At 37.0% G+C, this 144,179-nt stretch overlaps 1 protein-coding gene and 1 pseudogene across 4 annotated transcripts; both read right to left on the bottom strand.

Moving 5' to 3' along the window:
• Positions 1–13,516: 13,516 nt before the first annotated feature.
• Positions 13,517–14,364, bottom strand: LOC122104248 (annotated as a pseudogene).
• Positions 14,365–31,028: 16,664 nt separating this feature from the next.
• On the bottom strand, positions 31,029–98,042 carry Rbbp8 (RB binding protein 8, endonuclease). Of its 4 annotated transcripts, none has more exons than XM_042675135.1 (19): positions 97,674–98,042; positions 94,416–94,609; positions 82,985–83,027; positions 75,346–75,441; positions 72,336–72,448; positions 68,107–68,173; positions 64,415–64,587; positions 58,948–59,052; positions 53,972–54,048; positions 52,097–52,209; positions 49,918–50,800; positions 49,713–49,836; positions 44,927–45,015; positions 43,690–43,804; positions 39,038–39,187; positions 38,111–38,180; positions 35,671–35,767; positions 33,283–33,424; positions 31,029–31,374 (listed from the first exon to the last, which is right to left on the bottom strand). In XM_042675135.1, exons 2-19 carry the CDS (start codon positions 94,522–94,524, stop codon positions 31,277–31,279), a joined length of 2,664 nt encoding a protein of 887 aa, XP_042531069.1. In that variant the 5' UTR covers positions 94,525–94,609; positions 97,674–98,042; the 3' UTR covers positions 31,029–31,276. The 4 variants fall into 4 exon arrangements, with proteins under 4 accessions (XP_042531069.1, XP_042531068.1, XP_042531070.1 ...); XM_042675134.1 differs by having other exon boundaries at positions 97,837–98,042; XM_042675136.1 differs by having other exon boundaries at positions 97,841–98,042.
• Positions 98,043–144,179: the final 46,137 nt, after the last annotated feature.

The raw sequence follows: 144,179 nt of genomic DNA, 5'->3' as shown, positions 1-144,179 counted from the left end.
AATTCTAAAGAAACAAGAAATCTGTTCATTGTAAAGAAATCTGAAAGACACTAGAAAATTGTATTTAGTAAGCACAGAATGACTCTCAAAGATAATTCAAATGTTTAAGCAATTTGCTGTTGAGTAACCCCATAGCTATGTCTCAGTTGAATAGGAAGGTGAACTATGAAAAGACAGGATGCTTATGGAAAGATGAGAAATTTTCATGTGAGAATTTGGGAATCATGGGAAACAGAGGCTATTTTCAGAGAAGAAAGTACAAAGGAAATGATGTCAGTGATTTGACATGTGCTTCTCAGGCAAGCTTTCCCAGGTGACAGGGTTGCTATATAACATAAAAGCACTAGACAGTAAGCACTCTTACATATCTTTTATTCAAAGAATACCCATGTTACAATCTATTTAAGCTCAATAAGACACTAACAAGAAGCACTGGCTGACCTTAGAAGAGTTTGCTCCTGGGCCAGGACTTCTATAAGCAGTTGCTTCCTTACAAAGATGCCCTGAGTTCTGAGGTGTCTTCTCTTCGCATAAAAGCCAATTTTCCTGGGAAACAGCATCAAAATCCAAAGTGTTTTAAATCTGAAATGTTTTTAAATCCAGAACTTTCTTTTTCTTTTTTGTGCCAGTACCTGGGCTTGAACTCAGGGGCCTTGTATTCTTGCTTGGCTTTCTTGTTCATGGCTCCCACTTGAGCCATGCATCCATCCTAGCATTTTTTTTTTTTTGGTCCAGTCGTGGGGCCTGAACTCTGGGCCTGGGCGCTATTCCTCAGCTCTTCAGCTCAAGGCTAGCGCTCTACCACTTGAGCCATAGCGCCACTTCTGGCTTTTTTCTTTTTGCTTATGTGGTGCTGGGGAATTGAACCCAGGGCCTCAGGCATGCAAGGCAAGCGCTCTACCACTGAGCCACCTTCCCAGCCCAATCCTAGCATTTTTTGACATGTCCAACAGATTTATTTTTTAAAGGAATGAATTAAGGAAAAAACACAAAGGGCACAGAAATACGGAATAGAAAATAAATACAAATGTAAGCTGTTTTACTAATTGTTTTATAATCACAACAAACTAGTCCAGAGAATGCCTTGTACAAAACACAACATCCTAGCATTTTGCTGGTTAAATGGAGGCTCATGGAGTTTTCTTTTGGGGCTGGCTTTGAACTGTGATCCTCTGATCACAGCCTCTAGAGTACCTAGACAAGTATGAACCACAAGACATGAAATGCAAATAGAAATTTCTGTACCTCATCTGATATAACAGGTTGCAGTAAAATAAAGGCACAAAGCTTATTCAGCAACCACAAGTTAAAAGTACCTTCCATCGCTCCAACTTTAATAAACAAACTTAGTTTCATGTACAGACTTGCTATATTGCACACAATTACCTTCAGCCAGGCATATATTATATGCATAAATTATATGATTAGACCTGGGTCCCATCCATGAGATAATTCATTCATAGATGGATAATGTGTGTGTGTATTTGTGTGTATATTTGTGTGTATATATATATATATATATACATGTACGTACACACATTATATATATATATATATATATATATATATATATATATATATATATGAGCAGATTGTAAAAGAGCATTTCTGGATTGAAGCCTCCTATGGGAATTTTGAACATTCGCTTTATAGAGGCTACTAATTCTGCCCAGGATCGAGCCCAAATGTTGGCTTTGGAGTTGTAGATGGGGAACTGTGAATGAAGGATGGACAGCAGGACACTGAGGATATTTGTTGATTGGGGAGATACACTTTACCTCATAGATTGGTAATTTGTTTATGGGAAAATCTGATCCTAGTATATGATATGTATGTTATGGTAATATCACAATGAAACCCCTTTTTATAATTAATATATGCCAATAGGAAAAAAGAAAAGAAAAAAAGTTGCTCACATCCAGAATGAGAAGAGGGCTACTAGAGATTTATTTTTTTATACCTTACTACATTTTTTATAATAAGCGGTATTATTTTAACAATCAGCCAAAAAATCTAGAGTATATAAAATTTATTTGAAAAATTCTGCCTATATATTATTTTCACTGGTGCATCCAAATTTCCAGTTTGTTCTCGCCACTCTTCTGAAACTGCTTCTTAAAATATTACCATAGGAAAATTCTGATAATTACTCTGGCTGTAGCATCTGATTAGACTGATCAATGTTGTTTGTCCACACAGCATGGACAGCTCAAAGGATTAGATGTTCCAATCACACTGGTGTGTTGGACAGTTTGCCATGCTTGGTTTGATTGAAAGAGACAGTTGGTATGGTTCTCAGAACTGTTCTGACCTTGTGTTGGGACAAAGGTAAATTGTTGTTCCTTGTACTTAAACTAATCAACATAATCCTGTGAATATTTTTATAACCTATCTCCCCTATTTGATTGTGGGAGGAGGAACAGGAAAATAGATATGGATTTTTCCTTTTTTTACAGTGCTAAAGGTAAATGAGTAGATGAATAGGAATCCCAGGACATGACTTCAATATGGAATCCCATGAGACCTGCACTGGAAAGGGAAGGGAGTGTTTACAGTGTTTTGAATCCATTTATTTATCAAATATATGATATTTGAAGGCTAAATACTAAGTATTTGAAGGCTGTCTCATTGGCTTTGGGTCATAAGGATTAACTTTTTTTGTAAGTTTTCTCTGATTTTCAATACCTACATTTTATACTTTTGTTACTATAAACATATACTTATATCAGTCTAGCTGTGTGGGAGAAGGTAGGGCTAATTTGCTATAACATTAAGTTGCTGGGCGGGGTTTTGGATTTTAGAGCTTTAACAGGAGTTTAATTACCAAACCATATCTGCCTAAATTTCCTTTCACCATAGTGCTGTGAAAGCTTGCTAGTCCCTCTTGCCCTGCCAGTTTAGATTATTGGAGGCATCAGAGGGATGCTCTATAAAGCATAGGGAAATTAGTTGTTGGGAGTCATCATCTAGGACTGAAATGAGGCCAAAAACTGCACAATATTAAAATGATTATACTTTTCTTCTTTGGGATATTTATACTTTGGTAAGGTTGTGTCAATGGCTCAAGATGCTTATTTTGAGAGTAGGGTCTCCTGCCCTTTGCAGGGCAGCAAGAATCCTTGCCAATGATCTCTATCCTACTTGCTTGTCCCCTGACAAGCTATCTGAGACATTCACCTGTCTGGAGTAGAAGGCACTGTTGTTTCTATTCATGTCTTCAAAGGAAAACTTATATGGGTGGAAGCTGCTGGAGTTTCCACACAGATCGGCCCCTTTAAATGGCATCTCAGATCTCTACTCAGGTCTGGATTTTGTGTATTTAGAGTTTTATATCCTGCAAGGAAACCACAACTTTACCAAGTGGCCCAGGTCACCCAAGGGCTGGAACAGATGAGCTCTGTTGTAATCAAGATGGCTTTGGAGAGTTCAACCATCTGTTTTAGCCAGGCACCCTTGGGATAGCTTCTAATGTTGGTAGAGTCACTATGTTCCAAGCCCTTAGCTTTGCAAGGTCATATGCTCAGCAGTAAATCCCCTAGAGAGAATCAGGTGTGGGGTGGCTGATTCCCAGTAATCAAACTCACAAAAGGCTGATAGCTAAACCTACCTCATAATGTGCTTGTAAAGAGAGAGAGTAGGAATAAAGCTTATTTACCTATGGCTTGGCAACTGTACTAAGTGCCCTGTGAATGCTGGATTTTAGTTATCAATTGACTTGTCAGCAGCACAGGATAAACACCAACAAATGATCTCTTTGGTTTCTTCCTCTGGATTCAAGGATCTACACAGAGCACCATCTACCAGGCAGTCAGCCACTATGTGATAAAAATAAGTTGCTTTAACGAAGTGCCCCAGGCCCGAATGTATGACTGGGATGTACTCTGGGCACAATTTAGTAGTTTCATCAGCTTGAGAGACTGCTTGTCTGCTGATTATGTGTGAGTTACATTTATGGAGATGTCTGAAGCACATAGCTGCTGCAGGTGGCTGATGTTAGCTGTTTAGCGTTGATTCCTGTGAGCTGTCCTTGTGATAGTGTGCTTCCTCTGTGTACTGCATTCGTCTGCATGGCAGACACACAGTGCCTATGGTGAACCCTCACTGCCTGTACCGCAGGGATGGTCATGGGCTGTCCAGAAAGTTTAATGGATTCTCTCTTGCACTAATATACAATCCAAAGAAATGCTCCACCCACAATACCCTCTCCCACTTCTGTATATTGAGATGACTGATAAAACCTTTGGGAGACAGAGAGTTAAACCCTAATAAACTGAGATTGAAGACTGGTTATATAAATATATATTTTATCAGGAATGTAGAGTAAGGGAATTTGAGAGCACAAAGCTTGCCTTTCCAGAGAAGACCTGCTGCTTTGTGGGCCTAGGGTAGGGGTCAAGGTACTAGGGTATCCAGGAGCCAGGAGGAAAGCACATCACACCCCCAGGTAGATCAAGGAAATAAATGGACTTGTTAAAAAATGGAGAGGGAGCTGACATAAGACACTATCCTTCATTACAAAGGTCCTGTATGGAGAGGCTTAGTCATGTTATCTTTCCTGGAATGAGATGCAACTCATTTAGAAGGGAATACTAAGGTTAAGAGAGCATGATTGCAATTCTGTCTTTGCTTTCCTATTGGGGAAGTCAGACTTGGATGTCTGCAAATAGTGAGCCTTTGTGGGTGGTGGAAATTTGGCCTTATCTCATAGGCCACATGGCAATCTGTCATCTAGTTATCTGTAATACTTGGATTGAATGGGTCATAACTCTTTCACACTGTCTCAAAAGACATGCAAGAAATAACAGTTTCCTTTACACTGAGTCTTAAAAAGGAACACACACTCACAGTCTCAGGTTTGATCCAGGAAATCAATAAGCCTAACTTCCAGAGAAGTCCTCTTATGGCCTTTGGACAGGGGTGGAGATGGGGTAAGATGTCACCAAAGGTGCTCCATTTCCCCTTGGCATTAAACCCGCTGAGGATGTTTGGGTGTTTGTTCTACAAAGTTAAATCAAATCACCAGCTGGAATGAGCCAGAAGCAGTGAAGCTTGGCCAGGACCAGCCAACCCAGCTTTCTGTAGTTATAAGATTGACTAGGGGATTCTACAGATATTCTCATGCTTTCTTGTCCAAAGAGACCCTCTTCAGTGTCGCAGGTGTGTTGCATCAAAGCCAGACTGCTCTCCTGATTACGTCTACATTGTAGATGTGGAATGGTCTATGGAGGGAGCATGAGTCTCTGGATGTGCGGAATGTCCCCACAGGCAAGGATAGTATGGAAGGATAAGGCTGCACCCAGGCGTCTGGTAGTGTCAGCCTGGGCCAAGCTCTGAATACCCTTAGACCCTTGGGACTCTCATGTGACACACTCCCATTTCCTCTGACTACTCTAGAGTGACATCAAGAGGAAATAAGTCAAAGCTATCAACGATGCCCTATCTTCATGCACACACAAGTCTCCTTCTGCATTTGCTAAATGGGGATGTGATGCTTTCCTACTTATCTCTCAGCTCAAAGCCCTCTTACTCACCACCCTGGTACTGAGGTATTTTCCCTGTTCAACGATCCCCTCTTAGCTATGCTTTTGCTTTCCATGGTTTCAGTCCGCCACAGTCAAACACCCTGAGTCTTGTACATATGCTTATCTGATTTGGAGAAGGGAAGGGGAAGAACAGCATGGTGAAACAAGAGGGAAGGGTGGCACAATGCAACAATACTCACAAGGCACTATATTGGAAATGAACGTTACAACTTGGGGGTGGGGTGGGGAGGAGTGGGGGGGATAGCAGGAGAAAAACCGAAGGAGTGGGCAACAATGTTGGACAAGAAATGTACTCATTACATTACTACGTAATGGAAACCCTCTGTACAGCACCTTTACAACAAAATAAAATATTTTAAAAAGTCTGAAACCAGAACACAATATTAGATACTGTGAGAGACGAGAGATCACATAACTTTTAATTCAGTGTATTATAATCGCTCTATTTTTAGTTATTATTGTCAGCCTCTTTCTGTGACTAACTACCAGTTAAGCTTTATGATAAGTACAAACATGTAGGAAAAAAAAAACCCATAGTATATAATGTTCAGGCTTGGTATTATTCACTGTTTCTGCCAGCTTTGCCTGCAGAGGGCAGCAGAGGGATACCTGGCTGGGAAGAGGGTGCTTTTTCATGTGATGAACTCTTGGCCACCACAGTAATGATTCTTTACCTTGGAAGCAACAGCTGCTTCGAGTAGCTCAAAGTTCCTGTTTCCAGATTCTTCCACCAGACACACCAGCTTTAGCCAGGCTCTTCTTCATCTTTACATCCTAATAACTTCAGCCCCTGTATTCTCCCAGCCCCAGGCAAGGTAGCTGCTTCCTCAGTTAGTATGCTTTTGGGGGGTTGTATCATGCTTTCTCCTTGCTGTGTCCCAAAAATTATTGTTAGATTATCTTTGTTAAAATAGCTAGTCCTAGTGGCTCTCTCAAGAATTCACTCTACTAATATTTGTAGAGGGCAGATGTAGGCTACACTCTGTGCTGGATGCTGTGGCTTCTAAATAAAATGTGGCCTCTCTTTAGTTTTTTTAATTAAGTTTTTTATTGTGGAAATACCATACAGAGGGGTTACAGGTACATGAGCAAGGCAATGAGTACATTTCCTATCCAGCATTGTTGCCTCCTCCTTTGTTTTTCCCCTCCCACCCCTTCCCTCCCACCTCCTCAACTACACCCTACCCCAACCCCCCCTTCTCCCCCCCACCCCCGGCCCCGCTGTATCCCTATTTAAACAATTTGTTTTTTCCCTTTCCCTCCACAAATTATACCATTAAATACAGTGAAAACAGGCGTTATACCGTGGGGGAGGGACATACAAAGCAACAAAATAAATCACATGGTACCTTATAAATATGTTAGAAACAATAGCAAGAAAGAAAAAAACCACTTGTGCCCTATTTTTTTTTTGAGGAAATTCACATGGAAAAACAATAGTAAAAAAGGGTATAGTACTTTAGGGTTGTGTGTGTGTGTGTGTGTGTGTGTGTGTGGTACTGGGGATTGAATTCTGTCCCCAAAGTGCTTGCTGGGTAAACACACTATCACTTGAGCCATATTCTAGTACTTTTTACTTTTCGTTCGTTTTTCAGATAGGGTCTTGTGCTTTTTCCCTGGCTGGCCTTGGACTGAGATCCTCATTTTCTACCTTCTGTGTAATTCGAATTACAGGTGTGATCCACCATGCTGTCTTGTTTTTTAGGTAAGATCTGGCTTTTTGCTTAAGGTTTCCTTTAACTGCAAATCACCCATCTCTACCTCCTGAGCAGCTGGAAATTTCAGGCATGTTCCTCCATGCCTGGCTGGGAAACATTCTTTTACATAAATTTTCACTTAATCCCTACATTGGTCTTTTAATGTATTATTTCCACTTAGAGAGGAGGGAATGCTGCGAAGAGATGCAAAGAAACTTTTGTGAAATCACACAAGTAGTAAATAGAGAAGCCCCTAAGCTTGTTTCTGAACTTTCTCAGATGCTGAAAATGATCAGCAGTCAGGTTAATTGGAAACTGATGTCTCTGTTATTTCTCACTTTGAGGTGTTCCCCACTATTTAAACTGAGAGACACTCTGAAGTATCCCAAACAAAGAACTGTCCAATATGAGAGTGGGGGGAAAGAAGACAATTTTGCAAGCAATCAACAGTGCTAATATTTAATATTGTCTTTGTATTTTTCAATTGGGGGTTTTAGGCACTTCAGGTCCAAGTGTCATAAGACCAGCATATCTCCACCCCTCCATCTCATTGCTAGGATGCTGAAGGTGGCCAGTAAGTACAGAATTCTGCCTCTACAGTTTCAGTGGACAGGAAGAAGAGGAGGAGTTGGGGAAAAGGAGAGAGCAGACACCTTTCCTTCCTCCAATCCCTACAGTGACTGGTAGCTGCTTGGGTAAAAGGGCCAGAAGGATCTCCATTACTTCAAGATAAGATTTAGTCTTATGATATCATGTCTTAAGACAAATGTCAAATGAGGTTTGACATACCATTGTATCCAGCAAGTTGCTTTTACTGTAACTATTGATTTGTTAAATATGGACAAAATACATACTTTTGGTAGCTCTACTTCAGGGTTCTCCTCCTTGGACTCAATCTCTGTTACTGCTTTTCTATCCTTCCTCTTTCCCTCCTTATTGTTGATCCTAGTATCTGAACTTGACCTTTTCTCTAAAACCTCTATTTGACAGAGATTTCTAAAGAAGCCTCTATTGGCAGTATAATTATTTAGAGATACTGAGATTTTTTTTTTCCTTCAAACTTTCTTATTACAGTGAAACCTCTCCCACTATTGGGAACATAGGAATAGGGTTTTAAATGTACCACCTCCAGGAGAAAGCTAACAAAGAGCCAAATATAGGGGCAATGTCAGTTGTGAGAAACATCTGGAAAGTGAAAGCTGTCCATGAGCTGGGGTTTTTGAGGGAGAAAAACAGAATTTTAAATTCTAAAAATTTGGCCTTGGCTATCAATAACTAATGACCTCAATATCCAGTCATGTGACAGAGCTGGCCTTATTATGGATTCTGTCCAAACTCCAAGTTCAGTGACATCATTATGTAGCTTGAAATGAACTCCAGTGGAAGTCTTTATACCATAAATTTTGCAAATACTACCTACCAGTTTTTTTTTCCAATCGGTTGTTAAACACTTATCACTGATTTAGTCTGTAAACAGGTAAGTCAAAACCATGAGTGATGATGTAAGGTATTATTAGGAGGACAGAGTGCAGGTGACCTCCTGCGGTAGATGCTTCTTGGGCTGAACACAGAGAAACTAGAGGGAAAGGTATAGTAAAAATGCCAGATTAGGCTGAAGACCTGAGGCCAGAGGTGCCTGTGTGCCACTTTTTCTGGCGACCTTGTGAGAAGATGTATTACTACCAGATACTATAAGTTATGTAGGCAGAAGTGACAGCGGAGCAGCAGAAATAAGCACATCCGGGAGAGCTGGACTCTCTTAAAGACCTCCTGATGTCACTAGCATTGGCCGGATTGGTTCTGGGGAATACACTGGCCAGTGGGGGGGTCACTGATCTCCCATCAGTAAGGCCGGGCCAGTAATGCCTGTCAACATCCCTAGGACCAGTTTATCACAGAAGAATCTAATACAGAGGAAGTCACTGGGCATGTACCAGGATTCCTCTCCTAAAAGGTACTAGCCCCCTGCAACTTAATCATCTCCAGTAGAAAAATAAGTAAGAGTTCTTTAGGAGTGACTTACCTTGAATTGGTAAGATAACATTTCCCACTGTTGGGTAGAAATAGTGGCTCAAGAGATAAAATCAGTTAAGGGAAAATAAAGTTAACATTTTTCCCCAGGCCTTTTTTTTTTTGCCAGTCTTGGAGCTTGAACTCAGGGCCGGGGTACTCCCTAAGCCTCTTTGTGCTCAAGATTAGCACTCTACCACTTGAGCCACAGCACCACTTCTGGCTTTTTCTCAGTAGCTTATCTCATGGGCTTTTCTGCCCAGGCTGGCTTCAAACTGTGATCCTCAGATCTCAGCCTCCTGAGTAGCTAGGATTAGAGGTGTGAGCTGACTCCCAGGCAACTTTTAAGATAATAAATTACCAAAGATACTTATAAACTATCTGGTGAAAAAGCTTTTGTTGTTGTTTTTCTGTTTTATTAGTAGTGGCAAATATGAGAGAATACTTGCTTCACTCCCTCATATTGTGCAGCAGCAAAGAAATGGTAAGGGCCGGGGAAAACAGTGATCATAATTTGCCGTTTATTGTCACCAGTAGAACAAAGATGAATGCAAATGAACAAACCAGCTATTTAACCCAACAGTGGCAACTTGCTTTTAAGAACAATATTCATCACATTAAGTTATGTTGCTCATTAAAATGTTAATTATTTTGGTGGTTTTTATATTTTAGTGCATGCTTTTATGATTACATGAGGATTATATTTATGTCTAGTATGTGTTTGTACCCTGTAAGTAACATAATAAAAATAACTTAAAGCTGCACGAAAGTTAATAAGAATGATTTTTTTTCTTTTAAAAGATCTATATTTTTCTTTCTAAAGGTCCACAAACTTCATATTTGAGAATCAGATATTGTTGAGGCTTTTGAAAAAGAAATTTTAAAATATATACTCTAGAAGTTTGTACCATTTTATTGCCTTAATTAAAGGGCTTAATTATGCCACAGTCTTCTTTGGTATGCTTTTCTTATAATGAAAACCCATATAGTAAGCAACTATTCCAACTTGAGATTATCTCATGTAGCTCAGTAGTATAGTATTTACCTAACAGGCATGAAGTCCCAAGCTCCATCCAAAGCACTGCAGAAAAAAGAAAAGGAAGATAGAGCCTGTAGAGTTGTTTCCCTCTCTTCTGATTGCTGAATTCATTAAAATGTGGAACACTGTGAGAAAACAAAAGAAAATGTCCCAGAAAGGCTGAGCTTGCTATAGGTTTCCTGTTAATCCTCTGGCATGGATTCCTGTGGTCTGATATTTAAACTTATATCTTCTGTAACAAAAAAAGAAGAGAAAGAAAGGGAGAAAATCAAGGAGAAAGAAAAGAGAAAAGGAAAGTAAACCAGTGGAGATAAAGTCAACACTGCACCAAGAATAAAAGAAACAAAGAGAAACAGAAATGCACAAATGACAATACCAAAGAGCATCAGAGAGGAAACAGAGGAGAAAGCAGAACATGCAAGAAATCCTATTCAGAGAATGCTGCATCTGAAAACTAACAAAACCCATGGAATCAGGAAAACTATGGAATCATGCTTTTCCAAACTTGGTGTGTATTGGTTTGACAGAACCAAACACTAAATTTCAGAAAATTTGTGACCTAAGTTGTTTGACATGGCTATGAAAAAATAAAATTATATAAGATCTATAATGAAATAAATATTAAAACACATAAAGAACACCAAAAATACATTACTTCCTACATAGTATAGTTTCTGTTTTTCGGTGTTCTGAAGATTGCTCATATCCCTAGGATGAATATACCATACAGTGGTGTGTTACCTTCCTAACTCTGTTGTTAGGTGAGTTCACACTAATGGGTTGTAATCAGCCATTGAGGGAATATTTACTCATCCGTACAAATAAGAAAACACTATAAATCAAGTCTTAAAATATCTTTTGAGCCTGGTGCTTATGGCTTGCACCTGTAATCCTATCTACTCAGGAAGCTGAGATCTGAGGGTTGCAATTTGAAGACAGCATAGGTGGGAAAATGAATGAGACTCTTATCTCCAATTAACCACCAAAAAGCTGGAAGAGGAGCAGGGGCTCAAGTGGTAGAGTTCTAACCTTGAGCAAAAAAGATCAGGGACAACATTCAGGCATTGAGTTCAAGCGCCAGGACTGGCACCCAAAAATCATTTGAATAATTATTGGATTAGAACAATATAGTGGAAGAAATATTAATAATGCAGATTAAACTTTGAAATTGTTGAGCCTACAGTTGTTGTACTATGGGTGGATAGCACAAGAAATTGAGGAAATATCAACTTCTTTTTTTTTGTTGGTGAGCCAAGTGTTGAACATTTATCAGCACATCACTGGGTCATTTGATCACTAACCATTGCTTTATCAGTGGTGACATCCAGAAGTCTTTCTTTAGAAAAAGAGTTGTAGCCAAGCAAAAGTACAGCATAATTTCCTTCCTTTTGAAGATGGTAAAACATGCTTAATATAAAACTTGCTATTTGAATCATTGTAAATGTACACCTCAGTGACATTAGGTATATGAACATTGTTTATGCAACCAGCATCACTATCCATCTCCAGAATCTTTTCAACATGCCAAACTGAAGCTCTGCTTTGGTTGAAAACTAATTCCTAATTCTCCCTTCTCCTGAGCCCCTGGTAACTTCTATTCTATTTTCTGTCTCTATAAATTTGCCTATTCTGGTACATCATAGAAGGGGACTCAGACCTCATTTGCCACATTGTCTTTTTGTGTTTATTACACTTACCATGATGTCTTCAAGGTATGTCCATCCTGTTGTATGTCAGAAATTCCTTTCACTTTTAGGTTGAATAATACTCCATTGAATGTATTTTATTTCTTTTTATTCACCTGTTGATGGACATTTTGGGTCACTTGCACCTTCTGGCTATTGTAAGTAATGTCATGAATAAGAGTACAAATGTCTGTTCTTTCCATCCTTTTCATTCTTCTATTCTGGATCTCCTATATTAAGCAAATTAGAATGGAGAGGATCAAAATGAGGACCTAAGACTATCCCAAACTTTATTGTTTTGTTTACTTCCAGTCTTCCTTCTCACATAAGTGTCTGTGTGCTACAAGAGCAGCACTCAGAAAGTTTAATTGTTGAGACATGACACTGGCTGAAAAGTACAGTGTGAACTATTACCATAGTGAAATCACAACAGTCTTCAGAAACTACTTGAAAGCTACTCTAGGATGTGTCTGGTGAACAAAAATATCTTTGATATTGAGGGAATTAAGTTTCTAAGAGCTTAGCCCTACTGCAGGGTCAGGAAATGACACTGATGGGGAATGGCTGGAGTGATGTGGCTCTAAATAAACCTTTTATTTAATGCTGGAAGTAATGTATTCTGAGTTGTGTCTAGTTGATAAAAATGTGATCAATCTTTCCCAGATGGAACAAATTATTTGCTATTAAATTCATTTTAAAAATAATACGCCAATCATTATATTTCTTTGTTGGCTTATCTTTCCCTAAAAGAGCTGAAAATAAAATTGAACGTGGGAAAATTTGTTCTTTATATTTGAAGGAGAAAAGTAGGTATTTTTGTCTCTTCTTAGAAAATGGTAGGGCATAAAAAGAAAGAAAAAGTGGTAGGGCTGTGTTCAATAGGGCAAGGTCAGTGTGACAAATGTGTTTAGGTAACACCAAACCTTAAAATGGAAACAAAGACTCTGAGATGAAGAACACTTTCATATTCATATTTTTTCCAGACAAGGATATTTTTATTCAAGTAACTGCAAATAGGAAACCAGAAGGAGAGCCCCAGGCTGGGACAAGTAACGGCCACCCCTCCCCAACAGGACAAGGGGAGACAGTGGCCCCTACACTCTTCACACAGTCAACATGGAACCCCCCCCCCAACTCAGCTGCAGCATCCTCGGGGCAGGACCCCACCTTCCCTGGGACTGGGGTGGTCTGCAACCCAGCCTGCTGTGCCCTAGACCGCCTTCCCCCATGAAGTATCCTGGGGGAGGGGAATGTGGGCTGAATGGGAGGCTATGATGAACTGAATGTTTGGCGCTGGTAGCAGCAGCCAATGAATGAAACATTGAACAAAAAAAATCAGCACAACTGTCCAGAGGTAGTTTGTGAGCAGAGGAAAAGATGGAACCAGAACCTTGGGGGAGGGGTGAGGGCAGGCGAGGGAGGGGGTAGGCAGGGCGAGCTCCTTATTAGTGCCCCACAGATGAGGGGAACCGCCTAGAGCAGAAGTGGGGATGCTAGATCGCATAGGAAATCTGGGGGGGGGGTGCCCCACCTCTTGCCCTCTTACCTGTTCCCCACAAGGGGTTGTCCAACCCAGTGCAGGGGAGCAGGGGAGGTGAGGGAGAGCAGTGTGGGCCGCTGGGGACAGTTTGGCTGGGAGTTGAGCATCCCCTGTTGATGCCAGTATAGCCAGAGTGGACATGTCGAAATGGATGGGACATGGGGCCCCCGTAAGGCCAGGGGAGCCCCCCCAGACCCCTTTAAAAAGCCAGAGGCATCAGTGGAGGAGCAGAGCAAGTTCCCAAGCAAGAGCTCAGAGAGCAATTTCTCCACAAGGGAGTGGGGGTGCAGCAGGTGCATGCTGTGGCTAAGTGGGAAGTTAGCCTTGTCTGGGAGAGGCAGGTGTGCGTGGCTGGAAGGGCGCTGGGAGGTGGAAGAAAGCACTCCCCACTCGCCACAGGAGTCCTGCAGCGCTGGTGTGCTGTAGTGTGCGTGGGGAGGGCGCAAGGGGACAGGAGGCAGTTTGGGGGGATTAGGGGAGGGGGCTGTGGGAGCTGAACGAAGCTGCACAGTCCCAGAGGGAAGCTGCTCCTGGCCAGGGTGCAGTCGGCACTGCCCCTCCTCCGAGGACTCCTGCGAGATGCCCTCTTCCTCCTTCTCCAGTTTTTGGGGTCTGCCCCTTGGTCTCCTCCCTGGAGCTGTGATGGTTTTCCGGCAGCACCCTTGTTTTTGCTCCCCTCTGGTGGGCCGGAAGTCTCTTAGACGTTGGCACTTCACTGGGTTCCTTCGGAGGCTGCTTGCATGGCCTGCCCCCCCCCCCCCCCCCCCCCCCGGCGGCCTAGCTTCTCAGTACCGTCCTTTTCTGGCTTGGAGGCCAAGGGCTGGCTGGACTTGGAGCTGGACTCACTCATCCTTCACTGTGGAGGTCAACAGTGATGCAGGGATGCGGGAGCTCGGCCGCCAGCGGTGGGCGCTCCGGGGCTGCGGCAGTGGCTGGGACAGACCTGGTTCCGCTGTAACCACTGGTCGCAAATGCGGACGCCTTCTTGGAGTCAAGCCAGCTCCAGAAATAGCCCCAGCTCAGAGTCCCAGTTAGACATATACGTATTTTTAAATCTTTCGTTAAGCGGAGAAAATCTTCCTAAGTTGTGGAGTTCTGGCCTATGCTGATATGTTAAGAGAGGCGAAATATTTGGATTGCTAAGTTCGAATAATTCTTATACAGCAGCCACCTCCACACTTTTGCATCTCAACTTACTAAGGCTTCTGTTTATACATACTTGCAGTTCTGCTCTTTGACTTTTGCCCACATCTCCTTACTAGAAGATGCCATATCTGAGTCCAACCCTCTCAAATTTGATCAGGTGATTCCCAAGATTCTCTGTATAACAGGAACAGATGTTCTGGAAGGAAGCTACCCATGTCAGTCTATATCTTCACCTGTAGTAGGTCCTATTCCTGGCTGACACTCTTTCTCAGTGAAATGCACAAAAATATGCAGAGCGCCAGAGCACCAGCCTGAGAGGAAATGTAAAGGAAAATTAATTCTCTGCCTACAACACTTTTTACACCAAATGTAAATTACCTACAATAGAAAGTTTTCAATTCTCTGTAGACATCAATTGGGTTTCTATAGATAAAGCCACTAAGTGGACTCTCCTACAGCAATTTCAAGAATAAAATTTGCAAAAATATTGGTAGGCTTCTTAGTGACAAAAGGAAACAGATTTCTATTTAAATATAAACAATTAGTGAGCAACTAGAAGTTTCCTAAATATTAGTTGCAAGGCAGAATATGAAACATAATAGTAAAACTATTGGTAGTTTCATAAAATCCATAGATCTATCTTATAATTTAGATTGTAAATGCATAGTTATTTAACATCTTGCATTGGTCATTTGTAAAATATTGTTTCATTATTTAGAGATTTTTTTTTTTTTTTGTTGGTCGTGGGGCTTGAACTCTGGGCCTGGGCGTTGTCCCTCAGCTCTTCAGCTCAAGGTGAGCGCTCTACCACTTGAGCTACAGCGCCACTTCATTAAGTATTTAGATATCCTACATATTGGCATGTTTCACTATTTAACAAAAAATTAGATACATTATTACTATCATCAACCTCATCATGAAACTTTTTTTTTAAATAAAACTCTTGAAGTATTGAGAAGTGGTCAAATCTACAGTAGCAGATTCAAGTTTTCAAAAATTCCAATTTTTCACTTGAAAGCTCAATTTAAAACTTTTTTTTTGTCAGTTGTAGGGCTTGAATTCAGAGTCTGGGCAGTCCCTGAGCTCTTTTGCTCAAGGCTAGTGCTCTATCACTTTTAGCTGCAGTTCCACTTCTGGTTTTCTAGTGATTAATTGGAGATAAAAGTCTCACAGACTTTCCTTCCTGGGGCTGGTTTTGAACCACAACCCTCAGATCTCAGCCTTCTGTATAGTTAGGATTACAGGCATGAGGCATCAATACCTGGTGAATGCTCAATTTTTATCACTGATAAAAATATTACAGGTTGACCCATTGCAACAATGAGATGTACAAGACACTATGTTGAAAAACAAACTTTACAATTTAGGCAGGGGGTGGGAGATGGGGGGAGGGGGGAGTGTAGTTGAGGAGGTGGGAGGGAAGGGATGGTAGGGGAAAAACAAAGGAGGAGGCAACAATACTTGATAAGAAATGTACTCATTACCTTGCTCATGTAATTGTAACCCCTCTGTATAGTATTTTCACAATAAAAACTTAAAGATATTGAGTCATTTTCTTTGAAGTAGTAAGCTTATTTCATTAATTTTTGAGAAAAACATCAATCAAATCTGAATACTAATATGGCTATTAGTCCTTTAACAAAATAGTATTCCATGAAGAGTGGCTAGGTTAGCTTGCAGTCAATTATAAAAGAAGTCTGACTCAAGACAAGCATCTCTACACAAAATATAAGATGCTGAAAGTTAAATCAACAACTTTTTAGTGCTTCATTAAGTTCATAATTTTCTTCTAAATCTGTAATTTTTCTTTTCTTTTTTTTTTTTTTTTTGTCTGTGACCAGGACTCAAACTCAGCATATGATATTTTCACTCATGGGCTGGTGCTCAATCACCTGAGCCATGCCTCCAATCCCTTATAATTTTATTTCACAGAAAACTCACAGAAATATTACAGAGAATCCTTATATTACTGACACCCAGCTCCTTCTAATGTTAACATCTTAGACATTGAAATAGTGCCTTTATCAAATAGTACTGACAATCTTGGCATTGCAAATACTATTAGCAAGATTACAGGCATTCAAGTTTTCACCCATTTTCTATTAATTTCTTTTTCACGGCATTGGTTCCACAATCCATCCACAATCCCATGAGGCACATTACTGCCTCATTCTTCTTAGCATCCTCCAGTCTATAACAATTTCAGGATATTATTTAGTAAAAAAAAAAAAGGGGGGGCCTTTTCTCCTCTTTCATTGTAAGGTAATGAAGAATAGTGATTATTGTTTTGATTAAAATACAAATTTTCCTACCATTACTTTTGTGCTGTCGACGAAAATGCCAAGACAATAGAAAGGCAATAATGTATTAGTGTTATTAACAGATGTTCTTGCAAATTTCTGAATGATCTCAGTCTCTCTCAGAGCTAGAAGAATATCGAACCAACTCCCAGCAAAGGGAGAGCTAATCAGATTGTATTTTTAGCATCAGATCTTCTGGGCTTGGTGCAGCACCATCAGCATCTGAGTAGTATTCAAAGCTCCTGGTGGATGAACATGATTTCTACTCAGATGAAATACCAGAACCAGAAGCTGATAGGAGCAGCCATGGCACTTTGCCAAGAAACTTCTCTTCAATGCCTTCTTCCCAGCAATGCCAGTTGCTCATGGCTTCCTCCATCCAAGGCCCCACAACAGATACTCTTGTGCAGAGCTTTATGACATGCAGAATAAGCCTGTTGCCATCCTGGCTTTATTTACTCACAACTCTAGGAAACTATAGTTACCCTACAGGCTCCACTTTGCACCTATCCTTGCTCCACCAGGTAATGCCTGGTCTCTCTGGGGGGTACTTGGTGCTTCAGACATTTCTCTCTTTTCCAAAATTGTACTCTCAAGAAAACCCTTCCCTGAGGCCCTATTCTCCTTTTTCAACAGGACAGCAAGTTAAAATGTTCAGGAGGCTGTTGCACTAGCGTGGCTCATGCTTGTAATCCTAACTACATAGGAGGCTGAGATGTGAGGACTGCAGTTGGAAGACAGCCTGGGCAGCAAAGTCTGTGAGACTCTTATCTCCAATTAACCACCAGAAAACCAAAAGGGCTCAAAAAACCACTGTGGCTCAAAATGGTAGATTGCAAGCCTTGAGTCAAAGAGCTCAGGGACAGTGCCCAGGCCCAGAGTACAAGCCTCATGATGCACACACACACACACACACACACACACACACACACACACACACACACACACACACACACACACACACACACACACACACACACACACACACAATTCAGGAGGTAGGTAGGGATGCTCACAGTTTTAACAAGAGATGCCTGAAGTAGAATGATTTGATAGAAAAGAATTGTGAACCATACAGCATTTCAAGTGAGGCTCAAAGGTAAGTGGAGGTGATTTTAGAGCACTTGAAATTATATCAAAGGCTGACTCAGCTGAGGTACAGTCAGAGGAATTAAATTATTGGAGGAGGGAATCAAAATCTACAAATCTCCTTGTGAGATAAAGCCTATTTTTTAATTTCAACTTCTAATGAGTGAAAAGTGTATAATATTCACATTGTCAAAGAACAGACAGAAGCATAGCATGTTTCAGCTTACACTGCTGATACCATGGATGATCATATTTCTAACATTTCCATGTGTTCTCCCTTGTGGATATTTGGACATTACTTTAGTAGGCTATGTTTTAATATTTGAGGACCTTGTCTCCTAGTACCTCCCCACTGTACTGTTTTCCTGATTAAGGAAGCTTTTCCTTGTTTTTTGTGGTGAGGAGGGGAGGGGTGGGAGGGGAGGGAGGAAGGGGTGGATGACAGAGAGCATCTTTGGATAATTCAGAAGCTGTGTCAGTTAAACTGCTCCCTCTCTACCTTATCTGGAACAAATGAGGCATCTAGGGAAGTATATGTAGGGGACAGTTAGCACTGCCTAGTATACATCTTGTACCTGAAATGCACACTTACCTACTAGCAGAGCTATCAGCACTCTGTGGGCTACATCTGCAGATGCTCAAGATGGCTTTTCTTTCAAGTCCTGAAGTATGAAACAAGCCTTGCACATTTTGGAAAATCCCTTTGTGGGTTAAAAGTATGCATTTGGTCTTTCAGTTTTCACCTGGTTCCAGAAAGACTTTTCAATATCTGCCTCTGGTCTCTGCTGACTGAATTATGAGCAAATTAAGAAGTGGTCAGTAAAAATTCATAGAATGAAATTCTATTAAAAATGATAGTATTTGGGCTGGGAATGTGGCTTAGTGGTACAATGCATGAAGCCTTGGATTCCATTCCTCAGTACCACATAAACAGAAAAGGCTGGAAATGAAGCTGTTGCTCAAGTGGTAGTGTTAGCCTTGAGCAAAAGCAGCTCAGGCACAGTGCCCAGGCCCTGAATTCAAGCCCCAGGACTGGCAAAAAAGACAATATTTTAAACAATTTTGGCTTAGCAGTTGACACCTGCTCCTGTTCTGTATTACCCTTTCCCAGAGTTTGAACATTCAGAAGCAGGGAGGGAGGGTCCAGACACCGAGAAAGGGTATTTGGATGATGAAGCTCCTTTGTACAATGTACCTAGAGACAATTGGCTTACCCATGCATGCTTGCTCTAATGGGTGGACTCTGCTGCCCAGGCCAACTGTCTTCTCCTTATATCCCCCACCACAACCCACAACTCTCACTTCCAGGCCTTTGCTCATGGAATCACATTCTCTGTGTGACATTTTCTCTTTCACCTTTCTCCTCCAGCCTCCATAAATCCTATCTGGTCTTTAAGGACCAATACCAACTCTGGCTTCTCTGGCATTCATTCTTATTCAGTGCCATCATAATTTGATGACAACTATCAATTATTGGAATTACTATGTGCCAGGTGCTTAATCCTCATAGAAGATTTGTTACTTCTAGGCATGAAAAGATCAGATGATTTGAGTGTGCTGATCATATTATACTCTGAAGTGATGGAGCTGAACACTAGATTAGTGTGCCAGCTCTGAAGACAATGTTGCTGACTGCTCTCAAGACATGCTCCTGAAAGGTACTAAGCACTCAAGTGTGGGAAGCTGATGCAGCTATATGGGACCTCAAAGGTCAGTGTCCTATTCTCTAATTTTACAGATAAAAAACTTAAAAGCCTCACAAAGCAAAGAGACTTGACAAAAGTGACATGGTGAAATGTTGGCAGAGGCTAAACTAGTACTTGTTTTCCTGGTTCCCAGACTCATTCATTATTAGTTCAACAAATACGTTCCCATTACAAGTTTAAAGTACACCATGCAAACATCCATAAAAAAATTGATAAATTGGACAGCATAGAATTGCTCTGTGCTGCCAGATTAATGCAAATGTTATGGTAATTCACATTAAAAATTCTCCAACTACCTCTGGGTCTATAAGGTCTTTTTTTGTGGCGGGGAGAGGTCCGGTCGTGGGGCCTGAACTCTGGGCCTGGGCGTTGTCCCTCAACTCTTCAAGCTCAAGGCTAGCGCTCTACCACTTGAGCCACAGTGCCACTTACAGCTTTTTTCTTTTTGCTTATGTGGTGCTGAGGAATCGAACCCAGGGCCTCATGCATGCAAGGCAAGTGCTCTACCACTAAACCACCTTCCCAGACCCTATATAAGGTCTTATAAATGTGAAATTAATCAAAAAGATTATACTTCTGCACAATTATTTTACAAATTTTGACCTAGTTATGAATACTCATAGAAAACTGCACAATGAAAACTACAGGTATAGTCAATATCACAAGAATCTCAAATGTACTGAAATAGAAAGCAAGCTTGATTGTATTTGCCACTATCAGGATGATATAAGTGAATATTAATGCATAAATTTTTATTTAGCTACTTACATGATGTTAGACATTGCAAATGATTCAACTTGGTTCTGAAATTTCTCTTACTACTTTTCAAGTGTGTCTGGAGCAGTTTAATGATGAGTATTCTGTAATGCAAGTTAGATGTTTTTTAAAAATGTTTTCCATCAGCAAGAACTTTTATCTGGGTATATCAAGATAATCTTGAAGCTAAGTAACCAAAATACTCAAAGCACTTTACTACTTAAGTCAAAACAACTACAAGGTCCAAATCCACATGGGTTTTGTGGTGTGTGTGTGTGTATGTGTGTAAAGGGAAAAACTACTCCTGCACCTCCAAACAACATACTTACAATGGGAAATTGGACTAGATTATTTCTAGCAGATTCTGTCAATCAGAGGTATGTTAGAATATTTTTGCACAACTTACCTGATTTTCTTGAGCTTAGTGCTGACTTTATACAAAATTAACTCAGTAAAATTCTGACAATAGGTATGTATTAGGTACATACTTACTATTTCCAGTGCTCTTTTCCTGTAGTTACATGCTTTCACTTGGAATAATTTTCCTTTAATCTTAAGCACTCAGGATGTTATAGTACCAGTATAGTGGTAGTGAATTTTCTCAGGTTTTCTTTGAAAATGTCATTATTGCAATATGTAAGATGCCCTTGGTATAGAATTCTATGTTGCTATTTTCTTTCAGTAATTAAAAATTTTTATTACATTGTTACCTAGACTGCAGTTTAAGAAATAGGTCATCAGACTGGGAAGGTGGCTCAGTGGTAGAGTGCTTGCCTTGCATGCTCAAGGCCCTGGGTTCGATTCCTCAGCACCACATAAGAAAAAAGAAAGTGGCACTGTGGCTCAAGTGGTAGAGCGCTAGCCTTGATCTGAAGAACTGAGGGACAGCGCCCAGGCCCAGAGTTCAGGCCCCACAACCGGACCCCCCCCCCAAAAAAAAGAAATCAGTCATCTTATTGTTATTTGAAAGAAATGTTTTTTTTTTCTTTTTCTGGCTATTTTCAGATTTTCTTTTTATAATTTTCAAAATCTTACTATTGTGTCTAAGTGTTTTGTTTTGAATTTATGTTGCTTGGGGCATGAAAGGGTTCTCCTTTTTCAGACTTCAAAAAAGTTAGCGTTGGAAGTGGTGCTGTAGCTCAAGTGGTAGAGCGCTCACCTTGAGCTGAAGAGCTGAGGAACAGAGCCCAGGCCCAGAGCCCAGGCCCAGAGTTCAAGCCCCACGACCGACAAAAAAAAAAAAAAAAAAAAAAAAAAGTTAGCGTATGTGGAGTCTTTTGAGGAACATCCATGCTGCTTTCCAAAGTGGTTGAACAAGTTTATACTCCCACCAACAATGCAGTAGGGTTCCCTTCTGTCCATATCCCCTCCAGCATCTGTTGTTATTAGAGTTCTTGATTATAGCCATTCTATCTGGGGTGAGGTGGTATCTCAGTGTTGTTTTGATTTGCATTTCTTTTATGGCTAGAGAGGTTGAGCATTTCTTCATGTGTCTATTGGCCATCCTTCTTTCCTCTTCAGAGAAGTTTCTCTGTAAGTCTTTAGCCCACTTATTTATTGAGCTCCCCTATGACCCAGCAATCCCACTTTTGGGCATTTACCCGAATGATCACAAACAAGACCATATCTAAAGCTACCAGCACAACTATGTTTATTGCAGCATTATTTACCATAGCTAAGATATGGAACCAACCCAGATCCCCCTCAGTAGATGAATGGATCAAGAAAATGTGATATATATATATATATATATATATATACATATATATATATATATAGAGAGAGAGAGAGAGAGAGAGAGAGAGAGAGAGACAATAGAATTCTATGCCTCCATCAGAAAGAATGACATTGCCCCATTTGTTAGGAAATGGAAAGACTTGGAAAAACTTACATTAAGTGAAGTAAGCCAGGCCCAAAGAAACATGGGTCCCATGGTTTCCCTTATTTGCAATAACTAGTATATGTCTGAGACAAGCAGAAAAGATAAGATGATGTTAGAAGAAATGAACTCCAAGATAAGGACACAAGTGGTTTTTTCTTTCTTGCTATTGTTTCTAACATATTTATAAGGTGATTTGTTTTGTTGCTTTGTAGGTCCCTCCCCCATGGTATAACCCCTGTTTTCACTGTATTTGATGTTGGTATAATTTGTGGAGAGGAAGGGAAAAAATTGTTTAAATAGGGATACAGGTGGACCCATTGCAACAATGAGATGTACAAGATGCTATGTCGAAAAATGAACTTTACAACTTTGGTGGTGGGGGTGGAGAGTAGTCGTGGAGATGGGAGGGCAGGGATGGTAGGGGAAAAACAAAGGAGGCAACAATGCTTGATAAGAAATGTACTCATTACCTTGCTCACGTAGTTGTAACCCCTCTGTATGGTATTTTCACAATAAAAAACATAAGTTAGCATATATAAACAGATGTATACATAATACACAATACATAATAAATGTATGCAATGTCCTTTGAACAAGTTGACCTATTATATTCACTTAGGCCTTCTCTTTCCTTCCCCTCTTTTAAAACTATTTTGGTAGGTTTCATTATTCTGCTTGAATAGCTTCTTAAATTTGCAGTTGGCAATCATGAAATGGGCAAGGGAGCTAAAGAGAGACTTCTCAGAAGAGATAAAAATGGCAGAGACACATGAGGAAATGTTCATCATCCCTGGCTGTAAAAGAAATGCAAATAAAAACAACACTGAGATACCACCTTACCCCAGTCAGAATGGCCCACATCTTAAATTCAGTCAATGACAAATGCTGGAGGGGATGTGGAGAAAGACCAACCCTACTGCATTGATGGTGGGAATGTATACTAATACAACCACTTTGGAAAGCAGTCTGGAGGTACCTCAGAAAGCTAAATATAGACTTTCCCTATGGCCCAACCATACCACTCTTAGGCATCTACCCTGAACAACAGGAACCACTATACAAGGACACATGCACCTCCATATTCATTGCAGCACTGTTCACAATAGCCAAGATTTGGAAACAACCCAGATGCCTTACTACTGATGAGTGGATCCAAAAATTGTGGTACCTATATACAATGGAATATTATGCAGCCATTAGAAAGGACAAAATAATGGCATTTGCAGGGAAATGGATGGATCTAGAGCAAATTATTTTGAGTGAGGTAAGCCAAGATCAAAGAGACAAACGGTACTGGTATGTGGATGCTAAAGCCAAAATGCAAGGAGAGATGACAAAGCAAACAGGACTCGAGAAACAAAGGACAGCCACTCATTTTGTCATATCACTAAATGACTCAATATTCTTGAGTATATATACGTGTGTGTGTGTGTGTGTGTGTGTGTGTGTGTGTGTGTGCGCGCACACTATGGAGGGAAGCCAGAAGGAGGTCGCAGAATCGCAGAATAAGTGGGAAACAGAACAACACAAAATAAAGGGGCCCATCAGCTGCACTGGACATAGAAGAAAAAGAACTAAGCAACCCAAAGACAGCACTGGAAAGGGAGGAATGAGAGGGAAAGAGGGAACAGCTTACACTAAGCAAAAGGAAAGAAATGTAAACATCACCTGATGTGGAAGAAATAATTGTATTGTCAAAGCTCATAGAATTAATAAACTTTATAGACCATGATAAAGACAATTTACCTTGTGAAGGTTAAAATGTGTTTGTGACTTTAACTAAGTATCACTATTCCACAATACTGTGAAATATGTGAAATTTAAGTAATCACTTAATCTCAATTTTACAAAAAGAACAGTGAGAGAAGGGATGGGTTAGGAGCAATGGGTGACAATGTTGTCAGACACCTTGTATTCATATACTGTTTTGTAGAGTGGGAACTTCTTTATATAATAATAATAATATATAATAATAATGTTAAAAAGATCCAAATTAATGCATTATTACCCTCAAAATATTTTCTGCCACATGTATGAAGTTTTGACATATTTCTTATGTACATGTTGTCATAGCAGTATTTCTCAATTTGCCTCACACTAATAACTTGGGAAAGATGCTCAGGCTACCTAGTGTGTAAAATGACTTGAGACAGTGTTCGCAAATCTGGCTGCACCCTATCATTACATACAAACGTAAAAACAAGTACTGACACCTGGATCTTACACTCAGATATTAATTAGTCTAAGAACAGCAAATGTTTGATTACTCTATCAAGGATGACAAAGCTGATATAAAACATAATTTGCCATCCATAATTCATTTCACAATTTTGTGGTCTCACTGGTTGAACTTATAAGGTGACAGATTTGAGTAAGGGAAAAAATTTATGAAATTAAAGATTCACTGTCTATTGAAGTGCTATGTAAGATTTAATTTGAATAAAGGGATCTGCTATTAGTGGTTTAGAAATCACAGGTCTAAAAACACTCAAGTCTAATACTTATGTTTTACATTTAAGATGCAAATTTAGGACATCCAACTAATGCCTCACAGGGACTATGCTCTGGTAAAAAGCCACATGCACCTAGAAAGGGGAAAGTATGCCAAACAAACAAGCAAACATAAAACCTCTAAGGTCCAAAATACACCATATTCTAGTTTCTGTCTTTTGGCAAGCACTAGTTCTTTGGGTTTCTGTTCATTCATTAAAAAGTAACAGACAAGCCAGGTGCCGGTGGCTCATGCCTGTAATCCTAGTTATTCAGGAGGCTGAGATCTGAGGATTGCAGTTGGAAGCCAGTTAGGACAGCAAGTCTATGAGACTTTTATCTCCCAATTACCACCAGAAAACCAGAAGGGGCACTATGGCTCAAAGGTAGATTACAAGCCTTGAATGAAAGAGCTAAAGTGACAGACAAGAATTTAATTATCACTAAAGTTCTTTTGGGCTCTTTAGTATATTAGCATTTTCACATTAGCATTCACATTCACTGCCCTAAAGATTGCACCAATCCTATTTCTCTGTTCTCTAGATTAATGAATCTAAAGCACAATTGGACTCTATCATCCTTAAAATTTCTTCAACACTCATCCTAAACTTCTTTGGTATCTTTTTATGCTGTTTCCATCCGCCACTGGGTAATGGGCTCTCCTATAACTTTGTATCCCTAGATGCCCAGTATATGACACATGTTCACATTTTCCCCCCTCTCAAGATTGAATTGCCTTTGTCATTTGCATTATTCTATCAAGTTATTCAAAGAGCTGTCATTGTTGTACCAAAAGCACATTCTATTTTAGAAATTTTCTTATGATTACTTCCCCTTGTGTCCAAGTAATTCTCCAAAAATAGCTCTCTTCTGGCCTCTGCTGGTTTGACAGCAGATAACTGCTGCATGATTTAAGTGCACACTAGAGAATGTGCTAAAGGACACTTTCATTTCACTAAGAACCCTTCCTAAAAGCATTAGTCTAACAGAGAAAAAAACTTTGAGATGTATTTTAAACTGTTATATATGCTAATAACATGAGAAGGCTGAATGGTAGAATTTGAGAGAGAACTTAAAATGTTTAATTTTGGAAGTAGCAACTTTCAAATTTAAGTTCATGTTAAGGTATCAGGGACAATGAACTAACAATCTCAGATTGGAGATGGTGCTTCAAATTCTGCCTGATTTTGTGTCTAGTAGAAATAAAGCACTTGATAAATGTTTGTTAAATGAATTATTATGCTTTGATTTACAAAACATATTTCATAACTGACTTCAAATAAAGACAATCTTGGAAAAATTATAACTAAAAACAGAATAAAAAGGAATCTTGGGAGGAATCTCTAGTTTTTCTGAGTTTTTAAATGCTGGCTGCAACTGAGTTCCTAACATAATGCTTCCATCATTAGCAACTTTTCCAACTCAGCTTTAGAAAAATTTTCACTGCCTGAGAGGTGTTAGGGAACATTGTTTCATCTAACTTTCTCCCAAGGTAACAGGTCTTCTACAACATTTAGTTACTCATGATTAACCCAAATAGTTACATTGAAAATCTTAAATTTCAAAAGGTTTAACTGAAACAGCTTATCAAAGGTGGGAAAGGACTACTCTACTGTTGAGAGCTGATATACAAGTTCTGCATGTTTTTAACATTTAAATCAGAACTCAACTTCAAAAATCTTACAGGCTATCTGAAATTACATATTATTATGTGTAACCAGTGGATGGTATTCATTTTCATGAGAATACAATGTATAAAGTTACATTATATATACTTAGAGAAAAGTTTGTCAGGTGCCAATGGCTCATACTTGTAATCATAGTTACTCAGGAGGAGTGATCTGGAGGATTACAGTCAGAAGCCAGCCTGGGCAGAAAAGTCCTTGAGACTCCATTTCAAAATAATCAGGAAAAATTGCCAAGCTAGAAGCATGATTGAAGTGGTAGAGTATAGGTTAATCAGGCCAGCCAAGCAAGTTTAGTGGTAGAGCATCTCTAGCTAGCGTGCATGGAGCCCTGGGTTCAAACTCCAGTACTAGGAAAAAGGAAAACAAGAGGGCTAACAAAAAGTTTGAAATTGTATTATCCTAACTTCTGTTTACATTTAAATGCATCCAATTAAGTCAAGCAACTTTAAAAAAATGTCCATTTCATGTCTTAGGCATGGTGGCATTTGTCTGTAATCTAAGCTATGCAGTAAGCAGACAGCCAGAATGTGAGATTCAAGGATAGATGAGTCAAGTTATCCAGACCCTGTCTCAAAAAAGATGAGTATGGTGGTTCATGCTTGTAATCTCAGCTAGTTAGATACAGTTGGTTCCTTGTCTTAGGCAAAATAAATAGAGCCTACATGAAAAACAAGCTAGAAAAAAAGGGGGGGGGGCGGTCTAGGCATGGCTCAAGTAATAGAGCAATTATATAGAAGAACAAAGCCGTAAATTCAAACTCCATTATCTCAAAAAAAAAAAAAAAAAAAAAGAGTGAGGGAGGTGGGCTGGTCTATTTCACTTCCTATTTAATGACAGAGCTGGTTAATAGTGAATAAAAAATAAATTAGGTCTCAATTCATCTGAAAAATACTAGCTATAGACAGGCTGGGTAGCTGTCAAGTTACTGTCAGGTAGACAATCTAATCCTTTCTGGTTCAGCTAGTTTTCCCCCATTTTTTTCCTTAGCAGTACTGGGGGTTTGCCCTTTGTCATTGTATTGTCAAGGCAGATACTCTACTGCTTGAACCACGACTTTAGCCTCCCGGCTCTGATTATTTTTGAGATAGAATCTTGGTTTTTGCTTGAGCTATCCTGACCACAATCTATTTAAGCTTCCTGACATAGCTGAGAGGACAGGCATGTTCACTATGCTCAGCTTGTTTTCTGTTGAGATGGAGATCTCTTCCATTTTTTTCCTTAGGCTGGTCTGGAACTTTCTGGCTGTCTTTGTCTACTGCATAGCCTGGATTGCAGACAAATGCTATCATGCCTAGACGTGAAATGGACATATTTTTTAGTTACTTGAATTAATTGGATACATTTAAATGTAAACAGAAGTTAGGATAATACAATTTCAAACTTTGGATAATACAATTTCAAACTTTTTTGTTAACCTCCTGATTTCTGCCTCCCAAGAAGCTGGGAGTGATACACTGTGCTCAGCTATTTGAAGAGGTGGGTTCTTAGGAGCTTTTGACTAGGCCCTCCTTGAACCTAAATCCTCTTAATCTCTACCTATTAAAGGATTAAAGGTGTAAGCCACTGACAAGTGGCTAGGTTGCTGTTTAAAAAGCAACCTTACGCCTGTAATTCTAGCTACTCAGGAGGCTGAGATCCGAAAATTGTTGTTTGAAGCCAGCCTGGGCAGGAAAATCAGTGAGACTCTTATCGTCAATAAACTACTCAGAAAAAGCCAGACATGGCAGTGTGGCTCAAATGGTAGAGTGCTAGCCTTGAGCACAGAGAGGCCCAAGGACAGCACCCAGGCCCAGAGTTCAAGCCCCGGGCATGGCAATAAATAAATAAATAAATAGCAAATCTACTGGAAGTATATTAGAACTAGACTTCTGGTACCCTGTACAAACCTAGTATCTCTCTACCTCCTGGCACTGTACTATGCAGGGGTTTGAAATCTTTTCTGTGCCAGGTGACATTTGGATATTTATAAAATTTCTGATAATTTATAAAATTATCAAAGCAGATAGGTGGTTATGGGTAGCCAATGACAAGCATTTAAGAATCACATGTGTCTGGCTTATCATGTATCAAATGATTTCAAGGGCCTTCATGGCCTGCAAGCTGGATATCCCCCATTCTCTGCATATAGAAGCTATGAGCTCTGATTCTGATAGAAGGCAATCATGAGTTCTACTAACTATTAGAGGTGGCAAAATGACGATTCTGGCAATTATTAAGTAGGGGAGATGTAATTCTAGCTACTCAGGAGGATGAGATCTGAGGATGGCTGATTCGAAGCCAGATCAGACAGGAAAGTCTGTAAGACTTTTATTTCCAATCAACTATTAAAAAGCTGGAAGTGGAGCACTAGCCTTGACCAAAAGAGCTCAGGGATAGTGCTCAGGCACTTAGTTCAAGCTCTAGAATTGGCGCATGCACATGTGTACACATGGGGGGGGGGAGGGAGGGAGGGAGGGAGGAGAGAAGTAAGGGAAATTATTAGAGAGAGCTTTAGAAATACTTTTCCAGGGGAGGAAAACGAATGGTACATGCATTCATTATTTTTCTTTTCTTCTTGCAGAGAACACAGGTATGATTCTAGAGGTGTACTACTATTCACAAGCCATGATGAAGGTAATATATGAAGTATGGAAGAACAGAACCAGGAGCAATCTAGCTCCTTCTAGTTGCCTTTGATTTCTAGACTTTTTAAGGTGAGAAAAATAAAGCCAGTCACATTGTTTAATCTGCTGTTTGGGGGATTCATTTCTTGCATCTTAACATTATTAGGTTTTATATATATATATATATATATATATATATATATATTAGGTTATATACACATATAATACATATATAAGTGATATGCAGATAATTTACATAGTAATATTCCAATATTTAGGATTGGAAGAGAAAAATACAATATATGTAAGTACATAGCATAATTCTTGGCATATAGCAAGAAACCAATAAATGATTACTGTTATTACTTTTGTGTGTGTATTCTGTGTGCTTGAACTTGGTTGGTTTGGATACTGCCCAAGTTCTTTTGTTCAAGGCCAACACTCTACCACTTAAGCCACAGCTCTACTTCTAGGTTCTTAGTGGTGAATTGGTGATTACAATCTCACAGATTTTCTTGTGTGGCTTGGTTTCAAACTGTGATCCTTAGAGCTCAGCCTCCTGAGTAGCTAGGAATATAGGTGTGAGCCACCAGAATCCGGGGTCAACTGCTGTTATTGTTGTTTTTCAGAGATCAGTTAATTACCAATAGAAAAAAATAGAACAAAGGACAATTTGAAAAGGAAAGAAAAGTATTGAATGGAAGTATGATAGGGTTGTAAAAATTTCATAATATTCAGAGCCAAACAATGTAGTAAAAAGTGGTCTGACAGGTTAATATTTAATATATGTCATCTCCTGTTCTAGTCTAATCTGTAAAAGTACAAACAGATCCAATTTATTTATAGAAGGAAGACGAGATTAATAGAGGTGATTTAAACAACTCTGAGAAGTAGAGATTTTAAATGCCTCCACAGCGAAGCATCCATCCACACTGTCTTTTGTATTCCTGCTTACATAACTAATGTGAAGATGTGGACTGAAGAAACCCACAAAAAAAGTAAACAAAATGCCACTAAAAAAGGTGATACAGATGTGGTCAGGTAACTAGGACTTAAGAGGAATAGAAGATTGATAGAGAATTCTACTTGGAAGCCAAATTGGAAGTTCATAACACTAGTCAATCTGGAAAAATAATACAACTGAAGCTGATCAAACAGGCACAGAAGTACTCAACAAATTCAGCTAAAACACTGACCAGAACAAAAAAATATGAAGTAAAGAAAATATGTGAAAAGCTGGAGTACTGATCAGAAAATGTTAATTTAAAGTATTCTAATACTTGTGGTCACCTTGAAAGGACTTTACAACAAAGTAGCTCCTTTCAACAAGAACGGGCTCTGGAGAGTTAAAAGGATTATTGAATTGAGCACCCTCTTTTGAAAACAAAAACAAAAAATGTAATGTCGGACACTTTGGTATGAAGTAAAAAACAGCAACTGGTTGAGAAATGAAATCTATAATGATTAATATGAAATCACTATTGAATGTGAATAGCAAAAGAAAGATGAAATAAAAAGAAAAAAATCTAAATAGACTCTGCTGGGAGTGAGCATGTGGGAGGAGGATGGGTTAACAAGGAGGATGAAAGAGGCTGGATACTGAAATTGATTGGTTGCAAGTATGACAACAGAACAATGAAACCTGTTGAAATTATTTGAGGAAGGGGTTAAGGGAAAGTGATAGAAGGGGTGAAATTGATTAGAATACAGTGTATTCCAACTTGTAGAAATGTAACAATGAAACTCCCCCTTCCCTGTGAGCTAATTGTTTTTTAAGTTTTCAAGAAAGAAATCACAGAATTCCACTGCCATATTTCCAAAATTATAATTATCAAATAAAGTAAATAAAAACCCTTAAGGTGTAAAATGGAACTGCTTCATTGGTCTAAACCAAGGTGCAAACAAAAGAAAACACAATATAAGGATATCTACATTTTAAATAGTTGCTTGTGTGGTAGAAAATGCCACTTAAAAACATTTTTAATAAAAACTGATTTATAAATCAATTTACAGATCAAAAAAATCAATGTTTGATACCACCTTAAACTATAAATAACTAAAATGGAAAAACTGTCTTCAATCATCTGTTTTTGCTTTAACATCTAGGTCTTCTGTTCCTTGCCTTTTGGAGAAAACATTGCATTGTAAGGCTGTCGTCTTTTTGGACGAGGGCAAAGATCAAGATCTTCCTTAATGTAACCTTAAAAAAAACAAATTATAAATTTAGAAGACTATATTGGCAATATATACTTTTAGTATATATCTAATAAATATTTATCTTATTTGATGCTTTCTAAGTTTACATGGTTCTGGATTTTAGCTGTGTGATACTGACGAATGATTTTACTCCTCAGTCTCAGTTTCTTCATGTACACTAAAAATATAAACAATAAGCATGTATTGCATGTTTATGCATTGTCTCAGATAACTCTTACATGCCTTTAAAATAGCTTCTACTGTGTTTATTTCACAGGTTACAGGGTAGCCAAGCCAGAGAAACTGAATAACTAGTTCAAGTACACAGAACTAGAAAGAAGTGTACAAATGCTAATTCTATTACTATAACTCTCAGGCATTTTCCTATTCTGCCTCCCATAGGGTTCAAATAGGAACAAACTGCTCAACACAAAATATTATTATAGGTAAATCCTGAGTGCTAGTTTAAAAACATTTTATATAAGTAGCTACTTCATTGGATGGCATGCCTCTACACTCTTCACATATTCAGATTATCCCCCACGGTTGTCTCCAATCACTTAACTTTCAGGGGAGGACTGTTGTCTGCCATACCCCTGGACTGTTAGAGAAGTAAAAATAGACTTTAGTCAGATTGTCTGGTTCTATGTGGTAACCAAGCAGAGACATCAAGCCAAAGCAGACTTAAACTGACTTGCTATAAGGAGGAAAGTGAAAAACGTTTTTTATCAGAGACTTTGTATCTTTTGGACAAAGGTAAATATCTTAAGTTAAATATCATAGAGTTAATTATCTTAAGGTTTCTCTAAAAGTGAAGAAGACACCCACAACTGCTGGTCATAAAGCAGGCCTTTAGAATTCTTAATTGAAAATGGCAAGAGTTGAGCTAAAAGTCTAAGTGGACATTTAAATTTAAATTCATTGATATATTATTTTCTTATGGGTAAAAGTGTTTTAGAGATTTGTAACTTACAAATATAGGCCTAATACCCAAAGGTTATTAATGAAATACTGTAACTTTAAAGTCAAATTATAAATATTCTGCACACTGTATTTTCACATCACAGTTCACAAAACATCTCATATTTTCATAAAACTCAGTGTACCAATATTTTTAGGACTATGATACTGTGAATGGTAATGGTGGTGAGACAAAAGAAAAATCTGGACTCCTGAATTTTATAAATTCCTTGAAAGTTACATGTATTCAAATTACATTACATAAAATGCCAAATGTGAAGGCACTATCAGCATGCCAGCTACTTAGCCAACATCCATTTTTAATTCAGATATAGTTTATAAATGCTCAGCATTCTGGATAAGTGAGGTTTTAAACAAAATTCAAACTCTCTCTTTTTAAACAACTTTAGCAACAGAACTTCTGTAATGTTTTTTATTCTATTAAAAGTTCTTTTGATGACAGGATGAAATTTCTTCCTGAATCTGAATGCAATAGCAGACTAATACATATATAATTACATTAAAGTGATTATAAACAATGTCTGATACAATTAACAGAAGACTCAAGATAAGCCTTTTATGTATAGAAATTTATATGTATAGCATATGTAGTACCCAATCTGAAAAAGAAAATAAAGAATATCATAGAGCGGGGCACTGGTTGCTCATGCTGTAATCCTAGCTACTCAGGAGGCTAAGATCTGAGGATTGCAGTTCAAAGCCAGCCTGTGCAGGAAAATACCTGAGACTCTTATCTCTAATTAACCACTAGAAAACTGGAAGTAACACTGTGGCTCAAGTGGTAGAGTGCTTGCCTTGACCTGAAGAGCTCAGGGACAGTGCCCAGCCCAGAGTTTAGGCCCTACAATCAACAACAACAACAAAAAGAATATCATAGAAAAAGGGTTCATGTTCCAACTTGAACAGATAATGTTACAATTTATATTTTTACCTCTTTCTATGCAAGTCTGAGTGGAAGGAAAACCAACTTCCCAGAAATTCTCTGGTGTGTTGGGTGGAATGTAACGAAATCGATGTCTTGAGCAGGAAGCCAACTTTTTTTCTCTTTCTTCTGCAGGCATATCTGCATAATACTAACAATAAGAACTGGTAAGTTTTTTTCATTTAGGAATAGTAAGTTGAGTGCCAGGTTTACTAATTATAAATTAGAAGACATGTATCATTTAGTAAAAAAAATTCAGCATGCTAAGGAAATAATATTTACTGATAATATTAATTGATAACTATAGCATTACTCACAAACAGTAATCAGTACTGATCCTCATTTGTGATATGTGTTTCACAAATAAGAAAAGGAATTTGAACTTGGCCTGAGCTTTTGTGCTTAAGACTAGTACTCTACCATTGAGCTACATCTACAGCCTTGGATTCTGTTTTTCTTTTTTAATTAATTAACTTTAATATTACTATTATAAAGGTGATGTATAGAGGGATTACAACTACAGATGTCATGTAATGAATGCATTTCCAGTAACTTCTCAGTCCCTCCCTCCTGTCTCTACTTTTTTCTGTGTCCAGTGAGCTCCACTGCTATGATTCTGTTTCTTAGTAAGCTAAGAAGATGCTGCAAGGTTTTGGTAGGAACTGACATTAATTAAATTTTATTCTTAGGAAAAAGAAAGACCATTCACCATTTTGTTGAAAGTATACTGGTTGGGGAATGATGGGCTCATGACCTAGCTACTAAAGAGGCTCAGATCTGATGCTCTTATTTCAAAGCCAACCTGGGCAGAAAAGTCTGTGAGACCCTGTTTTCCAATTAACTAGGTTCTGGACGTGAAGTTGTGGATCAAGTGTTACAGCACTAGCCTTGAGCTAAAAAAGCTCAAGGACAATACTCAGGCCCTGAGTTCAAGCCCCAGGACCAGCACAAAACAAAACAAAATCATGTTCTTTCATTAATAAATCAAAATACATTCAATCTGTGTTAAAAAAATTCACGACAAAGGTGGTTTGTTTGTACTACCAAACAGTTTTTCAAAATAGTGATCTCAATTTATACTTCCACTGTAAGTGTCTAAGAATATAATTTTGTGAAATGCTTACTTGTATATACTATTTATACTTTGCTCAGAATCTTAATTTTCTTGGTTATCAATTTTTCTAGACCACAGTTGTTAAAAAGGAATTTTAAATGGGGAAGTTAGTTTCTGGAGGCAGGGACCTAACAGCTAATGGTTAACAAGGCAAAAAATAAACACAGCATATTTTAATAAAGAACCTGTCTGGGATGATTTAGTAACAGGACAATTAGTACTACAACTTGAGCACCTAAGACAACAAAAAGCAAAAATTTAGTGTCTTAAGGATGAAGCAAAGCGTATTTGTCATATTTTGTTCTGGAATAAGAATGTTTTCAAGGTGGTGGGGGGTGATGGTGATGGTGAAATATAGCTTACAGCAGTATCAGTTATTTAAAAAAAATATATAAATAGCGCCAGGCACTGGTGGCTCACACCTGTAATCCTAGCTACTCAGAAGGCTGAGATCTGAGGATCACGGTCCAAAGACAGCCTGGGCAGTAAAGTCTGTGAGACTCTTATCTCCAAAATAACTACCAGAAAACCAGAAGTGGTGCTGTGGCTCAATTGGTAGAATGCTAACCTTGAGCTGAAGAGCTCAGGAAGAGTGCCCAGGCCAAGGCCCAGGCCCAGGCCTAGGCCCAGTTCAAGCCCCATGACCAGAAAAAAAAAAAATATGTGTGTGTGTGTGTACCTAATTTCCTAAGTGTGTTAGCAGAAAAAATAAACTGACGGTAAAGTTTCCTAGTAAAATATCAGCGTTTCCCCAAATAGTACACATACAGGCACTTTTGCAAATAAATATAGAAATGTGTATCTTAAGCTGGTCACAACTAAGATTTAGGCCTCAGATTCTCTTAAATCTATGAGAACTTGAGGGCTTTCATTTTTTATCAGCGCAGATCTTTTCTATCATAATCAGTACCCTTTATTCTTTCTGTTACTATTGGCTCAAACAAAGTTTCTGGATATAAATATGGTTTGTATTTGTAATTTTATTTTTTTGGGGGGAAGAAGTATGGGGGGTTTGAACTCAGGACCTTAGCACTGTACCTCTCAACTATAACCTTTTTGCTTTTAATTTTTTTTTTTCACACAGGCCTCTAAATTTCTACTTCTACTACCCTTGGACCCTAACTTTTGTCTGTGCTGGGGTTGAACTATGATCCTTCTATCTGTAAATCGCAAGTAGCTGGGATTACATATTTGAGTGATGGTGCCTGTGTATGATTTTTAAATCATGCATTTGTGTTCTATGAAGCTGTATTTAAAAGAATTTTTTTTGCATTAGTACTCACAATTTCACATTCCTTACACGTATGCCCAAGCAATTTTCTTCTCTCTTCTTTTTTCCGAACCACCTCAATATGAGGAAAATTTTGCAAGCTAGTTTCCCTGAGGGAAAAATGAATTGAAAATTAAACCAATTTGCCACCATAAAGGTCTTTTGTTTAAAATTTGAATTTAAAAAACCCGAGGGCTCAGAAGAGAATATCAAAAACTTAGTCATTTTATTTGAAATATTACTTGTAATATAGATAATATATTATTTATGTATGAATTTATATAATGTATTTATATATAATAATTATATATAAATATTGATATGAGAAGTAATATTTCAAATAAAATGAATATACCCTCAGATCTTAGCCTCCTGAATAGCTAGCATGATAGGCATGAACAAATGATGTCAGCACAATTTTTTTTTGTTGTTGACCATGGGGCTTGAACTCAGGGCCTGGGCGCTGTCCCTCAGCTCTTCAGCTCAAGGTTAGCACTCTACCACTTGAGCTACCATGCCACTTCCCAGCCTACTATATGTCCAATTTTTTTGGTGGGAGTGTGATAGTAATAACAAGGATTGAATTCAGGGCTTCATCCCTGCTAGGGTAAGCGCCCTTATCATTTGAGCCACATTTCCAGTCTTTCTACTTCTAGTTTGTTTTTCAGATACACACTTTCACTTTTGCCAGGGCTGGCCTCAGACCCTAATTGTCTGTCTTCATCTCTCCAATAAATGGGATTATAGATGTGCCTAACCATACCCAATCCTCTGTTTTTTTTTTCCTAATCAACAATTTGTCTTTGTCTGAAAATAACAGAAGTTAAATATAATGACATTTAAAAATAAATACTATATTATTAAACTCAGGAGATGATATATAACACAGCTAAGAAAAAGAACAATGCCTCAGTTTTTTACTACTAAGAACCCATGTAACCTATTCCTATTCTTCTCCTAGAATGGATTAATCTTTTTGGCATTTTGTCTAGAAGAAATATTATTTTTTTTCTGCCTTACCCATCCTAAACACTTCAAAATATTATCAGGCAGAATTATCATTTCTCTGTAAATGGACCAGTATGAACCACTGAGATTCAGATTAATCTGGTATAGCTTAATTTACTATGGAGTACTTTGAGAAGGAGAAATTTTTTTTAAAATTAAAAAAGTTAAAAAATAGTATATTTACCAAGTTCTAAAATGCTCAATAAGCAATACTTATAAGCCTTGTAAATGAAGAGTTTTATATATATATATAAAATGTTTCTAATAGAAACAACCCAGTGAGCTTTAACAGTCTGACTCACAAAAAGTGACTTTTTTTTTTTAATTGTGAAAATACCCTACAGAGGGGTTACAATTACATGGGCAAGGTAATGAGTACATTTCTTATCAAGCATTGTTGCCTCCTCCTTTGTTTCCCCTTCCCATCTTTACCACCCCCCCAGCCCTCAGTGTCCTCCCCCCCTCACCCTCCCCTGCCCCCCCCCCCCCGCCAAAGTTGTAAAATTTGTTTTTCAACATAATGTCTTGTACATCTCATTGTTGCAATGGGTCCACCTGTATCCCTATTTAAACATTTTGTTTTTTCCCTTCCCCTCCACAAAGTATACCAACATCAAATACAGTGAAAACAGGCTTTTGATGCCAATCCTGGGGCTTGAACTCAGGGCTTGGGTGCTGTCCCTGAATTTTTTTGCCCTAGGCTAGCACCTTATCACTTGAGCCACAGCTCTACTTCAAAAACTGATTTTTTAAATGACTTTGTGGTAACATGAATTTCATGCCCCTTTAGTTAAGTAAGCACTTTTCTTCAAGAAATTTTAATTGCTGCTTCCAGGTATAGGTTATATAAAGGTTATTTGTGTTTTAACTCAAGAACCCTCAACTCTAAAGCAGTATATGTACTTTAGAAAGGGAAACCAAGAACAGATAAAATACATTGTCGCAGTCATATATATTTTTTTCAGAGTTGTGAAATTCTAAGTTTTTCTAGAACATATATTGGCTAAACCCTTTTTTCTGAATATTAATCTACTCTATTTCTGAAGTATACTACAATAAAGCAGGAAACTTATTAGTAGATTGTCATTCATAGTAGATGTCAAATGAAGCATCACCCAAAAAGGTTACTGAGCGTCTTGTAGCTGGTAAAAATGTTCTTATATGTAAAATTGGTTATTTTTATTTCTGTGTTCATTTTTTGGTTATAATCCTAAGTAAATAATTCCATTTTTTGAGATGGGAGTCATACTCTACAGCCCAGATTGACTTCAAAATTACTGTGTTGCCTAGGCTGGCCTTGAACTTGTGCTAATTCTGCCTTGTCCTCCCAAATGCAGGGATTATAACTCCACTAGTTTAAACAAAGTAGCAATTTAATAGATACTCTGACAAAAGACAACTCTGTTGTAGTTCCCTAGACTTTGTTGCTATCAAGACCTACTTACCTTTCAGTGTCTTTAAAATATGGCTCCACAAAAGCTTTCTGTTTGACCTTATCTTGTTTATCTCCATGTGCTAAAACCATAAACAAAACAAACTTATCACAAAGTTACCAAAGAATTTAGTAAGTAACAATTAGTTTGCTGGGGGAGGTGGGTAAAAACCTGACATACACCAAAACTTACCTATTTATTGAATTTTATCTTCTAGGCCCACAAGCAACTCATTTAAATTTTCTATTACTACTTTGTTTTTCATTTCAGTAAAAAAAAGGATCCTGACTGTCTTATTTCAGTTACTATATTACTACAAGTTATATCTTAGAATATTTTATATTTTAAAAGAACTATCCATCTGTTAAGAATTGGCAAGAAAAAAAAGAGCTTTTAGTATGTTCTACTTATCTATTCATTGAATCTGAAAATATGTCTTTAAGGTAGATTATAACTAGAAAATTAAAAGATTAAAGAATATTGTTGGGCAGGATATTGTAGATCATATCTGCAATCCTGGCTACTTGGGAAGTACAGATTGCCAGCATCACAATTCAGGCTGGCTTGGGAAAACATTGAGACCTTAATTAAAAAATAACCAAAGTGAAAAGGACTAGGGTGGTCACAGCTGCAGAGATGGAGAAGTGATATAAAAATACATTTTGGATATAGTCTTATTGCCAGGTATTAGACTGGATATGAAAGGGAGGTGACTAAAATGTTTCATAAAGGGGAGGTAAGTAAATAATACAGGAGAACCCTTTGAACTGCTTTTTGAAACTCTTCCATCAATCTGAAATTGTTTCAAAAATTGAAAAAGTAATTGAAAAAGAAATTTATACAAGAAATCTTGTTATCTTATCAATTCTGTTCATTAGCTTGATAGCTTAGTGAATTCAGTGTAAGAAAGAAGCCATAATTAAAGAGAAACAGCTTTACTGTTTGGTTTCTTGGAGGCAGCTACCAATTCCTTCTCTTCATGTCCTGCAGCTGTTTGGGGACAGCTATCTGTCAAACAGGATTCATACTCTTCATGTGTGGTCCTATCGAACATATCATCCAAGCTATCATTCATTTTCCTTTCTCCATCTGTGTGAAAAAAACATTGGCTTAGAACAAGCAAACGTTTTGCCTTTTTTTTTTTTTTTAAATACTGGGGCTTGAATTCAGGGCCTGGGCACTGTCCTTGAGCCTCAATGCTAGTGCTCTATCACTTTGTGCCACAGTATCACTTCTGGCTTTTTCTGAGTAGTTTATTGCATAAAAGTCTTGTAGGGGCTGGGAATAATGGCTTAGTGGGAAAGTGCTTGCCTAGCAAGTGCTTGCCCCAGATGGCTTCACATTGCTATCCTCAGATCTCAGCCTTCTGAGTAGCTAGGATTACAGGAGTGAGCCACTGGTACCCAGCACTTTTTTGCTTTTTATGAAACAAAATGAAATCTGTAGTAGTTATTACAAAATAATGTAATGGGGGAAGATACAGTTTTGGGGTTTGAACTCAGGGCCTTCTGCTTACTAATTAGGTAAAGTGCTCCACTACTAAGCCTTACCACTTTTAGCTCTCTTTCTCATGGGTTATTTTTGAGAAAGTTTCTCACTTCCTGCCTAGGTGTATACTAGGACTGTAATACTATCTTTTCACTTCCCCTGGGATAACTGGGGATAATACAGTTGCACATTACTATATCCAGCGCTTTATTGGTTGAGATGGAGCCTCTCAGATTTTTGTGCCCTGGCTGGCTTTAAATATTGATCTTCAAATCTCAACCTTTGAGTAGCTAGAGTGATAGGTGTGAGCAACTATACCTGGTTCACTTTGGTCAATTTTTCAGATACAGTATTTCATTTTACCTGGGCTGACATTAGACCAATATTCTCCTACTTCTCTGCCTCCTGCTTAGCTAGAATTTCAGGTGTGAGCTACACACACCTGGACATGTGATAAGGCAAGGACTTTAAAGGCCGTTTAATGGCTTTATTTAAAACATGACTCTAACATGTGGAGTATATAGGCTTTCTTTTGAACAGTGTGTTCTTTCAATGACTAGATGTATAACGCACTTATAGATAAATGTGTTACAGATAAATTTAAGAATGTTAGTTATGGGGTTGGGAAGGTGGCTCAGTGGTATGTATGCTTGAGGCCCTGGGTTTGATTCCTCAGCACCACATAAGCAGAAAAAGCCAGAACTGGTGCTATGGCTCAAGTGATAAGAGTGCTAGCATTGAGCTGAAGAGGTGAGGGACAGATCCCAGGCCTAGAGTTCAGGCCCCACAACTGACAAAAAAAAAAAAAGAATGTTAGTTGTATGCTGTCTATAGTCAGTGAGTGTAAGCGGGTACAAACTATAATATACAAAGTGGATAAAAATAATTTTTAAAAACACAACTCTTACCATACAGGTTTCTGTTGTGAAAACTGTTCTTTCAGTAAATAGATTTAAGTAGGGATTTGGATACACTTAAAATATGATTCTAAGAATATTAGTTCTACGTTATAATGTTAAGAGTGTTAACTCAATAACATATTAAGCAAATGTATGTATATAATTAAGGCACTGCTTTAAACATGATTTTTACAAAGTGGTTTAACTATTACAATTGGTATATCATGCAGGAATAAACTCCTATGTCCTGATAGTTACTGTACACTTAAAAAGACTTTATGTTGTGGTCTCCTTGATAAGTAGATGTTAAATCCAAAATGTAAGGTGATATGACAAAATTAACAAGACTTAAGAAACAAAGGACTTCCACTCATCTGGTCAAATCACTACTAAATAACCCCATGCTGCTGATCACATATGTGGTATATATGTGCACACCAGAGGGAAATCAGGACGACACAGAACTAGAGGGAATCGGGGAAAAACATACAACAGCGGAACACATCAGCTGTACTGGACTGGACATTGATCAAAATGAACTAAACAACTCAATGGCAGCAATGGGAGGGAGGGAACAAGTGGGAAAGAGGGAACAGCTGATGCTATGCAAAATAAAAGAAATGTACATATCACCCAATGTGGTGTATTGCAAAACTCATAGACCTCATAAATGTTACAGACCATGATAGACAATTTGCCCCATGAAAGTTAGAATGTGTTTGTGACTTTAACTAAGCATCACTATCCCACAATACTGTGAAATTTGGGAAAGTATGTAACCACTTAATCACAATGAAGAATTTGAAAAAAAAAAAGACTTTATGTTGTGACTTTCAATGTCCTAATTAACAAAATTCTCACTTGTTATTATCATATAGCTAAATTCTTTATAAATAATTTCTATTCTAATTTCTTCCCTCTATCAGATCATGTATAACTCATAAAACCAAAAGTAATCGTACCAAAGAAACTGTGAGCAATGTAAACTACATTATAAAAAATGATGAAAAATGCCAAGTTTAAATGGCAAATATTAAAATCTCTAACGAATTTTACTTTGTTCCTATTTTTCTAATTGAGATAGCAAAAATATACTGAGTCATGATTAGTACTTGACAGCTTAAAATTGATAGAATTAATACATTCAATACTGTTTCCTTTGTAAAAGTGCTAAATTGATCTTCATATTTAACTACATTTCCCATTATATAATCAACACCTTTAAAACACCAAAGTTTAAGAAAAACAGAAACAGATTCACTTGTGTATTATATTTGACAGGCCAGACTATCCAGTATAAAATAATTAGCACAGCTACTAATCCACAATGCTCTATTACTTTTACTCTGCTTATCTTCCTCTTGGATTTACGATCATCTATCATACTATAAATTTGATTCTTCCTCCTCCACTAAAATGTAAGTTCCATGAGACAGATACTTTTGATCCGTTTACATATCATCCCCAGTTTCTAAAATACTTGCAAGTACAGATTTTTTCTTGACTTTCACTGAATAATTATGCCTTTATTATTTTTGCATAGGGATAAATTTGTAAATAAAATCTAACTTTTGTAGATCAGACAGTATGCAAACATTTCCAAATACTCTATAGGTGTTAAAATTTCTAGATGCTAAGTTGCTGACTTACTATTACTAATTTTTTGTTGGTCTGACTTCTGCCTGTGAAATGCTTGAAGAGACTGTATCTCTTTTAACCTTTCTCTCACAGCACCTATTAAGTCTAATATTAAGGTAATAGTAGTAATTGGTATTTTTAAATCTCATTTTTAGGCAATTCTATGTGCTAATATAAGGCAGAGGTCTATTCAAAAGGAACTGTGTAAGACTACATGTTTCATTTATGTCCTTGAGTCTGTAAGGCTATAGAAAATCAGGAGTGATATTGATCAAAATATATTGTACTTATAAACTGACAAGTTGAATGGTTACCTAGCTATATTTTAAAGAATAAAAACTGAGGCTGGGAAGGTGGCTCAGTGGTAGAGCACTTGCCTTGCATGCTTGAGGCCCTGGGTTTGATTCCTTAGCACCACATAAGCAAAAAGAAAAAAGCCCGAAGTGGAGCTGTGGCTCAAGTGGCAGAGCGCTAGCCTTGAGCTGAAGAGCTGAGGGACAGCACCCAGGCCCAGAATTCAGGCCCCATGACTGAAAAAACAAAAAACAAAACGAATAAAAACATTTCCAAACACACACACACACATAAATGAAAAAGAAAGCAGAGCAGCAGAAGATGGGAGAAAAAAAAAAAACAAACCACATCCAGCCAGAGTCTTCTGAGTTTCTTAGAGATAATTACTGAGAAATCCTTTTGCATCTAGCAAATCCTTTTGCATCCCTATGTAGCAGGCCTTGAGTTCCATACATAGGGTGATAAATGCCCATTTGCAGCCTAATTACTCTCACTTCACATGCCCACATAACTAGGAATGTTCCTAGTTCCCTCCATTGTTCACACATCTTTTGGAAAATCAAGTTTTTAGGCAAAGTTAAATTAAGTTTCTTATTCAAAGGTGTCTAGAACCTGATTTGACTGAATCGTCTCCTTTGTAGAGGCAGATTATGGTAGATTAATTCATCATATACACATCATTCTTAATAGTAATTTGCAAATCTATATTTCTCAGTAGAATTCTTTCTTTCTTCATCAAATTCTTTAGAAAAATCCTAATTTTAACATCAGAATCTTAAGATATCCTTTTACACTATGAAATAACTGTCTAAATTCAAACCAATACTAGAAAGAGAAAGAGAGAGACAGAAAGACTGACAGACTCTCTAAACTTGGGGTAAGCAAACTTTTTTCTTAAAAGATCAGACAGTAAGTATTTTAGGCTTATTAGGACAAATGGTCTCTGTACCAACTACTTTGTATAAAGCAAGCAGCCACAGGCAACACTTGAAACAAATGAGGCTATATACTGCTAAACCTTTACGTACAAAACTGGGTGCTGGCTAGTGTACTGACATGTGGAAACCAGGTGAATTTCTGCAATAAAATTATTTTGACTAGATTTCTTTTCTAAAATTCTGAAACTAAGCTTTTCTAAAAAGGAGCATTAACTTAAGAGGACAGGAAGAAACTTGGTTGTGAAGAAGTCATTATGCCCATCAGTATAATGGTATCATTACATATGTGATTCCACATAACTAAAGTTAAAACAAAACAAAAAAAGAATCTTACTTGGACTTTTCTCTCCTTTTTGCTCTTGCTTCTTCGATTTCAAAAGCATGGTGTCACTCACCAATGTACAGTCCATGTCTACTGTCTCTCCTCCTAATCTTGACTGACTGCCATCCTGAGTAAATAGTTTAAAAATCCAGAGTATTTGTATTATTCTTTTATGGCCTTGTAATTTAGTTTTTACTAAAAGTTTTGGGAAAATGTACACAATGTCAATTTTTACTATTTTAAAGTATTAAATATTTTTATATCTTTAGAACAGAGACATGTTTTATTGCTTGTGAAACACTTTAGCTTCAATATACAAGTCTAGGAAAAGAAGACTCATTTACTGCTGAACCATTTTCCTACCTTGTATTTTAATCTATCTCATAGTAATGAACATCAATGTACACTAAGAACAACTTCAATAATAAAATTTGATTTTCTTGATGGATATATATACTATTGTAGCAACTATTAAATATGTTATTATTAATGTGCCACCAAGTGAAGAGAATTTTCCAGACTATATAGAATCTAAACACAGGAAAAGAAGTACTTCTACTATATGTACTAATTTAAAATAAAGTACTTAAACCAATGGGAGAAAAAGTGATAATTTTTCTTGATAGTACATTCAAGTAAATCAAGATGTATAATGGAGCCAGAGATACATTTATTATCTGAGCACTCGGACGGCTGAGGAAGTATTCTAAGTTTGGGGAAAGCCTTGGGTAACACAGCAACATCTGGTCTCAAAAAAAAAAAGGTGGGGGGGATAGGAAGATGGCTCAGTGGTAGAGTGCTTGCCTTGCATGCATGAGGCCCTGGGTTCGATTCCTCAGCACCACATAAGCAGAAAAAGCCGGAAGTGGCTCTGTGGCTTAAGTGGCAGAGCACTAGCCTTGAGCTGAAGAGCTGAGGGACAGTGCACAGGCCCAGAATTCAGGCCCCACAACTGGATCAAACAAAAAACAAAAAGACATATATGATGGATCATTTTGATTAAAACAAATTTAAATTATGCAAATAGGATTTTACTATTAAAAAAACTGTATTAATTTTTTTTGGAAAGGCCCTTACTACTGCTCTTTCAAGAATAACATAAAGTTAGGAAGAACAGGCATTTTTTTATTCTGTGTTTTCTGAATAAACAATTTAGGTTTAGGATGTATCTGACTATCACAAGGTCACAGAGAAGCTAAAAACTCACCAGAACATGGACCAAAATGCCTTAGTTCTATATTTTCCTTACCTTTGTATCTATTACAGAAATATCCATTTCATACTGAGAGAGGTCCACTCCAGGGTCTACACTCCATTGGATATTTTCAAAGGATACATCTTAGATAAGAAAAAAATGCAGATTGAAAGCTAATTTTTGAAAATTTTCATCACTTTTAAGACATTAGGAGACCCACAGAATCAGAATGGTATAAAATGTTTTACAAATCACATTTTTAGTGAAGGACTTGTACCCTGGATTAAAAAAAAAAAATTGAAGTTTGGCATCTGTGGCTCATGCCTGTAATCCTAGCTATTCAGGAGGCTGAGATCTAAGAATCTTGGTTCAAAGCCAGCCCAGGCAGCAAAGTCCGTGAGACTCTTATTAACCACCGAAAAACGGGAAGTGGTGCTGTGGCACAAGTGGTAGAGAGTTTGCCTTGAGCTGAAGAGCTGAGGGACAGTGTCCAGGCCCAGAGTTCAAGCCCCACCACTGACAAAAACAAACAAGGGAAGGTGGCTGGGAAGGTGGCTCAGTGGTAGAGGGCTTGCCTTGCATGCCTGAAGCCCTGGGTTTGATTCCTCAGCACCACATAAGCAAAAAGAAAAAAGCCAGAAATGGGATTGTGGCTCAAGTGGTAGAGCACTAGCCTTGAGCTGAAGAGCTGAGGGACAGCACCCAGGCCCAGAGTTCAGGCCCCATGACGGGACCCTAAATAAATAAATAAATAATATTCCAACTTAAAGGAACTGAATATAGTTCAAATAACAATATCATATAAAAATATGCTCCACATGATTAGTTAGCCATGAGGAATATGGAAAACAGTGAGATAACTATTCCACTCCCATTAAAGATAGCTAGAATCAAAAAAGATAGGTAAAAAATGTTAGTGTGCAACAACTGTTTCACACTGTACTGTATGCCAGAAACTTGTCAGTGATTCTATAATGTATAATCACCCCCCCACAAATCCACACATCTATACAAAAACTTGTATACAAATGTCCATAGCCAAAAAGAAGTTCATAGCAGCATTTTGTAAAAGGCATAAGAAACTTCAATTTTTATTCACTGATGAAAAGATAAATAAAACATGATATACGATAAAATGCCATTCAGCAACAAAATAGAATGAGATCATTTTGTTCTACAAAATTGATAAAAATTGATAAAATTATTCCAGGTGGAAGCAGTAAGTTCCAGGAACACACACTGACTAATTCCATTTAAAGCTAGAATAGTTAAATCTATAGACACAAAAAGGAGATCAGTGGAACCTAGAACTGGGGAGGGTGGAAAAGAGGGTGATGGGAGTGTTCTAAACTTAAGAATGTAGAGACAGTTATACAACTATGCATATCCCTCTGACCACAAAAGCAGACACTTTAATGAGTGCTTTTTATGGTATGTGATTTGTATTTCAATAAATAAAATTTTAAGGCTGGAGGCATGGCTTAGTGATAGTGTAGGAGTCCCCAACTTTAAACCCCAGAACCACCAAAAAAGAGGCTTTTAACAAGTTAAAATTGTATGGAACAATAAAAGACCCCAAATAGCAAAAATAATTATTAGCAGAAAGAACAGTGCTGGAGGAATATCAATACCAAATTTCAAAGTCTACTACAAGCCATACTAATCAAAACAGCTTTGTACTGGCACAAGAACAGACCTGAGGATCAATGGAACAGAACTGAAGACCCAGAAATGAACCCACAGACATAGCTATAGGCACCTAATCTTCGATAAGAATGCAAAAAAAAAAAAAAAAAGAATGGAAGACAGCCTCTTCAGTAAATGGTGCTAGAAAAATTGGTTAAACACCTGTAGAAAACTAAAGCTAGATCCTTATATATCACCCTACACCAGAATCAATTCCAAATGGATCAAAGACCTCAAAGTCAAAGCAGACACCCTGAAAACATTACAAAAAAGAATAGGATAGACTCTTGGGCTCCTTGGAACAGGCCGAAATTTTCTTAATAAAGACCCAGAAACACAACAAATCAAAGAAAGGTTGGACAAATGGGATTACATGTAACTGCAGAGCTTCTGCATGGCAAAGGACATAGTTAGCAAGATCAACAGAAAGCCATGGATTGGGAAAAGATCTTCACTAGCCATACAATGGACATCTCATATTTAAATATTTAGAACTAAAACAATTAAATCCCCCCAACAACAAATCCTCAAAGAAACAACTGCCTGATTAATAAATGGACTAAAGACTTAAAAGAAAAACTTCTCTGAAGAGCAAATAAGAATGGCCAACAGACACATGAAAAAATGCTCAACTTCTCTAGCCATAAAAGAAATGCAAATCAAAACACTGAAATTCTACCTCCCCCCATTTAGAATGGCTATAATCAAGAAATCTAATAACAACAGATGTTGGAGGGGATGTGGCCAAAAGGGAACACTACTGCATTGTAGATGGGAATGTAAACTTGTTCAACCACTTTGGAAAGCAGTATGGAGGTTCCTCAAAAGACTACACATAAGAGCTATGACCCAGCAATCCCACGTTTGGGCATTTACCCAAATGATCACAAACAAGGCTATACTAAAGCTACAAGCACAACTATGTTTATCGCAGCATTATTTACCATAGCTAAGATATGGAACTAACCTAGATGCCCCTCAGTAGATGAATGGATCAAGAAAATGTGATATATACACAATGGAATTGTGTAGAAAGAATGACATTTCTTAGGAAATAGATAGACTTGGAAAAATTTATATTAAAGTGAAGCAAGCCAGACTCCAAGAAACATAGGTCCTATGGTTTCCCTTATCTGCAATAACTAGTATATGTACAGGACAAGCAGAAGAGGTCAAAAGCTATGTACATATTGCCATATAACCTGATGAAGTGAAATGAACCCCAAGATAGGGAACAAGAGATTTTATCTTTGTTGCTGTTCTTTTTAATGTACTTATACTGTGCTATGTGATTTTTTTTTTGTTTGTTTCTTTGTGTGTTCTTCCCTCATGGCACAACCCCTGATGTCACTGTATTTGATTCTGGTGTCCTGCATCTTGTGTATACACTTTTCTAATTTGGGAGGGGAAGGGAAATAATAAAATGCTGAAATAAGGATACAGGATGAACTATTGTAATAATGAGATGTACAAGCCAGTATGCTGAAAATGAACTTTACAACTTCGCAGTATTTACAACTTTGTACAGTATTTTTTACAATAAAAACTTATACAAAAAATAAAAAATAAAAATAAAATTGCAACTTGGATTTTCAGTGTGTTATATGTAAATATAATCCCAGGTAACTGCATTGAGTGTTACTGAAGAACATATATAATATTAACTCCAAGTAGTCTGTGAAAGGTTAAATAAGTACATTATAGTTACCAGCAGAATCATGAAAAAAAATTAAGAAAAACTAAAAAAATATCTGTAGAAATAAAAGTGAAAATTGTTTTCAAACAGAAATTCACTAAAAGAACAACTGAAGAACTGGCTTCAGGAACAAAGAAAAAATAACCTAGAATGAGGGAATAACTTGCTAATGAAAAATTAAAAATCCTACATATGAACAATAGAAATGTTTAGTGGCTGAAAAAAAGGACTTTATTGCCAGGTACCCAGCTACTCAGGAGTTTGAGATCTGAGGAAAGCGGTTTAAAGCTAGCCTGGGCAGAAAAGTCCGTGAGACTCTTAACTCCAATAAACCAACAGAAAACTGTAAATGGCGTTGTGGCTCAAGTGGTAGAATGCTTGCTTGCCTTGAGCTGAAGAGCTGAGAGACAATGCCCAACCCCAGAGTTCAAGGCTCACAAACGACAAAAAGAAAAAAAAAGAGGACTTTCTTAAAACACATTAGAATTACAGAATTATTAATATGTATTAGGACAAATGGTGCTTTCAAATAAGAAATTTAAAAATGTATATTGTATATAAATGTGTATATATATATATATATATATGTATATAAATGTATATGTTTACTGATAAACATATTAATGCAAAGAGAAAGGACAGGTTATCTATTGGGTGAGGAACAAAATTTGGATAGTAAAAGTTTTCATTTTTTATTTCTTTTCAATTCTGTATTTTAACTTTAATTTTTTTGTGTGCTAGTACTAGGGCCTGGGTATTGTCCCTGAGTTTTTTTTTGCTAAGGTTAGAGCTCTATCACTTAAACCATAGCTCTACTTACAGCTTTTTGGTGGTTAATTGGAGATAAGAGTCTCATAGACTTTCTTGCCTGGCCTGGTTTAGAACTGCAATCCTCAAATTCCAGTTAAGACTATAGGTGTTTGCCATCAGTTCCTGAGCGTATTTTACAATTTTGAAAGCTTTTGTATAAGAAATAACTAACTAAATGTACAATGTGACCTGCAAAAGTAGGTATCAAATATTTCAATTCATTTTTGCAAAAAGCACAAGATCAGAAACATCATAAGTAAAATGAAGCTAATGGGAATTGATAAACACAGAAATATTCAAGAATAAATGAGATTCCTCCCTTGAAGCAATTTAATCTACTCAAAGATTGTAAGAAAGATCTAATTTTTTTTTAAATCTTTTTTTTTTCCAGGTCATGGGCCTGAACTCTGGGCCTGGGCACTGTCCCTCAGCTCTTCAGCTCCAGGCTGTCCAGGCTCTTCAGCTCTACCACTTGAGCCACAGCACCACTTCCAGCTTTTTTTTCCTGCTTATTTGGTGCTGAGGAATCGAACCCAGGGCTTCATGCATGCAAGGCAAGCGCTCTACCACTGAGCCACCTTCCCAGCCTCCAGAAAGATCTAATTTAAACCCACTGAAAAGTAAAATTCCTGCTTAGAATGTACATACCTTGGTTGTTTTGCCGAGTGTTCATTTTAGCAAGTCTACAGGGATTTAGCTGTAGAACTGATGCAAGTTCACATCCTCCATGGACTGACCTGTTTTTCATTTTTGACTCATGAGAACGAGCATCCTAAATAGAAATGTTTGTTAGCATCTAGATAAAATGACAAACAATAATTTTAATACAAAGTTTTGAATAGCTAAAACAAACCTTCATGTCATCAAAAAGATTCTCTGTCTCCAAACTTTCACGTGGACACAGAGGGATTTTGAAGACAGGATTTTCTTCTTTTATTTGTAATGGTATTTTATGGTCTGGAGAAGATTTACTCAAAGACTGGATAGTACATTCCTGTAAACAGAGCTCTTCGGGGGAATCTTTGGTTAACATGAAGCTTCCACTCAAGGTCCTACGGCTTGAGGAAGAGCCCTTTGAAATGGGCTTCAAAGCTTCATAAATAGTCACTTGTTTAAATTTGTTTTTAGAAATCTCACTTCCTTGGCTTTTCTCTTGACGCTGAATAGCTGAACATCGATCAGAGAGATCCAGAGGTTTATCCATCATGTGGTCCCCATTCATGGAAAATTGACTATCCATTGGAAAAGGATAAGCATTTTCTTTATCAAAAGAGGCTTGAGGACAGTTTATTTCATGTTCATTTTCTTCCTCAGTCTTCTTCCTTTTAGATGTTCTATTTCCCAATGATTTCAAAGACATTAAATGTTTATCAGTAATGGTTTCTTTAATGTGTTCAGTATTATCCTGCTCATCTATGGATTCACTTATATTTTTAAGTATTTGTTTATTAGATGATGACTGGCTAATGATCTTGTTCACTTCAGACCCAAGACCATGATGTGTGGAAAGGGTACTATCTTCAGGTTTTGACCTAACTTTCTCTGATCTAGAAATAGAAATGTTGCCAAAGGGAGATGCTTTCAGGCTTTTTTTCACAGTTTCTAAAAGAGAAGGGGACAAACTTGTATTCAAGCTCAAATTACTTTTCAAATTAGAGGTGGCTCCAAAAACAGGAGATGACACCCGAGGACTCAATTCTTCTTGGGGAGGAGTCTTTGAAGTAGAATCTGAAAATCTAAGTAGATAAAGATAATAAACTTTTCCTAATAAAGAAATTTGATAAAAATTAAAAGATAAACATAATAAGAAAAACTTCCTTGATAGAGAATAGTAAGGTTTTATCTACCTATTAAAGGCAGATGCCAAGTCAAAGTAGAGTAAGATATAGTATAGCTGTATATAGCCCTCTCATTCAGCAGAAAAAAAGAGGGAAATGATAAATGAAACATATCCCTTCATCTGTGTATGTTGTTTTTTTAAAGATAGGGTTTCATTATGCTGTTCAGGCTGGTCTTGAACTCCTTGACTCAAGTGGTAGCTAAGACTACAGGTGTACACTGTCATAATTTGTCCTAATTAAAATAACATATAAAAATTTAATAAATTCTATTGAGGACCCAGTCTTATGAAATCTTATAAATAATTCCAAGAAACAATTTTTTACTTTTTTTTCTGGTACTGGAGCTTAAGTTCAGTGCCTCATGCTCTTGCTTAGTTTTTCATTAACTCAAGGCTGGCTCTCTACCACCTGAAGCACATCTTTACTTCTGGCTTTTCACTATTAATTGGAGTTTCAAAAACTTTCCTGCCCTACCTAGTTTAGAACTTCAGTCCTCAGATCTTAGCCCCTCAAATACCCCGCCAAAAAACAAAATTCTTATACTATAGAACTGAACAAAGGAGACAGGCTTAGAAAAAACATTATCTTTAAATTTGAAGATGTTAACTTAGTAACAGCTCTGAATCTGGTACTTTATAGCTACATTATCTTAAAACAAGACACTTAACCTTCCTGGAGAGGCATTTGTTTCAATTGTTTTTAAAAAATGGATGGGTAATAAAATCTATTTAATGGGCTACTATGACAACAGATCAAATGTAATATAGATATCTAAAACCCAAGTAAGCAAAATTCTCTATCAATACTGGCATTATTAGTTAATATTTGTTCTGACATTAGTAAGAACTGAGAAGCAGCACAATTTTAGAAGCTCACTCACACTTATAAACATATTGTGTACAACATCCAGTATTTGAAAATACATACGCAGAGGGGGGTTGGGTCTTTGAAGGGGTAGAATAACAAGGATGGAGCTCTTAAGTACTGATAAATGGTTTACAAAAAGGATAAACACTTTCTTGGTGTAATGCACGAAGCTCTCAATTTGTCATAAATGGAAGAAACAATTTTTAAAATAATTGTAGACAAGAATAAACTATGTGTTGGAGGAGAGGAATTTACTTAAATGATTTAAGTAGAATAGAATTTCATGAAGAGTTTTTAAATTGTCACCATGTGCCCCCAAATTACCTTGAATTATCTTTACTATTCCTCATACATTCCTCAAATGTCTGTTTCTTGTGATCTTCTTCCAGACAGTGGTAGAACTCATCACCAAGATGGTTCACAGGACCTTGTGGTTCCTTCAGTAGTAAATATGAAACACACACAAATAATATTATTCAGCCCTTTAAAAGGGATAAAGAACTGATAAATTCTACAATGTAGATGAATCTGAAAAATACACTAAGCGAAAGAAGCCAGATTTAAAAGACAGATATATCATATATGATTTCATTTATATGAATTTTCCAGAATAGGCAAAGCCATAGAGACAGAAAGCAGGTCAGTAACTGCAAGGGGCTTCCCAGGAGGGAATGGAGACTGAAATATTTAATGGAGTCTTCTTCTGAGGAATAAAAGTGCTCTGCAACTTGACAGAGGTGTACTGTGACTGTACAAAATACTTCTGAATTGTTTTAAATGGATTTTGTTATGAGAATTTAATCAAAAATTTTAAAATTATGTTAAGTTTAAAGAGAGAAGACTATCAATATCTATGTAAGTAAATCATCTATGTAAGTAAATTTTACTATTGGCTTATAAAATACCAATCCCCAAACACGTTAAGAGGAAAGGAAGAAGATATAAATTTAAACAGATCCTCAAGACAAAAGCACATCTCAAAATTTAATGTTTATGCAAGACAACTAGTAATCATATAAAAATGCAAGTTCAGTAGGTCTGAGATTCTATACCTCTGAACAAAGGCAAAAGTGACATTGATGCTGAGGATCACAATTGGAGCAGTGAGACTAGATATTATCTCCTTTAATATATTTGAAGTCTAAACTACTGACTTGCCAGGTTTATGGGCAGGAGGGAATTAGAAATTATTAGAACCCACTTAAAACTCATTATCATTTGAGAACAGAGTAAAAAAAAAGAACAAAAATCCAAATGTAATGATAAATTAAGTCAATTTCCAGAAATTCAATAGCAAGAAAACTATATAAGAGCACATTTACATTTATTAACAAAAATAAAGGAATAGTATTCTGATACTTTGAAGATAATAAACATTTAAATAATAATAAAGAGATTGAAAATTTCAGATTTTTCTAGATATCAATTAGGAAAAAAGTAGCTGGCTACAGTAACTCATGCATATAATCCTAGCTATTCAAGAAGCTGAGATATGAAAATCTTGGTCCAAGGCCAGCCTGGACAGGAAAGTCCATGAGACTCTTATCTCCAATTAACCAACAAAAAGCCAGACGTGAAGCTGTGGCCCAAATGGTAGAGTACCACACTTGAGCACTAAAGCTCAGGAACAGTGCTTAGGACTTGAGTTCAAGCCCCAGGACTGGCACAAATTTCAAAACAAAACAAAACAAAATGACAATGTAAACATGCTTGATATAAGAAAGTACTGAAAAAACAAAAATTAAGTCAATCTTTGATCCAATTCCTAAGAATAAGGCCGAACTAGACTGGGAGTGCTTGGTAGTTCCAAGAATTCAGTCTCTTCCAAATAAAACTAGGTTTAAAGTATGTCAGAAAGACTCAGTATATAATGAAACAAATTTAAAGGTTTGGGTCTTCTCTTAGACAGAATGAAGGTAAGGAAGAAATGAGAAAGGGGCATGAACAAGAATTGATTTGTTCTCTTTGTTAACATTACTACCCCAAATTTTGATTCAGTCTATGACACAGTAACCTAAATAATTCTACATTTTGGGGACTGTTTGGATTGGATAATAAAAGTAAGCCTTTTTAACACATTAATTTTATCCTAGGCTTTTTGTCTCTGGATAAAATAATTCTTGTGTTGCCCAATTCTCTAAGAAAGACCTAAACAGACATCAATTGATCTATGTTAATCATAAAAAATAATTTACTTACAGATTCTTCTCGAACACTAAGCCCAAGTGTTTCAGCAACAACTGTAGCTAAATTAAAATTGTTCATTCCTCGTGTTCCTACGGAAAAAGAAACCCAATTATGTTATAGTTACAAAGGAAAGGCCAAGAACTACTAGGACAAATTTTAAAATTCTGTTCAAAAGATCCACTTTTTGGTATTAACATCCATACTTGCTAAGCTTTTTCATCTAACTTTTCTAATTTTTTTTTTCTTTTTGCTTATGTGGTGCTGAGGAATCGAACCCAGGCCTCATGCATGCAAGGCAAGTGCTCTACCACTGAGCCACCTTCCCAGCCCCCTTCTAATTTTTTTCTAAGTAAGTTGAATGCAATAGATTTTTCTTGTTGACATTGGAAACAAAACCATAAAATAGATTTATAATGGAGTTATTATAATCTGAGGTACAAATGAACATTAAACCACATACATAATATTTGTAGGAGAGGATTTTAGCACCATCATTTTCAAGTTTTAACTAACAGATTTATACAGCAAGTATTTCATAAAGTTTTGCCATATAGCTTCTAGAACTTAATAGATATTTCTGGAGTGCCCATGCTTCAGGCACTGTGCTAATAAGCACTAGATGAAAAGACAAATTACTTGTTCTCAAGAAGCTCATGAACTACAGTTCAAAGGGAAAGAAGAAAATTTGAAATAGAATATGAAAAACATACATAAATGGAGTGATTTAAACAGGACTATATCTGCCTTTGAAAGACAAACTACATAAAGTGATATCAATGCTAATCCTTAAGAGCAAGTAGAATATGGCAGTTTAACCAGACTGAACACAGAACTATGTATGTCGAAAGGTTCAGGTATACAAAACACACTTACTTACTTAGAGAACTACATATGGTTTAACTGAGAAAATCAAATCACAGACGATAGAAATAGTAAGACATGAGCTCAGATATGTCAGGTAGGAATCAGATATGTTAAGAATCTTAGAATTTCCCCAGTGGACAATGAAGAGACAGCTAAGAGTTTTGTTTTGTTTTGTTTTTTTTTGGTCTGTCCTGGAGCTTGAACTCTGGGCCTGGGCGCTGTCCCTCAGCTCTTCAGCTCAAAGCGAGTGCTGAGCCACAGCGTCACTTCCGGTTTTCTAGTGGTTTATTGGAGATAAGAATCTCATGGAGTTTCCTGCCCAGGATGGCTTTGAACCGTGATCCTCAGATCTCAGCCTCCTGAGTAGCTAGGATTACAGGCATGAGCCACCAGCGCCCGGCAGCTAAGTTTTAAATGGAGGACAGATACAACGCTTGGGTGAAAAAAGTAATTTTTTTTTGGTAATTTCATGTTGGGCCATAGGCAAGAAGTAATCACTAACAGAAGGAAGTGAAATTAGAATTATTAAAACTTTTTTCTATTTTTTTTGTCATACTGGGGTTTGAACTCAGAGCCTTTACTTGAGGCAGACCCTCTCTTTGTCACTTGAACCATTCCCCCAAACCCTAGAATATATGTGAGATGTGAATAATTAAAACTAGTGCAGTGCAGAGAGGGAGGTGGTAATGTAAGAATATGTAGAACAGACATGTAGGAGGTGGAATCATTAAGAAACAGGATACTTAGAAACAAAAACTCAGATTCTAGGTCTAGGATACAAAAAGAGGTAAGTATAATGTCATTCAATGAGATCGTAAATACAAGATTTAAGTTATAAGTATGACAAGACAGTCTCTATTTGGGACTTATTGAAGATGAAAGATACCTAGGAAGAGATACTCAACAGCAAATAAATACATTCGTTTCATATCCAGGGCAAAGTCTTGGACAGAGTTATAGACTTGGGACATGGGCAGTAGTAGAGTACTGATTCTAGGTGAGAACCCTCCAGAAAGACAACACAAGACAAGAACAGGCTCTGGACCAAGTACTGTTACCAGCAGCTAGGGCATTGAATGAGAAACAGTGTGTACAAATGTGTTCTTTTCCAGGCTCTTCCTGTCCTTCTCTCCCCTACCTCTCTTCCTTTGCATCCCTTTGTCTTTCTGTTAATAAGGTTAGGCTGGCTGGGCGCCCATGGCTCACACCTGAAATCCTAGCTACTTAGGAGGCTGAGATCTGAGGATAGCAGTTCAAAGCCAGCCGGAGCAGGAAAGTCCGTGAGACTCTTAACTCCAATTAACCACCAGAAGATGGGAAGTGGTGCTGTGGCTCTAAGTGGTAGAGCACCATCCTTGAGCTGAAGAGTTCAGGGACAGGATCCAGGCCCAGAATTCAAGCCCCATAACTAACCAAAAAAGAGAAGGGTAGGCTGGAGTTGGGAGAGTAGAGCCAATATTATAGTGGACTGGAGTGACTGCAAATTAAGAAAGTAGAGAGTGACTACAGAGACCACTTCTTCAACTTTGAAGGAAGCGGAGGCAATGAAGAAAATTGGAGGTATTCTTTTTTGATGGAGGATAATATATATGTTGAAAAGACCAGCAGAGAGGCTAAATATAAAATATAGAAGGACAGGCTGAGGAGACGGCTAAGTGGTAGAACACTTGCCCAGCATATGCAAAGATCTGGGTTTGTAGAAGCAGGGGAAATGGACTTCAGCTCTAGTTCACTGAACAGCAAGGATCTGCCAACTTGAGTTGTGTTCCCAGTACTATGTATTGAGAAATCTGCTTATACACCCACATAAATTCTCCTATACACAGACACACATATTAATTAGCTTACATTAGCTAATCTATAGCTTCCAGAGTATCAGTCTTGTACTAATGTAACATGAGTAAGTTTTAACACTGGCTAATGCTTCTGACTGGGTTCTGGATCCCATCTCCTCTCATCTTTTTAAGGTTTTAGTAAATTGTTACCTCTTCTTCCAGCATAATAATGTTTCTCTTTGCTTATTTCAACAGGCTAAAAATGTGCTGAACATGTTATAATAACCCATCTTGAAAAAAATCAAAACCTATTCTTGACTTGTTTGCTAGTTATTACCCCATTTTTGCCTTCTCTTTACCATAAAACACCCTGGAAAACCCATATATATGTATGTGTATATATGGGTATATACATATATACATATGTACATATATATTTATACATTTCTTATGCTCTTTGGCTCTAGTTTCTCTTGGTTAAGCACTTTTTTTTAAAATAATTTTTTATTTTTTGGGGGGTCTGAACGCTGTCCCTCAGCTCTTCACCTGAAGGCTAGTGCTGTACCACTTGAGCCACAGAGCCATTTCCAGCTTTTTTTTTTCTGCTTATGTGGTGCTGAGGAATCAAACCCAGGGCCTCATGCATGCAAGGCAAGTGCTCTACCACTGAGCCACCTTCCCAGCCCTTGGTTAAGCACTTTTATACTTTAAAGGAACGGCACCCAGGCCTGGAGTTCAGGCCCCACAACCGACAAAAAAAAAAAAAAAAAGTAATTGTGACTTGTTTACCATTCAATGATCAATATGCCAACCAAATTCAAAGGACAATTCTAAGTTTTCATCTTATTTGACTTGTTACGCACTGTTTAACATACTCAACCACTTTCTCCTTCTCTAAGTGCATGACTTACATCACTTTTAGTTCTCCTATCTCACTAGCAGCTTTTTTGATAATTTTGTTGGTTTTCCCTCATTTTTATACCTCCAACACACAACATGAACAGATGCAATATTATGTCTAAAATGGGGTTTTAAAAGGCCTTTCAGGGGACAAGAAAGTCTTAACTTCTTATGTATAAAGTGGAAATAATACACTCACTATACAAATACATATATGGTATATTTGCAGTACTAAATTTCCATGAGGGGAATGATTAGGGGGAAAAAATAGTGGGAAAGGCTCCTGGGAAGAGGAAGGAATGATGATAAGAGCTGAGAACCACTGCTTTATATAACAAAGTTCCCCAGACCTTAGGACTTGAACTCTCCTCAATGCTGACTTGGTGGGTAATCTCATTCAGTCTCATGGTTTTGGATATTATGGTGACAATTTCCACATGTATCTCCATTTCAAACTTCCCTAAACTTGAATTCACCTCCATGATGCTCACCCAAAATTGCTGCCCCTCGCCTCTCTCTCTCTCTCTCTCTCTCTTTATCTCTTGCCAGGCCTGGGGCTTGAACTCAGGGCCTGGGCACTGTCCCTGAGTTTCTTTTGCTCAAGTGGTAGAGTTCTAGCACCACTTCTGGCTTTTTGTTTATGTGTTACAGAGGAATTGAACCCAGGGCTTCATGCATTCTAGGAGCACTTTACCACTAAGCCACATTTGCCACCCTCAGATAGAAAATTCTCAAACACAAACTCCTGAATTTTAATCTTCCCCAACCCTGCCTCTGTAAACCTTAGAGTCTCGTCCATCTCAGCAGATGGCAAAGCCATCAGCAGATGCCTAGAGCACCCTGTCTCTTTCACTCACTCTGCTTTAGTCATCAAGGCTTCCTTAATGTCCCACAAACAAATCAAGTGACACTTTCCTTATTTGTTATGTTCTCTCCCCAATATCCACATGCTTCCCTTACTCTCTGATCGTGTCACTTTTTGAGTGTAAGTTTTCATAACCCTCTCACTATGTTTCATTTGTCTTCACACCCTCGTCTCTGTCTGCATACATTCATTTTCCTTCTCTTTCAGCTACATTATGAGCTCCATAGGGGCAAGGACTTTATTTTGTTCAGTGCCTAGAATACAGCTGGATAATTGAATATTTGTTTAATAAAAAAACCACAGTAAGCCTTCCTTACCTAAATTACTAGCAATTTATATTTTAATGGATATTAACATGAATTAATATTTAGGATAACATTACTTATATGAAAAATCTTCCAAACAACTAGTTTCTAAACAAAATCATACCAAAAATATATTTAAAATATTGGTTAATTCTATTGGTCACTCTTCTAATGCCTACAAATTATAATCTTATAATCTCATATATATAAGTATATATAATCTCATATGTATGTATACTCATAACACACACAAACTTATAATTTCAGTATCTTACTTACTAGTTGGTGGAGAATGATTTTGATCACAACTGTCAGCAACTAGAATTTCATTTTCCTTAGAGTTATGTTGTAAATGAGCTGAAGCCTTAGAAACTTTTCTTAAATCTAAGAGGAAAAAAATGAGAAATTATATAATTAATATTCCAAAATGTCAAAATATTCTGATAAGCCAATATAAACTTGTCTTTCTATGTATTACAAATATGTTTGCTGAAATAATTCTCATATTGTAAGAAGCTTCTTTAGTTTCATTGTAAAGCTACAAGTTATGCAGTGGGAAAAAATAGCATGAGGCCAAATATCTTCTGGACTAAGTTGCCTTGGGTATCTGTTACAAATTAGAAGATTTATTTAAAATATATACTGTATTATACATTTCCACAATCTTTTAAAATCTTTATTTTATGGAAGGAAACTATAAAACATATTTTATCAGAAATATTTCTATTGCTTAGGCTTTACTTCAAAGAATTACTGGACAAAGTAAAAGAGAGCTTTACTTCTAATTAAAACTTAAAAACAATACTAAAAAGTGCTAAAAATTTTGAAGAATGTATTTAGAAAGTAAAACTTAACAGTTAAAATTTATTTTAAAATAATTTCCTGGTTCAAGTTACAGTGGACTTGAAACCCAAATTTCAAAGTTAAAAAAAAAAATATCAGAACAAAAACTAAGTTTTTAAATGCTAGTATGCTGCTTTCATAAAATGAAGAAATAAATGAGAAACTTTATGCTATAATCAAAAGGAAGACTTTTCTAATTAAAAACAAAAACAAGAAACTACTGTATTTTGATTTCTGGATATTCATATTCATAGATTTATATATGATCTAATTTATATAGATGACTATCTATAATGATTCATCTGACAGCAGGCTAACAGGCCTGTTTTTAATGTTCATTCATGATCCATAATCTCCTAATTAGGCATAGGATTTTTTTAAACAGTTCTTTAGATTTCCACTAGATGGTGATGCATATTCATATAAAAAAAAAAGTGGTTGAAAAAAAAAGCCAATTTTTCAATTTCAAAGACTAAAGATCTTCTCTAGCCATAAAAGAAATGCAAATCAAAACAATAACGAGATTCCATCTCACTCCAGTTAGAATGGCTATAATCAAGAACTCTAATAACAACAAATGCTGGAGAGGATGGGGCCAGAAGGGAACCCTACTGCATTGTAGGTGGGAGTGTAAACTTGTTCAATCACTTTGGAAAGCAGTATGGAGGTTCCTTAAAAGACTCCACATAGAGCTTTTGGCAATCCCACTTTTGGGCATTTACCCAAATGATCACAAACAAGACCACACTAAAGCTACCAGCACAACTATGTTTATTGCAGCATTATTTACCATAGCTAAGATATAGAACCAACTCAGATGGCCCCCAGTAGATGAATGGATGGATCAAGAAAATGTGGTGTGTGTGTGTGTGTATATATATGTATGTATGTATGTATAATGGAATTCTATGCCTCTATCAGAAAGAATGACATTGCCCCATTTGTTAGGAAATGCACAGACTTGGAAAAAATTATATTAAGTAAAGTAAGCCAAGTCCAAAGAAACATAGGTCCCATGGTTTCCCTTATTTGAAATAACTAGTATATGTCTGGGACAAGTAGAAAAGGTCAAAAGCTATATACATATGATCAGATAAGATGAAGTTAATCGAAATGAACCCCAAGATAGGGACACAAGTGGTTTTTTTCTTGCTTGCTATTGTTTCTAATATATTTGTAAGGTACCATGTGATTTTTTTGTTGTTGTTGATTGGTATGTCCCTCCCCCATGGTATAACCTCTGTTTTAACTGTATTTGATGTTGGTAATTTGGGGAGGGGAAGGGAAAAAACAATTTGTTTAAATGGGGATACAGGTTGACCCATTGCAACAATGAGATGTACAAGACACTATGTTGAAAAATGAACTTTACAATTTAAGTGGGGGTGGGGTGGGGAGGGGAGAAGTATAGTTGTGGTGGGAGGGAAGGGATGATAGGGGAAAAACAGAGGAAGCAACAATGCTTGATAAGAAATGTACTCTTTACCTTGTTCATATAACTGTAACCCCTCTGTACAGTATTTTCACAATAAAAAACTTATTAAAAAAGACTACACATAGAGGGGCTGGGAAGGTGGCTCAGCAGTAGTCTTGCCTGGCATGCATGAGGCCCTGGGTTTGATTTTTCAGCATCACATAAATGGAAAAGTCTGGAAGTGGCACTGTGGCTCAAGTGGTAGAGCACTAGCCTTGAGCTGAAGAGCTCAGGGATAGCACCCAGGCCCCACGACCAACAAAAATAAATAAATAAATAAATAAGGCTACACATAGAGCTCCCCTATGACCCAGCAACCCTACTTTTGGACATTTACCCAAACGATCACAAACAAGGACATACTAAAGCTACCAGCACAAGTATATTTACTGCAACATTATTTACCATTTACCATAGCTAAGATATGGAACCAACCCAGATGCCCCTCAGTAGATGTAGATGAATGGATCAAGAAAATGTGGTACACACACACACACACACACACACACACACACACACATACACACACACACACACACACACACACTGGAATTCTATGCCTCCATCAGAAAGAATAACACCGCCCCATTTCTTAGGAAATGGAAAAACTAGGAAAAAAATACATTAAGTGAAGTAAGCCAGGCCCAAAGAAACATGGGTCCCATGATACCTTTATTTGCAATAACTAGTATATGTCTAGGACAAGCAGAAAAGGTCAAAAGCTATGTACATATGACCATACAACCTGATACTAAGCGAAATGAACCCCAAGTTAGGGACACAAGAGGTTTTATCTTTCTTGCTGTTGTTTTTAATGTACTTATAATGTATTGTGTGATTTTTTTTTTGTTTCTTTTGTATGTTCTTCCCCCATGGTATAACCCCTATTTTCACTGTATTTGATTCTGGTGCCCTGCATGTTGTTTATACATTTTCCTAATTTGGAAAGGGGAAGGGAAATAACAAAATGCTGAAATAAAGATACAGGTTGACCCATTGTAAAATGAGATGTACAAGACACTATGATAGGAAATATACTCATTACCTTACTCATATAACTATAACCCATCTGTACTGTATCTTTACAATAAAAATATATAATAAAAATATACTTATTTTTTGAAGAGCATAGCTGCTATCAACAATATACTTCCATTATACAAATATTTCTCAAACCTTCTTCTCTCAAATGCTTTCCTTGTTTCAAAGTCTTTGCCATTTACTTTGTATTAACATTGAAAGAAATAATCACTGGATCATGTTACATGATAAATTTCAGAGCTGAATAGAAAAGTAGTTTCAAAACATTTAGCAGGAATAGTAATCTGGGTTTGAATTAGAAATGTGTCCACTGATAATTTAGAAAGCATATATATTATAACCCATTTCTTTATTAGCACAAATTGCCTAAAATTATAAACATAGCCAGTTAAAGACAGCTGCAGACAGGTGCTGATGGCTCATACCTATAATCCTAGCTAACCAAGAAGCTGAGACCTGAGGATCATGTGGACAGGAGACTGTTAACTCTAATTAACTACCAAAAAGTTGGAGTTGGAGCTGTGGCTCAAGTGACACAGCACAAGCCTTTAGCAAGAAAAGCTAAGAGACAGTACCCAGTCCCTGATTTAAGCTCCTGTCAGTATGTGCACGTGTACATATGCACACATTCAACATAGAGCTTCGATGGCAGGATTACCTGTAGAGCAAGCAGTTTAGAAAACCTTACAAAAATTTTGAATCAACAAGATACTTGAATTCTTGCTCAATTCTCTATAGGACAGTGACCCTAAGTGAGTTTTTAACCTTTCTTAACCTAACTCTACAAATTTTAAACTTATAATCACAGTATCTTAACAGCTATCTAACATGCCTGTTCAGTATTAAATATAATAACACTGGCTGGGCACTAGTGGCTCATACCAAGAATCACAGCTACTCAGGAGGTAGGGATTGGAGGATTATGGTTTAAAGCCAGGAAAGAGGTGAGATTCTTATGTCCAATTAACCACCAAAAAGCTGAAAACAGAGCTTAGCTCAAGTGGCTAGCCTTCAGCAAAAATGCTCAAGAGTGAAGTCAGGAGGATTGGGAGTTTGAGGTCAACCTAGGCTATATAGTCTTGAGTTCCAGGACAGCCTGAGCTAGTCAAACTTTGCTGCAAAAACAAAAAAAAAAATTATTTGGGTGGTTTCTCTTCTTCTTTCAGTCAGGTTTGCAAAGGGCCTGTCCATTTTGTTAATTTTTTTAAATAAATCAACTTTTAATGAAAAAGCTGGAAGTGGCACTATGGCTCAAGTGGTAGAGCGCTAGCCTTAAGCTGAAGAGCTGAGGGACAGCACCCAGGCCCAGAGCTCAGGCCCCATGACCAGCAAAAAACACACAAACAAACAAACAAATAAATCAACTTTGTGTTTTGCTGATTCTTCAAAAAAAATTTAGTCTCTAATTCATTTATTTTAGTTTAAATTATTTCTTTCCATATACTGGTTTGGGGTTTATCTTGTTGCTGTTTTTCTAGGAACTTGAGGTGTATCATTAGTACTGATTTGAGATTTCTCTAATTTGTTCATGTAAAAACCTATAAATTTTCCTCTGAGTACTGCCTTGACTGTGTCCCCAAGGAACTAGTATTTTGTGTGTTCATTATTATTTTCAGAAATGTTTAAATTTCTCTCATCTCTCCAATGATCCACCCATGACTCAGCAATGTGTTATGCAAACAAACACAATGACTGAAGTATAATAGACTCAAATAGTATAATTCTTTAGAAAGTCTGAGTCAAAGCCCAACAAAGCAAATACCAGGAAAATGAGTTCTTACAAGGGTTGGAGGGACTGGGAAAAAGGGAAGAGAGGTAGATGAATGAAGTGGGAAGGGGAGGTAATGCAATCAAGAATTCATTATATATATCTCAAAATTAAGAAAAATAAGAGAAGGGGTAGGTTGAAAGGAGGTAAAAATGCTGAAGGGATAGCGCAAATCAAGATGCACTGTACACATAAACTGCTTTGCTAAATGGCAAAAAAATCAATACATATCCTAGAACATTAAGAAAAGTGAGGGAAGGGGTAGGTTGTGGGGATGGTGAGAATGCTGAAAGGGGTGACATTGATCAAGATGTACTATATTCATAAACTGCTTTGTTGACTGGCAAATCCTTTGTACAACTACTTAAAAATAATAAAAATATTTTAAAAAACAAAAAAACACAAACAAAAATAATTGTTTATAAAATACTCAATACATATTCAGATGTGAAACATATATATATAATACAGGTAGACAATGCTTTACTAATGTTAGTTAAACTCACATGGGTGCCATAGGTTACCTGAACAATGACAATCTTCATTTCACTAGATAGAGTAATGACAGATGAATAATTTTTTACAAAGTCAGTTAACTAAAATACAACTCTAATCTTTACCATTTGTACCAGAGTGCTCCGATTTAGTATGTGTTTCTTCTACATATCGAACATGGAGATTCTCCTTTCTTCGTAGCCGGTTAATGCCAGAAAATGAAAAGGCTGTTATTGGTGAATCTGGAATAATATTTTCTTCACCATCAAGCTCAGCTGCTTGATGTTGCTGATCATTCCTAGAAGAAAACGACAATTGAGAGAAATGAATTCAACAATTATATGATATGGAACTACAGAACACAAGTAGAAAGATGTGATCAGCATGTCTGTAAGATAGGCGTGTAATAGGTGTTGCATATTCATTTTAGTTGAATGAATGAATACGAGATGGCACCAAATCCACTAAAAAGTAAATCCTAGCTCTCCTAAGCCTATGTTCTTGCCAATTCAGGACCCGTGATAACCGAAACACTGAGTTTGGACTGAATTGTGATTATTCAGTAAAGCTATGTTAATTTTTCCATGTCAAATATTATTAACCTTTTCGGTCAACCAGTTTTTATCAGTCTGCTATCCATTTAGTCTTTACATGACCAAGCTAGTTCTGTAATACTAATATTAATACATAATATTTCAAACAAAAGTACATGAGAATTTTATAAACTATATAGGCAGATTTCTAAAAAGTCAGTAGAAGCAAGGGTTAATGTTTCCTAACATAAACTTATACTTTAATTTCCTAGATAATATTAACATTACTTGTGGTATATAATTGTACATACTACAGTGAGGAAAAATATTGAAAGCAATAATATAGTTTACATTTTTAAATTTCATTTTCTTCCATTCACATACATTAGTTGCATAAGAAGGCTCCCTATGACATTCCCAATGCATTTCAATCATTCACATCCCTTTTATCACTCTCCCTAACTCCCTTTCTGCTTCTTAAGATGATTTCAATGTTTTATTATTTTAATACATGTAAACAAACTACTTTGACCAAAAAATTTATTTTTAATTAGCAAATAATAATTGTATATGTTTTTGAAGTAAAATGAAAGTTTGGCATGTTTATATATTGTGGCATGACTAAATAAAACTAAGTAACAAACCCATCAAAAGAATCATCACTTCACAAACTTACATGGTATAATATTTAAAATTTACTTTTCTACCATTTAAAAAATATATAATTCATTAATATTTGTTTTAGCAACCTTCATGTGTAAAAAACTTATTATCTAATTTCTAAACTGTTCCTATAGTTCTACTCTTATTTTGGAAAAGCAGAGTAAGCTTTAGTCATATGAGAAAGCCTTACAAATGAATGAAGTGTGAAATCTACCTGACTTAGCTTCAATTAATCATATTATAGCTTGTTTTCTACTAGTAATAAAAATTCAATCTGAAACACGATTAAGTCATAAAAATAAACTGATTCTATGGTATCACAAAAGAAGAGAACAAAAGCCAGGTACTGGTGGCCCATTCCGGTAATCCTAGGTACTCAGGAGGCTGAGACCTGAGGATCCCAGTTCAAAGCAGGAAAGTCTACAAGACTCTTATCTCCAATTAACCATGAGAAAACTGGAAGTGGCACTGTGGCTCAAGTGGTAGAGTGCTTGCCTTGAGCTGTAGAGCTCAGGACCGTGCTCAGGTCCTGAGTTCAAGCCCCACGACGGACAAAAAAATTCCAAGGGGCTGGGAATGTGGCATAGTGGTAGCGTGCCTGCCTAGCATGCATAAAGCCCTGGGTTCGATAGGTCTCCTTGGTGCAGGTCGAAATTTTCTTAATAGAGACCCGGAAACACAACAAATCAAAGAAAGGTTGGACAAATGGGATTGCATGAAGTTGCAGAGCTTCTGCATGGCAAAAGACATAGCTAGCAAGATCAATAGAAAGCCTACGGATTGGGAGAAGATCTTCACTAGCCATACAACGGACAAGGGTCTCATATCTAAAATATACTTGGAACTCAAAAAATTAAATCCCCCAACAACAAATCCTCAAAGAAACAACTGCCCAATAAGTAAGTGGGCTAATGACTTAAAGAGAAACTTCTCTGAAGAAGAAAGAAGGATGGCCAATAGACACATGAAGAAATGCTCAACCTCCCTAGCCATAAAAGAAATGCAAATCAAAACAACATTAAGATATCACCTCACCCCAGTTAGAATGGCAAAAATCAAGAACTCTAATAACAACAGATGCTGGAGGGGTTGTGGACAGAAGGGAACCTTACTTCATTGTTGGTGGGAGTGTAAACTTGTTCAACCACTTTGGAAAGCAGTATGGAGGTTCCTCAAAAGACTCTACATAGAGCTCCCCTATGACCCAGCAATCCCACTTTGGGCATCTACCCAAATGTTTACAAACAAGACCACACTAAAGCTACCAGCGCAACTATGTTTATTGCAGCATTATTTACTATAGCTAAGATATGGAACCAACCCAGATGCCCCTCAGTAGATGAATGGATCAAGAAAATGTGGTGTATATACACAATGGAATTCTATGCCTCCATCAGAAAGAATGACATTGTCCCATTTGTTAGGAAATGGAAAGACTTGGAAAAAATTATATTAAGTGAAGTAAGCCAAGCCCAAAGAAACATAGTTCCCATAGTTTCCCTTATTTGCAATATCTAGTATATGTACGAGTCAAGCAAAAAAGGTCAGATAAGGTGACGTTAGGAAAATGAACCCTAAGATATGCATTTAAATTTTTTTCTTTCATGCATTTGTTTCTAACGCATTTATAAGATTATTTCTTTGTTGCTTTGCATGTCCCTCCCCCACAGTATAACCCCTGCTTTCACTGTATTTGATGTCGGTATAATTTGTGGAGGGGAAGGGGAAAAACAAGTAATTTAAATAAGGATACAGGTAGACCCATTGCAACAATGAGAAGTACAAGTTGTCATGTCGAAAACAAACTTTACAACTTTGGTGGGGTGGGGGGGAGGCTGGGAAGGGATGGGAAGGGGAAACAAAGGAGGCTACAAGCCTTGATAAGAAATGTACTCATTATCTTGCCCATGTAATTGTAACCCCTCTGTACAGTATTTTCACAATAAAAAAATTAAAAAAAAGAGCCCTGGGTTCGATTCCTCAGTACCACATAAACAGAAAAGGCCAAAAGTGGCACCGTGGCTCAAGTGGTACAGTGCTAGTGCTAGCCTCGAGCACAGAGACCCAGGCCCTGAGTTCAAGATGGGCAAAAAAGAAAAGAAAAAAAATTAATTCCAAGTAGATTGAAACTTGATTCTTATTGACTACCTTGCGCACAATGAACTCCAAATGGATCAAAAAATTCAAGGTAAGACCTGAAGCTTAAAATCCACTATAAGAAAACTCTGGAAGTTACAACATAGGTAATTATTTCCTGAATAGGATCTCAAATACCTAGAAAACAAGATCAAGGTGCTGGTGGCTTACACTTGTAATCCTAGCTATTCACAGACAGCATCCCGGCCCTAAATTCAAGCTCTAGGATACACACAGACACAAATAAATGTTGATACTTTCTCTGTAAAATCTCAAAGTAACCTAAGAGATGCACAAATATTTTATATGTTCCTTCAAAGTACACACACATACACACACACACAAATATAGTGCTTTTGTCTTTCTTTTTGTATTGTTCGTATTAATTAAAATGCTATCTATAACAAGATATTTTTAGTTTGTATATGTAAGTAAAATAAAAGTTAGGAGAATACTTTCTGTTATAATTTAGGAAAAATACTTACTCAATTTTTTGTTGCAGTTGTTCAGAAAGCTTTCTATTTTCTTCCTGAAGAGTGTTCTTTTCATTCACTTAAAATGCAATGTGAAAGAGAAGTCACATAAGTGATATTCCTAACAGGCTTTTAAAATAAAATGTCAACATTTGTGAAGATATTAAGATTTCTAATCCTAAATCATGTTTTTGAGGGATAATGCTATTGTACAAAAAAAATTTGTTGCTAGGTAATGATTATTACATCTCATATTGTGCCAGTTCTATACAACTTACCAATAATTTTATCTAATGTTTGTGGGCAAAAGCCTACTTCATGTATTTGGGAATATACTCACACACTGAGGACAATAAAGAATTCCATCTGGGTTATTCAGTCCTACTGATTTTAAATACCCTTTCAGTGAGTTATTTGTTGTGAAACAAATCTGATCATAAAAATGTGTTGCCTAGTATGCTTGAGGCCCTGGGTTCTATTCTCAACATTGAAAATAGTAATTACATAAATCTCACTGAATATTGGCATAATTTTTATTATATAAGCATATTCATAAAGTCAAACTTTTTTTCTTCAGCATACTGTTTCATGAATAATTATTGTATCAGTAATTTAAATATGTCCATTGATTTATTAAAGAAGTATGAAAGGAAATGTTAAGGAATTTTCTAGGAGAAGTTACATTGGTCACTATAAAGTTATAAATGGATTCATCAAAGGAAAAATGAGCTAGACAAAAGACTATTATATAGAGAAAATGAGAGAAGGCTGAGTATTAATGGTAGAAGTCTTTCAACACCATGATTATGATATCAGGACTTTGCCTAAAAGATACCAAATAATATTTTATAAAGATAAATGATAGAAAGATTGATTTTTTGGTATATATAGCATATACCAAAGTGAGAAGAAAGTACTGACAAGATATTATGTCAGGTGGTCATTAGAAGAAATGAATATCTAGCCAAGTGTGGTGGATCACAACTAAAATCTTACTTGGAAGATCAGTGGATTGTGATTCAAGGTCAGCCTGGACAAAAGGTTAGAGACCATATCAAAACAAAAACAAGTTGGGCTGAGTACTATATGTCTGTAATCTCAGTTTGGCCTCTGTTTGAGGCTACCCCAGGACAAAGAACTCCCTAAAACAAAAGGCTGCTAAAGGTGTGATTCAAGTGGTAGAATGCTTCCCTACAATTTTCCTCCCATAAGATTCTTGAATTCAAAAATCAGAAATCAACAATAAAAACAAAAATACACCCAAAGTCTAGTACCTCTGTTAAAATAGCATATAAGCAGAGAAGGAGATGCTCAGAACTAGTGTTTAATGTCTTTGTACTATTCAGAAGAAGGTTAAAATATTAACCTTACAAATATCAAAACTGCTAAATGTTTTGACACATGCCTATAATCCCAGAACTGGGAAGGCAGAGACAGGAGACTCAACAGTTGGAGGCTAGCCTGGGTACATACCAAATTCACTGCCAGTTTGGGGCAACATAGTAAGATTTAGGATGAAGGAAGGGAAACTGGATAGAGGAAAGTGGGGAGGAATGGAAAATACATAAGTAAAAATGCATGATAAAACTTTGAAATTGGCCAAAATAATAGAAATAAAGGGCTTTAAAAACAGTAAAAGAGGGCTGGGAAGGTGGCTCAGTGGTAGAGTGCTTGCCTTGCATGCATGAGGCCCTGGGTTCGATTCCTCAGCACCACATATGCAGAAAAAGCTGCAAGTGGCGCTTTGGCTCAAGTGGTAGAGTGCTAGCCTTGAGCTGAAGAGCTGAGGGACAGCACCCAGACCCAGAGTTCAGCCCCACAACCGGCATAAAAAAAAAACAAAAAAAAAAACAGTAAAAGATCAAGTGAGGGGCTGGGAAGGTGGCTCAGTGGTAGAGTGCTTGCCTTGCATGCATGAGGCCCTGGGTTCGATTCCTCAGCACCACATAAGCAGAAAAAAGCCAGAAGTGGTGCTGTGGCTCAAGTGGTAGAGTGCTAGCCTTGAGCTGAAGAGCTGAGGGACAGCACCCAGGCCCAGAGTTCAAGGCCCATGACTGGCAAAAAAAAAAAAAAAAAAGATCAAGTGAAAGAAAAGCAGGGATTTTATTTTTTATTTTTATTTTTGCAGAGTGTAAACAGCAATTGCCACTGCATGCTGTGCTTTATTGTTAGTGGGTATTTAAAGACAATGAAGCACTATCTTTGTCAAGATTTAGTCAGGAGACATTTACACAAAGAATTTCAACAGATACATTTTTACTTAGCCTCTGAGACAATGTCTTTGTATATTATTATCTAAACTATTTTAGAGCAAGCTCAAACCACTTCCCCAATCTCAGGAAAATCCTTGACTTGCTATTCATCTATGCTTAAGCAAGCAGAAGAGCTACTTTCTCAACTCCTAGGAAGCAGAGATTTTAATAATTTGGAAAAGTAACAAAACAACAAAGGAAAGGAAGCACAGAAAGAAAAAAAAAACATTTGTAGGAGAATGTTGTTAGCTTATACCTATAATCCTAGCTACTCAAGAGGTTGAGATATGCAGGATCATGGTTTGAGTCCAGTCTGGGAAGAACAGCTTGCTAGACTTCATTCCAAAATAACAAGCAAAAAGAAGGGCTAGGAGTATGGCTCAAGTTCAAGGGCCTTAGGATTCAGTATTGTCATTGCCTCAGCTGTTCCTCATTTCCTTGTTAAGTCTTTCTGAGTTGAAGGTATGGCTCAGTGTGGAAGGCTTGCCTAGAAAGCACAAGACTCTGAGTTTAAATCAACAGTTTGAAGCGAACTTGGGCAAAATTAGCAAAATCTTAAGAACAAAATACGAAAGCAAAATGGCTCTACAATAAGGATGACCCATTATAACAATGAGATGTACAAGACACTATGTTGAAAACGAACTTTACAACTTTGGTCGGGAGGGAGGACTTGGGGAGGTGGGGAGGAAAGGGATGGTAGGGGAAAAACAAAGGAGGGGGTAACAATTCTCGATAGGAAATGGACTCATTAACTTGCTCCTATAACTGTAACTCCTCTGTACAGTATGTTTACAATAAAAAAAAATGTATAATAAAAAAAATCCCTAGTACTGCAAAATGAATGGAAATGGGAGAGCGAGGAAGAGAAAAAAGAAATGAAGTCAGGGAGAGGGAAGAAAAAAGAAAAACAAACTTGGGCCTAGAGAGATACAAATGAGACTGCTAACCCTCTGGGCACCAACTAAAATTGTATTTTCTTTCCTTTTTATAAAATAATGAGCAGATACTTATAGAACTGATTTGGAAAAGAAGATAATTAACTAAAATTTTGGATATGCTTTTAATTGTTTATAGGGAATCCAGATAATATTCATGATGGAAGATAAACACTTAAAAGAGTAGAAAATTGAGATTTTAGAAAAGAAGAAGGGTATGTCAAGAAAGCTAAGACTGTCTTCTTATAATGAATGGGTAAGAGGAATAAGCTGAAAATAGCAAATTCATAATAGTATATAAACAAAACACGGGTAAGAGGAATAAGCTGAAAATAACAAATTCATAATAGTATATAACAAAACCAAAAAGCAATACATCTTTAGAGAACACTAAACTTGGCTTTGCATTTAACTTTACTGTGGAGCAAATTACATGAAATAAAAATAAGCCAAAGAATCAAATATAAATTATGCCACAAATCTGCTTGTCTTAGAACTGGTAAGATTTTAAGGCTAGTGTGAATACACATAATTTGTACACCTACTTCTTAGTAAATAAACAAAAAATTAAACCTACAAAAAGAGCAGAAAAAAACTTAAACTTTACCTAAATAAGAAAAATATATGTAAATAACTCAGATGATTACAATCAAAACATCAGTATGTTTTAAGCATAGTATATTATGCTCTTCAGTACTTAGTGAATTAAGAAAGAAAACTAGGGGCTGGGAATGTGGCTTAGTGGTACAGTGCTTGCCTAGCATGATGAAGCCCTGGGTTTGATTCTTCAGTACCACACAAACAGAAAAGGCCAGAGGTGGCACTGTGGCTCAAGTGGTAGAGTGCTAGCTTTGAGCAAAAGAAACTCAGGGGCAGTGCCCAGGCCCTGAGTGCAAGTCCCAGGACTGGCAAAAAAGAAAAAGAAAGAAAGAAAGAAAGAAAAAAAGAAAGAAAGAAAGAAGGAAAGGAAGAAAGGAAGGAAGGAAGGAAGAAAGGAGAGAAGGAGAGAAAGAGAGAGAGAGAGAGAGAGAGAGAGAGAGAGAAAACTCACTGAGTTCTGTAATAAGTTTAAGATTCTGCTGCCGGATATTTTCAAACTCTTGCTGCTTTTTCCGCATATGTTCTTCAGTTACTGCACAGCGGTCACACAGTCCTGCTCTTAACCTGTAAAACAAAAGCAAAATATTTTTCACTTATTAAAAGTCATTGTCATATATAAGTGGATTATACTTTCTATGAAATGATTGGGATTCACCAGAGATTTCAGTTTGTAGACTTTTTAGTTTGCCTAGATTTACTGGTTTTTCATTTCTAATCTGAAAATCTAAAATTTGAAATAGCCCCCAAATCTGAATTTTAATGTTCACAGGATACAGAAAAAGGTTAGAATTTCAGATTATATTGAAATTTTAATCCTTCATTAGTGATCATCTATATCTGTGCATTTCAATAGTTTGATATTTTATGAAAACCTAAAGAACTGAATTGGCAAGTATAATGAAAATCAATTAGTTTAATATGAGAACTTCAGCTTTTTTTGTGTACCAGTCCTGGGCTTAAACTCAGGGCCTAGGGTGCTATTTCTGAGCTTTGTTGCTAGCACTCTAGCACTTGACAACAGCTTCACTTCAGATTTTTGAGGGTTAATTGGAGACAAGAGTTTCTCAGGTTTGGCTGACCAGGCTGGCTTGTCTTGCTGGTTTGAGCCTCCTGAGTAGACAAGATTACAGGTAGGAGCCACTGGTGCTGGGCCAGAGAGAACTGTTTTTTGTTTTTTTGTTTTTGTCGGTCATGAGACTTGAACTCAGGGCCTGGGCGCTATCCCTCAGCTCTTTAGCTCAAGGCCAGCACTCTACCGCTTGAGTCACAGCACCACTTTCGGGTTTCGAGTGGTTTATTGGAGATAAGAGTCTCACGGACTTACCTGCCTGGGCTGGCTTTGAACCGTGATCCTCAGATCTCAGCCTCCTGAGTAGCTAGGATTACAGGCGTGAGCCACCAGCGCCCGGCTCAACTGTTTTGTTTTTGTGACAGGGTATAAGCTATGCTGTCCAGCCTGGCCTCAAGCTTATGATCCTCATACCTCAGCTTCCAAAGCCAAAGGAACATTTTATTAAAGAAACTTGCTCAAATTATATAAATCATCCACTTGGCATCTACCTTGCTAATTAGAGCATACATCACATATGGTGGAACAATCTTTTTTTGTCCTTGAATAAATTTTAATGGCCAAAGAATACAAAGGAAACCTCACATTTTCCTTTAAGTATTCAAAGAAAATAGCATCAATCAATATTTAAAATATATTATTATGTATTATTGTTTTTACTAGTTACCTGAGAGTGTTGGAAAGGGAAATACATATAAAACAGATATGCTGGCAGTGTATTCTAAAATCTTAACAACAACAATACTGTGAGATTTTATTTGTCCATATTTTTCAAGATTTCTCTGATTTCATTACTTATATAATTAGAAAAAAGTTTATAAAAGAAACATACATACCACATTAGAAATTTAAGAAATACATTTTACAATGATTTCAACTTAATAACTTTGGTTATTTCCTTATTTTTTGTTTTTGTCTGAGACTGGAACTCAAACTTTGTATCTGACACTTATTACTCATTGGCAGGTACCCTATATCAGCCATTCTTCTATCCCCAACTTAATAACCTATGTCAGTAGAATAATAAGTATTTGAATCACACCATGGCAGAGGATATCATGAATTTTAAAATAAGGAGACAAGGGCTGGGAAGTTGGCTTAGTGGTAGAGCACTTGCCTTGCATGCCTGAGGCCCTGGGTTCGATTCCTCAGCACCACATAAGCAAAAAGAAAAAAGCTGGAAGTGGTGCTGTGGCTCAAGTGTAGAGCACTAGCCTTGAGCTGAAGAGCTAAGGGACAGCGCTCAGGCCCAGAGTTCAGGCCCCACAACCGGACCAAAAAAAAAAAAAAAAAAGAGACAAAACTGGGAAACTACATAACTAGAACAAAAAATAATCCTAGACATTTTACATGAAAGAAAAACATGTTGACATGGATATAAAATAATTATTAGAAACCATAGGATATACTAATCAAATATAAGTTTTAGAATGAAGAATCTAAGAGTCAGTAGAAATTAAGATGAATGAGAGACTTGAAACCATGATGTAAGAAGAACATCATCTATGTAAAAATAAGAAGGTGAAACTTTACATCTACTTTTGTTCCTCTCCTAGAATCCCACAAAACTACAGTAAAAGTATGAAACTAGAAGCCTGGAACAAATGGTAGAGTGCCAGCAAAAATGGAAGAGTGAGTAAAAAAAGCTTAATGAGAGCTCAACAAAAAAAAAGATGTAAAGATGTATATATATATTTCAACACACCAGAACGAAGGGGGGGGGAGAAAATGGATTAAAAAAATGACAGCAAGGTAGGCGGTAGACAAAAACTAAGAATATTGAATGGTAAGAAAAGTCTAGAATTTCATTGTCCAATAAACTACATGTAAACTCAACAGAAAGAAATCATTGAAGATGAGACACAGCAGGAAGACATAATATCCACAAGCAATTAGTGAGCAAAAGTAGAACAGATTCTAAAGAAAAAAGAATCTAGTTCTAAAGAAATTAATTATTTAAATGTTGAACTGTATTTTTAAGCTATATCACTTGAACTTACTTGAGCTACAGAGGAATAAAGTAATAACAATGCTCATTAAAATTGATATTAGGATAAGATGACTGCAAACTATACAGCAAAGTAAGTCATTGTTATCAGCTACTGAACAACAAATTGTGTTTCTGCTCTTTACTATTTTTCAAATTAGTAATTAAATATTTCAGCTGCATAAAGGAAAACAATAGGGATAATGGGGACTCATCCACTGACATTTCTTCTCACAGAGATATAGGAAGGAAAATAAACTAAAAAATAAAAAGGAGTATAAAATATAAAGGATAACTAATCTGGAATTATAATTTAAGCTATAAATTTTTTTTTAAAAACCCTATTTTGAAGACAAGGTGCATCCTATTGAGAAGAAAATCAACTTAAACACCAGATTAACTCACCGATCTTCCAAAACTTTAATGGTTTCATGCAGAACCTTCTGTTGCTCTCTCAGCTGTTGATTTTTGGTGAAGAATTCTTCTAGTCTTTGTGCATCTCTAAAAAAAAAAGTAAATATAATTTTCATGGAAAAATACTTGAAAAAGATAATTCTGTTATTAGAACTCTGAAGTGTAGTCTTGCTACATATGTATTTATTTCATATACATATGTATATACATCCACATATATTCCATGAGTTGCTTAGATCAGAACGACTAAACAAGTGATTATTTGTAATTGTCTAGTTTTAAAACAAATAAACAGAAAACAAGGGTTTATTTGTAGGTGAGCAATCTATTTCTCAGCATCTAGAAAGGGGATTTTCTTAGCAGGTGCTACAAAAATAGATGTTTATGTTAGATGTCATAGTCATTATTTATTCTCTCACGTAAAAGAAGCCATTCTTTTTATTAAAATAATGGCTAATGGCTAAAGCTGTGACTCAAGTGGTTGAGTGCTAGCTAGCCTTGAGCACAAAAGCCAAGCTTAGGAACAGTTCAGTGTTCAGGCCCTGAGTTCAAGCCCCAGGACTATCACAAAAAAGAAAAGAAAAAGCTAAATAATGGCTAGTAAATGAGACTATCAGATTCATTATTATTTTGTCATGGTAAGTAATGGACCTATATAAAATAGATAAAACCAAGTTCATGTTTCCATTATGCAAAGACTTAACTTACTCTAAAGAAGACAAAATAAAGTATCCCTTTAATTATTTAAATATTGAACTGTATTTCTAAACTGTATCACTTGAACTTACTTGAGCTACAGAGGAATAAATAACAATACTCATTAAAAATTGATATTAGGATAAGATGACTGCAAACTATACAGCAAAGTAAGGCTCTGTTATCAGCTACTGAACAATAAATTGTGTTTCTGCTCTTTAATATTCAGAGGTATTACAAGTAAGTTTTAAAAATGTAATATTCATTTACAAGCTTATGGTGTTTTTGGAAATAGAAGTGTGGCTTAAGTGGTAGAGCACCAACCTTTAGCAAAAATGCCAAGTGAGAACATGAGGGCCTGAGTTCAAGCCCCAGTCCCAGACCACCCTACCTGGTAGCCAAAAATCTTAAAAACTTGAGCTTTTTCTTATATAGACTAATAATTTTACAGAAAGTCTATTAAAAAAGGTGTTTTTATAATAAGCAAATCTAGGTAGTTTCTAAGTGTGTCTAGTTCAATCTTCAGGGAAGTAACTTTGATTCAAACTAAGGTAAAAGGTTATTTTGTGGCTACAAAACTATCATTTAAACTAGTAATAATGGTTGAGTAATATCACTCTAGCTAATTAGGAAGCTGAGATCTAAAGCCTGTGGACTGAAGCCAGTTCAGGCAGAAGTGAGACTCTTTATCTCCAATTAATTAGCCAAAATTTGGAAGTAAAGGCATGGCTCACCTGGTAGAACATTAGAAAAGCTAAGGGAATGACCTGGTCCTGAGTTCAAGACCAGTACCAGTACAAAAATAAAGTAGTAATGCTTCAAAAAAAATAAGATAGCTTACTTATGTAAAATAGCTACTCAGGAAGCTGAGATCTGAGGATCACAGTTTGAAGCAAACCTGCAAAGGAAAGTCCATGAAGATTCTTATATTCAATTAACTATCAAAAAGCCAGAAGTGAAGTTGTGGCTCAAGTGGGAGACTATTAACCTTGAGCAAAAAAGCTCAGAGACAGTGCCTGGATTCTGAGTTTAAGCCCCAGGACAGGAACACACACTAAAAAATAGTAACTGTTCTATACAAAAGATGTTTTAATAAAACTAATTTTCTTCAAAAGAACATTCAGAGAATGTAGCTTAAATTATATAAACAGTAAACACAACGACTTCTGGGTTTTTGTATTGCTTTTCATAAGTGACTAACATTTTAACTCTAAAATATATCATTCTTATTAATAATTACTAATCCAGCATTTATAAGATCAGTAAACACTGAACCAACATAAGTATTTTTAAAAATTCACTGTCTAACTACTAATGTCTTCTGAAACATAAAGCCTTTGCTATTAGAGAAGGGAACAAAAAGTCCTAAATAGTGCTGTTATACATAAAAGGGGAGACCTGTAGAATAACTCCAACACAATAATTATGTATTCCTTTATTTGAATTTCACTATATGTGAAATTCACTATATGTATACTTCAAGCTGGCCTTCAATTCACAAACCTGCTTTAGCTTTCTAGAGGGCTAGGATTATAGACCTATGTCACTATACCTGATTTAACCTAATAACTTTACTTGGCACATATTAAATTACCATACCATCATCTAACTAATGATATTTGTATACAGAATCACTGTAACAAAGTTTTTAAAAAGGAAATAAGGAGCCAGGTGCTGGTGGCTCACGCCCATAACCCTAGCTACTCAGGAGACTGAGATTTGAGGATAGCGATTCAAAGCCAGGCTGGGCAGAAAGACCATGAGACTCCTATCTCCAATAAACCACCAGAAAACTGGAAGTGGCACTGTGACTCAAGTGGTAGAGCACTAGCTTTGAGCTGAAGAGCTGAGGAACAGTGCCCAGGCCCAGAGTTCAAGCCCTACGACCAACAAAAAAAAAAAAAAAAAAAGGAAATAAGTGTATTTCATAATTTTAAATCTCAAACCACTTAAAGAATTATTTTTACCACTGAAGAAAAGCTTATCTGTTCCTAAGTAAAATAAAAGCATTTTGTTTTAATTCAAAGTTAAAATGTTTTTGCCAAACAAGAAATTTTAGTTATTAACCAATAAAACAATCTTATTTTTGCCTCATCCAATTGGCTATATTTTATTATATTTAATTTTGAGTATAAGGAGAATTTATAGATTTTTTTCCCTGTAATCATATAGATAATTCTAACATACTTAAACATGAAAGGCTTATAAATGAAATGTCTATTACTCACAGAAACAAAACTTGAATTCCATAAGGAGCTGTCCTGCCTAAAACTATTTAACTAGCTACTGCAGGAGAAGCACTAGTCGAATTGTAGCAACATTTTTGGCTGGCTCTTACCAAACACTCATTTTTCTTTTTTACTTCTTGATAAAATTTATCCTTACATCTTTCAATATATAGTAGCTTTCTGGAGAGAAACTTATCTTTCTTAACATTTCACGTTGGAAATAATTTTGGACTTTTGTATAACTTCCAAACAAAGAACCCATGCAGTACCAACATCTATTACTCAGCTTTACAAGTAAAGTTATACACATGGAACAGAGTACCTGCATGCCTATTAATTCTTCTCAAAATGTTAACATCTTGCATAATCATAGTCCAGCTATCAAAACGATAGCTGGATAGAAATTAACATGGATCTCGTGGCCAACACAGTCTTAACTAGATCTTTTCCACTTATTTCACTCCATATTCTCTTTAGTCTCTCTCTTTTTTTTTTTTTTTAATCAAACTTAGGTCTCACCTTCCTTCCCTACAGAACTATATACCTAGTAGTATTCATTAGTATGATTCCCACTATCTTCTTGTTAGTCTTGGTTAACTAAGATATTCCAAGATCACAAAGACACATCTTTGCTTCTATATTCATCTAAAGATATTGGAGCAATGTCTATTTTTTCCTAGGGATTGCCACAAACAGCAGGCGGCATTTAATCAACTGCAATAGCTTTTTGGGGGAGGAGGGGTCAGTTGTAGGCTTGAACTCTGGGCATGGATGTTGTCCTTCAGCTCTTTGGCTTAAGACTAGCACTCTACAGTGCCATTTCTGGTTTTTTGGTGGTTAATTGGAGATAGGAGTTTCACGGTCTCTCCTGCCCAGACTGGCTTTGAACCACGATCCTAAATCTCAGCCTCCTGAGTAGCTAGGATTACAGGCATAAGCCACTGGTGCCTGGCATTGCAATAGCTTTTGCTGCTCAACTTCCACACCCCACAGGGAGAAGAGGTCTGTACAGTGTGTTGATCATTGAAACTATTTTACTAATGAACTACGTCCCTCCAATTAATAGAAAAATATACCAAAAAGATTGTCAATTTGGTTTTGTCAAATGTTTCCCATTATGAAATTCATTTTTGGCAGAAATCACACCACATTAAGAGACACATGAAGTAGATACATCTTATTACTAGTGATGTTAACCTGATCTTTGGTTGCAGTAGACACTGCTAAGTTTCTCAGCTGTAACATCACAACATTACTTGTTGAAATTAGTAAATACACTGACTAAGTAATTTACAAAATTTGCAAATACTTTTTCATGAACCTGTCATCAACATTACTTGTTGAAATTAGTAAATACACTAATTAATTACAAAATTTGTAATTACTTTTTTCATGAACCTGTCATCCATTTATTAACCTCCCTTGATGATTCTTTCCTTTAATGATTAGTGTTGCATTGTTTCTCAAATGGTGATTATTTTTCTATCATGCTTTCAACATTTACTAACTAGAAATCCACTAAAGAAGAGTTGCTCCTACTCTATAGAAAGGATAATTCATTACCACCATTATTTCCCTGCTCAAGTTGTCCTAAAGATTGCCGGGGAGAGAGATTTTTCTCCAGGTTGCTTCTATTATCTTTTAATATATTGGCTTTTTAAGCAAGTTCTTATTTTCTGGCATAGTGAAATTGTCCAGTTTGTCATGTAGACTCCCAAAGTCATTTTTCCCAAAGAACACATTCTTTTTACTGGAAAACACTTCATAGAGATCAACATCTAAGATTAAGGTATGCTTATGACTACAGAGTGGAGGGATGTCACTGTTTAAAGGTCTTCTCAACGGACCATAGGAAATACATGTATACCCTCATCTACACTGACCAAGATCTTTACTACTTTATCTTTGTTATTAAAGACCATGAAGGTTACATTGCTAACTTCAATTTCTATCTGATTGGCATATCATTCATTCAAGCCTTCTCCCTTTCTGTATTCAACTTTTTTTTCTCTTGGTGGGGGAGGATCCTAACCCTCATTATCAACAATGTACTTATTTATGCTGTTCTGGAATACTGATAAAGCAGTGTGAAAATCTTTATTTCCTGAACCAATCATGCTAGCTATGACTTAAGGGTAACTATACAATTATGGCCAGTAAGTCAGAGAAAATCTGCTAAGGGTTTGTACTGGGAAACGTTTTTACAACTAGTAAAAGTGGACACAAAGATATTCTATAAGTGATAAGAATGACGCTGGGGGCTGGAAAGGTAGCTCAGTGGTAGAGCTCTTGCCTTGCATGCCTGAGGCTCTGGGTTCGATTCCCCAGCACCACATAAGCAAAAAAAAAAAAAGAAAAGAAAAGAAAGCCGGAAGTGGCGCTGTGACTCAAGTGGCAGAGCGCTAGCCTTGAGCTGAAGAGCTGAGGGACAGCGCCCAGACTCAGAGTTCAGGCCCCACGACCGGACCCAAAAAAAAAAAAAAGAATGACGATGGTCTTTTCTTCATTTTGTCCAGGCTAGGAGGAAAAGCTAAATACCATAGCAGAAAACAGAAGTAACCCAGATTCTTAATGATTTCATGTGACTGACTATGAAGTGTGAGAATGTTCCTTTTCTGGCCTTTTATATGAAAGAATAATACATTCTTCCTTATTGTAAAATTTATTTCCAGATTTTTTTCCACAGTAAGAAAGTATCTACCTTTAATATACTTATGTCATATAAATCATGGCTGGGATTGTCTGTTTCTGCTGCTGCTTTTCCCTACCCATGATGTCATTTGGGCTGTGTGCTCGAGTATTAACCCCTACTAGTGTCATTTTATGTTTTCTGGAACAACTGATAATTTTCACCTTGAAACATTTTTCTTCTCCCTTGTTTAAATGCTTCCCTATAAAGAATAAGTTGGGGTATTTGACAACTGTGAGTTATGGAAATGTGCTGCATCATTTTGCTAATAAAGGACTAATTATAACTAAAAAATTTATTTCTTGTCTAGTAAACAGTTACATTTGTTAAGAATGCTAGAAGCTGGGCACAAGTTGCTCACACCTGTAATCCTAGCTACCCAGGAGACTGAGATCTGAGGGTTGCAGTTCAAAGCCACATTGGGCAGGAAAGTCTGTGAGACTCTTATCTCCAATTAACCACCAGAAAACCAGAAGTGGCACTGTGGCTCAAAGTGGTAGAGTGCTATAGTCTTGAGCAAAAGAGCTCAGGGACAGTGCCCAGGCTCTGAGTCCAAGCCCCATAACTGATCCAAAAAAAAAAAAAAACCAACAACAATGAATACTAGAAAAAGGAAATATAAAAATTAAGATGTATCATGAATACATTAAGAATTTTCTGACCAGCTACCAGTGGCTCATGCCTGTAATATTAGCTACTCAGGAGGCTGAGATCCTAGGTTGAAATCAAAGCCAGCCTAGGCATAAAGTCCATAAGATTCTTATTGCCAATAAACTACCAAAAAGCTGGAAGTGGAGCTGTGTGTGAGTGGTAGGATGCTAGTCTTGAGCGAAAAAAGCCTGGGCCAAGCCCCAAGACTAACACCAACCCCCTCCTCCCTCACCTCTCCCCTGCAGAAAACAAAAAAGAATTCTTATGATAATAATTCAACTCTGGTCCACTGTCAAAATTACAAACATATAAATGGGTGTGTATGTATGAGGAATATATGTCCTAAATTTACTCCTTAGAAAAGGCTTATTTAATTTCCTAAGTAAAGAAACAACTCTCAGATGTGGGAACTAAACACAGCTCTATCACAGAAGTAGAGAAATGGATTATTCTATTTAAAATGTCATCTTTAAGAACATGTGTCATTTTAACAATACAAAACACTTAAGTGTTACTTAAACAGAATAATTATCCTTTGGAACAACTTTAAAATTTATGATTTTGTATTTCTGACTCAACATATATACCTTGAAGCATGACTTTGAAGGTGTGAAGGAAAAGTTCTCAATTTTGATTCAGATTATAACAAATCATATGGGTGTGTGCTAATGGGTGGTTAGTTACTCCAGCTTTCAGTCAGTCTTAGAAGTTACAGAAAGACATGAAGAAACTGAGATCTACAGGAATATATTGTAAAGCAAATATAAAATCACTTATCATAATGATACTGACTCTTGTTATGTGTACTAAAATCCTACTATGCCATCTGTTTAATAGTGCTGAATGTAAAAGTTTCTAAAGAACCACGGGTAAATCTACTTCTAACTTAGAAACCCAGATCTAATTCAATACTAAATAACAGAAACAATTCAGGGGATCCTCTAGTAATCTCAAGCTATTTAAAATTGGTCTCAGAATACCAATTAGCCTCGGTTTCTTAAATTAGTTTAAAATCCTAGAATTACTCTGCTCCTCTTTTTGCAGTACTTTAAATTCCAGGTATTAGCAGAGCAAAAGCTACAACTGACAGAACAAAATGAGCCGACAGATCAGTTCTCATCTTAAATATTCTGAAAAGTAACTTTGTATGTTATAGTAAAACGTGTAAATGTTCACATAACTAAGGTTAAAATGTTGTTTTTTTTACTTTAGAACTTTAAAAAAAACTGCTGACAATTGGCCAAATTTCTTTTTTAAATAACCCTAATTAAAAAAAAATAAAGTACCAAGTTCAAACAAAATTATCAGTACCAATTATTTTGTAACTAAAACACCAAAGTTACTTATTGTTACAGATTCTACTTACAAAACTCTTTCCTTTTTCAGTTTGGTTACTTTTACTTGTAAACCTGAAAAGAAAAAACAAAAGCAACAGTATTTCATTTATACCTGTACTATTTTTAAAGCAGTCACCTAAATTCCCTTATAAGTCAAATGTTACACTATTAAAAGTCATTTCAATCTGACCTCTTATTTGTATTTCCTTTATTGTACTCTGAAGTCACAAAAGTAAATGTTCAACATTATTGCTTTTAGTTTATTATATGACAGTAAAGTAGAATGAAATTTTCCTCACCTAAGGTAAGTTATTTCCTTTCTAATAGTGTGAACAAATGTAATTAGAAGTTCACTATAAATACAAGTCAATGTTCTGACATAGTTTACATGTTTGCTAGCAGCAACAGAGTTTATGTAGGTTTAAACCAGATTGTAGCAAGAAGTCTTGGATTAGAAGTAAATAAATTTACAGAAAGGTAATTATCAAAGGGCATTAGGATTATCCTCTCAAGGTATTTGCTACTTTATTGTTTTGTTTTTGTTTTTCCCAGTACTGGGGCTTGAACTCAAAACAGTTTCCCTTGTTCAAGGCTGGCACTCTATCATCTGAGTCATAGTTCTACTCCTGGCTTTTCCATGATTAGCTGGAGATAAAGAGTTCCACAGACTTTCCTGCCTGGGCTGGCTTTGAACCTTGATCCTCAGATCTCACCTCCTGCATAGGATTACAGGCATGAGCCACTCACCAATGCCTGGCTTGTTAGATGTACTTTTAATTTTAATGAAGTCTGACACAAAATAAATGAGAAGACCACAGCCAATGGAATGCAGGTAGTTCCTGAAAAGAAAGCAAACTAAGAGGCACTGAAAGTACAATGAAAGATATGGATAAGGATATGGATAAATAAGTAATGTGGCATTTCTAATTTTCATGAACAGTAAAAGAAGAAAAATAGCCACTTAACAAACACAAAAATATACCAATATCTCTAGCAACTAAACATGTACAAATCAAAACAGTTAGCTGGCAACTTTAAAAATTCCAGTACCCAATAATAGTGTTGCACAACTATACTTCCATATTTTACTAGATACTAGAAATCGACCTAAATCTTAGGAAAAGTTAGTTATCAGTATCTCACTTCTTAGAGTCTAACTGATTAAAAAATCTTTAGTCACAGAAAATACTGAATAATTTATATCAATATAAAATGTCCAAAATAGGGATATAGTTAAGCAAAACACACTATGAGCATTTGATGGAGTAAAATAAATTGTTAGATCCCTAAGTCACAGCTTTAAAATGGCATTCTAGACAAAAGGTTAGCTACTCATCTTAACAAAAAAAGCTGGGCATGGTGGTATACATCTTTCATACCAGCCATTTGAGAAAGTTAAAATAGGAGAATTGAGGTATAGGCTGCAAGAGGCAGAGTAGACTTGAGAATTTACTTGAAAAATAACTAAAGCAAAATGGACTGGGGCTTGACTCAAGTGGTAAGCATGCTTGCCTAGAAAGTACAAGATTGTGGGGGTGGAGGAGAAGAACTTGTGACCCTTATCAAGACCAACACTAGAGTCTAGTCAGCAGTTTTCCTTTCCTCAAAACATGGGTAATTTTTTCTTGTTTTTAATTTTGGCTTTTAATACTAGATCTGCCTTTAGAAGTAGAAAATGTAGCCAGAGATCCACGGATATAATGGGTTCTTGCCAGGAACCATTTTAAGGAAAGAAACAATGAGATAGAAAATCCATATAAACTTCAAAAGAAAATTCTTGGGAAATATGGAAAGACTATTCTTTTATCTTGTAAGCATTTAACACCTGCAAGGCATTTGTTCTGTCACGCAGATCAGCGCCAAAACAGGTTTATATGTGTGTGTGTGTGTGTGTTTAAATTTTAGCATCTGGTATTCATCAAATCAATTAGGCATCTACAATTAGAACCCCTATAAAGTGTGCTTTAATCCTGCTCCACACCCATCGGAAGGAATGAGGCTATACAACAATGCAGTTCCTGTATGAACAGGTTGTCTGTTGAATAGAGTATTTGGGATTGTAACACTGGCAACCTAAGATACCTATTGAGGAAATAATACTCAAAGGATCAAGCATTAGAACACAATTAACCCCACACTTACTCATACATGAATTCTGGAGAAAATGAAATAATCAAGGACATATATATGTAGTTATAATACACCAAACAACTTTTAGAGTTCAAAATGAAGAGATCAATTTGTTATACATAAACAAAAATCATTGCTATGTTAATTGTTTTAATTCTTTACCCAGAACAAACCATATGTAACACATGCAGTCACATAGTTTTGAATTATAAATAAGATTAGCATCACACTTCCTGATAAATGGCTTGATTTATAAAATAATTTAACTATCAAAAAATACAAATATAACTATATCATACATTATTTCAATTATTAAGTAGAACTCCTTGTTTAAGGTTTGCTTACTTTGCTCAATATTTCATTATCTCAAAATAGGTAAACTAACTTTTGTGAAATTTACACATAGGAATGTAAGTAGAGAAAACAAGAGTTACTAAGCATTCCTAATAATGACCAGAATACAATGATGGACCAAAATTACAATTTCTTTCATTGTTAATTTAGTTTTTGTCTGAATCTTCTCTTTGGAATCTTGAAACATTTACAAATAAATGAGACAACAAATAATTGGAAAACTCTAAAACTGAATCACAACGTATTTGTCTGGTCACATCAGAGCAGCCTCCAAACTACGATATTTCTTCAAATCAGTTCCAGTTGTGTTCCACACCAGTATCTTCCCACTTTTCTATGAAAATGATTACCATATTTTACCAGACATAAAAATTACATTAGCTAAGCTGTTGACAACAGAATCTAGTATGAACAAGAGACAACTTACCAAATGATAATGCTCTGAAAAATAGTCTAAACTCCCTTTTATTGCCTGTGATTTTAACAATAAACCTGATACTGAAAGTTTGGGAAACAATACAAATAAATATTCTTGATACTTTTATAACCTAAAAAATTCTGAAATTAATACTATATTAGAACAATGCTAATTCTATATTCAAAGCATAAAGGCTGCCTACTTACAGTAACAATTTGTGTTTAGCTTTGAAAATAGCAGAATTTGTCATAAAAGTAACCTAAGACACTAGAATGTCCAATCATGAAAGATTAATTAATGATAAAAGATACAAAAACTTGATGACAAGTATCTTCAGAATTTTCCCCCAAATGATCTGCCTTATTTATTGCTATATTTTAACAGCAGATGTGAGACTTCAATTTTTTCCTAGTTTTAAAAGAAATTCTATGGACTTTATTATACTGTGATCAGTGGAAATACTGTCTTTTATATGGCATAATTTGTTATTATTTTATTATGTTTTTATCAAATACCAAAACTTTACATATAGCAGAGTATTAGCAACCATAAGCTTATGTGGGTGTATTTTCTTTGCTAGCTAGGCAAAGATTATACAGGTTTACTTACATATGTAATCTTAGTAAAGATTATATATCTCAAGTTCTACTATTTCTCCTTTGTCTTTTACTGGTATGAAATATTATAAGTAGTGAGGAACCAGTGGCTTACATCTGTAATCATAGCTTCTTAGGAGGCTGATAGCTAAGGATTGCTGTTGGAAGCCAGCTGGGCAGGAAAGCCTGTGAGACTACCTTCAAATGAACACCAAAAAGTCAGAAGTCGAACTGTGGCTCAAATAGTACAGCACTAGCCTAGAGTTAAAGAAATCTCAGGGACAGCTCCCAGGCCCTGAGTTCAAGCCCCAGGACTGGCACCAAAAAAAAGTAAGGAGTCAATTTTGATTTCTATATAAACTTCAAAACCTGCAATGTCCAGACAAGTCCTGTTTGATGTCTTGTAAATAGCTTCTTAATACTGGTTTTTGTAAGTGGATCCCCCACCTTCTTTAAGTACCCTTCAGGCATGTGTTTGATGTTATCATATACTGAGAGGACCTAATTTTCTATGGAACACATTGACAATAGAATAGTATCATGAAAGTTCTCTGTTCAGCAAATTTGCAGTGGCCCTAACCAAAATGTTTTCAATGGCATACTAATTTTTTTAAAAAATGCTTATTCATTTAATACTTTCAAGAATCCATTAAGAAAAAAATGAATTCATTAAGTGACTTGAAATTGGAAAAAGCAGCCTGGAACTTGGGGGAAATGGCCTAATCAATATACCATAGTGTACAAAGGATTACCTTTTTTCTCAGGTCAGACATATCCAATACTTACCAGTCACCTATAAAACACATGGATATGGATATGAGTAAGTTTACAGGCATGAGCCACCAGCACCTAGCTAAATGATAGCTTTTATTTATTGTATATTGCATTTTGTTTTATGCTGCTACTGGGCTTGAATTCGCGGCCTGACAGTCTCTCTTGTCTCTTTTGTTCATGGCTGGTACTGTACCACTTGAGTCACATCTCCAGTTCATGGCTCAAAAATCTGAAGGCTTCAGTCAAAAGTTGAGTGAGCCCATTGCTTTGAACCTCTGGTGATGGCAATGTGGGGAACACACTGCAGAGTAAAGTTTGCATCTATAATGGGGAAGCAGAAGAAAAAAAAGGATTTGCTGGATCTCTTTACTCCCTTAAAAAAGGCATGTCCTGGGTGCCAGTGGCTCACACGGTAATCCTAGCTACTCAGGAGGCTGAGATGTGAGGATCATGGTTCAAAGACAGCCTGGACAGAAAGAAAGTCCATGAGGCTTTTTACCTCCAATAAACTACCCCACCCTGCAAAAAAAAAAAAAAAAAAGCTGGAAGTGGAGTTGTGGCTCAAATGGTAAAGTGCTAGCCTTGAGCAAAAAAGCATAGAGGCAGTGCCCAGGCCTTGAGTTCAAGCTCCAGAACTGGCTCACACACAAAAAGGGAAAATGTCCTTCCTGCAATGATGTAAGACCTCCTACTAGGTTTTCTAAGGGTACCACCACTTCCCAATACTATGACCCTAGGGACGCTTTGATTTTTGTAGGGTGCTTAACTATCTAAGCCACAGCAATGATTATGTATAAAAGTTTTAATGTGGTTATAATATGAAAAAATAATAGTTTAGATAATAAAGTCTAGAAAAAATAAGAAAACTACATGCATTTATTTTAACAGAAGGAAAGAGGGGTTGAGGTTGGTTGTACGTTATAGTTCTATAGTACAGCATTTGCCATGTTAATGTATAAGGCCTTGGGATTAATCCTAGCACTACAAAAAGCATATGTAACAAAGAGTGAACAAATGCAGCAGTGGTATTTACTAGACATTATGTTGAAAATGAACTATATAACTTGTGGGTGGGGACGAGACACAAAAACTGGGAGAGAGCAAGGGAAGGTATGATACTGTCAAAGATGAAATGTATTAGTTATCTGACTTATATAACTATAACCCCTCTGTATATCATCTTTATAATAACCATTTTTTTAAAAGTAAAAGTATATGTAGCTGGCTGGGAAGGTAGAAGAATGGTATAAAACTTGATCTAGGTTCAAAACCAGTACCTAAAGGCAGAGGTAAAAAGAAGTATTTGCAGCTATATTGGTATTATCAGTGCTATCAAAATAAACTGTCATGCATCTAGTTTATTTTTGCTAGTATTTCATCTCATTAATTATTTTATACAAATATTTTCCTAAAGAAAATCAATGTAAGTGTTCCTAAAACCCAACAGTATCATCTTCATTGTTGTATCCTCAGTAACTACCACCATACAAAACATATCTAATTCCCTAATTATTCATTAAATGAATGACAATTAAGTAACAAATCTCAGAATCCTTCCTCAATGATTTATACTAAAAAAATTGTAATTGCCAAGTGAAAGGGAAGAATTAGTATTTGTCTCTGAGTATAAATCCAAACATAGTTTACTGTAAACTATAGGGTATGTCTGCAATCCCAACGCTTTGGAGGCACAGCAGGAGGATCACAACTTAGACAAGTGCAATGTAGGGATGTTAGTACACATCTGAACAAACTAAGGGGAGAAGGACATTTGAGATAACATTTTAGGAAATCTGAATGCTAACATGTATTAGATAATACTAAAACTTTGAATACTAACATATATTGAATAATATTAAAGAATTTGTTTTGAGCACTGTAGCTGCATGCTTAGCAATCTATATGCAAGGATTTGGTTTCAATGCCCAGCATCACACACACACACACACAAACCAAAAGCATATGTTTGCTGCTTTGTTAGTGGTAATGACATTAAAAAATAAATAAATTAAACCTCAAGAGGCTGGAGCACTGAGTAGGAGAGCACTTATTTAGCAGATCTGAGGCCCTGGGATCAATCCCTAGCACCAGAAAAATAAATAATAAGACTACAAGAAATACATATTGTAGTATGCATTTAAGAGACATTTAGGGAAGAAATTATGTCAGATTTCAAAATAACTGAGTAGAAAAAAGGATAGGGATGTATGTGGACTATAAGCTAAACAAGGCATATTGATCTGAAGGCCATACACTGATATAGTTAAAGTTAAGCGATTATAATACTTGCTTTTCTTTCTTTCTTTCTTTCTTTCTTTCTTTTTTTTTTTTGGTTGTAGGGCTTGAACTCTTGGTGCTGTCCCCGAAGAGCTCTCTTCAGCTCAAGGTAAGTGCTCTACCACTTGAACCACAGTGCCACTTCTGGTTTTCTGGTGGTTAATTGGAGGTAAGATGCTCACAGACATTTCTTGCCCAGGCTGGCTTTGAACTGAGATCCTCAGATCTCAGCCTCCTAAGTGGCTAGGATTACAGGCCAGAGCCTGGCTTCGCTTTACTTTTGTACATGTATAAAATTCTCAAAATAAAATCTCAAACGGAAAAGACCATGTTTTTATATTTCAGAAAACTTGAAGGATGTAAACTCAAAAAATAATACAAATGGGGGAACTGGTGGCTCATACCTGTAATCCAAGCTACTCAGGAGGCTGAAATCTGAAGATCACAAAGCCAGCATGAGCAGAAAAGTCCATGAGACTCTTAGCTCCAATTAACTAGCAAAAAGCCAGAAGTAGAGGTATGACAAGAGATACAGCCTTGAGAGGAAAACAATGGAACTAGGAAACTTGAGGGGATAGATGGAGAAAAATGATGGAAGGGATGACATTGATCAAGATGAAATGTACTCATAAATTGACATGTTGAATTGAAAGCTCTTAATACAATTACTTAAAAATAATTTAAAACTTAAAAAATTAAAGAGGGTTTTTAGTGTTTATTTCAGCTTGAAATTAAGTAAAAGAAATGCAGAATTTCAGAAAAGCTGTAAAATACAAAATTAACATCATGTAAAAATCAGTTGTGTTTCTACAAACAATGAGCAATTTGAAAAGGAAATTAACAAAATAATGTTGTGTAATGAAGCATCAAAAAAATCCAAAGTAGGGCTGGTAAGGTGGCTCAGTGGCAGCATGTTTGCCTTGCATACATAAAGCCCTGGGTTTGATTCCTCAGCAGCACATATGCAGAAAAGGCTAGAAGTGGCTTTGTGGCTCAAGTGGTAGAGTGCTAGCCTTGAGCTGAAGAGCTCAGGAATAGCACCCAGGCCCAGAGTTCAGGCCACACAACCGTCAAAAAAGAAAATAAAATAAAGTAAAATAAATTTTAAAAATCCAATATAGGACTGGGAAGGTGGCTCAGTGGTAGAGTGCTTGTCTTGCATGAATGAGGCCCTGGGCTTGATTCCTTAGCACCACATAAACAGAAAAAGCCAGAAGTGGCTCTGTGGCTTAAGTGGCAGAGCACTAGCCTTGAACTGAAGGGCTGAGGAACAGTGCCCAGGGCCAGAGTTCAAGATCCATGACCGACAAAAAGAAAAAAGAAAGAAAAAAAGAAAGAATTCCAGAATAGCCAGGTGGGGTAGCTCACTCCTACAATCCCAGCTACTGGGCTGGGATCTGAGGATGGTGGTTAGTCTGTGAGACTCTTATCTCCAATAAACCACAAGAAAACTCGAAGTAGTGCTGTAGCTTAAGTGCTAGCCTTGAGCTGAAGAGCTCAGGGACGGTGCTCACACCCAGAGCTTAAGCCCCACAGCTGAAAAAAAAAAATCCAAAATACTCACAAGTAAACTTTTCCAAGGAGACAAAGGACTTACACACTGAAACTAAAAAATGTTGCTGAAAGAAATAACAGCAAACACTGAAAATATACAGAAATTTGATGTTCAAGGATTAAAAGATTTAACATGATTAAGATGTCAGTACTCCCCAGTGATCTAGATTCATATAATCTCTATTAAAATTCAAATGTCTTTTTTTTTTTTTACAGAAATGCTGTCTGTTCTAAAATTCATGTGGAATCTCCAAGCACCTGAATAGTTAAAACTATCTTGAAAAAGGACAAAATCTGGAGGCTAATACTTCCTAATTCTAAAATTTACTACAAAGCTACAGTAATCGAATCATTATGGTACCATCATAAAGACAGAGCTGTGGACCAGTGAAGAGAATGGAGAAGCCACAAATAATATGTGACTTTTAACAAGAGTGTAAAACCATTCAAATGTGTAAGTTTTGTTTTGTTTTGTAATAGCCTATTCTCTATAACTCATGTGATCCACAGCAGGCATTGGTAAAAACATTACAGCTGCTTCAGAATAACAGCAAATAGCTAGTGGGAGGTAGAAATCAGGAGGACCACAGTCCAAGGCCAGCCTGGGGAAAAAATGTTCATGAGATCCCACCTCAGCCAACTAAAAACTGAGTGCACTGGTGTACTCCTGTCATCCAGCTACTAGAAAAACGGAAATAGGAGGATTATAGTCTAGGCCAGTCTGGGCAAAAAGTGACAACCTATCTGAAAAATAACAAAAGCAAAAAGGGTTGGAGGTTTGGCTCAAGTAGTAGAGTGCTTGCCTAGTAAACTAATAAGCACAAGGTTCAATCTCAGTACTACCAATAAATAAAAATAAATCATTAAGAATCATAGGAACTGACACGTTTACTGTGTGCCAAAACTTCTAAATGTTCTACATATATGTGTTATATAACACAAAAGTAAATATAATATTTTATAGATTAGGAATATGAAGCACTATAAAGTTAAATAATATATTCAAAGTAACCATGCCTATTCAAATTAGGTAATGAAGATAGCTTTTAAACTCTGGGAATTTAGTCTAGAATTTATGGACTTAGCCATGTCTCATGCTTCTTCAATACAGCACTATATGAATCTACTCACAATCAACAGAAATAGGAACTCAAAGTGAAGGTTTTAGAGTTAATTCTAAAGAGGAGGAATGATCATCGTCTTTGGTATAGTACATATTTTTGGACTTAAGTACTTTCCTAGTATCATATCCTGGCTATTTCCCTAAACAGACTGCCATCTCCTAGTCCATTTCTTCTGAGAGACACAGAAAACTTTCTATAATTTCTTTTTTTTGGTACATTTTTTATTGTAAAAATACTGTACAGAGGGGTTAGAGTTACATGAGCAAGGTAATGAGTACATTTCCTATCGAGCATTGTTGCTTCCTCCTTTGTTTTTCCACTACCATCCCTTCCTTCCCAGCTCCACAACTACCTGCCCCACACGCTATAATTTCTTAAATACATTCAAGCTCCTATCTCCCAACTTTTGCATATGCTGTTATCTCTACTCAGAAATTCCCTCTCTTCTTCTTCTCACATATTTATAGCCTAGCTATAGACTGACTCAACTAAAAAGTCTAGTCTGACAGTAAAGCACAGACACACTTTAGTTCTTCCCTTACGTTCCAGGATAACAGAGTATGTTGCATTAAAATTTTGTTATAAATTCCTTTAAACTTGAATGTAGTGGCTTGAGCCTGTAATCCTAGCTACTTGGGAAGAAGAGATCAGGGGTTCAAGTTTCAAGACTAGCTCAGGCTAAAAAGAGGTTCCCAAGACTTCATCTTAACCAATGGCTGGATACTCCTCTTATACCAGCGACCAGGGGAAACCCAATGGCTATCCATAGTGACATATGCCAGCCATCCCAAGTCATGTGGAGAAGCTCAAGTAAGATGGTCCCAGTTTGGCCAGCCTGAGCATAAAGCAAAAAAGAACCAATACAAAAAATGTGTTAAGACAATGATTAAAAACAAATGTACTCATTTAAAAAAAAAGTGCTAGAGGTGTGGCTCAAGTGGTAGAATGCCTGCCGAACAAGTGCAAGACCTTGAGTTCAATTCCCAGTATTGCCAAATGAAAAGAAGAAATTCCCTTAAAATTGGGATATGATCCCTCTTATTCATAAAGTCTGGCACACCATAAGTACTCAAAATAGATTTCTTATATATTTTTCACATAACTCCACATACACTGGGGCTTGCAAGGCTACTTTTGTGGTTCATATTTTAAAAATCCCTTAGTAAATGATAAAGCAATTATTCTTAGGTTCTACCAAAAAAAAATTACCACAGGAAAATTCCAAGACAATCTCACATACTATACTTTAGAATCAGGTTGTAGCATGTGTGTTTTTTGTTTTGTTTTGTTTTTGTTTCTTGCCAGTCCTGGTGCTTGAACTCAACCTGGGCACTGTCCTTGAGATTCTTTTGTTCAAGGCTAGCCTCTACCACCTAAGCCACAATGCTATTTCCAGCTTTTTCTGTACTGAGGAATTGAAACCAAGGCTTCGAGCATGCTAGGCAAGCACTCTACCACTAAGCCACATTCCCTGTCTGCATCATGTTTTAATGACACTGTAATATCAAATCTATGGTTGTGATGAGAGATCAAGAAACAATTGCAGGATTGGAGATAGTTCAGTGTTACTGACCAGTCCACAGGAACAAACAGATTCCCGAGATTTGTCAGATATTTTTATATTTACAAATAATCCTGAAAGTAATTTTACAGCAAAAAATTAAGATGAGAGATTATGTAATTTAACTCAGAACACAAAGCAAGTAGGCACATAAAATTAGAACTGAAAGCCAGCCTTCCAGTCAACAAATTCTAGCTCCTTTCACCACCCCAATAAATGTAAATAACTGTAAGTTTAGAAGTTCTGAAGTAGCTATTTGCAGTTAGAAGTAACAACTCATCCATACAAATAAGTCACATAAAAATGACAGAAAATGTCCCTTAAAGATAGGACATTTGAACCTAACAAAGGTCATTTCTTTCTTCTATAAGATATGTAAAACTAAGCCAGATGGTGGAGGCTCATGCCTGTAACTAGCTAATCACTAAGCTGAGATCTAAGGATCACATTTCAAAGCCACAAATATCTTATTTCCTATTAACCAGCAAATTGGAATGAAGATGTGGCTCAAGTGTTAGCACACCAGCCTTAAGGGGAAAAGCCAAGCAAGAGCTCAAGGCCCAGAGCTCAAGCCCAGTACTAGCACCAGGAAAAAAAAAAAAAGGGTAAAACTGTCCATTTTTGCTGTTAACATCCCAACAAAACACTGACATGTTTAAGAAAAGATTTTACCTTGTACTTCTTTATCATGATACTCCTTTAGTTTTGTCCAAAGTTCCTTGAAGTCATTAGATATATCTGCAGAACTAGGGCTTCCACAATTGCTTCCAGAGACATTCATCTTGTTTAGTAGACTCCACACTTGTGCGTAATGCTTTCTGGCCTTTCCTGTTACATTATATAGATATGAAGTTGTCTTTGGATAGCTGAAATGACAGAATGCAACATAAATAAACACTACTGTGCTGTTAAGTTTCTGTTATTTATCTACAATCATTTGGAGAATTTTGGAGAGGAGGGGCAAAGTGAGGAAAGAAGATAATAATGATGAGAAAACCTATGATTTTAGTTATTTGGCCTTTATGTAAATTTTCAGACAAATTTTCTTATTCCATCTAGAAATGAAAAATTATCTAAATTATGTTAAATTGTAAAGGACTCTGATATTAAGAGACTTGATATATAAAAGACCAGTGGCTAGACTTGATCTCATAAGCCTTTAATCCAACACTTTGAGGCTGGAGACCAGAGGATTGAGAGTTTGAAGCCCACCTGAACTATATAACGAGATCCTGTCTCAAAAACAAAACAAAAACAAAAACAAAACATGAGGTATAGAGGGAAAACATTTGGCTTTCATGCTCAAGGGGGCTACTGAGGATGAAAATTTTTTTTTTGACTTTTGGATTGACGTCAAGTACAACACTTTATTGATCCAAATACTGGAAAACAGAAAATACTCTTAAATATTCCAGATTTCACACACACACACACACACACACACACACACACATACACGTGTGAAAATCTATATATACAGAAACATGTCATAAAAGAGCAAGACAAGCTGGGAAACTGGTGGCTTATTCCTATAATCCTAGCAACTCAGGAAGCTGAGATCTGAGGATTGTGGTTCAAAGCCAGCCTGGGAAAGAAAGTCTCTGAGACTCTATTATCCAATAAAGCACCAAAAAAGCTGGAAGAGGAGTTGTTGCTTGACTGGTAGAGTGCTAGCCTTGAGAAAAAAAGCTCAAGGATAGTACTCAGATTCTGAGTTCACGTCCCAAGACCCACACAAAGATAGATAGAAAGACAGACACAGACAGACAGACAGACAGATAGGAAGGAGAAGGAGGGAGTAGGAGGGAGAAGGGGGGAGAGGATGGAGGGGAAATGGGGGAAGGAACCAACAAGACAGTTTTGACATAGATCCTTAAGGATCTGTAGATCTTTCTGAGAACAGAAGAAGTTAGAGACAGACGACATAGTAAAGATATATGAATAAAGAATCAAGGTGATTAGGTTAATACTACTTTATGCCTCTTTCAAACTAAAGGAGAATAATTAAGTTACTTATGTAGCACCTGAAAAGTAACAGGCTGGATTAAAGTTCTAATATGTGTTCTTAAACTGAACTAATTGATTAGCTACCATTAAAAGTGTAAAACAAGGCAAGAATACTACAAGTTTCAGGTCAGCCTGAGCTGCATAGTGAGACCCCCTGGGCCAAAAAAAAAAGTGGGGGTGGGGTTAAAATTACCAGCAAGTTTACTAAACTCAACCTCTGACATCTACCCAATAATAAGCCACTGTCAGCAAGTGTTCAAACTGGACTTGAGTCTCTTGCTAACCTTATATTGAGGTACTTGATGAAGAAGGTAAAATAAGCAAGAAAATTTCTAAACAGATCAAGAATTTGTATGTAACCAACTGGTAACCAGTAATGTATTACAGAAACAAGTATACATTTTTATTGTTTCTAAAAAAAAAGCTGCAAGTAAAACCTTTTAAAATAGCAGAACTGGGCATAAATGGCTTTCAGATCTTAGAAAATCATTGTCAGTCTTCTCATGTAAAATAATGACCTAGTCATCATTATAAAGGCTTTTGTCTATTGTAGTTGTGGAGAACATCTGGCTCTCAGACCATATACGGCCTGTGACATTACATCACTTGATGTGTAACAGGACAGACGTGTCAGCTTCTTCTCAGACTGTAGCCAATCTGCTGGTCTTGATTACTTTGTATACCTAGTAAGGATGTTATAAATACCAAAATGGTCCTTAGCAGAAAAAGGTTCCCCATTCCTAAAGGAACATATGTGTGTATTTAAAGGTAAGCCAATATATTCTCTGTAACTGGCTTACAAGTACTCAGCTATAACCAACATTTTGTTGGTTGGATGGTGGGACAGGAGGTATGGTTCACAAGCTATGAGTAAAAAATGCTGAGCAAGAACTGGGAAGCCCTGAGTTCAAATGACAACCAGAATCATCATACACACACACACACACTCACAAAGGTGCTAGATGGAAAGATGAAACAGCTGAGCTTTGACAATTACTGAGTTGAGTGAACTAAAGTAAGTATACGTTCTAATCCCTTGTGTAAAATCTATTTGTTTTAGTTTTTTTTAAATCTTTTTCAAGACAGGTACTGGTGGATCAGATCTACAATCATAGCTACTCAGGAGGCTAAGATCTGAGGATCCAGGTAAGAAGCTAACCTGCCAAAAATGTGAAGCTTTACCCTCCAGTTAACCAGCAAAGAGCTGGAAGTGGAGGTGGCTCAAATGGTAGAGTACCACCAGCCTTGCGCTGAAAAAAGCTAAGGGACAGAGCCCACGCCTGGAGTTCAAGTCCCAGTACTGGCACGTGCACGCATGCGCACACACAAGCACTGTAAACGAATTCTTCTTAAAGAAATGTCGCTATCTTGAGGTGCTCAAGAGAACAAAATGCTTTACAACCAGAATTTAAGAACATCAACATTAATCCATCGAGCTTGCCAAGCCGGACTCCCCATACCCTTTCCGCCTTCTCCGCAGGATCCAGAACATTCTGTGGACATCTTTTCGCCTGGGACCGTTATTCGCTGCACGACTGCCAAGTCGCACAGCGCGCTCCCAGGCTGGTGCACCAGGAGGCCCTTCGGCGCGGTGCCCGAGCCGCCACGCAGCTTACAGGTCAACTGGTGCACGATCACACCACAGGTACTCTCACCCAGGTGAGGCCAGCGAAACGCACGGAAAAGCCGAACCTCCCTCTCCGCAGCCACGCCGAGGCGCCGCGGCTCTCACTCCAGCTCGTTCCTCATCAGCCTGCCCTCAGGTTTGGCGCGCGGCACCGGCTTAAACGCTGTGGAGGAGACCGCGCTGGCAGACGCGCGCCCTGCGCGTGGCGCATGCGCGGATGGGCCGGGCGCTGCCAGGCGCGTACCCCGCCGGCGCTGAGCTGTAGGAACTGCACGGTCCTTTGCCCTAGAACTTACCTCCCGGCCAGCCTACATCCGCGGACGCAGCCCGAGGGCCTGGCGGTTCCCGCAATCCCGGAAACAAAAACCCTTTTGCCAAACTCACAGCTGCAGACCGGAAGTAGCTGCTGGGACCTCCAGCTTCGCGGAGGGGGAGGGGAGGGAGGAGAAGCCACTGAACTCACGGCTTCCAAAGTTGCTTCGAGATTCCCGGAAAGTCCGGGAGGGAGGCGGATGGCCTCTAGGGTGGCGAGGAGATGGACAGCTCGCGGCTCTCTTTGGCCCAGTACCCTCGCCAGACAGCCGGGCCCTTGGCTGGAGTAGCCTGTGCCTCCCGGGTGGGGGGGGGAAGGCCGGAGGGCGGCTAGCCCAGCCCGGCTGAGAGGCAGGCAGCCGCCCTCGCCCCACCTCACGCGGGAGTCCTGCGACGTCACGTTACGTCACGCGGGAGTTCCCACGGCGCCACGCCCCTTTCTCCGACTCCGGAGCGCGCGCGAAGGCTCGGGTGTGTGAGACCGCGCCGGACCCTGGGCTGTGACGGGAGAGATCTGCGCTGCGAGCCTCCGTAAGAGCCTGGCGACCGTAGTCGCGTTTCTGAGGTGCCCTGGAGAAAATGGAGAGCTTCAAGTTCGGGGTGTCACGCGCAAGTTGTCTTCGCTGTCTGACTCAGGCCCACTTACCGGAAAGCGGGCGCGAATGACCCGCGCTACCTGGACGGGATGGGGCGCGCGTCCGCCTGACAGGCCTTTCAGCCTCCGCTCTGGCCCGCTCGCAGCCTAGAGCCGCGCGCCCAGAATGAGGTGTTCCTAGATAAACCTCAAACAGGAAAGAACCCCAGTGGCCGATATTGTCTGGTGGGCCAGCATCCTGTGATGGTTCCGTGGTGTTGGCCTCGGTGAAGCTTTCCTTTGGCTGTGGCTGCGGTTTGATATTCGAACTGGCAGGACCTGTTTATCTCAAGTTTCAAGCGCGCTTCAGAGAAGCGGTGTGAGATCCTACCCAAGAGATGGGAAAGTCACCATTTTTTTTTTTGTATGTGGGCTTTCGCCTCCTAATGGTCGCACTCTAGCTACCACTTCACCTTTTTGTTGGTCATCGAAGATGATCTCTAGGACTTCCTGCCCCCAGCTGACTTGTAGTCCCTGATCTCAGCCTTCTGAGTGCTAGGATTGCAGATGTGAGGCACCAACGCCTGACCACAGTATCTTTTAAACCAGTCCAATACTTCTGTAATACTTCTGTTTACAAGGGCTTGGGATATTATAGGCTTAAAATCTTAGTAATGCTTATAAAATCATAAAGGCTAGGTGTAAAAGTAGTTTTTCCACCCATTCTAGATCTTAAGGATTAATAATGTATCCTAATTTAATTGGGGAGGGGGAGGGTACTTGAAGAGTGTTAGCCTTGCGACATTGTATACCAATACCATATCAATGTATCCAAACATTAGTATCTTTAAAGAAGGTCTGCCGAACACTGGTTACCTTATTACAGTGATTCATTTCCCAGTTTTATAACTTTCTTCGTAACACATTTTAAAACAAGTGGATAAAAAATGATGATCCCTTTTTTTTTTCCTTTTGTGGAGCCAGAGATCAAACCCAGGGTCTCTACAAAGCACGGAGCTATGTCCCCAGCCCAACTTTGCCCTTTGTAATACAACATAAAATGCATAATTGGCAGAGAGAAGCTTGTATAAATGCTTATAAGAGAAATAGGGAACTGTTAGGGCAGACCTAACAAACTGGACTATAAATGTTGGAAAGAATCTAAGATCAGTGTGATATTGTTGAAAAAAACCTTAGTTGTAGTCTGCAGAAAAAATATCTGAATAGAAACCAATTCTTTCCTATTGCCTTATAATCCATTTATGCAAATCAGAATCCAAAGTATCCTAGATACTTCCTTCTCTCCTTTTCAATTTATCACCAAATCTTGTTAATTGTATTTATTAGGCATCTTCTAAATCCATCTCCTTGTGTTTATCACTATTTCCATTATCTCAGATACTACTACCTTTTTATCTAATCTAGCTAGACTATTTTCTGTGTCCACCCTACTATACCTGTTTGAAATCTTTCTTCACTGGTATTGAGGAAAATATTTGAATATTCTAATTTGGTGCACAAATCTAATTTTAAATTATGTATGTGTATTGCTAAAAACAATAAAATTGTATATAGTCTAATGAATAAATTACAGGATTTGGAACCAGATCTCCTAGTATTGAATCCTGCCTTTAGTAGCAATTCCTGAAAGAATGTTCTTGGACTAGTTGCTTACTTAGTCTGTGTCACATTTTTCCTGCAAAATGTGAATTATAATAGGACCAACTTCATAGGCTATGAAGATTGAATAAATATATGTAAACTTAGATTATTAGTATATGCTTGATAAAAAGTCTATTTGTTAAGCCAGGCTAATGATACAGCAAGCACTTGGAAAGCAGAGACAGAAAGATAATGAGTTTGAGGCCTGTCTGGGTTACATAGTGAGTCTGAGGCTGATTTGGGCTACATAGCAAGTTCCTACATTTAAAAAATTAAACTATTTATTATTAGTACTTCTGAGCTAACAGACTGAATATTATATTTTAAAGACATTTTTAAGGAATGAAAGAAAAATGTAACTGAAAACCTAATACCTTCTCCCACACCTTAAAATGGGCCCACTTTGGGAGTTTTTTGCATACAACTATTACGATCCTGAAAAGTAGATCTGATCATGTTGCTATGCTGCACAAACCCCTCAGTGGCTTTCTGTTCTTCTTGAAAGCCCTATGGTCTACTTCTACTATCTCTCCAGCTTCATTTCTGTTTTCTGCTTTTAGCCTCACTTGCCTTTTCTTTATTTTTTTCCTCTTTTGTCAGAGACTGGGACTCAAATTCAGTATATAATGCTTATTGCTCATCGACAGACATCCTACCACCTGAGTCATGCCTTCAAGTCCAAAACTTGTCTTTTAGTCTGCATGCTGTTGCCTTTCTCTGGAATTCTCCACCAAACCTACCTCTACCTCTACCTTATGCTTATTTATTCACTAATCATATTATTTAATTTCAATAATCTCTTAGTTGCTTTTATAACACCCTGGACCTTGCTATCATACACCTGTTTTTTCCAGTTTTAATTAATTCAGTTTCAACTTTAATTCATCATGTTTTGTTCACTGTTTTATCCTTTTTTTCTAGTAGCTCTATAACCCAAAGCCTGTCACAGAATCAGTACACTAGATAAATAAATGAATTCTACATCCTTTGACAGATTCCTCTCTGGGTTATTTTTGTTGTTTATTTTGCTATTTTGATGTTTGTTTCATTATTTTTACTTGAAAACCTTTGGATACATTAAAAAAATCTTAGGTTGCTGGTTATGGTAGCATACAACTATAATCCTAATATTCAGAAAGTAGAAGCAAGAGCATTGAGAATTTGACTCTCAATACACACACAAACAACAACAAAAAAATTAGTTTATGTTATTTTATAATGATCTTTTTAACTATGGAAATAGTGATCATAATCATAGCTGTTTGTCCTCAATAAAGAGTTTTAGAATCTACCATGGGAATAAATTATGACATCCCAAAGATCTGTTAAAACAACAACAAAAATAAGTCTTTATCGGGCTGGGAATGTGGCTTAGTGGCAGAGTGCTTGCCTAGCATGGGTGAAGCCCTGGGTTTGATTCCTCGGTACAACATAAATAGAAAAAGCCCGAAATGGTGCTGTGGCTTAAAGTGGTAGAGCACTAGCCTTGAATGAAAGAGCTCAGGGACAGCACCTAGGCCCTGAGTTCAAGCCCTATGACCGGAAAAAAAAAAAAAAAAAGTCTTTCCTAGAAAAGAAGTTACTCTGAACACTTCATAATATGGAGTTTTTCATATTTTGTGGCTTAAAACTACTTTTCAAATGTTTTCAATCTTGGCATGCTTAGAAAATGAATACAGAAGATAGGCCCTGGTGGCTCACACCTGTAATCCTAGCTGCTCAGGAGGCTGAGATCTGAGGATCAAGGTTCAAAGTCAGCATGGGCAGGAAAGTCCATGAGACTCTTATCTCTAATTAACTACCAGAAAACCAGAAGTGGCTCTGTGGTTCAAAGTGGTAGAGCACTAGCCTTGAGCTGAAGAGCTAAGGGACAGTGCCCACATCCAGAGTTCAAGCCCCATAATTGACAAAGAAAGAAAAAGGAAGAAAGAAAGAAAAGAAAAGAAGAGAAAGTGAATACAGATAATCTCTGGCTCAGGACTACTGGATTTTTATTTTTTTAACTTTACAATAGTGTGAAAGCAATATGTATTCAGTAGAAACCAAATTTCCAGTTTTGGCTTTTGATCTTTCTCCAGGCTAGCCACAGGCTTTGGAATTCTCTGTTGTGATACTGGCCAGCCAGCCACAGCTAGGTACAGCTCTGTCAGCTTTGAGATGGGAAATGAGAGTTGGTAACCTCCCCTCCACACACACACACACACACACAGTTGATAGTATACCTAAACTAGGATATTCAGTAGATGTAACCTCCCCTACACACACACACACACACATACACACACACACACACACACACACACACACACAGTTGATAGTATACCTAAACTAGGATATTCAGTAGATGTGTTTTAAAGGCACTTTCCATTGAAAATATTTTAAAGTCATCCTGGGTTTATTAGGATGTAGCCCCACTGTAAGTAAAGAGGCACCTGTACTTGTGTTACATACTGTGGTGACAGAATAAAGCTACTTCCATGCTACAGAGGTTGCAACTCCAGTCACCTCATGCTCAGCATTGCCATCTTCAGAGCTGTGAATATCTGCATATCTACAACCCATTGGAAGTCCCCAGTTGGTACACTCAATTTTAAAACTGTGGTAAAATGGCTAAAAGTTTTAGAAAACTGTTGTAGCAGTAAAAGTCTAGAATTATTAAAATTTTGGAACTCAAAGCACCAATCAATGAGTCAAAGCAAGCCTTAGATACCAAGTTTTAGTTCTAATTTCCAACAACAAGAAAAAGCTGTCTAACTCAAACCATTTTATAGATCAAACTTAATTTTACAGTCTGTGTTGAGCTCCTATATCACTGGGTAGCTAAGTATTGTGAGGGAAAAAAAAATCACCTATCAGGTTAGACTGATAACACTAAAATTACATGGCTTTAAACTTCAAGTCACCCAGTAGTTAATCCCTAAAATAGCCTTTGTTTAGATAATTCTGTTTCTTTTGCTGTCTTCCAAACCTTCACTACATTCCTCAAGCTTCTTTGTATAGTATTTTCACTACAGCTGAAAAACTAGTTTTATTAAATGAGACAACTGAGCTCAAAAAAAATGTTAGCTTTTAAACTTCCTTTTTTCCTTTTTCAACCCTGAGAAGTAGGCAGGCCACATTGCATATTAAAAATACAACTGTAATCTAAATGCTTCACACCACCGCATTTTATCTACCTGATATCAGTCACCAATCATCTCATCATCTATCAACACCTTCCATTTAAAAGATTGCCAGGGGGGCTGGGAAGGTGGCCCAGTGGTTGAGTGCTTGCCTTGCATACATGAGGCCCTGGGTTCCATTCCTCAGCACCACATAAGCAGAAAAAGCCGGAAGTGGCGCTGTGGCTCAAGTGGTAGAACACTAGCCTTGAGCTGAAGAGCTGAGGGACAGCGCCCAGGCCCAGAGTTCAGGCCCACAACTGACAAAAAAAATAATAAAAATAAATAAATAAATCCCCAAACTCCACAATTAAAAAAAAAAACATTGCCAGGGGGCTGGGATGGTGGCTCAGTGGTAGAGTGCTTGCCTTGCATGCATGAGGCCCTGGGTTCAATTCCTCAGCACCACATAAGCAGAGCTGTGGCTCAAGTGGTAGAGCACTAGCCTTGAGCTGAAGAGCTGAGGGACAGCACCCAGGCCCAGAATTCAGGCCCTACGATCGGCAAAAATAAATAAATAAAATAAAACATTGCCAGGTGCTGATGGCTCAGGCCTGTAATCCTGCCTATTTAAGAGGCTGTGTCAGAGTTCAAAATCAGCCTGTGCAGAAAAGTTCCTGTGAGATTCTTATCTCCAATTAACCACTCAAAACCCCAAAGCAGAGCTGTGGCTCAAAGTGGTAGAGTGCTATCCTTTTTTTTTTTTTTGTCAGTTGTGGGTCCTGAACCCTTAGCCTGGGCGGTGTCCCTCAGCCCTTCAGCTCAAGGCTAGCACTCTACCATTTGAGCCACAGTGCCACTTCCAACTTTTTCTGCTTACGTGGTGCTGAGGAATCAAACCCAGGGCCTCATGCATGCAAGGCAAGCGCTCTACCACTGAGCCACCTTCCCAGCCCCATAGAGTGCTATCCTTGAGCAAAAGAGCTCATGGATAATACCCAGGCCCTGAATTGAAGCTCCATGTCTGACAAAAAACAAACCGAAATCAGACCAAAAAACATTATCCTTTTCCTCCTACTCTTATTTCTACTTACAATTCGTTCACCAATGAAATCTGTGAGGATTGCTGGACACTGGTGGCTCGCCTAGCTGCTGAGGAGGCTGAGATCTGAGGATCACAGTCTGAAGCCAGTGCATGCAAGAAAGTCTGTGAGACTTATCTACAATAAACTACTCACGCAGAAAGAGCCAGAAGTGATGCTGTGGCTCAAGTGGTTGAGCATTAGCCTTGAGCACTGAGAGGCTCAGGGACAGAGCCCAGGCCCTGAATTCGAGCCCCAGGACTGACAAAAAAAAAAAAAAAAAAAGCCAGGATATCAAGTTTCCCTGTTTAAAGCACTCTAGAATATTCCCATCACCTTAGGATATCCCAACACCTTTCCATAAAGTCAGGACAAGTCAATCATAATACTCTGCTGACATTACTTAAACTTTCAAGTTAATATTTTCTTCCCTTCCCCACTCATAATGTGCTGGCTCCATCCCTGTTTCTTACTTAAATGACGGCCTTTCTTACTTAGATAATGGTCTCCACACAGTTGCCTGAGATCTATACCTGTATGTATAATCTTATTACTATTTACTTAAAACCCTCCTTTGCCAAAAGTTAAAATTCAGTTCCTTTAAAATGTCACAGAAACCTTTCTTAGCCTTGAACATTCTCTACCAGATACCTTGTCCTAACACTTTTGTCAATAGGAAAATGCCTTTATTGTTCTCTCTACCAGCTGTTGTTTTTTTCTCTTTCCTTTTCTTTCCTTGTTTCTTCTTTTCTTTCTTTTTTGGTCTTAGCTCATTCAATCCATTTCCCAATTTGTACTTATCTCAGGCTGTCCTGCTTCCAGGAGATTAACCTAGTATTCTCTTTACTTGTTTTCCCAAGCCACCTGCACACATGGTCTTCCTCATTCGCCCATTCTCAATACATAGATTTATCAGTGTACTGATGTCATTACATTGTAATGATTTTCCATAAAGTTTCCCTCTTTTCCATCTAGGCTATGGATTCTCAATATCAGAGACTGCTTTCTTTAATCTTCTTCAATTTTCTAGTTCTTATCAGTCTTAACACAGCACTATCTCAGATTCATATATGTCATTTCCAATGCTCTAATAGCCACAATTAAAAAAAAAAAAAAACAGGCTGGGCACCGGTGGCTCATACCTCTAATCCTAGCTACTGAGGAGGCTGAGATCTGAGGATCACGGTTCAAAGCCAGCCCGAGCAGGAAAGTCTGTGAAACTCTTATCTCCAATAAACCACTAGAAAACCAGAAGTGGCGCTGTAGCTCAAGTGGTAGAGTGCTCGCTTTGAGCTGAAGAGCGCAGGGACAGTGTCCAAGCCCAGAGTTCAAGCCCCACGACTGACAAAAAAATAAAAAATAAAAATAAAAACAGGATAAATAAACATTTTATTTAACTCAATTGATCTAAAAACTTTTTAACATAATTAATTAAAAGTTAAGCTTTTTTACATTCTTTTTTTTACCCATACTCTTTGAAGTCCTTTACCTTTATTGCATACCTCAATTCTGACTAGACACATTTCAAGTGCTCAAGGCCACATGTGGCTAGTGACTACTATTTTGGACATCATAGGCCTAGCATATATAATTACAGACTAATGTTGAATGAACAAATTAGAACCAAGATGAAGCTGGAAGAAGACATAATGTCTGATTCTTGGTAATGCTAATTCTTTGGTCACTTCCCATCTGTATGCATTCCCCATGTCCCCCTTCCTCTTCCCCAACACTGAGTACCTGTATGGCTAGACTTAAAATGTTAAAATAAGCAATTAAACCAAGTACTGGCAGCTTTGTAGAAGTGAGAGAGATTCCAGGCCAGTGGTAGGGGTGGGGTGAAGTGGAGCCTGAGGGTCGTTGTGAAACTCTTTCTCTACTCATAGCTAAATATTGTGGCATGCACCTGACATGTTATTGTCAGGAGGTATGTAAGCAGATCTTGGTTCAGATGAGTGCCCAGGGAGAAAGTGAAACTCCTACCACAAACATAATCAGTGGTAGAGTGCCCACTGAGTCAATGCAGAGCCCTGAGTTCAAACTCCAATACTACCAAAAAGGAAAAAGTGATTAAGTGATTAAATTCATTACTATCAGTTTAAATTTTCTAATGTGAACACATAATACTGGTAAATTTAGATGAGCTCTCATACCTATGGTCAGAGCTATTGTAAAAACAACACAAAAAGTTGTTTGAGATAATAGGAAGAGAAACTTTTTTTGGGGGGGGGGGGGTCCGGTCCTGGGGCCTGAACTGTGGGCCTGGGCGCTGTTCCTCAGCTCTTCAGCTCAAGGCTAGTGCTCTACCACTTGAGCCACAGCACCACTTCCGGCTTTTTTCTTTTTGCTTATGTGATGCTGAGGAATCGAGCCCAGGACCTCTGGCATGCAAGGCATGCGCTCTACCACTGAGCCACCTTCCCAGCCCCAAAGAGAAACTTTAAATCAAAAGGAAAGTATGCTGTCAGTATGTTTGTCAACTTAAGTGAACACTGATTTAATTTTTTAAAAAAATGCTTATAGTAATTAGTAAGTATGTTTGTAGATTGGAGTATACATCCCTCATAATGTTGCTCTAAATGCCAAAATGTTTGGTTTATGGTGTGAGTTGATAGTGCCAAGATTCCAAGAGAGTTTAACAGCTTCATAATTGTTTTTAAAGATATTTTTAAAGATTATATATTGCCTCAATTACAAAAAATAGGACCATATAGTCTGGCCAATTTCCAACATAGGTAAAGAAGCTTTATTTATTTTGATAAAACATATATCTAAAACTACACTGGACTAGTAGAGTAGTTTCATTTGGTTTTAAACATCATTCACTGAGCTACTTCATTTCATGGGGAAGATTTAACTGGAAGGAAGGAAAGAAGGAAAGGACTAGAACTAAGAACTAGTAGGGAGGAGTTTGAAGTTTCCTAGTATAAAGAATATTTAAGGAGCTAGAAATGTGAATTACACTAACTTGATTATTATACATTGTATACATGAATTGAATTATTGTAGTGTTCTGCATAAATAGTACAATTAAAAAATAGCCTCTGGGCAGTCTTTCATGCCTGTAATCCTATTCAGGAAGCTGAGCTCTGAGAATTGTGGTTCAAAGCTAGTCTAGGCTAGTCCATGAGTCTCCAATTAACCAGCAAAAAACTCCCCAAAACAAAAACCAAAACACCCAAAAGTGTCTTTGTGACTCAAGTTGTAGAGCACTAGCCTTGAGGGTAAAAGCTCAGGGACAAGGCCCAGACCCTGCCCAGGACATTCTCTCTCCCTCTCTCTTCCTCCCTCTCCTTCTTCCTCTCCCTCTCTCTTCCTCCCTCTCCTTCTTCCTCTCCCTCTCCCTCTCCCTCTCCCTCCCTCTTTCTCTCTCTCTCTGTCTTTCTGTGTCTCTCTTTCTCTTACCGCCCCCTCCCCCAAATTAATAGTACCAGTGGTTCACACATGTAATCCTAGCTGCCTAAGAGGCAGGGATCACAAGATTGCTATTCAAAGCCAGACCCAGCTGAAAAGTCTTCAAGATTCCATCTCCAAAATGGCTAACAAGAAGCTAAACTGGAGCTGTGACTCAAGTGGTAGAGCATCAGCCCAGCAAGCAATCAGGCTAAGCTCACGTGCATGCGCATGCACACACACACACACATACACACACAAATAATCTTAAAAAGGTAAGGTGACCCTGAGTTTCAGCTAGTAATCAGAAGTATTTTTTGTTGTAATCAGAAGTATTTACTTTTTGTATGAAATTATGTCATAACCTACTTTATACTGTTGTGGATATTTAAGATCCTAACACTGAAATAGTTTTCTTCTTCCCACATCTAGTAGGTTTCTTATGTAAGGTGAACCATATGCTCAGGCTTACCAGGCATAGTCTTGGTTAATGCCTATTCTGCTTTAATTATTACTAGGACTACCTTTTACTCTCAAAAATGGTCTGATTTGTGTGATAAATTATATGGTCAGAGGCTTTAAGGAATTTTAAGTATAAATTAATCAAACAGGAAGATTTAAATGTTCTTTTGTCATCCAGGGTATTTCCTTCACAACTATATACAGACTTAACCAAAACTCTCTTTAGAGTATTGTACATAGAGAAGCCATAAAAGAATTGTACTTTTGATTTACTAATAGTACTCTAAAATTCCTATGAACTCAGAAGTAGTTTTCTACAGGAAATTAATTAGACAATTAACAGTGATAATATATATTTTTTCTATATATCTTCTCTTTTGAACCTAAAAATACCTGTCATAAAAATAAAATAAATACACATATGCAAACTATACACACACATATAGAGAGATATAATGACCAGAATATATGCATATATGTGTGTGTGTGTATATGTATGCATAAACATGTATATTACTGTCAGTATACCATGATGTTTTTGAATAATAGAACCTATACAAAATTTATCCTATCTTTTTATTTTTCAGTTTCAAAAATACTTTTGAAAAAATAATTAAACTTTCTGAATTTTGATCAAAAATGTTATTATTTAAAATTAATTTATTGTTCCAATATATTTTCCTATTCATTCAGAAATTGTTGCATTTTAAAAGTTTATGAAAAAGACTTATAGGAAAATAAACTTTTCTCTCAGTCAGGTTTAGAGTTACCTATTATGAACCATCCAAGTTCGTATTTTTAGCCCTTTTCCATTAAGTTTTTTTTTTTTTAATAATTTGGCACATATACACTGTACTTGCTTTACAAAGGGTATGAGATGAATATAATTTGACTTTTAATGGAATAAACAAAAATATTTATACTAGCTTTTCTGGCCCAGAGTTGTGGATTCTTTCATGTACTAAGTTTAAAATTTAACAGACTGACCTGGGCATGATGGTGCACATCTGTAATCCCAGCACTCAGGTATCAGGAGGATTACTAGTTTGAGGACAGCCTGGAGTGCATTGTTGTCTCAAAAACCAACACAAGCAAATAAACAAACAACAAAAGATTAAAGGGCCTTGAATTATGGTAATCTCATGAGGGACAAGAGCAAGAAGTTCTCCTGGTGATCATGTTCTCTATTCAGTGATGACTTTTTGCCATATTGTTGGCCTATGACAAGAAGAGATAGGACTAGGTTTTCAAGTCTGGCCTTGTGTCTGATTACCTGTATATTTTATTTCCATCTTATATCTCTGAGAGGTGACAATTTTAATACTTAATATACAATGTGGCGTGGTAAGAATGAAAGGATACATTTGAAATTTCTTAAAGAAGATTTAGGCCTGCTGTGGTGATACAAATCTGTGCCACCACATTGGGAAAGCAACAGCCTCATTCAATTTAATGATAAATTCTAATTTTTAATTCTAATCCTGTTGATCACATAACATAACTTTGCTTTGGTTGTTTATTAACAAAATGACAAACACATACATAGGCTATTTCACAGAATTGTTGATAGAACTGAATGAGACCGAAGGCCTTTAAAACTATTACATTGTTACCCAATGTAAGAAACTTGTGGCCAGAAATCACTCACACACACACACACACACACACACACACACACACACACACACACACACACACACACATACGTTGGATATTTCACAGAATTGTTAATAGAGCCCAATGAGATTGAAAGCCTATTTTAAGTGATTACATTGTTACCCAGTGTAAGAAACTTTTAGACAGGCACTGGTGGTTCAGGCCTGTCCTAGTTACCCAAGATGCTTAAATCTGAGGATCCTAGTTCAAAAGGAGCCTGGGCAGGAAAGTCAGTGAGACTCTTATTTCTGATAAACTACTCAAAAAAAGCTGGAAGTGGTGCTCTGGCTAAAGTGGTAGAGCACTATTTTTAAGCACAAAGAAGCTTTGGGACAGCACCCAGGCTCTGAGTTCAAATCCCAGGACAAGCAAAACAAAACAAAAACAAAAACTTACGTAGTAGCTAGATTTAAAAGCTCTAGCTAATTAGTGCTATCTTTCCAATAACTAAAGTTATATTATTATAGTGAAAGTGTTTCTATGCAAATAATGAGATATTTATATAGACATGGTTTGAATATATATTTATATCTTATTTGATTTACATAATTAAGTTTTGTTAAGGCAGGTAATATTACATGGTTGATATTACTTTCATTAAATAAATGTCAAAATTATATAGAAAGGAACACAAAAGTGGATATGTTAAATTGTAACCCCTTGTACAGCCAATTGAAGATTTAAATGTTCATAGAAATAATTTTTAATTATATAAAAAGGAACTAGTACATATTAGAAATCTCTTATTTAATAATGACATGTAGTTTGTCCAGCTACAAGTTGAAGGAAGGAAATATTATAGATGCTGGTATATTTTGATCTGAGCCAATAGTGTAAGACCTAAGTATATCTTATTCTTCCCTTTGCTATTTTGAGGTTTTGTTTAGAGCATGTGTTTCCACTTGTTCTTATTTGCTATGCACTCTTTAGTTCAGTTTTCCTATTTATCCTTATTCGTTTCACTAGCTTCTTTACAAAGCAAGAGAGTTGTTTAAGCTTAGATGTTTATTATAACAGAATTCAAGTTAAATGAGAAATATACTGTCAGATTTCTTTTTACACAATATATTCCTCAACTTTCTCTAACACTATACATTATACAAACAAAAATGGCATTTACTCAATTAGAGCATATGACATTTGTTCAGTTTTTCCATTTTAATCTGCTTTACTACAGCCTTCACATAATGTATTCCTCGGAGCCAAGCTGCAAGATCACATTATAGGTTATAATGAATTACTTCTTGTAACTAGACCCTCTTGAACACAGTCCAAAAGAAACTTGTTCCAATAATTCTATGTCTCACTATAATGAAAAGTGTTACTTGAGGGTCCAGTGTGGTCAGTTTGTTTTTTCTATGGTTTTAATATAAACTTAAATGGTCATCTTTATATCGATGCTGGGTCTAAACGTATTTTAGTATGTACTAATTGTTCATTTTACTCTTTAAAATTTAGGAAATGAATTGTAGTTTATTAGAAAATACTTTTCTCACAGCATATCAAGTTTCAGTGCATCTCAAGTTTTGTGGGAATGGATCAAATATATCAGAAAAATAGTCTAAAGTTTCTTACTTTCCATCTGAAAATGCTACACTAATTTTTCAGAAGTTCATTTTAGTTGTATTGCATATTAAAATTACACTGGTAAAACTAAAGAAAGACATAATAAAAGATAATAGTTGTTCTGTTATATGATATACTGGATACTTTTGGGGCCCTGATTGTTCTAGACATTTCAGTAGCAACCAGATTCATGCAGGTGAAACCTGACAGTCCCTCACCTGACTCTGTGGCCTAAGGCCTTCTCTGAAATGAATGTAAGGAATTAATAATACATGAGGCCACCCTTAACTGAAGGAAGTCAGAACTGGCACATACATGCTTCTCTCTTCTGTCCTCTGGCAGGCAACTCTGAATAGTTTCACCACTCCTAAAACAGACTGGGGCTTAAGCATTATTTTAGTGGAAAATGAACTCAAACATGAACTCTTGAATTGATTTTCCTTCCTTTTCTGTTTCCTTCTAATCCCTTACTCCAGTTCCTAGGATGGCTTTCTAAGTAAAGAAGTTTTACATACATATAGGACTCAAGCTTTGTTTTCCATGTAGAATCTACATTAAGAGATACAAAGGAAACACAAGATTTCCATTTCACTATTTTGAGTATTGGAAATTTAAAATTTTTGAAAGTTTGCACTCATGAAGAGGTGAAAGGGGTAAATAGGGTAATTATTAATTATATGAAGTTGTTTGTAAGGTTGATAATGCTGACCCCAGACTGGTTGAACATATTCATTCAAACTTATTTTTTGGATAGTGTTAATGGGTTCGATTTGAAGGGTCTTATTTGTATTGGTACATTACTTTCAAAGTACACTTTTCTGGTTTCTTGTAAGGTTGTCAGTCTTTCATTTTGGGAGAGTAGGGAATGGTATTAAGAGCTTGAATTTAGAGCTTAGAACTTGCTAGTCAGGTGCTTGATCATCTGAGCCATGCCTCCAGTCTTTTTGGTTTAATTATTTTTGGATAAGATTTCTTGTCTTTTTCTGGGGCCAATCCTAGATGATAATCCTTACGTATACACCTCCAAGTAGCTGGTATTACAGGCGTAAGCCACCATCCCATTTTTAATAAAATAAGCTACTATTTCCCAGTTAGGTTTTTATTCATAGCCAGTTTAGTCCTGAATTATCCTAAAGTATAGAAATTAGTTATTTATGTAGAGATTTTTAAAAAATATTTAATTTTTTATTTCTGTGTATTCTTTTCAAATGCTTCTAGTAATATCTACTCTAAATGTATGAAAATACATAAATAGAAATTAATGCTAGTTAAATAACTGATTATATAGGCTAAATTGCTTATATCTCTAACAAAGTAAGGCTTATTTTGTTTTTGTTTTTGTGCTAATACTGAGGCCTTAGTTTTCTGGGGTTTTTTTTGCCGGTCATGGGGCTTGAATTCTGGGCCTAACTGCTGTCCCTGAGCTCTTCAGCTCAAGGCTAGTGCTCTACCACTTGAGCCATAGCACCACTTCCAGCTTTTTTTTTTTTTTTTTTTTTGCTTATATGGTTCTGAGGAAACTAACCCAGAGCCTCATGCATGCAAGGCAAGAACTCTACCACTGAGCCACCTTCCCAGCAGGCCTTAGTTTTTTCACTGAAGGCTGGTGCTTTGCCATTGGAGCCACAGTGCCTCTTCCAGCTTTTTGGTAGTTAGTTGGAGATAAAAAGTTCATGGACTTTCCTGCTCTATCTGTATATGAACCACAATCCTCAGATTTCAGCCTCCTGAGCAGCTGGGATTATAAGTGTGACCTATCAGTACCTGGTAACAAGGTAGTTTTAATAAGAATATATAATTAAAGTGGGATGCTTGTTGCTCACAGCTGTAATTCTACCTACTCAGGATGCTGAGATTTCAGGATTTGAGTTCAAAGTTAGCAGCAAAGCCTGTGAGATTCTTATCTCCAATTAAGCAACAGAAAACTGGAAGTGGTTCTGTGGCTCAAAGCACCAGCCTTAAATAGAAAGTGCTCAGGAACAATGCCCAGGCCCTGAGTTCAAGCCCTATGACCAAAAATAAAATAAAATAAATATATATAATGATCAGTGTTGGTTAGGTAGTACTTTTCAGTACTTTTTCAGTACATAGAAGCTCTAAATTGTAAGAGAAAAATCAAATTCATGGATATAAATCAAATTATAGTATGATTTAAAAAAGCTTGTATGTATTTCAATTAAACATCTTTCAGGAAATTCAAGTTGATTGCAAGAGCTGTATAAGTAAACTTTGTATTATAGATTTATTAATTGTTTCTAATTCAACTGATTCCCCACTTTTCATTTGTTGAAATAGAATATTTGTCACAATGTTCTGAACTTCATTCTCACTAGTGTTTCATAGAAAGTCCCTGTGTGATCTTTGCTCACCAAGCATTCTAAGATAAATATATTTAGAAACTATCAAATCTTACTCTATAACACTTTTTATACTGAATATAGTTTGGACTCACTTGTTTCATCTTGACTTATATGAAGATAATGTGATATAATTTAATGTTAGCTATAATAAATTTAATTTGTAAAAGAATGTTTTGGAGGAATGAACACATTCTAAAGTCCTGAGGAAATAATTCAATTGACAATGGAAATATAATGATCTTTATAGCATATGGAAATCCTTGGCCAACTAATTTGATGTCAGATGCGATTATAGATATAAATACTTCTTAGAAACCTCAGGCAATAGACACATATAGGATATTTGAACGACTGGATCATATCTCTGTCAGTAGTACTATATATGATGGAAATCTGAATTGTTTTAAAAAGTATTTAAATTTTAACCATCTTGATATATTGTTCTCAAATATGTTTACAAAGGCTTCTTTGAACTTAATCTTTAATTTAGTTGCATTATGTGGGAACCTGGTGTCTTAAACATAACAGGCAAGCACTCTGCCATTAAGCTAAATCCCAACTTAGTTTTTTTATTTTTAATTTTTTTTTTTGAGGTGAGGAGATCTGGTCGTGGGGCCTGATCTCTGGGCCTGGGAGCTGTCCCTCAGCTCTTCAGCTCAAGGCTAGCACTCTACCACTTGAGCCACAGCACCACTTCTGGCTTTTTTTTCCTGCTAATGTGGTGCTGAGGAATCGAACCCAGGGCCTCATGCATTCAAGGCAAGCGCTCTACCACTGAGCCACTTTCCCAGCCTGTTATTTTTAATTTTAATAAAATTAAAATGTTCTTATGAAATGGTAACCCCTCTGTACACCACCTTTATAATAACAATAAACAGATCAAAATGTTCTCCAGTATTAAATCTTAATGCCTTCTAAGATTACTGACTTATTTTTTTCTCTGACAAAAATGAAATATATGTTCTAAGTAAAATGTATTCTAAGTTAAGCTTTGACTTCTCTTACTAATGGTATTGTTGAAAATGTAGTACTTTTTTTGGGGGGGGGGGTTGTGGGGCTTGAACGCAGGGCCTGGGCTCTGTCCCTCAGCTCTTCAGCTCAAGGCTAGCGCTCTACCACTCGAGCCACAGCACCACTTTTGGTTTTCTGGTGATTTATTGGCGATAAGAGTTTCATGGACTTTCCTACCCAGGCTGGCTTTGAACTGCAATCCTCAGGTCTCAGCCTCCTGAGTAGCTAGGATTACAGGCGTGAACCATCAGCACACGGCATATTACATATTTTTAAAGGAATGGGGAAGTCATCAGCATTTGCTGAGCACCTACTATGGTATAGGCACTGTTAAGTTTTTATATCATTTAATACAACTTGTTTTTTGTTTTTGTTTTTGCCAATCCTGGAACTTGAAATTTGGGCCTGAGTGCTGTCACTCAGCTTTGTGCTCAAGGCTAGCAGTTGAGCCATAGCTCCACTTCTCACTTTTCTGTAGTTAATTGAAGAGCCTCATGGACTTTCCTGCCCCAGCTGGCTTTGAACCTTGATCCTCCAATCTCAGCCTCCTGAATAGCTAGGATTACAGGTGTGAGTCACCAGAGCCTTGCAACAATTCTCTTTTTAGTTTTTTAAAATTGTTTTGAAAACCAAGCCTTTCTCTTGTTAGGTAAGCACTCTTAACACTCAACTATATTCACAACCCTAATTTAGCAACTCTTAATGAATGACTTTAGTTTTCTTAACTTACAGATAAACAAAAAGAACCCAGAGAGTTAATTAATTATAAGTGTTAAATAGTTTGTTGCAGTTATTATTCAAATCCATGTCAGTTTGCTTGAAAAGCCCACCTGCTTTTCGATATTCTTTCTTTTCTCTTGATTGTAAAATAGACAAAGTGAGCATTTCTCAGAGTCCATTTGGACAAGACTAAAAATTTATAAGCACTCTTCAGGTAAGATTTTATCTGTAAAAAGAGGGATTTGGAGAAATAGCATTTATTACCAGGAATTGAAATTTTCAAAACTTTGGTTCTCAAATTTTTATTTTTATTCTTTTTGGTGGTATAAAGTTTGAACTCAAAGCTTAGCTCTTAAGAGCTCTACCACTTGAACCATAACTCTAGACCTGATTCTCAAACATTCTGTAGCCCTAGTTCTAGGGATTCCTCAAATTAAAAACCTTTATAATATTTTGAGTACTTATATACAAAGCATTTTTTAAAGAGCTTATCCCTTAAATAACAGGCTCTATCAGCTATAAGATGAAATTAAGTTGTGCTGCTCTGGTCTTCATAAAGTTATTCAAATTTTCTTACCAATGCAAATCAAGTTTTAGGACTTTTGACCTCTTAGGAAAATCCTAAACTGTATCTACATAAGAGTGCCTAAAACAAAGCCAACAAGCTGAGCTCTAGTAAGTAATAATAGCTAAGAACTGAGGATCATGGTTTGAAGCCAGGAAAGTGAACCGCACCCCTTCCCCTCCAACCTCAGCCCACACACTCCCCAGAAAAAAAAGCCATAAATGGAGAACTGTAGCTCAGATTGTAGAGTACTAACCTTTAGTAGAAAAGCTAAAGGAAGCACCCAGGCCCTGAGTTCAAGCCCCAGTTCTAGCACAAGAAAAAAAAGTGACTAAAACAGTATCTGTTAGGTACATTAAATAGGTTGTTGATGAATGAGAACACCACCAGGTATTCAGGCAGGGAGAAAGGTTGGAAAGAGTCCTCTTAAAGCTGGGCACTAGTAGCTCACACTTGTAATCCTAGCTGCTTGGGAGGCTGAGATCTGAGGATCACAGTTCAAAGCCAGCCCAGGCAGGAAAGTCTGTGAGACTCTTACCTCCAACTAATTACCAAAAAGCAAGAATTGGTACTGTGGCTCAATTAGTAGAACACTAGCCTTGAGCAAAAAAGCAAAAACAGTGCCTACACCCTGAGTTCAAGCCCTAGGCCACACACCCAAAAAAAAAAAGTCCTCCTCATGATTCTAAGTGCTTTTAGCAAGAAACACATGAAGACATTTTGGAAGAAAGGATAAACAGTTATTTAAAAAGCTAGTATGAAATTGTTTGCCAGAAATAGAGAAAGGAATGCATCCTAATTTGGGCAATATATGCATATATCCTTAACTCTAATCAAAACACTAATGCTGATATTTAGAAGAAATCATTTAAAGAAAACACCTAAAAATCATATTTAGTAGAACTTGTATTTGAAAATGAAAAGTCAGTAAGTGAAACTACAGAATCTTTCTTCCAAAATGTAGAATTAGGCTTGCCCTGTTTTTGTTTTTTGTTGGCTTTTTTTTTTTTTTGCCAGTCCTGGGGCTTGAACTCAGGGCCTATGAGCTGTCCCTGAAACTCTTTGTGCTCAAGGTTAGTGCTCTACTAAGCACTTGAGCCACAGCACCACTTCCCTTGGATTATATGAAATATATATGAAGATCCTAAATTGCTTCCTTCAAAGTTGTAAACAAAAAATAATGTTCAATAAATTAAGCTTATTTTTAAACAGTAAGCCCAGTGCTATAAATACTTATAGTTTAAAGTTTTTAACTCACTATATATAAAGTATTACCAGAAACAGAATCAACATACTGTATTGATTACTATTTATATTCTACCTGAAAATTAGTTGAAAAAAACCACCTGTATGTTTTGACTGATATTACTAAGAGCTTGTCAAAATATAACTTATTCTGGATAAAATTAATTTTGGTTTGCTGAATCAGCACATTCCTTTTGCAGCTGTATTACACAGCTTTTCAGAAGTTTTACTAGTTGTCAGAAGTTTTATGCAGAATTGCCTAGAAGCAAGACTAAGAAACATCCCAAGTTTTTTCCTTAGGAAATATCTGAACATTTAATTTTATTTTCATCTTTTAACTTCCTGAAGAAACTTTGAGTTCAAACATAACAAATTGGCAATACTAGAGACAATGAGATGGGCACATTAAGTCTTGCTCAATTCAAGGCAAAGTCCCATTGAAATAAGCTATAATATCTTTTTAAAAATTATTTTTAAATGTTTTCTTTATTTGTTTTTGGAGACAAAGTCTTGATATGTAATCAGTCTGGCTTCAAATTTGCCATCTTCCTGCCTTGGCCTCTTGAGTGCTGGGATTACAGGTATGCATCATTACACTTATCTCCAGACAGACAACAAAGTATGCAATATAAATCTGTTAAAATTCTTTCAATTCCTATATTCATATGTTAGCTCTCATGTTAAATTCTCCAGAAGATATGTGCATTCAATTCCTTCTAATATCAATATCTAAGGAGGTATATAGATGCTAAAATAAATCTAAGAAGATTGGTAACTTATTTTCTAAGTGACACAAACTACTCAGATAAATTAGATCAATGAAAGAGAGAGGTAAAAGAAATATTTTAAAATATAAGTGAAAGGAAGATCCAAGTATTCTTTAACCTAAAAGATTTTCAGACCTAATAGGCATGACAAAACCTGTCTTCATTCCTTTCTATTCAGCTCAGCAGGGCTTTTGAGCTCCAATAGTTAATCAGTTACCAGATTTCAGACTGTTTTTCCACACTCCTCAATTCTTCCCGTGAATTGTTCCTCTCAAGTACTTAGGATCACCAAGCAGGCCAAGACTTTTTTCTTTTGCCTTAAAAAAGCAATTATTATTATATCCACAATTAGATTTACCATATAAAATAGTTACCATATACCAACAGCCTGTAAAACATAATAATAATCAAAGAAGCAGATGACTTAAGATGAATCATTAATATGTAAAATATATATTTAACACAGCTTTTTAAATGCTAGACATAAACAACTTACAAAAAAAGAGCAGAAACATATTGTATACCAAATAAATTATCCCAACAAATCAATGAACATGCAGCTAAGTTTTATACAATATCTACCCAGTTTTATAGAGAAGTAAAATGCAAGCATTATATGTCAAAAATAGGGATCTTAAGCGTCATTTAATTTTACCTTCTGAAGATGCATAGAAGTTTGAGAAATATTAAAAAAAATAAACTTACCCTTCAATTTATTTAGAAAACTTCTGCTCTTGGTCAAAAGCAGAAGTCGTTTCACTGCTCACTTTCCCTGAAGCAATGAACTTAAATGCTAAATCAGAGGAAGTCACCTCTCTGGACCACATTAGAGTTTGCTAGACACTATTGCTATGTGCAAGAGTTCTGTTGCATCTCAGCTATATACTGTGTGCAATGGATAACCTAATATGACTTTCATTTAACTCACCGGGCAGGTTTCTACCTTCTGTGGAACATGGAATCAAACCAGAATATGTTGGCATAACAGGCCAGTCAAACTGGTTCTTCTGTGGATCCAGAACCTGTTGGACCAGTCTGCATCAAAGGTTGGCCCAACGTGCTGCTGCAATGGCTCAGTGCTGCTAAGCGTGTACTGGGTGAGTTATCCCCACCTCTCATCCACTCCCAGCAAACTACTCAGAATGTTGTAGCCTCCAGCAAAATAATTCAGTGTTCTAGTGGGAGGGGTAGATGTATGTCAGGTATATCAAAAATCCATTGTTATATGCTTCTCCTGGTAGGTACATATAAGCAAATGGCCTGTTATCCACACTGGTCCATAAATCTTTTTAAAAAATGTATTCTAGAGCTCTGTTTCTACTGAAATCTCCAGAAATAGTTTATCTACAATAAAGTAGAATCCCATAATGCTCAGCTTTTCCCATCAGTACATTTGTTCTACTATTTCCTTTGCGGGGAGACAATATTTCCCCCAAGGGTAGTTGCTCTATGGGCTAGAAGGAAGCATTTTTAGAGGGAGAAAAACAAGGTGTAGGTTGACCAAACATTTGCCTCCGTGTGTTACTTTCCTGTTCCTAAATGATCCTCATGCCATTCCAGTCTAAAATTGGAAAGGTGCTTCTATACGAGGAAGAATTTAGAAAGATTTTACTTTGCCTATTCCATATCTCGTTAGTGATTTGCCTTGTATTCCAGGAACTGTGCCTAGTGCATAGTGAAAAAGACAAACTTAGTAAGAGGTGGGAATGGTGTCAAATTTTCTGATTAAACATTTTTGGAAGGAAGAAGCAAGCAACAAAAGATTGCATTTTGATAGAAATTGGTTTATGTTAAAGGAAATCAAGTCCACATCTTATGAAATGACTTTCCCAAGTGACAATGATTTTGACACTTTTAGAATCATTTGAAGAGTTAAAAAGATTAAAAACACAGATTGCTGGATCTCACCTAAGAAATTCTGACTTGATAGGTCTGGAATGTTGTGCCAAGCACCATAGGCCCTGGACCTCAGCTTAGGTTCTTTTCACCCATCTATCTATCTGTCTATCTATCTATCTATCTATCTATCTATCTGTCTGTCTGTCTGTCTGTCTGTCTGTCTGTCTGTCTGTCTGTCTATTTCTCTCTTTGTCATCTGTCTACCTATTTACTTAGTTTTTTAGTTTACACTGATTATACAGAGAGGGATTGCATTTCCACACATGTGCAATATATTCTAATCATTCTCACTCTTTTCCATTTCAATACATGTGAAACAAAGTTTACCATATTTAATTTTGAATCTCCAGTGTCTAGAATAATGACATTTGGAAAGGACTTAAGTGCTTATCTACTCAGTCAGCATACTGCATCCTAAAAAAACCACAACTACTAACCATTATGAGGATCAAACTGCATGAAATACTATAATTATAATAATTGATATAGAAGTCTGGAAAAAAGAGCAAATATGATTGTAGGTATGGGGAAGAGACTGTGTAAGGATTGCTTTTTTGACTAAGGCCAAAGGTTGCTATCTGTATGTAACTAAAGCTTGAAAGTATAATTTAAATTTTTTTCAAATCTCTTTTCTTTGTATAATTAAAAAAAGTGTTAGGTATCTAAGGACACTATTGCTCTAAACTTGGTAATCTGGTTATTTTCTAGAACAAAAGTCAGCCCAGGGCTGGGAAGGTGGCTCAGTGGTAGAGCGCTTGCCTTGCATGCCTGAGGCCCTGGGTTCGATTCCTCAGCACCACATAAGAAAAAAGAAAAAAGCCGGAAGTGGCACTGTAGCTCAAGTGGTAGAGTGCTATCCTTGAGCTGAAGAGCTGAGGGACAGCGCCCAGGCCCAGAGTTCAGGCCCCACAACCCGACCCCCTCCCCCCCAAAAAAAAGTCAGCCCGTTTTTCTATTAAAAACATTTAATTTGTGGACCAGACTATTTCAAGTATTCGATTGTAACATTATAGCACAAAAGCAGATTTGGCCAGAGAGTGGTGGTACACACCACTCATGAGGCTGAGGCAGGAGGGTCATAACCAGCTAGAGCTATACATAGCAAATCAACTACATATTGAAATCCTGTCTCAAAAAAAAAAAAAAGTAGACTTAGTCAATGAATGGATGCAGCTTCATTACAATAAAACTTTATAAAACAGATGTCAGGCCAAATTTGCCCAGTGGGTCATAGTTTGGACAATCTTGTAAAATTAACAAGATTGCATAGTTACTTAGGAAAATGAACTTTGTGTCAGAAAAACATAGGTCCTATATTATATTACCTGAGTCAAGTTCTGTTACCTGAATCAAGAATTAATTATATTTGTAAAGTAGAGATAAAACAATAGTAAGTACCCTCTAAAATTATCATAATATTCAAATAATTTACAGAGGGATTTATCTGAAAAATGTAGTCCACATGAAGGGCTGTATATGAGCTAAAAATAAACATGCTTATTTCAAACATTCAGTTAAGCACATTAAACACATTAATTCTATTATGTCTTGACAACCTTTTCTTTTCTTTCTTTTTTTTTTTTTTTAGCTGCTGGTTCTAGGGCTTGAACTCTGGGCCTGGATGTTGTCCCTGAGCTCCTTTTGCTCAAGGCTAGCATTCCACCACTTAAGCCACAGCACTACTTCCAGCTTTTTTGTGATTAGTTGGAGATAAGAATCTCACAGACTTTCCTGTTAGACTAGCTTTGAACCTTGGCCTTCAGATCTCAGCCTCCTGAGTAGCTAAGATTACAGGCTTAAGCCACCAGTGTCCAGTTTATGTCTTGAAATTTTATTAAAATGATAGGAAATAACCAAAGCAGCATTAGTAGCAAAAGAAAGAGAGGGAATAGACAAAAGAGATGTCCAAAAATTTTTGGAAGAAGGAATAAGGATAAGTGGTAAATAGAGAAAATAGCAAGGCTAACTATTCGCTATAACAAAACCAGGTCTGATTCTGCTGCAGAATGTTGGAAAACTTCAGGAGTTAGAGGAACAGGTAACCTCTGAATAATCTCAGTAAGTAGGATAGCTTAGAATAGAAGGGTTGGTTGAAAACAATCTGCTTAAAAGAAACAGTTTGGTTAGTAGGTCCTTCCCCTGAAGCAGCTCCTAGAGACTGCTCCTTCTTCAACCATAACAGACAATAAGTAGGACTTCTTGATTTGAGGGAGAGCGTCTCTCATATTGGTTCTAGATTTGAAAATAACAGAGCTGACTATGGATAGTAAAGTAACATCACAAAATCAAAGAGATTGTATTATTTTCTTATTGCTTCTGTAATAAATTACCCAAACAGTGGTCTAAGACAATACAAATTTATCATCTGAATTATTCTAGAGGTCAGAAGGCCAAAATGAGACTCAATGGGATAGAATCAGCAAGACTTTATGGAGGCGTTCTAAAGGAGCATATCTGTTGGTTATTTGTTGTTGTTGTTTGTTTTTGCCTTTTCCAGCTTCCAGTGGGTGACTGCATTTCTTGGCCCATAGTTCCCTTTCATCTTCAACACTAACAATGACTGTTTAAGTCTTTCTCACTTTGCATCATTCTGACCCTGATTCTGCTGCCTACATCTTCCATGTTTAAGTCCAAGTGGATAATCTAAAGTAAATCCCCTATTTTAATGTCAATTTAATAGCTATCTTTAATTCTATCTGCTGCTTAAATTATTTTTTGCCATGTAATAACGTATTTACAGGATTTATAATTCCCAGGATTAAGAAATGTGGACATCTTTAACAGACTATTATCCTGCCTAGTGCAGAGATTAAGTTAAAGTATAATATATATTGGTTGGTGAGATACCTAGGTCCATTTCTCTGCTTGTCTTTCAGATACTAATACTAGATTTATATTCTTCACTTATAAAAAGGTAAACTAGACAATTTCTCTCTGAGAAACTCTGAAGACCCTGATCACCCAGCTAGTTATAAAAGGGTCAATTTTATATGCTTGCTCTGGATGTGTGACTATGTCTGGAGGAATTTTTTATTGTAATGATAGGGGCATGGAAAAAAATTAAAACTAGAGAAGTGGGCAGAGATCTACCAGTGAATAGGGGACAGAGATGATGTAAACATCTTTTAAAAAGAACACAAAGAAGCTCATATTCTCACCCCCCAAAATAATTGTCTAGTTGACAATGTCAATAATGCTAAGGTTGAGAAATCCTATTCTAATGTTAAATCTACCAGTCAATAAATATAAATTTTTAAAAGCTCATCTAGGCTTAGAATTTCAAATAAGAATTTTTAAATGATTAGAGAACATGAAATATAAAAAAAATATACTAATAAATAAATATAACAGAAAGCATATATATATATATATATATATAAAACAATTACTGCTAGGAGAACAATACTTTAAATCCTATTATATTACTATCTTCAATGAAATAAAAGACTAGAAAAAGAAAGAAAACAGAAAGCTATGTAAAAGTGAACTTAAAGACTAAAAGATAATGTAAAGTAGAAGTTTAATAATAAAAACAGTCAGTAGGAAGATCTGGATGACAAAGTTGAGGAAATTTCACAAAGTAAAGCACAAAGTTAAAGACAAGACATAAGCTAGGTATGACAGCATATTATTATCATCCCAGTTACTTGTAAGGCTGAAGCTGAAGGATCACTTTAACTCAGGAGTTAAGAGGCCAGCATAAGTAACAGGGAGTCCCTAGCTTTCTCTTTCTTTGTCCCTGTCTCTTTGTCTGTATCTCTGTTTCTCTTTCTCTCTCTGTCTCTGTTTTTTAAGACCCTGTGTCTAAAAAAAGAAAATTACACCATGATGAACTAGAAGATAAAATATTGTTTAAAATCAGAGGGTCACGCCAAGAAATCCAACAATTGACCAAAGTAAGTCCAGGATGAAAAATTATCAAATATTTTTTAATGTTTTCCCCTAGAAGCCAAAGACACAATAAAAGGGTAAAACATATGCCAACTAATTGAAAAGAGATTATCAATAAGGAACATCATTATGGGATGTCAGAACACCAGAATAATGAAAAGATCTAAGGCTTGAGATATGGTAGAATACCTGCCCAGCAAGTGCCAGGCCTTGAGTTTGCCCTAGTAATACACACACATACACAAACAAAAAGAAAAAGCCAGGGGTCAGTGGCTCACACCTAAAATCCTAGCTACTCAGGAGGCTGAGATCTAAGGATCAAGTTTCAAAGCTGGCAGGGGTAGGAGACTCCGTGAGGCTCTTATCTCCAATAAACTACTCAAAAAAGCCAGAGGTGGTGCTGTGGTTTAAGTGGTAGAGTGCTAGCCTTGAGCAAAAGAAGCTCAGGGACAGCACCCTGGTCCAGAGTTCAAGCCCCAGGACTGGCCAAAAAAATTAGAAAAGAAAAAAGGAAGGAAGGAAGAAAGAAAGAATGAAAGAAAGAAAGAAAAAAGAGAGTAGGAGGATCTAACAGTTTCTAGAGAGGAGAAATGTGGGAGATAATTGGTCACAAATGAACACACACACACATACATGGGAAATAATTAGTTATAAATAAATACAAACACCAAAAGTCTGTCTCACAAAGGATCAAGAATCAGAATAACATGGAACCAGAAAATGATGGATTAGTCTTCAAATTCAATGAGAATTACGGGCACCAGTTGCCCGTGCCTCTAACCGTATATATTCAGGAGTCTGAGATCTGAGGATCATGGCTTACAGTCAGCCTGAGCAGGACAGTTCATGAGTCTCTTATCTTCCATTAACTAGCAAAGAGCCAGAAATGAAGCTGTGGATCAAATGTTTGAGCATTAGCCCTGAGCAAAAAAGCTCAAGGACCTCTCCCAAATTTTTCAATGAGAATATTATGTATATTATTCTATATTTGGTCCATCAAGTATGAGAATAAATAGAGCTTTGATCACATAAGAGTCTTGTATATTTTCATCTTTTGTTAAGAAACTAATGAAAGATGTGCTACAAAATAAGTACTAAATTAAGAAAGATGAAAACATGTAATCCAGAAGAATGCTGCTTTTAATTAAGGTCCAACATGGCCACAATCTATGAGTTCATGGCCCAAAAAATCTATGAGTTATTTTATCAGTAAGTTATATCCTATGACTTTTACAGGAGGAGAAAGATATAGGAAAAATGAAAAATGAAAAATTCTATATTAGTAGAATATAATTAGTTTTTGATCACTTAATTCAGTGGATGTTCTTTATAATGTATACATAGCACAGACCTGGCTGAGTAGCCCTTAAAGCTGTGGGATTGGGCTGAGAAGGTGGCTCAGTGGGAGAGTGCTTGCCTCGCATGCATGAGGCCCTGGGTTTGATTCTTCAGCACCACATAAGCAGAAAAAGGCAGAAGTGGCGCTGTGGCTCAAGTGGTAGAGTGCTAGCCTTGAGCTGAATAGCTGAGAGACAGCGCCAAGGCCCAGAGGTAAGGCCCAATGACTGGCAAAATAAATAAAGGAGTTAGTTCTAAAAAACAAACAACTGTGGGATTATATACTGGAAGAACCTCAAAGATTATACACTTGTAGAGAAAGTAACAGAACACATTGTATATAATATTGTGTTAAATAAGATGCTCCTATATTAATAGTCTCCTAAACTATTCTACAGATTTAAGACATTGAGAATCTTTCCTACCACATAGATGAGAAAAATGAGACACATAGAAATTAAATAATCTTAATTAACTAATAACTGTTAATGATAGAACTATTTAAAAGATGAACACCCTGGGTTAACAAACTTACATACTCTTTAACTTTTGAGCCAGAGTGTTCATATTTATTTTGAAGCCGCAGACCTATGTATGGGAAGAGGGATAGATTCTCTTTACATTTGTAATTAAACATTGCTATGATTTGGATATACGGTGAGGGTTCACATGGTTTAAGCTTGTTCAACGTGCTGATGTTGAGTGGCAGAACTTTTGAGAGATGGGGACTATTGAAGGCTCATTAGATCCTTTGGGTGTTTTTTGCATTTAGAAGGGATAAACTAGTGCTCATAAGACTTCAGTGTGGAAAAACAAGTCGTTTAAGGATACAGGTGGACCTGTTGCAACACTGAGAAGTACAGGTTGTCATGTCCAAAACGAGCTTTACAACGTCGGTGCGAGGGTGTGGGGGAGTGGGGGGGGGGAGGGGAAGGATTGGGATTGGGATTGGGATTGGGATTGGGAGGGGGGAGGCTGGGAAGGGATGGGAAGGGTAAACAAAGGAGGAGGCTGCAATGCTTGGTAAGAAATGTATGCATTATCCTGCCCATGTAATTGTAACCCCTCTGTACAGTATGTTCACAAATAAAATTAAATTAAATTAAAAAAAACAATAGCAAGAAAGAAAAAAAAAAGACTTCAGTATGGGGCTGGGAAGGTGGCTCAGTGGTAGAGCACTTGCCTTGCATGCATGAGGCCCTGGGTTCGATTCCTTAGTACCACATAAGCAAAAAGAAAAAAGCCAGAAGTGGTGCTTTGGCTGAAGTGGTAGAGCGCTAGCCTTGAGCTGAAGAGCTGAGGGACAGCGCCCAGGCCCAGAGTTCAGGCCCCACGACCAGACCCAAAAAAAGAAAAAAAAAAAAGACTTCAGTGTCTCTCTGGTTTCCTATTTTGCCATATGACATTCTCCTACATGTGCTTTGGCCATTGTTATGCTTTCATCCACAATGCTTTTTACAAAGCCCCAGTTGATACTGGTATCATGCTCTTGAACCTTTAGAACTCAGCTAACAAAACCTCTCTACTTTATAAAGTTTCCAGCCTTAGGCATTTCACTATAATAATAGAAAACCGACTAATACAAAGACCAAAATCTATTTTTGTTCTTCTTTTTACCTCCAAAGCAACCTCTTTCCATGGAAATTGATTTAATTTAGGGACTATTACCATAAAAGAAATTGTGTGATTGAATAGTAGTTTTAATAATCTATGAGGATATTTGAATTCGGAGTGATTTTTATCCAAATTAATCTTTTTTTGTGTGAAAATACTGTACAGAGGGGTTACAATTACATGGGCAAGATAATGAGTACATTTCTTATCAAGCATTGTACCTCTTCCTTTTTTCCCCCTTCCCCTCCCACCCAACCCTCCCTCCAACCCCTCACCCAACCCTCCTCCCCCCCACCAAAGTTGTAAAGTTCCTTTTCGACATAATGACTTGTATATCTCATTGTTGCAATGGGTCCACCTGTATCCCTATTTAAACAATTTGTTTTTTCACTTCCCCTCCACAAATTATACCAACATCAAATACAGTGAAAGCAGGGGTTATACTGTGGGGGAGGGACATACAAAGTAACAAAGAAATAATCTTATAAATGTGTCAGAAACAATCGCATGAAAGAAAAAAGCATCCAATTAATCTTAATAGGTAAAGCTTGAGACAAACTTTTTGTTTTTTTATTTTTAATATTTTTTTTATTTGTAATTGTTATTTCAGAGTTGATATACAGAGGGTTAAAGTTACATGAATCAGGTAATGAGTAATGAGTACAATGCTTTTTGTTTTTGACCTTGGTATCACTAGGAAAGTTATTTTTCTGGTTTCATTTGACAGTTTCATTGAACAATATTCAACTTACCATAATGATAAAAATTGTACTCTACACTGAACCAGAATTGCATTTTTACTTTATAAGTCAAATAAAAAATAAATTTAGTTATTTTGTAACTAGTTAAGCTGAGTTACCTCAGATATTTGGAAATCTTTCCTAATTGATGTAAAATTAATAGAAAATAGAGTTAATGTTCACAGACCATAAAACGAGGAAGGCAATCAAAGAGGAACTAGTACAAACTTGTACCTACAGAAAAAGTATGCACAAACACTTATATCTGCCAATTTCATAAGCAACACACGACTCAATAGCTAGTTAAACCTGATCACTATAAAATTAAGAGCATGTTTTATCTGCATAAGCCTCAAACAAGAATCCTGGTTCTGAGCTTGCCTCAATTACTCTTAGGTTACATAAACATGAGTTATTTATTTCTTTAACATCCTGATCCTCAATAACTTTATTAAATGAAAGAATTTAACGGGATATATTCTAAATATGTATTCAGCTCCTAACATTTATTCTAAGATTCTTTGAGGAATGTGAACGATTTTTAAAATATTAAATAAAAACAGAACAGATAAGTTAAGGAGACATTTTATACAAGAGCACTTTTTTTAAAAATGCAAGCTAATTTGTGTTAGGTTTTCTAAAAGTTGATTCTGAGACCTGGATGCAGATATAAGTGATTTATTAGAAATGTATTCCCCTGTGCAACCAGTAGACATTTAAGGAGGCAGGACCAGAAAGGAGAAAAAGAAAATCAAGGATATGATTTCATAATTAGTCCCAGGGACTCTAAAGCATAAATTATAGTGAAAGAGTTTCTTCTACCTGGAGGCAAAAGAATTGAGTTTTTGTATTCCTCAGCCAGTTATTGGCAATTGACTAACTGAAAGAGATGAAAATTTCCAGCCACTTTTGGTTCTCAGCATTTATGTATAAAGTAATTCTTGTACCCAAGAGTAGTCCTTTGAAAAGGGCTGCAGGTTCTATAACATTAAGGGTAAAACACTCATACTTTTGCTTCCTTACAAGATTACATCCTTAATAATAACAACTATAAACAAAGTATCAAGTTCAGGACAAAATCTAGCTCATTTCTCTTCAGTATAATGTAATGGTTCAACCAATTTTGTTTTCAGTTAATATTACTAAGAAGGTTATTTTTCTAGTTCTTTTAATATACTGTCTGTTTTCTTTTTTTACTGTTATTGTAAAGGTGATGTACAGAGGGGTTACAGTTACATAAGTCAGGTAATGAGTACATTTCTTTTTGAACAGTGTCACATCTTCCCTTGCTTTCTCCTAGTTTTTTCCTTTTTCCCTACAAGTTGTATAGTTCATTTTCAACATATGTCTCCTAAGTATCACTGCTGCATTTGTTCACCCTTTGTCCCATCATTTCTGTGCCACCCTTTATCCTCCTCCAAACAGATAAACTTACTTACAAGACAAAAGTCACAGAAATAAAAAACAGCAACAAAGGAGAAAAAAAGCAAAATAACAAAATGCTCTTTTTTTCCACTTGGAATTGATTTTGATAAACATCATTTTGTATGATAATATGCACATAGCTATTAAGCCTTTGTGATCCTCTCCTAAGAATATCCTTCTTTGGTCTCACTGTGTGAATATCTTGAATCCTATATAATTTATCATGTCCAAGTTTTTTTTTTTTTTTTCTGGTCTGGGGCTTGAACTCAGGACCTGGACTCTGTCCCTGAGCCTTTCTGTGCTAGCATTCTACCTCTTGAGCCAGTGCCATTTCTGGCTTTTTCTGTTTATATGGTACTGAGGAATCAAACCCAGGGTTTCATACATGCTAGATAACACTCTGTCCCTAAGCCACATTCCCATTCCTTTCAAGTGTATTTTTTGTCTTTTACCATCCAGTGTGTTTACTTGTAGATTTATAGGAACATTCTAGTTACAACAAATGAGAGAAACCATGCAACTTATGTTTCTTTCTTTCTCTGGCTTACTTCACTTAATGTAATTTTTTCCAAGTCTTTCCATTTCCTTATGAATGGTACAATATTATTATTTCTGATGGAAGCATAAAATTCCTGTGTGTGTGTGTGTGTGTGTGTGTGTGTATCACATTTTCTTCATTCATTCATGCATTGAGGGGTATCCTGGTTGATTCCATACCTTGGCTATGATAAACAATACTGCAATGAATATGGTTGTTCTGGTTGCTTTAGTGTGGCCTTGTTTGTGGTGTATTGGATAATGCCCAGGAGAGAAATTGCTAAGTCTTTTGAGGAACCTCCATAGGAGAAGCAATGTTTTAGAGTAATCTCACCCTGGGAGGGGGCATCTCCATTACTGTTCAGGTACTTTTTCTGCATTAATATTTTCCACATATTTGATTTCAATACATACTTTGTGTGTGTGTGTGTGTGTGTGTGTGTGTGTGTGTGTGTGTGTGTGCGGGTGCTAGGACTTGAATTCAGGATGTGAGCACTGCTGTTTACCTTTGTTGCTCAAAGCTAATGCTCTACCATTTGAGTCATAGCTTCACTTTTAGTTCTCTGGTGGTTAGTTAGAAATAAGAATCTCACAGACTTTTCTGCCTAGGCTGGCTTTATACCATAGTCCTTGAATCTCAGCTTCCTGAGCAGCTAGGATTACAAGTGTCAGCCACTGTCACCCAAAGGAATCCTGAAAGAAAGAGGGATGAATTATTTCAAAAACATAGTCATTGTGACCAAATGAGGATTTTAGAACCAGGAAATAGACAAGTATCATTACTTTTCTATCATTGGAGGCACCAGGTTTTTCATTTCTGCATGTGTCTGCAAGCCACGTTCCTCCTCCTCTTCCTCCTCCTCCTCCTCCTCCTCTTCCTCCTCCTTCTTATTCTTATTCTTTGCAAATTCAAATGTCAACCAAAATATCTAAGTACTTTTTTTTTTTTTGTCAGTCATGGGGCTTGAACTCTGGGCCTGGACACTGTACCTGAGCTCTTCACCTCAAGGCGAGCACTCTACCACCTGACCACAGTGCTACTTCTGGTTTATTTCTGGTGGTTTATTGGCGATAAGAGTCTCATGAACTTTCCTGCCCGGGCTGGCTTTGAACCACAATCCTCAGATCTCAGCCTCCTGAGTGCCACCGGCACCAGGCTGAAAATTTAATAACATTGGTCTGAGCCATATTCTCTACCCAGCCATATTCTCTAGCACCATATTCTCTCTGGTGGTTCCTGCTTGACTTCTGATATATGATGTTAGTAGGAGAAGTGGGGAGAGATTAATGGGGGAGATTACCAGGGTGATATATTCATGGCAACTATCCCTCTGGATTTCTATTTCCAATGTTGTGGAGTTCGTTGAAGATCTGAGTGTTTAGTATCAGAGTGACATATCTCTAGCAGCCAAACAGGCTGCTTTCACGCCTTCTTGAAAATTTTTCTCTGGCATTTCATCCAAGTCCTTCAACATCAAACTTTTTTTATGGATTTCTTTTCTTCTCATGAGGGAAACCATTTTTTTTCTGGTGCCATGAAGAGTAGGTTTACCATTTCTATTGTTTCTATGGCTTCTAATATCTGCATTCTCAAGGTCTTACATTCTGTTCTAAACAATTCAAATATGGATATGTGCCTTTATGGCACATACATCACAGACAGGTTGGCTAACCCAATAGAAATTTATTTTCTCAGAAGTGTAGAGGCCAGAAGTCTGAGTTTAAAATGTTTAAAAGATTGTCTTCTTCTGTGGGCCATGAAGGAATAATTTGTTCCAGGTCTTTCTCCTTGGCTTGTAAGATGGTGTCTTCTTGTACTTATTATATCATCTTCTCAATGTGTGGTCTATGTAAAACTTTTTTTCATCTGAATATGAACACTAGTTGTATTCGATTAGGACCCAACCTAATGACTTCAGTTTAATTTAACTCTTTGAAGACCCTATCTTCAAATTAGTTGTAGTCTGAGGTATTGAGGGTTAGAACTTCAATATTGTACAGTATGTTGAAAATGATCTATACAACTTGTGGAGGAGGGGGAGTTGGGAGGAAAAATCTGGGAGAAAATGAAGGAAGAAGTGATATTGTTCAAAAAGCAATGTACTCATTGACTGACTTATGTAACTGTAATCCCTCTATACATCACCTTTAAAATAAAAAAAAATTGGGGGGAGAGGTAAAATTCAGCTTAAATGTTGGTAGATTTTCTTAAGATAATATATATTTATATTTATTTTTATTTTTAAAATATATTTTTTGGCTAGTCCTGGGGCTTGAACTGTCCCTGAGCTTTTTTTTTTTTTTTTTTTTTGGGTCCAGTCGTGGGGCCTGAACTCTGGGCCTGGGCGCTGCCCCTCAGCTCTTCAGCTCAAGGCTAGCGCTTGAGCTTCTTTTTATTCAAGGTGAACAGTCTTTCAGTTGAGCCACAGCTCTACTTCTGACATTTTCTCTTTTTGTGGCAGTGAGGAATTGAACTCAGGGCTTCATGCATGCTAGGCAAGCACTCTACTACTAAGCCACATTTGCAGCCCCAAGATAATATATTTATTTATTTATTTTTTTGTCGGTCATGGGGCTTGAACTCTGGGCCTGGGCGCTGTCCCTCAGCTCTTCAGCTCAAGGCGAGCGCTCTACCACTTGAGCTACAGCGCCACTTCCGGTTTTCTGATGGTTTATTGGAGATAGGAGTCTCACGGTCTCTACTGCCCGGGCTGGCTTTGAACCGCGATCCTCAGATCTCAGCCTCCTGAGTAGCTAGGATTACAGGCGTGAGCCACCAGCGCCCGGCTTATATTTATTTTTTACTTTTGTTAATTTCACTTCTTACTGTTTATGCTGCTGGTGGTGAATAAGTCCTTTCTGCAGCAATTTAGTTTAAGCAAATATCCTTAGTTGATTAGAATACCTAGGAGGGAGAGTCAGACTGACAGAGAATATATTATGTATACTCATTCCAGAACTCTCAGTTTTGGTCAGGGGTAAGGTTATTTTGTACAAGGCTGATGGGGCCCATATTGCTGACTAGAGATAGTTAGTTCCCAGTGAGATGAGAACAGATAGGAGCTGGTTATTCAAAGTTAGCATTATCTACCCTTGAAAATGGTTGTAAATTAAAATTTATTTAGCATTGGAAAGAACAGTAGGTTATATTTTCTTACTTTAATGGCTAAAACTAACATCTATAATAGAATATGTCCTTGATAATATAGTACTTAGAAGATCTTATAATTGATCAAAACTTAAAAGAAAAAGAACTTGGAGCTATTATTTTCTATTTGGATTTAATGTTGAAGTAATTGGTATACTTAAACTTCTACTATGAAGTAATAGAACTCCAAAGCAAGATGAACTTGTGGTTAAATATTGCAACTTGCTTTGTTTAAAATTACACAATTGTTATATACATGCTAATGAATTCTTCAACTTGAGGAGACTTGAAATGAAAATTGCATCACTCTTTGGTTGTGTGTACTGTTGTAAGCAGTGAGTGTTTCTATTCATAGCTTGTTCCTTTAAATTGCTACCTTGTGTCAAATGAACAAATATGAATTCAGGAATAGCTTTATTTTATATGACAACAATAGTTAGACGATTCATCCAGGAAAAGTAATCTCAGCTGCCTTTAAAAAAAGCTAGTATTTAATATTTCTTTCTCTGACCTAATACCTGTATCACTAGAATTTATTTTTTTCTGTGATACATGTTAGATATTTCCTTTGTCTATTAGTGTTATAGTGCCTAATGCTAGTAAAATTGTCATTAGCTGGAAACATGGCTGGAAGTTACATTTCATATGTAGCAACATGTCATTGCTTTTGGGTTGGAAGGTAATTGCAAGATTTTATATTTCCCTATGCTTTCAATTCTTCCCCCCCCCCTCCACCTCAGAATTATGATACATAGGCTAACGGTTTTGGCTTCAAAATTAGAAAGGCCTGGGTTTTTATGATATATGGTTAACCATTTTCTAATTATGAAGTTGTGAATAACTACTAGGTTCCTGAGCTTAGTTTTTCATCTGTGAAGGGGCATGATAAAATTATTATAAAGATGAGATGGGATACTATTTACAATGGGGTTAGTAAGAGCCTAACACAAAAAGAGCTGGCGCTGATAGCTCACACCTGTAATCTTAGCTATTTGGGAGGCTAAGATCTGAGGATCAAGGTTCAAATTTTGTCAGGGCAGGAAAAAAATCTGTGAGACTCTGATCTCCATTTAACCACCAGAAAACTGACATTGGAGCTGTGGCTCAAAGTGGTACAGTGTTAGTCTAGAGCAAAAGAGCTCAAGGACAATGTACAGGCCCTAAGCTCAAACCCCATGACTAACAGTAACAACAACAAAAAGAACCTAACACAATTAATGTTTAAAAGGTGTTAGTAATAATTAAAAACAATGCTTGTCATTATTTCCAATGTAGTACTGAGGGAATAAAGTTGTTGATCTTCAGGAAACTTACAGATCAACAGAGAAGGGGATTAAATATTACTATCAAAGTGGACTTAGGAGATGAGAGAAATGTTCATTAAAGGAAATAGAATTTCAACTAGATGGGAGGAATAAGTTTAAGGGATATATATATATATATATATATATAAACATGGTTATTATAGTTATTAACAATGCATTATATACTTGAAAATCATTAAAAGAATAGATTTCAAATGTTCTCATACCCCCAAAAATTATTTGTGGGGTGATACCTATGTTAATTGCTTGATTTAGACATTCTGCAGTATATACATATTTCAAAGCATTATATTGCATATTACCAATATAAATGATTTATTTTTCAGTTAAAATGTATCACTGTAAATATACTTTTATATTGGGAAGGCATTGGTACTTGATATTTTTTGGTGTTTCCATTAAATGCCATGTTATTTTAAAAAAATTACTTATAAATAAAATTTATTCTTAATTTTAGATGTTAAAAAGTTTATACCTAGATCATAGTATTGTAGAAAGTCTCAGAAGTGTAGTTGTTGCATTCTCTATCCTGTTGATTCTGTCCTGGCTCCCAGTGGTGCCAGGTATGAGGAAGAAGATAGCCAGGTACTCTTTATATCCAACTATTGGAGCATACTCAAGCTAGATGATTGGTTCTGGATATAGCATTGGTGGCTTAAGGAAGGAATGGCTATGAGATACAAATTAAAAAATCTGTCTTGAATTGTGCCAAAGAAAATCAAGAGCAAATAATTCAATTAGTAGTCTAGGCTCCTATACATTGAAGAAGAGAAAACAGAGAAACTTCAGAAACTGAAGTTGAAACACGGTTCTGTAGAGAAACTTCGGGAACTGAAGTAGAAGCTCAGGCCAACAGCCTTAGTCATCTAACGCTGGGGGGTGGGGAAGAGGAGAGAAGTGAACAGAACAGTACTGTCAGTGCTTTAGCCCACTGATCTCTAAAGCTTTAGATCACCGGTTGTTGACCTTTAATCATTTACTTATATATTATGTATCTATGTAACTTCAATTACTAGCTAACATCACTGCATAAGGAAGCTCATTGGTATTGTAAATTGTGATTCTTTTAGATAGTTTAAGAAATAATTTCAAATTATTTTGCCCAGCGTCTTTCGGATTTGATTATATTGCTGTTTTCAAATAAAGAGAGGCTGATCAGATGAGAATGTGCTGTTGTCTTGCTATTGTGTTTCCTTGTTAATAGTATCTTCAGTTTGCCTTTTCTTTGTATTTTTTTTTTTTTTGGTTTGTTTTTTGGGTCCAGTTGTGGGGCCTGAACTCTGGGCCTGGGTGCTGTCCCTCAGCTCTTCAGCTCAAGGCTAGTGCTCTACCACTTGAGCCACAGCACCACTTCTGGCTTTTTTATTTTTGCTTATGTGGTGCTGAGGAATTGAACCCAGGGCCTCAGGCATGCAAGGCAAGCACTCTACCACTGAGCCACCTTTCCAGCCCCTCTTTGTATTTTTAAGCTACTGTGTGAGAAATAATTTAGTAATCCACATAACTGGAAGCATAGACATGATTGGTCACATAGGAAATTGTTCCTTTGGGCTGAAAACCATTGAAAAATTAGAGTGCCCTTCTTATCTTTTTCTATTTGAAAACTCTTGCTTCTCCCCAAAGTTACTTTGTATATCATGGAACATATGTCTGACTCTAACATTTATAAGATGAACGATCACAATACAATCCTTTTATTTTACCTGAACTGATGATGGAAGAGAAGTTAAAGAAATATTACTTTGTTCTTTATAATGAAGATCATAAAGAGAGATGTATTAACCTTTAGGGTAGCAGAGAAGGGCAGAGAATGAAAGTGAAATAAATGGGCAGTTGTCAGAGAAGAGATAAATAAAGAATTGTTAGTGTTGGGTGCTGGTGGCCCACACCTGTAATCCTAGCTCTTAGGAGGCTGAGATCTGAGGATCATGGTTCATAGTCAGCCTGGGCAGGAAACTCTGTGAGATTCTTATCTCCAATTAACAGCAGAAAACCAGAAGTGTTGCTGTGGCTCGAGTGGTAGAGCACTAGCCTTGAGCTGAAGAGCTAACTGACAATGCCCAGACCTAGAGTTCAAACCCCTACAACTGACAAAAAAAAAAAAGAAAAGAAAGGAAAAAGAATTGATACAGGACGTTTTACTGTGCATCCTGTTTTCCATATTTATTCTAATTTTATGCTTTTGACTAAATGAAAGTGTTATACTCTTTTAAGTTTCTCAATGACAACATGCATAGAACACATATACTTCATGTCTTTTCCTTGCTGCTCGCCTATCCAAATCCTGCCAAGCTCAAGAGCCACCTTTTCCAAGTAGCTTGTATTAGACATTTTTAAAAGATGATACCAATAATATTTACCATGCCAAATATTTTTATTGCAAGGTGACCTTGGCAATCTAGGTTTCACTAAAGGTGCTACACACCTGTAAATAAGTGCATGGAAAGATGTCATAATCACTAGCCATTAGTGAAGTGCAAATTAAGACCACAATAAGATTTTCCTAAAAACAGTTAAAATTTAAATATTATGACACCACCAAAAGCTGTTCTTTTTTTTTTTTTGGGTCCAGTCGTGGGCCTGAACTCTGGGCCTGGGCGCTGTCCCTCAGCTCTTCAGCTCAAGGCTAGCACTCTACCACTTGAGCCACAGCGCCACTTCCGGGATTTTTCTTTTTTGCTTATGTGGTGCTGAGGAATTGAACCCAGGGCCTCAGGCATGCAAGGCAAGTGCTCTACTGCCACCTTCCCAGCCCTGCTTTTTTTTTTTTTTTTTAATTAAAGAAAACCTCTTCTTGGGAAGGCTTTATGATATCAAGAAATCAGGCATACACTCTGTTGACTAAGCCTGACAGGGATGGGCTTCAGCTATCTGTGGTTTGTCCATGAGAGTATGACAGGATTCAAGAAAAGTTACTGCTTCTTGAACTTTGTAGTTTTCAAGCTGAACAAAGATCTAAAAATTTCATAGGGACAGGCAATAAGGAGAACACAGGTCTTTGAGAGAAAACACAGGACAGCTTTAAAGTGCTAAGGGAAGTCCAGGTGCTGATGAGATGGATCAGTGCAGCTCTTTGTCAAGCCAGGTTTCCAGTTGGCTGGAGTCTCTCACTGTCTGGATACTGCAACAGGCAGGTGAAATGCTGGGCTCTCAGAATGACCCTATCCTCAACATATCTTTCATCTTTTTATCATAAAGCCACCAGCCCACCAGCATCCAAGCAAGGAGGGTCCACCTTGATGACCTTAATCCTAATCATTGTCCAAAAGCCCCACCTCTAAACAATGTAGCTAGAGTTACTTTCCACCTTCTTGAGAACTCACAATTAATTAAATTTCAACATACAAACCCTTGGGGAACATGGTCAAATCATATCCAAGCCACCGTCATACCAATGTGAAAAAGTTCCCATGCTATATAATTTCATTTAACATTCTAGAATTGGCAAAATTATAGAGATGGCTAAGAAACAAGTAGCTGCTATGCTTACGATTGCTTCTGCAAGTATTTTCAATTTCTTTCTGTTATGATAATGATGATGTGTAAAGAGGTTATAGTTACATAAGTCAGGTAAAGAGTATAGTTCTTTTTGGACAATACCATTCCTTCCCCTTACCTTGTTCTCTCCCAGTTTCTGCAAATCTTTCCTAAATTAAACATCTAAATCCTCTCAGAGTTGACTTATATCGACCATTTTGTATTTTCTTGCTTATAAACCACATTCTCTTATTTGTTACTCTACTAAAGGTCTCATGCAATTAAAAATTCAGATCGCCTAGGTCATCTTCTTTAGGATTTCAAGTTCTTTCCTAAACGTATGTGGCGATGGCAGAATTCAGTTCCTTGTGCTTGTATGACTGAGATTCTCCATTTCCTTCCTGTCTATCAACCAAGGGCCATTCCCAGCTTCTAAAAGCCATGTGCTTTCCTTGCCACATGGCCTTCTCCCTTATAAAGCCAGTAACAGAGAAATTTTCATGCAATGAATTTCCCTCATGCTTTGAGACCTTGCCTTTTCCTGTCTCTTCCTCCTCCTCCTCCTCATCTCTCTTATTCTTTTTGAAATTGATTCCCAAATAACTATCACACAAAAACAAAACTCACAAGTATATGAGAAAAATACTAACTGATAGAGTTTAGTCAGAAGAAAACCAGGGAAAAAGGATTAATATGTAAGAAACAATGTTGATCACACAAAATGCTCAATATATAGATATGTTTTAGTAAACATGAATTATAAAAACTAACACTAGGGGGCTGGGAATGTGGCTTAGAGGTAGAGTGCTTGCCTAGCATGCATGAAGTTCAAGCCCCAGGACTGACAAAAACAACAACAAAACAACAAAGCAACAAAAACAAAAAACAAAAATAACACAACAAACGAACACTAGAAAAACTAACAATAGGAATAATCCTGTGGGATACTTAGTTCTTCATTTGTGTGTGTGTGTGTGTGTGTGTATGGGTGTGTGTATGCACATCTGCATACATGCACCACTCTTGGGGCTTGAACTTAGGGCCTGGTTACTATTCCTTAGCTTTTGAGCTTAAGGCTGAAGGCTAACACTCCACTATTGAGCTATAGCCCCATTTCTAGCATTTTGATGGTTGGAGATAAAAGTCTCACAGATTTTCCTAATTGAGCTGGCTTCAAACCGTGATCCTCAGATATCAGCCTCCTGTGTAGCTAAGATTCTAGGCATGAGCTACCAGTGCCTGACTTTAATTGTCCATTTTTGTGGAAGAAGTTAAGAAGGATGGAGATGTATATCAAACTTGTATCATGTCACATGGCTTGGAGAATGTCCTCTGGGTTAGAAATGTTTAAGAGTCAAAAAGCTACACTGATAATCTATATTCATTCTTCAAGTTAATTTTGTGAACCAGAAAATTCTTGTCTGTAAGTTTTAGGATGCATAAGAATTTTCTTTTCAGGTTCTCTCCTTTGAAGTAAAGAAAGCATGTTATGAGAACGTTCTTTAAAGAAAAATTGTGAGAATTTATCTTAATTTGAAATCCTAGCTGTGCAGTGATTTTTTTTCATTTATTAGTATGTTTACCTAAGTTTTGGGAAATGTTGATAGAAAAATGCTAAGAGGGCTGGGAATGTGGCCTAGTAGTAGAGTACTTGCCTAGCATGCATGAAGACCTGGGTTCAATTTCTCAGCACCACATAAACAGAAAAAGCCAGAAGTCGCGTGGTGGCTTAAGTGGTAAGAGCAAAAGAAGCTCAAGGCTGTGTACAGGAATTCAAGCCCCAGGACCGGCAAAAAGAAAGAAAGAAAGAAAGAAAGACAGACAGAAAGAAAGAAAGACAGAAAGAAAGACAGAAAGGAAGGAAGGAAGGAAGGAAGGAAGGAAGGAAGGAAGGAAGGAAGGAAGGAAGGAAGGAAGGAAGAAAGAAAGAAAGAAAGAGAGAAAGGAAGGGAGGAAGAAAGAAAGGGAGGAAGAAAGAAAGAAAAAAGAGAATGCTAAGAAACCAAAAGCCAAAAAAGAAGCCACACTGAATTATCACAATTGCTCTTAGTAAATGGCAAAATGTAGACTTCTGTATTTTAGGATAAATTCTAAACAATTAAACACATGTGATGTTTTGATTTTTGGAAAACATCACCTGATTTGCTTTTTAACCAGGCTTACAAGCTACAATGTAATCTTTTAAAATTATAGATAATTACAAAAAGGCACATTAAACCTCAGTTAATCACAGTTGTTTCAAAAATATGTCCCTTCTCTTAACAAAGAAGTAACCCAGCCAAAACTTGGATAAACTGGCATTTGCCTAGATCACATGTTTCATTCCTGAACACAATGCCCCTTGTGTTTCTTTCAGGTGTCCATACTTTCTCTGAAAAATAGATCTCCCCTTCCAAAGCTTGAGCATTATCTGCTCTTTGTTTGAAAATAAGTGTATTGTTCATGTGTGGACTAGTAGTGCAGGTGTTTTGCCCCTCTTTTCCCAGTCAGGCTGATCCTTAAGCCTTTTATGAAATCAGTTCAGTTTAGTTAAATCATCAACATCAACTTCTTATTGCTGTTTCCCTTTATGGCCTTATTCTAGGCCCCAAATGCAATCAGATATCTCTCATTCCATTATGTTTACATTTTTAATTAATATCACCAGAGCTGTCAACATTCTTCTGCTTTCTCAGTTCTTAAAGGCTAACTCCAAGAGCAAGGGCAAAGTTTCCAAGCAGACCAAGTTGCTTCATTTTTCCTGAACTCCAACTGCAGCTTAAGGTACCCAGATTTACTCCTGTCACTGCAAAGCATTATTTGAAAGCTTTGCATGAAATTAAACTCCCTGAAGTAGAACCACACTGAATAAAGCCATAGAAGGATGTGTTCAAGCACCGTTTTTCCAGAGTGGAGCATGTGAAACACTGACCATAGCAAGGATTGGTATTGGGTGTCAGGTAACTGATTCTTTCTTCTAAAGTATAGGGTTTCAACCTCTCATTTTATTTTCAAACCGGCACTTTCATGTTTTTTGCTTTGTTGAGGAATAGTCTTTTTTTTTCTGTGTTGAGGAATGATTTCTAAGGATCAAACCCAGAACCTTGTGCATGTGAAACAAGCACTCTCCCCCTAGCCAAGCAGCAAGGGTGTTGTTGTTGTTGTTTGTTTTGTTTTGTCATTTCTTAGTACTCAGGTTTGAACTCAACCCCAGGATAAACAAAGTCTTAGCCTCAGAGGAGCTTATGCAGAGAGTCAGAGAATATTATATAAATAAACCTCATTCATCTTTTAATAGTGCCAGCATCTGGGGACCAAACCTTCACACATGAGCCTTCTTGGAGAGTACTGCATATCCAAACAATAACAAACAAGAGAGAAAGGAAGGGAATGTGCCTTAACTCTAAGTAAGAGTGCTAGAAAAGAAATATAGCACTTAAAAGAAATGAACCGGGCATTTCTGTAGGCCCAGGGGTTTCATAAAGATTGAAGGTTTCAATGTTTTTGAATGAGTCAGCACAAGAACAGGGCTCTGACCATGACATTCTTCCCCACCAGAGTATTTACAGATCACAAGAAATAGAATTTACCTCTGTCCCTCAAAGGCAATTTATATAGAAGCTCTCAACTGAGAGCCATCTTCTGCCTTCCTCTCTCTAAAGAGGGGATCTGGGTAATCTACTATCACATCAATTATTGTAATTTCACAGTGTATTTTTTGAATAAATTCCTAATTGTCTATCTAATCTATATCTCGCACATATATCTTACACATATTTGTATGATTTTAATTATATACACATGTCACTTACATTTTTACATGTATATATTTAATTTTAATATATTTGTGTATGTGTGTGTATAATTTTGCTGGATATTGCAGTTCTCAGAGGTCTTTTTTTTTTTTTTGGGTCCAGTCGAGAGGCCTGAACTCTGGGCCTGGGCGCTGTCCCTCAGCTCTTCGGCTAAAGGCTTTACCACTTGAGCCACAGCGCCACTTCTGGCTTTTTTTTTTTAATGTGGTGCTGAGGAATCGAACCCAGGGCCTCATGCATGCAAGACAAGCGCTCTACCACTGAGCCACCTTCCCAGCCCCTCTCAGAGGTCTTGTACAACACCATTATACAACAAGATTTGTTTCTTCGTGGCCTTACAAGATTGGATTGTCAATCTGAAAGGTGAGAAATGGTATTTTAGTGTTGTTTTAATAATCATAGTTTTTAACAGGAAACAGAAAAAAGCCTGAGTTCCCTACAACCTATTTGGTTTTTTTTTTTTTGGGGGGGGGGGGGGGTTTGGGTCCGGTCGTGGGGCCTGAACTCGGGGCCTGGGCGCTGTCCCTCAGCTCTTCAGCTTAAGGCTAGCGCACTACCGCTTGAGCCACAGCGCCACTTCTGGCTTTTTTCTTTTTGCTTATGTGGTGCTGAGGAATCGAACCCAGGGCCTCGAGCATGCAAGGCAAGCACTCTACCACTGAGCCACCTTCCCAGCCCCCTACAACCTATTTGGTAATGCAGTCTATACGATATCTATGTACTAATCTAGTAAATCTATATAATACATTAATAAGAAATTGATAGCAAATATTTAGGATATGATCTCATTTGTGTATAAACAAATCATACTTATATTTACTTTTTTTGAATTTACATTGAAAATGCCTAGAAGAGTCCTAAAAGAAAAACTGCTCTGGAAAATGTGACTAGAAACATTTAGAGGAAAGGACTTCCTGTATTGCTCAGGCTGGCCATATACTCATAATACTCCTATCTCAGGCTCCCTATAGCTAAGATGACTATATCTGGCTTATTTTGTTTTTTAAAATGGTATTCCTGTGCAGATAACTGGCAGCCATTTTTACTCTCATTTCATGCCACATCTACCTGCTCAATACTTTTGGAAAATGATAACCACGCAGAGGTATCTCCTTTATCTCAAGCACTGTGATTTAGGTTAATTACCTTGCCTGCCTCACAGAATCCATGTAGCCTCAGTTCTTTCTGAAGTTTCCATTCCCTTGTGGAGACTCAAGTATGTCTAGGTATTATGACACTCCGAATAATGTAAAAAAACAAAAACAAAAACAAAAAAAACCAACCCTAATGTTTCTGTACAGTTAAAGTAAAACATCTGTTTTGGGGATCAATAGGCCAAAAAATTGTAGAAGTAGTAGTTTATAATTGTGTGTATCTGGACTGACTTAAATTCCATTATTTGGTCAAATCTAACTTAATATGTTCTTTAGTGAATATTGGTACATTTATCCTTTTTTCCATTTGATACATTTTGATCATGATCTGACTTTTGAAGAACACTATGTTAGGTAAAATTCAATAGACAGACATTAAGAACACCAAAACGGCTAATATAATTTAACCTTCTTTTGAGTGGAATAACTTTTTTGTTTGTTTCCCAAATTCAGAGCTAAAAATTTTAAGGGGATTTCAGTTTTAAATATTTGTCTATAAATAAGAATGTAAATATAGAATTTGCAGATTGATACTTCTACCTCTTTTCTCTCAATTATGCAACAGTCAGGCTTCTGATTTTAATGACCAATTTTTATATGATCTATTTCTCACACCAGCTCTTCTCACAGATAAAGCAGAAAAAGGTACATATCTTTAAAAATTTCAGTTAACAAAATGCCATCAAATAAACAAAAAACACTGATATAGGAAGTAGATAACTAAAAGCTGCCAGGTACCTGAAAGTGAATGAATTTGCTATTATGGCTTTGTATGGTCTCTGAGAACTCTTAATTTTTCATATATTAGGTTCTGATACCTCTGCGAGAAAATGGATACAACTTTTCCACTCTTATGGGCAGATTACAACTTTTCTTCTAAGTTTTCACAAGTAGGTCATTGACTTTGTTTGTTCAGAGCAGTAAAATTTTATCTTTTGTTTTACTATTTTTTCTACTTTGCTAAGAAGAATTCGGTTAGTATCATTATTGACATTTAACAAAATAGAAGCAAACTCTGAATTACAAATAAGAGACTATCCGGTTCAGTTTTATATTTTAGGTACTATAAATTTTCATTGATGATCCCATCCATTAAAAACTTGATAATGTTTTAATCAGAAATACATAAGCATCTGTCATAGATTCACCATTGACACCTCCAATTTTCTAGAATTTCCTGCACAGAGGGCACTGTAGATAAGAGGACCTTGAACATACTGATATAAGGAAAAACTGAGGTGCTTTCCTATGTCTGTCAATACCTATCTTGCAGACACCATTGTATTTGATGATAGGCAGTCCAGATTAGACATAATCTGAAGTTTGGGGGCTTTTCAAGGCCTAATTTTGGAGGTATGTTGAAATACTTGAAGCTTCTCTTTGCTCTCACTCATCAGGGCAACAAAATAAACCTGTTATCACAGAAGGGAAAAAACAAAACAAAGGACAACCTTCAGAGGTAGCTGTTTCGATGATAAATAAGTCCTTTGTCCTCATACCAACTTCTATTGTTCCTATGTTGGATGTCTTCCAGTTGTACTCTCTGCCTTCCTATACACTGTTTCTTCTGCCCAGAAAGACTGATCTGTTTAGTTTAAATTGGTTTTCCATGTGTGGCTCCTGGACCAGCATCATTAGTAATACCTACTTATTGGAAAGGCACATTTTCAGGCCCTTTCCCCATTCTGTGGGTAGAGCCCAGCAATCTGTGTTATTACAAATCATTCTGGTGAACTACATAATTAAACACCCTTGTGACTTTCCTTGGGTTTGGTCATTGGGGAATACCAGTAAGAAATCTACATTCCCGTGTTTAGTCATCACTGGTTGGGCACATCTCTGTCAGGAGGACTTCTTCTCACTGCTACTTTTTGTAGGACATTGTAGCCTCTGCTCTTGTGCCTTCTGCTGTTGTTGGCCTCACAGGATCCTGCATTATTCTTTACTAGAATCTCTAAAATCTGTTCATACTTAAAAACATATT

This window comes from Dipodomys spectabilis, unplaced genomic scaffold (assembly GCF_019054845.1).
Source record: "Dipodomys spectabilis isolate Male_0828 unplaced genomic scaffold, ASM1905484v1 ptg000024l, whole genome shotgun sequence".
In the NCBI taxonomy this organism is placed as follows: domain Eukaryota; kingdom Metazoa; phylum Chordata; class Mammalia; order Rodentia; family Heteromyidae; genus Dipodomys; species Dipodomys spectabilis.
This window is presented reverse-complemented; position numbering and strand designations above follow the sequence as displayed.

Coding starts and splice junctions, on each gene's coding strand:
- Rbbp8 (XM_042675135.1), bottom strand. CDS start 94,524: ATGAATGTCTCTGGAAGCAATTGTGGAAGCCCTAGTTCTGCAGATATA. Junction 64,588..68,106: donor CAACTGCAACAAAAAATTGA/GTAAGTATTTTT, acceptor GTTTTCTTCTAG/GAATGATCAGCAACATCAAG. Junction 38,181..39,037: donor TGCCTCCAAGAAACCAAACA/GTAAAGCTGTTT, acceptor TTATGGTTTTAG/CACATGGAGATAAACAAGAT.